General features: G+C 41.6%; 1 protein-coding gene across 4 annotated transcripts; it reads right to left on the reverse strand.

Moving 5' to 3' along the window:
- Positions 1 to 8,385: 8,385 nt before the first annotated feature.
- On the reverse strand, positions 8,386 to 106,005 carry ZNF827 (zinc finger protein 827). 4 transcript variants are annotated; one of them, XR_003987580.1, is made up of 15 exons: positions 105,740 to 106,005; positions 78,049 to 79,059; positions 74,014 to 74,186; positions 65,089 to 65,572; positions 54,229 to 54,462; positions 41,335 to 41,583; positions 40,523 to 40,580; positions 36,927 to 37,030; positions 19,570 to 19,707; positions 17,881 to 18,052; positions 16,258 to 16,424; positions 13,139 to 13,330; positions 12,869 to 13,046; positions 10,424 to 10,591; positions 10,078 to 10,159 (listed from the first exon to the last, which is right to left on the reverse strand). XR_003987580.1 is itself a non-coding variant. In XM_030450759.1 (14 exons), the coding sequence occupies exons 1-14, from the start codon at positions 105,780 to 105,782 to the stop codon at positions 9,352 to 9,354; spliced, it is 4,008 nt and encodes a 1,335-aa protein (XP_030306619.1). In that variant the 5' UTR covers positions 105,783 to 106,005; the 3' UTR covers positions 8,386 to 9,351. The 4 variants fall into 4 exon arrangements, 3 of the variants coding, with proteins under 3 accessions (XP_030306619.1, XP_030306618.1, XP_030306621.1); XM_030450759.1 differs by lacking the exon at positions 10,424 to 10,591 and having other exon boundaries at positions 8,386 to 10,159; positions 17,881 to 18,049; XM_030450758.1 differs by lacking the exon at positions 10,424 to 10,591 and having other exon boundaries at positions 8,386 to 10,159.
- Positions 106,006 to 144,179: the final 38,174 nt, after the last annotated feature.

The following is a 144,179-nucleotide window of genomic DNA, read 5'->3' on the forward strand; positions in this document are numbered from 1 at the left end:
GCTGGGTCAGGACACTGGGAATGCTGTGGTGGTGATGGTGTCTTCCCAGGTACACGTGCTGCCATGACTGCAACCTGCCCCAGAAGCAGGTGGAGCTCAGCACCAAGCCAGCTTTGGGCCTTCAGGTGGTGTCTGCTGAGGCCTTCCACATGGAGCAAGTACTGCCAGACCTGATGGATGCAGCTGGACAGCAAAGCTGCTGCAACCAAGTTAAAGAAAGTGCTTGTGAGAGCTTTAGGTGGTGGGTACACACTGGAGATGTGTATAACCTTTTGCACTGCATGTGGCATTGGTTTTCTGTTAAAATTGGGTGTGAATTAAATTTTCTTATGCAGTTATTAGGTTTAAAACAGGAAAGTAACAAAGTGTTTATTGCAGAATGCATTTATCCATAAAATGTGGTATCCAAATTTCAGGATGTTATTAAGTGCACCTTTACTTATATTTTCCTGGTTTGAGTGGCTGGAGGACTGTTCTTCCTGGCTGTGTTTAGCTTAGATAAATCTGTCATTTTGAATAAGAATGAAACTTGACAGGTAAAAACACAATCTTATTACAGTATTACCACATAACTGCATCTTCTTTATGTTTAATTGAAACATCAGCTTAAAAGATGTGGTGCAAATTTTTAAATCATGGTAGCATTATATTTAGATCTTTTCATTAAGTTTTAGGTATCCAGTCCCATTAAAAATAGGTAGCTAGATATAGAACCTTGAAGTCTTAATCCTTGCTTACTAAATATTCAGAGTGCAAATGGGCATAGCTCTGATAATACCTGCAAATAGAGCTATTCTGGTATGCCAGAACTGCCACTGGCATGAGGGACAGCTGCCAATGTATGCAGTGTATGGATTCCTGTTAAGTTTTCCAGTCTAATGTGTGAATGAACATTGAAGTCTTAAATAACACAGAAGGAATCAAGAAATATTTTATGGGTTTTTTTGACCAGCCAGAAAGTGAGGCCTATTTTTTGTTTTGGTTACATTGTGCTGCAACCATTGGCATGAAAGTCCAGGGGCTCAGTGGGAGAGAGCATTTTTCTATTCTTTATTTAAACAGGCACCTTCCCAGAAGAGTAACAACCCAAAACTTGCTGTTCCAGTGAAATGCTGTCTGAGAAGTGCTGTGATAGAAAGGTGTGTGATAGAAAGTTAAGGTTTGAAAAGGAAAGTAGAGCACAAGTACATGCCAGCAACAGTGATATTACAGGATCAGGAAGTCAAAAACCTTAATTGTAGCCTAAATTGGAAAACCTGTTGTTCCTGTGGGGCTTTTTCAGAGTTGTGCCACATGTTGTGTTTCAATCATGGCTGGGGGGAAGAAATGGAACAATTAAGGAACCCCAAATCAACATAAAACAAAACAAAGCAAAACTGCCTCCTCTCAGGGAATGTCCTCCCACACATCTTAAAGTAGAGAAATGGACAGGAGAGGCTTCACAAGAAGTGAAGTGTCAGAATATCACTTTGTGCACTTTCACTGTACAGATTTGGGGTATTTTGTTTGGTTGGTTTTTTGGTTGTTTGTTTTTTGTTGTTGTTTGGTAGGTTTTTTGCTGTTTGTTTATTTTTTGTGTGTCTGCGTGTGCTTTTTTATTATTATTTTTTTTTAAGTTAAACATTTTGGTTGGTGTATCCCTCTACCCCCACTGCTGCTCATCTCCAGCTCTAAATTATATTTTCTTTTTCTTTTCTTTTTTCAAAATGGTAGGTACTTAAGAGTCCTATCTGTAAATGCAGCTGGGCTGCTCACAGACCGACCAAGATGTTGTGCAGATGTGGAAGCACCACAGCTGCATTTCTGGTGTCTTGCCCTGGTATCCAGCAACTGGAGAGCTTCCTGGTACAGCATGATGTTCCCATGAGCTACACGAGGAGGACACAAGCCCAGTATAATCCTGGTGTTTGGTTCAGAGGTGACCTGGTAACTCAGCCCAGGTTTGCCAAGACACTCCTGGCTGGCTGGCTGCCAGCTGTACCCAACTCAACCCCTGCCTGCTCCTGGGGACAGAGGTTTAAAAAGAGGTTCTAGAAAGCAGCTAGGGGATTTGTTTGCTCAAGATGAAGTGCCCGGAAGACATTTGGCTTTCAGAGGGTGTCCAACTCAGGGCACTAAACCCACCTCCATCCCTTTTCCTGGGATGGGCACCCAGGCTGCTGGTTGGCTGTCACTGCAGGAATTTTTTAGGTGCTTCACTGGTAGCTTCCAAAACTTTGATGCAAAAGATGATGCCTCTTCCCTTGCAGACTATTTAAGAGCCTCTGTGATGAGAAGATGACACACCACTTACTGCCACTCTGCAGACACTGTAGTGGCTGGCAGACCTCCGAGCAGGAGTGATTGCACTCGTGTTTTATTATCTCTCAGAAAATATATAGCAGGCAAGAGGCTGTGCAGGCTCCTGCATGGTCTGCCTGAGCTCTGACCCCTCGGGCAAGAGGCTAGATTGCTTTTACAGCCAGTACTTAACCTTGCTGCTGAGACTTGTCAACAAGGAGGCCAATTAGCTGCAGATATGATGGTGGATGATAGAAGGCAGGAGCACAAGTGATACATTTTTAACACAACGTGCATTTTAAACCATGGCTCTGCATAAATGATACCATCCCTGGCAAAATAAGCCTTCTCCAACGTCAAGTGTTAAAGGAAATTGTAGGGTTTGGTTTTGGTTTTTTTATTATTCCAAAACGCCTCTTTCTTAAGTCTTGTTCTGCTGACAGTTCTGCTTGAAAAAGTGTCCACTTTAAGGTGATTGCAATTTTTTAACATATAAGGCATATTAAAACTGTACATAGAGGCACAATGAAATCAGGGCAGCTCTTGCTGTCCTGAGAGGGCGAATACACAAACAGATGTTTTCTGTCACCACACATATATCTGTGTGTGTATCAGAAAAGACAGAATAGGGAAAGTTGAGTTAATTGATTAAAACTGCAGGTCTACTAGGATATTATAGCCACCTTCTGCAAAGGACAGAGGCTCCTCGTCACATATCAGTATGTGACACAAATACCCTTATCTGGGTATACATAGGGTTCTTCTGTCAGATAAGTGGTTTTTTTGGCAAAGCTGGAGAAGCTGATTGCAAGAGCATGCTGTGGTGGGGATCAGGCCTGAGCTTTTAAACATTACAGCAGCACTCATGGGCTGCAGTTGCTGCAAGAGTTACTCTTACCTGCTGGATGACTGCTTGCACAGGCAGGGTAACTGAGTCCTCTGCTCAGCCCCCTCCCAGAGACAGTGAGACACTGCCGGTAGTGCAGGGTGACCACTCTCAGAGCAGCCCTGTCCCCTTTCCTCTGCCAGCCAAGCCACTCTCTGATTTACTTGCACCTTCTCTGCTTGCTTCAACTGAACATTTGAACCTACATCTTAAACCACTGTCTCAATTAAATGAGTGATTATAATAATTTACAACAGAACTGTAGCAATTTACACAATAGAGGTCTGTGTTAAAACCATCAAGATATAATCAGGGCTTAGCAGATCAAGCTCTGAAATACCTTATAAAATCATACCAGAGAATTTGCATTATTATCTTTTAATTGCTAGGTTAACTAGTTTTATTGCTAGTAAGGTTACACACAGTGTATCACCGTAAATCTTTTTATTACAGATGTAGTGGAAGAAGAGGAAAAGACCATCTCTTCTTGAACATGACCTGCTCTCCTAATGTCAAAACTATAGATGCTTTCCCTTCCCCTAACAAGTCACCAGCAAAAAGAGGAGCAGTGGCTTCAATGCACAGGCTGTTAACAGCACCATGGACACTGACACGGTACTGAGAGAGGCCATGAAAATTAGTAGCCACACCTCTGTAGAAATAACCATAGGAACTTTTCAGTTGATCAGACCTTAACACTAAGTGGCCTGAGGGCAAGAGGCAGGCTGTGTGTATTTAATGTTAACATGAATTTATCTGAGGATATTTTTTATCTAATGAATACCCAGATAATTTTTTCCCTTGGTCATTATTCCACAGAATCATAGAATCATCATGGTTGGAAAGAACCTGCAAGATCACACAGTCCAACCATCAGTCCTACACCACCTTAGCCACTAAATCAGCACCACACCCACCTGCTTTTGCAACACCCCCAGGGACTGTGACTCCACCACCTCCCTGGGCAGCCTGTTCCAATGCTTCACCACTCAGTGAAAATTTTTTTCCTAATATTTAATCTAGACCTGCCCTGGTGCAACTTGCACCCATTTCCTCTTGTCCCATCACTCATCAGCAGGAAGAAGAGGCCAATCCCCCCTGACTACAGCCTCCTTTTAGGGAGTTGCAGGGGGCAATGAGGTCTCCCCTCAACCTCCTCTTCTCTATGCTGCCCATCCCCAGCTCCTTCAGCCTGTCTTCCTAAGACCCCTTCTCCAGACCCCTAACCAGCCCAGCTGCCCTTCTCTGCACCCTCCCCAGCACCTCGATGTCCTTTGTGTTCTGTGGTGCCCCAAACTGCACACAGGACTCGAGGTGCAGTCTCACCAGGGCTGAGTACAAGGGTGAGATCACCTCCCTGCTCCTGCTGGCCACACTGTTCCTGATACAGGCCAGGATGATTTTTGCCCTCTTGGCTACCTGGGCACACTGCTGGCTCATGTTCAAGGGGCTGTCAGTCAGCACCCTCAGGTCTCTCTCTGCTGGGCAGCTCTCCAGCCACTCCTCCACTTGTTGAAACTCATGCAATTGGCCTTGACCCATCAATCGAGCCTGTCCAGATCCCTCTGCAGAGCCTCTCCACCCTCAGATCAACACTTCCACCCATTTTAGTGTTGTCTGCAAACTTCTTGAGGGTGCACTCGATCCCCTCATCCACATCACCAATAAAGATGTTAAAGAGGAGTAGCCCCACCCCTGAGCCCTGGGGACACCACTCATGAAAGGCCACCAGGGGGATGTGACTCCATTGACCACAACTCTCTGGACCTGGCCATCCAAACAGTTTTTTATCCATTGAACCAGGATCAGGCAGCTTCCCCAGGGGAATGTTGTGGGAAACTCTGTCAGAGGCCTTGCTGAAGTCAAGGTACACAACATCCACACTCACCCTGTCCCAGACAGTCAGGTTGGATGGGACCTGCCCATCATGAGCCTGTGCTGGCTGGGCATGGTCACCTGGTGCCTACACCCCATAATGGTATTTGTGGTGGATGAGCTGCTCCATCAGCTTCCCCAGTACCAAAGTCAAACTATCAGGCCTTCCCACATCATCCTTCTGTCCCTTCATATATAGAGAGGTTACATTGGCTGATTTCCAATCTGCCAGTTCCTCTTCAGTCAGCCACAACTCTTAACATTCTTTTAGGATGTTCAGTAACTTGCTCAGTCATTTTTCAGAGCCAGTAACATCTCTGTTTCTTGGAAATATGTCTGCTCTTACGGTTCCCTTTAGTCTCCTCTCTCCATTTTAATTAGTTCATAAATCTTTGGTGGCAAAAAAAAAAAAAACAAAAACCTTTTGTAAAATGCTGACAAAATGTGTTTATGGTGTTTTTTTACATAAAAAAAAACAAAAAAACAACAAACAACCCAAAACCCACAGCAGATTTCACTACAATCTTTTAATGCACAGTGTTTCCTCACTGTGTAGCTCCTCTTCAAGGAAAGAGTTCTGATTTCACTGAGCTGCTCCCAAGCAAGGCCAGGTTCACCACACTGCTGCTTCTGGATCTGAGCTGTGGGGCTGAGGAGGGCAGGGCCAGAGAACTTCATCATCCTCATGACTGAGCAGACTCCTCAGCAGAGGCAGTGTCCCCCTTGCAGAACTGATCTGGCAGCTTGTACAGGCACAGCTCTCTCAGAGAAGTCCTGTAGCCATCCTAGGAGCATTGTTTGCTGTGTTTCCTCATCAGTTGTAGTAACCAGATATTTCCTTTGAAATTTCAACCATTGATAACATCTTACCCTTTTGCCTCTGTATCTTCTGTCCTGTCGGAGAATCCTTTCCCTCTCCTGTCAAATGAAGCCTAAGTCTATGTAAGGTGATAAAAGAAAGGAAGGAAAAACCAAAAAGAAACAAGAATCTAGCCAACCTTTTTAATTAGAGTATATTGTACTTCCAAACTGGATACACTAGAAATTGGCAATGCAACATAAGATGCAAAGGAATATAACAGTTACTGTCAAAATGACCCTGTACAGCCTTATAATGCAAAAAGCTTTATACAATACAAATTTTTATTAATGTACACAAACCTTGACAGAATGATATTTGAACATAATACAACAAGTAAATAAAAAAAAGACAGAAGAAAGAAAAAAGTGCTGAGAACTTTAACTGAATTACCAAATGGAAAAAACATGCTAGATTTCCTTAAAGAATGCATAGTGAAAACCAGTATGAAATTACCTTTATGGTGGGGGGGGGAATTTATCAGAACTGTTGGTCGGTGGTTGGTAGGGGGAAACCTCTGGAGAACATTTCTTTCTTTAGCCTTGAACTGCTAACCAATTAGTTTAATATGCATGAGCTCTGATAAATACTGTATTTTTTTTTTTCCTTAAAAAAATAAAAACCTCCTAACACACTTTTCCCTACAGTGAAAACCTCTCGTACTTGCCAGAAGGAATTAATTAATCCTTTCCAAAGTGCTGACCAAATTTCCCAAGTACATGAAATGTTACTGTGTCAGATACTGGTACAGTGGAACATTGTTGAACACGGGGTGTTTGCATGCTGACAGCTCATTCTTGGAAATTCCAGCCCTGCTTAAACTGCTGTTCAGTTTACATGGTGTCCTACTTCTTCCTCCTAGACAGCTGTACTTTACCTGCCAGTCTGAAAAAAATAAGCTTTTTGATTTGGAAGTGTTTGCTCTTCTGTGGTGGGGTCAGAGATCTACACAATGAGTGTATTTTAAGGAACTGGTATAGTTTCTGGATGCAGATTGCATGTTTCCTGCTTTTGAGATACTAAATTTTTTATGCTTTGAGGATTTATTTACTAACACAGCATTTTCTATTTTGTCTGTACTCCAGGGCTGGGAGTGGAGTGGATGTACCAGGAGTTCTGATGGAGTAAAGCATGGCAAACAGGGCCCTGAGTTACAGAGGGTGTTTAAAAGAGTCAAACATCCTTTGGAACAGATGGCTTTTCTTTACTGTGCAGACAGACAGAACTGCCACGTGCTCATTAGAACCATAACCAGCTGCTGGAATGTAAACACAAAGGTGGGACTTCTTTGTCCTTTAATTAATATTTCCAAATGATAACCTGCTACTGTTTTGGGTATTTCCCCCTTGTAAATAGCTTCCAGTATGTTAATAGGAGTGCACAGATTAAGATGCCCTCCCCAAACAGGAGGGGTTTGGTCATGACAGTGGAGAATATTTGGCCATCTGAGTGCAAAACAAATCTAGGAATCTTGCAGATAGTTAAAATTATGTGAGTTTTGTATGAGAAAAGTATTTCTACACAAGCTTTGTTGAAGAACTAATGAAGATTGGGTTCTGCTTCTAGTTGTGCATATGGCTGTGAGCCCTTGTGGACCCAAATGCATTCCTGAACTGGGGCATTGCTTCATCGGTGACGGAAAAGAGGTTGGCTACAAGTGGCCTGTTGGATCCTCCCCATCCCACAACAACCCACACAGGTTCCTTCAGGACAGCACGAGGTGAGTGGATGGCACATTAAATGTGACTCAGGGCACCTCCTACAGTGGCTTGGCCAAGGGACAGAGAGGGGGCTCTGACAAAAGCTAAGTCAGACATTTCTAATGCCATTGTGAAAGACAATGAGATCTGAATCCAAGAGACACCATGGAAAACAACAGTCCAGTAAGAGAGCATTCCCATGAGTCACATGACAACTTTGAAATGTTTCATCTTTTACACTTCCGATCTTAATGCAGAGTATTTTTAATCCTGATCTTTCTTCCTGGATCTTTAGTTTTCGAAGACACAAAAATCAATTAACAGTCAGTGAGCTGGTCTTAAGATCACTCTTGGCATTTTGAGATTAGCAAAGGTCATACAACCAATCTGCATTTGCCTCTTCCTGCAATAAAGTGCTACATATAACATGTCATTTTAATGACCACAAGTAGGAGTGTTAAATAAGTATAAAGTTAGTGTCCTAGCAGTGTACACTTTATCTGCCATTAACATAAAAAAGAATGAAGTATCACTAATACCATGGAGGGTGTTGATTAGACTGTAGACTTTGCAAGTACAGAAATATTGAGGGTATAAAAGAGAACTGTATGGTTCAAACAGCATCTTTTTATAACTTTGCATTTCAAAGAAGTTATGGAACCTTTTCAAATAAACAGTCTTCTTACCTTCAGCCTACAGATTTATTTATATTTTTTTTGCAAGTGAGAAACAAACTAGTGCAAGACTAAAGCACTGTGCAAAACTGCCTTTTTTTTTTTAGTCTGAGTATTTATACCCAGAATTTATCCATACCCTTTTTTTTTAATCCCGTTGTTGGATTATTTTTTTCCCACCATAGAATTCTAGTTATACAAGTTGTTCCTGCAAACTAAAAGGTAACCACTGCATAATACAGTATATATATATATATATCTATATAGTATTTATATGCCCTTTTAAAAACAAAAGATGTATGCCAAGGTCCAGGTGTCTGCTACACTTGTGTAACAGTTAAGAATTGGGCCTGCTGTGGGGGGGGTGTAGACAGTACACTGTGGACATGTGTGTGTGTCCATACACATGCTTTTCATTGTCATACTCTCATCCTGCAGTGCTGAAAGCAACTTTTTCCTCCTAAGTTCTACCCCAAATCCTCAAACCTTGACAGCTGAGTACAAAGCATCAAACAACTAAAGGGAGCTGCAAACAACACTGAAATAATACACCAGGCCGCCCTGAACCAAGTGTTACTCCTTCCACAACTCTGCAGTTTAGGGTGAGATGGAGGGAAGGGAGGGAGCAAGCATGTGAAAAAGGGAAAAGAATAATATTTAAATAAGCCAATACAAGGGATGTGCAAAAGCAAAGTCGTGGCACGCCACAGGCAGACTGTCTGTCACACGCCCGCACGCACACAAAAGCCCCAAAATAAAATGCATCAGTTTGTAATCTTACAAGTGCTGATTGCCATTAAGGACACTCTTTTTTTTTTCAGCTTAACAAGACAAAATAGTTTCTTAGATAAGAGTATTGGGAACATGCCTCTGAAGGTAGAAGTATGCAGTAGGTCACCTCTTGAAGATGTAATAAAGCAGCTTTCATGTCAATGCAATAAGTATACACACAGAGCCATTTTCTAAACCTTACTAATGATATAGTACAAGTGTTCATCACCTCTTTGCTCTACATTTTGCAGCAATGTACACCTGCTGGGTTTGTTGGGGTATTTTTGGTACAGAATGTAACTGTCCTCAGACAGTTTCTGCCCTTTCTGTTAGTCCAAGGTAGGCAAGGAAGGAGTGTTTAGGTGAAGAGGCACCTCCTGGTGCAGTCTGAGGTCTGGGTGGATGGAATGTGAGACTGTAGTGGTTTTTGGGGAAGAACATTGTTAAAGGAATAAGGTGGGCAAACTCTGAGTTCCAGTATTTATCAAAGCACAGGGCGGTGCCATTGACGGCCAAGGCTTTCACCGCCAAGTTTGGCTCTGCCCCACTGCTGTGTGCAGCTGACAGAGCCACTGTTTGAAGAGCCTGGGAGGCAGACATAACTGAGAGGGGTGACAGGAGGTTTCTGGAGCTGTTCACTGGGAGGAGTGGACTGGCTTCCTTGGAGGTTGAATACTGGCCCTTCTTCTCCTCTTCAGAGCAGTCCCCGTTCTGGTGCTTCTTCACGTGGCGGCTGAAGACAAAAGGGTGGGTGGTCTTGAAGAGGCACTCATCACAGCTGAAAGTCTGGCGTGGAGCATGCTTCAGTTTCTTGTGCAAGTTGAGATTGTCTTTGCGTTTGCAGCTGTAGCTGCACTGGTCACAGTGAAAGGGGCGCTCACCGGTGTGGACACGCACGTGTTCGATCAGCTTGTTGGCGGTCTTGGACAGGTAGCCACACTGGTCACACTTGTAATGGTTTCCAAGGCGGTGTTCTCGGATGTGCATCTCCAGCTCCAGCTGGTTTGCTTTCACTGTCTGGCAGATCCGACACTTGTACTCCATCTTGTAGTGAGTCTTCAGGTGGCACTCCATGGCTGCGGGGCGGTTGGTGGAGTAGATACAGAAGGGGCACCTGGCAACACAGCAAGGAAAGGCAGGGACAGAGAAAAGAGATGTCACTTGGCTGGAAGACCCCCCTGTTCCTGCTTTAACACTGTCACTCAACCCCTCTCTGACCTACAAACCAGGAGAAAAAAAAGGCACTTGGTGCTCCCTGTAAAGCCTCTTTCAAATATTTGACACATCTCTACTTGGAGGAGGTTTGGCCATTTTATGGCAGTAGAGCTCACGCATTCCCAGGAAAATACTGGAGCATCCCTTTAATCTTCTGGCTTACCTTGATGGGGAAGATTCTGCAAAGCAGGCCGGGCAGTGCAGGGTGGGTGACTGATTCACAGGTACTTTGTGTAACGACATTCCTAGTGTTTGCACGAAGTCACTTTGGCCATTTTTTTCCATTAAGAAGTGGTTTAAAGTGAGTGTTTACAGATGAGTATGAAAGCAGCTGTTTAAGTAAAGATGGAATAAACTTGTAATACCACATGTACAGCAAAAAGCTTAGGAAATTCCTTTTATGTGACCTTGAACAATAAGCTTGCTGGGTGTCCTGCTAGGAGCAGCTGACAGCCACTCCCTTAGGATGATTTGTAGGGATTCCCGTGTCTGGGCGCTGAGCTGAGCCATGCCCAGAGGGGGCGTGTGTTTGGCCGTGCTTCCCTCCAGCCGGCTCTGCCAGGGCCGGAATTGTGCCGCTGTGGGAACAGGATGCGGGCTCTGCTTACTCACGGCAGCGAGCGTCCGGACCGGGGTGGACGTGGCAAAGGGCCTCTCACTCCTGGTTCCTGGACCAGGAAGGGCTGAGAAGGCTGGAGGAGGGAATCTTGAAAGCTTGGAAGGAAGCCTGAGCTGAACAAGCCTGGGGACCGACAAACCCAAAACACACCCAGCTGTACTTTCTGTAGCTGAGGGGAGGTGGGTGAGGGCAGCTACCTGCAGGGGAAGCTCTGCTGTGTTAAGGAGTACACTCCCTTCCAGCTCTCACCTGTGGTCATTTCTAAGCAGAGATCCTTTCTCTCCGTGTGTGTTTTCCATTGCTACAACCGGTTGTACAAACAGGTTTAATATCAATCTACATGCTAATTGAGAGGCTTGAGCACAAGGAGTAACAGAGGAGGACAAACAGATGCTAAACCATCCGGACGCTTTCCCTGGTGCACACCAAGTACTCTGATCCAGAGAGGGAGCCTGGCATCGAGGCTGCTAACGTGATCAGCTCTATTGCAATAGAGGACTCAGATGTTTATGCACACATACCTCTCCTGGGCTGGGTGCTCTCTGGATCAGAATCTCAGATTTTGACCTGGAGCTGGAGGAATCATGGTATTTTTTTTTTTCTCTTCCCCCACAGCAAGCAGGAGACAGAAAAAGACAATTTACTTAGATCTCTTCAGGCTCTTCTGGACGCCTTAAAAAAAAAAAAAAATCAGAGCTTTTTTTTTTAGGTGCAGCTTTCAAGGTACCCAATTATTACTTGAGCTGGGTAGGAATAACTTATGGAGACTGAGAAGCCCATTCTGTCAGGAAGGTCTGAGTCATAGGTCATGGTTTTTCCTTGGCAAATAGAACAGATTATGTGCAGCTTAAACACAAATTGCATTAGACAACTGGTCTGCACGTCCAAAACAGACATCCTGTCATTCTGGCACACTACTTGTTTCTCAGTTTGGTCGTCTTCCCAGATTCAGTCATCACATTTCAAGTGACCACCAATCCCAGTTCATGAAACTACTAAGCTGGAGACCAGACACTGCCTGGCAAACAGAACCAGTTTTCAAGAACTGCAGTGCAAGCTGATAACACCACTCATGGTAACTTTAAAGGCGACGTGTTTGTCACGTGCCGGTTACAGAGCAGCAAAAGCACTCCTGTGCTGAGCCATAGTTCAGCTCAAACTGGTTCCAGCTTCTTTTCCTGCAGCAGCTGGAACAAGCAAAGACCAGGGACATGAATCTTGTATAACATCACATTGCCTGCCCACAGAGAGCAAGCATATGGCCCCAGCAGCCAAGCCTTCCCTCAGGGGTCCAACTTTGACATAAGGGTATGCTCATTCTCTAGAAAAAGTGCTCTATGCCAGCAGACCTCACAGGACACCACCTTAGTCAAGAACAAAGGGCTTTTTTTTCTTGAAGGATTGCATTACTCATTAAACATTAATTTATACAATAGTGACCATTCTAAGGCATGCAACCCAAAGCAGAAAGCATCAAAGTTATAAATTCTTGGGGAGGACTGACTCTGCATTAAAGTCTACGAAGTTTATAACCTCTAAGGTTATAGCTTCATACCCAGTTGCAGAGACTGTACAGTATTTAGTTTCTTTGAGCCAGGTGCAGAACAGAGCCTGTGCTGTGTGCTTGCCTTCACTCTGATGCCTTGAAAAAAAAGTGTCTCTTGGTTTGCCAGCATCTCTGTGTAGTGCTGCCTCATTCCCTGCAGGACCCATCACATACTGACTCCTATTTGACACTTCAAAAGGGAAAGGACTGTAGTTTTTTTACAGCTCTAAGACCAGTGGATTCTACATCTGCTGCTAGGTTGCCAATCTGCTATAAAGATGCAAGCCTGCACTAAAGGGCTGAGGTCATCTAAACAAAAGGAGGCCCCAAATCTGTATTATCAGGCATTTAACTAACCCTTTCTAATTGACTTCCCTTTGTTCTATCCCCACAGTATTAGAGGTGCTTAACACAGGAAAAGTTTGTGTACTTGCTTTCCTTACTTGAGCCCACCGGTGGGGACAGTGTGGCATTTCTTGTGCTCCAGTAATTGCTCAGGTGTCTTCATGAACTTATGGCACACATCACACTCGAACATCCGTGTGATCAGATGGATTTGTAGATGGCGCTCAAACATATTTTTTGTTTTGCAGACAAAGTTACAGAAAACACATTCAAAGCCTGAAAAGTAAACCAGGAAAATTTATTCCTTATTTTGTGGCCAGATCAACTGCATAGAAGGTGACAGTTTGTAGTTGTTTAACACTGTTTACCTTTCTCTGACTTTTCTTCAGTGTTCACTGAGGTCTGACTACCAGGCACTACAGAAATTACGAGCAGGTTGTTTGAACTCTTGGTTTTGGGGGTTACATCTGCATCGTCCTTGCTGTTGGCAGAGTCACTCAGTGCTGACAGCGAAGATGAAGATGGACTGTTAGATTCACTGGGTGTCTTCCTCTCTTCAGCTGATAAACAGGAGTAAAGAGAAATAACTAGGACAACAGATTAGATGGAATCTCAATGTTTTCAATTTCAGGGAAAAAAAAAATCTCTGGAGTGGTTTCAAACATGCTTATAAACAAGTCGAATAATTAATTAATCTGTTAAGATGTTATAGTTGCAAGTCCTTCCTTTTTACCAGCATTTAGAACAGTGTATCTCTCAGTTTATTCTAGAATTCAGTCTCTCTGTAATGGTGGTGGGAAGCAATCACATAACTAACTAATTCACCACCAGGCTGAAGAAAATCCCAAGACAGCACTTTGATTAGCTCAGAAACAATGAAGAACTCATCTCTTAGCATGGAAACAGAGCTTCTGTAGGTTGGGGGTGCAGAAACCAAAAGAGGCTCCTGGTCCAAGCTAAGCCTCCCTCACCTTTCCATTTATCTGGGTCCAATGGGTAAATCTGCAAGGAGGGGCAAAGGAGAATAATCTTCCCTCATTGCACCGAGGAGCATTTTCAGTAATGATTTTAAGAGAGAACAGCATGGTCTCAAGATTCATCCATTTTTATTAGGACCTTTTAGTGAGCATAACTAATTTAAAAAAACCCCTGCCTTATTTAACCAGATTTAAAACTGAAGCTTCCCTATGTGTGTAAGAGATCTATGAAGTTCAAATCCCAAACCCCATCACACACTAGAAATGAAGAAGAGTGAGACTTCTCATATGAGAACTGTCGTGAGGCAAGGATGGGCAAATTATTACCTCCCTCCTACATCTTGGTTTAATGAGAACTGTGTTAAAAAGAATTTTTACTGGAACTTCATATTCTCTATGTGATAAAAACTTATCTGATCGAGGCCTCTGCAAACACCAGTACCTATGTGCCCAGCTTTAAAGGGATAAGCAGCACCTTTTAGTCTAAGATAAAAATGTAGGAATGCACTAATGAAATCTGATGACCCGAGCTGTCAATAGGGAGGATGACTGGGATCTCATACAGAAAGATTCACTGACCTTGGGGAGCAGAGTAATAGAAATGGAATGAAATTTAATAGTGCAGAGTACAAGGTTGTGACCTGCAGGGCCAGTAACAAGAATTTTTGCAACAAATGAGGAGTGCTTAAGTTGGAAACTGTCAAGGAAAACAAAAGAAGAATTTGAACAGAACAGGGGATGAATATGAGCAATCAGTGTGGGGGAGCCTTCGAGGAAGGTAAATATAACCATAGAATGTTAGTGTCTGAGCTATTCCCAGCAGCTGCTGCTGTTTTACACTACCACCACTACTTATTTAATTTTACCATGTACAGCTGTGATTGCGTATGTTGAGAGCAGGGGTTCTAACAAGAACATGTGCAGTGAGGGACTGATACAGTGAGAAAACTCTGTTTCAAATAAGAAAAGGCTCTGTACATTCAGAGGAGAGAGGGCTGTTCTCCATAGATATACTAAGGGAATAAATTCTGTGGAAGAAGGCAAGAAAGGTGGAAGGAGCAAGAGGGGGGCTGCTGTTTCAGGTAGAGGACATTTATGGCACAAGAACAGTGTATCTGTGTTCTGATTATCAGCAAGATGCTTGCTGGAAATTTTAAAAACCTCCTAATCTTTAATGCAGGAAAATCTGCAGTGGTCTGTCAGCTGGAGTAGTCCTGAAATAATTACACTTGTTTGAAGATACATGCCAGTATCCTGGCAAACAAGGCACTTGACTTGGTAGCATCACAGGAAAAGGGACTGGAGAAAAATCCCAGGAAATCCATTCCATATTTTTACCCTCTGTATGTGCCACATGTCCTAAATTGCCTGCTGGCTGGCTCAGTTTGGCATGGTGAAGGAAGAACAAAGGAGTTTTTTACTAAAAGACTGCAGCAGCAGCTCCAATGTTTTAGCCATGATAGTGAGATTCAGTAGAGCACAGCTCAGCATTGGGCTCCACTGCAAGCTTTTCATGTGGCTATGGGTGGTGGTTCTCATCTGCCTTGACTTCCTATATTTGAAGTAGAGTTAAATGCAAACATCTCAGACAGCAGGGAGTAGAGCTGAGAGCTGTGCTGGCATAAAAATCCCTTGAGAGCTCTCCAGTAGTTGATATTTCTGTGGTTACATTTATCTCATGTGTCTGTGAGTACAAACAAACTGCATTCTTCTCTCCTTCTTCATTTCTACCTGTTTTCCCAATTTTATTCCTGGTAGGACAATAAAAGTAACTTGGCTGAAAACTTGTGCCAGATGCAATTCAGGCTCAGTATTGTCAACACAAATGTTAGTTGTTTGTGGCAGCAAAAAGCTTCTGCCTGGTGTTGTAAGAGAAATTAATTAAAAGGGTTCTAATTTTCTTCTCCTTAAACTATGCCAGACTTCATTAGTTGCACTAAGCACATTGAGCTTGTTTGAAAACTGCTCTTGCTCTCATCTGTGGCTACTGAATGAACAGGGCCAGGGTGAGAAGGGGTGACTTGGGTTATTTGATACATAAAGTTACATTTATGGTATTGCTGAATCACAGAGTGAACTAAACATCAGTGTGAGATACCAAACTGATCAGAGTGTGGAGGGGAACATCCTGTGTATTTCAGACTTACAGCCAGGTACACACAATTAGGACTCAAAGCCACCTTATCATCACTGAAGTCAAACCAGGGTTCTGATGAAATAGTCAACCAGTCAGAAATACAAAGGAAATATGCTGAGGGAATCTGGGGGATAAGGGGAATAGGGAGAAAGAGGGCTAAGTAGTCCTTCATTTATTTCACTAAGCTTGAAAATTGATCTGCACTACCAGATTATTTGCCTGGCTGGAGTCCAATTCACTTCAGCTTGAAGAGATCAGGCCTTAATTAGCAAGTATTTCAGTGAAAGTGGAGTGCTAATGGGGAGTGTGAAGGTTGCAACTAAAAAGCAAAGGAAGAGGGAGATCACTGCAGCTGGGAGAGAGAGATCATCACCTGTGTGCTTGCTGTTGACATGAGCCTTCATATCTGCCTCTTCCATGGTGACAAAATCACACGCTGTGCAGCAAATGGAGAACATCCACTGCTCTTTATCCACATGGAGGGACATATGACTGACAAACTGGACATTCATCTCTGTCTCAAACCCACACACGTGACAGCTGCAGAGGGGAATTCAAGAGTAAATGTTAAAAACCAAACCATGAACACAAGTATAGTGCCTTGCCCTGGATTTGCAAGAAAAAACTCGCTGCACAGATCTCTTCCCTTCCTCGCTGTTGAATGTTCACTGCAAAATTCTTTTGTCTGCTGACCTGCCTTTGAACTGATGGCCGTGCCAATGTGATTACAGGGCAGGCACAAGGCAACAATCCTGTACATGCTATAATGATGCTAAATAATCATAAAGTTAATTAAAAACTACAGATTCCAGATGCTGCGCATCACCTAGCTGATTCCTTTGGGCAATAAGAGGCATTGCAGCTTTGCCAAGATGTTTAGCACGGCTGATACACTGACAAACAGAGAGCTTGCTGCACACTCCAGGAGTTATTTTCAAGCCCTGGAATGGTTCCCATGCCAAACTGGGATCCTGTGCAAAACTGCCTGGCAGTTTCAGTGTATGCAAGTAAAAATGGGTTCAAACATTTCTTATGCTTGACTGGAAAATAGCAGTCATCAGCTATGCAAATAATTACCAGGGATACAGATTTCATAGCCAGTGCATAAACTGAGTGATACTGAGAGGCAATGGAAAGGAGCCTTTAATTTAACTTTCTTCGCAGCCTCCTCTTGCTCTGATTAGACCATTAACATTTAAAACAAACCAAAAACATTTAAAAAGGCAAATGCTCAAGGGCACTATTTTGCTTTCCCAGGGGGATGGACTAGATAATCTAATCCAGCAGGTCTCATTTATTGCTTACTTCTATGATTTTGTAATTAAATCTGCTCTTGGCACTTTGACTTAAAGTAAGAGTGATGTGGTAATCTGCTTGGCCACTGGAGTCCGTATCACAGTTTGCAGAGAGCACAACAGTGCATGCAAGAAGGAGAATATCCAAATACCCATTTTCTCTGGGCAATTCCTTTTCATTTTTCAGGCAAACTCCCCTAAAGGCTTGCTTGCTTTCATCATGTTGGTCACTGAAGTTACATGTCTCTAGCACACAGAGGAAATGTGTATAGCAGTACAACAATTATTATTATGCTTTGCTGTGTGATTTCAGAGATTTGGCTGAAAACAACGGAGCTGTCAGAGGTGACTGGGAGACAGTGCTTTGGATGTGCTGTGGATCTGTGTACACAACATCTTTCCAAACACTAAACTTCAATGAACACTGCATAAAAAGTTAAAGAGGCTTCTAAGAGCCCATCTGCCTCACACGGCCATTTGAAAAACAACCCCACAGCAACCCCCAGAGTCTTTCCCAGGGGTGGCCAAGCCAAACAGCATCAGCCAGCCAGCTGCGTTTTGCTGCTTCGTCAGTCAGAAATGGGCAAGACAAACACTGTCACTGCAAATCCACCCTGCAACACCAGCAGGGTGACCCTGTAACGTGTCCTAAGTGGGCAGATAAGGTGTTCAGAGTGCACAGCCCTTCTCTGGGTCCTCACCTGTAGTAATAAGGGAGCTTCTTTCCATCGCTGCCTTCAGCAGTGACAGCACTGACAATGTCCTCAGTGTCTGTACTCACCAGCTTCACAGAATGGACAGTCAGGTGCTGGTTCAGATTAGCACGGCACTTAGCAGCATAGGGGCACAAGTGGCATTTGTATTTTCTCTCTTCTGAAAAAAAAGCAAGAGAAAACCTTAAATGTGTGCTTCGTTTTGAAGCGAGCTATTTTTAGAGCTGCCAATAACCAAGTCTGCATTCCTCTGGGTTTCTCCAAGCAGCTTTCAGAACAAGATACTTTGGAAACTTGACAGTTTGGAAACTTATGAGGTCACAGCAATTACTCAAAAAAACCAAAAAAAAAAAAAAACCCCAACCCTAATTTTGAAGTAGTTTAGGGCTAGGCTTTTTTAACTCACTCTACCATTTGCAGTCAGATAATATAAAACTTTATAAAGTGGAAAACTGGGCTAACTGCTGTTCTGAGAGCTGCAGCAGAACCAGTAGAGAAACAGGTTAATCATCTAAAACTTCTACTGCTTCCTTTTCCTATCATCTTTTATTTGATTTTTGTGTTCAGTTATTATTGAGGTTGCCCATGTGATCACTTGCAGAGAGCTGATGGTTGAGGACTTTGTATTAAAACTGAGGGCAGGGAGGAAAGGGAATGCTGCACAAACTAACAAAAAAACTCACTCAAAGAACAGCTGAAGAAATTAAACAAATTCTTCTATGATGCTTCACAACTTAAACAAATGAAAATAAAAATAATATTTCAAGTTAAACATTTCTAAATCCTGGCAGCCTGTTTCTTAATTTTTTTTTTTAATGTGCCAGGCTTTATCTTGAAAAGAGTTGATTGAAATAACCAAACATTACATCAGCTCTTACAACGTTTCCCTTTGAGGAGCTGCTGCTCTAAATTTGGAACAGAATGCTACAGGTGTTAGGGAAAAGGCATTCAACAGAGCATCTTAGGACTGCAAAACCCCATGATGCCACAGAACAGAGCATTTGAGTATTTTCAGCATGGCTCTACTGTACAGTACAACTTTCACTATAGCAATAGTATTTTTCAGCTTCTGGAAATTCTTCCTTTCAGGATCTATTTTGTGCAGTGTACCTGGGCAGGCTGAGAGGGTGCATCCTCCATATAAACACCCCATGAGTCTCAGTTGATTTGAAGCTGAAACACTTCAAGAAAGTTGGTGTGGGGTAGAACAGCCCCTGTTCCTCTCAGAGTGGGTGATGAAAGCAAAGATGAGTACAGATATTAAATCCTTTCAGTTTCAGCAGATCTGAAACACTAAGGCCAAATCTTTTGCTGTTCAGTGACATTTAAAAAGCTCATCAGGTGAACGTAAGAAAGGCCATGCCTTCTCTGCAGAACTCCATTAGCAGGCTTGGTTAACCAGCTGGTATCTACAGGCTGATCTTCGGGAACCTGGACAAACTTGGATTTACATGTTTTGTAAAGAGAAGTTACAAGTAGGCTGCAAAGAAATAAAATGTTATTTAACTCCCTGAACACCTCTCTGACAATCTCTCTTGTTTCTCTACTCTAATGCAAGGAGCTGAGAATGGCTGGTACACTCTGCTGCTTTCTTTTTTGCCTTCCACTTAAACAAACCATGACAAATCCACAGATTTCCTCAGGAATGTAACAACCAAGCAGGAAGCATCCTCTTACCTGTGTGCAGTGAGAGGTGTCGGGACAGAGTCTGCTGCCGACCAAACACTTTTCCGCACACGTCACATGGAAAGAGCTGGTCATTAAATTTCCAAGACTGCAATCCATTTCCCACCTCCAGCACCAGCTTTTCTGCTTCTGTGCCAAAAAACACATAAACAGAAAGCTGACTTTTAAGAACTTTAAGGCTTGGAGATTTCACTCAGTAGAGCCCTGTGGATGCCATATAAAATGCAACCCCTTGGCTGCATGCTGTAGGATCTGGCACAAGTTCATGTAAAAAAGGAAACTCCTAGTGATGGAAAGTAAATTAATCTTTCATACAGCATCTTTCATATGTACTTGAAAGCAGGACACTTTGACATAGAGTTAAAACAGATTATGTAAAGAAAGAAAGTCAAGAGTCAGAGGACAAAGCATGAACCTGTGATTCTGTTCTTGTGGAGAGATCACTCCTTTGGCTTTCTCAGTCACCCACCTTTGTTTGGTGCATGAAGAAGGCCTGGTCTGAGATGGTCATCTATTTTTACACTGGATTATTATTCATGGCTGAAGGAAATTTTCCAAATCTTTTCTCCTGATGCAGGAATTTTTGCTACATGACCAGTCTTACATAGAAGGAGAACAGAAGATTGCTCAGACAAATGTTAAACCAAGAGGATGCAGCATGCCAATGAGTGGGAGGCATCCAGGGTGAGCTCTGCTCAGCAGCTGCTGTCCTCAGGCATCAAAATCCCCAGCAGCTCACAGAGCCATCCATTGAAAAACAGAGACCCAGAGCAAGCCTTTATCATTAATGAAGTGGTTTTAATTGTTTCAGGAAAAGAGAAAGTCTGCCATACAAAAAATAAACACCACACAGCATAAAACACAGACATGAAGGCCCTCCATAAGGAAGGAGAGAGAAAACGACTGGGAATGAGGAAGAGAAAAATTGGTATGCAACATCCCAAGTAGTGAAAATATTGGCAGTCTGGATCTGGACAGAAGGGAGCAGAGAGCTGATGGAGACTGGGGGTAGCAGTGATACTGGGCTGAATAAGAGAATCAGTATCAGGGAGCCTTGTGTAAGGATACATTCCCTGCAAGGGTCCTGTTTCCTGAGGAGAAGGGACTGCTGGTGTTAGAGATCACAGAATCACAGAATCATTTGGGTTGAAAAGGAGCTCTGAGATCATCAAGTCCAATCCTTCATCCACTGCCACTGTGGTTCCCAGCCCATGGCACTGAGTGCCACATCCAGTCTCTTTTTAAATATCTCCAGGGACAGAGAATCCACCCGCTCCCTGGGCAGCCCATTCCAATGTCTGATCACCCTCTTGGTAAAGAATTTCTTCCTAATATCCAACCTAAACCTCCCCTGGCAGAGCTTAAGCCCATGCCCTCTTGTCTTACTGGGAGCTACTTGGGAGAAGAGCCCGACCACCCCCTGGCTCCAACCTCCTTTCAGGGAGTTGTAGAGAGTGATGAGGTCTCCCCTGAGCCTCCTCTTCTCCAGGCTGAACAGCCCCAGCTCCCTCAGCCCTTCCTCACAGGACTTGTGCTGGATCCCTTCACAGCCTCCTTGCTCTTCTCTGGACCTGCTCCAGCACCTCAATCTCCTTCCTGAACTGAGGGGCCCAGAACTGGACACAGAACTACAAGGATACTCAGAAGTTTTCCAAAAAGAACAGCCAGTGGTGAGGGGGCTTGGTTCAAGATTTACTGATGGTAAGACACCTTCTATTTCCTCTGGAATGAAAGATGCCACATGCAGAGAACCTTTCTCTAAGCCAGCACTGCCTGTGGGCTTGATACCCAGAGCTCTGCCAGTCTGTGCCACGATGGAGGAAAACCATTTGGCTGGGATTTTCAGGTAAATGGGAGAAGAGGTGTAGAAAACCATCTTATTGAGTGCAACACTCAATCTTATTGAGTATAAGTATCATGGAGGTTGGCACAAACCAGCAAAATCTTCATCTGATGAAGCACTGAAGAATAACCAAGCCTTGTAGAGGCAGCCTCCAGACTGCCTCTGGCAGTCAGCACTGTAGATCTGAATGCCAGGTCTGAGAGCCCCTCCTTCACAGGGAGGTGTCCCAACAACCACACTGGGGTTTATGTAAAGAGCTGTCAAATATTGTAGTTGATTTAAGCAGTAATAAAAACACTGTCTCATTTGGAACAGAGATTCCACACAGTAATCTCAGCAAGTTTAGGGATGGTCATGCTTGCCAGCCCCTTTTCAGCAGCTGTCACTTTCTCCTGTGACCCTGTAATATGCACAGAACTCAGCACACCAAAGGAATTCTGTGGCACCTCTAAGTGCTGCCACCCAACAACACATTTTTTCTTAAATGAATTTCTCGTTAGAGAACAAGTTCTGCCTATTCAAAACAGCCAGTGTGTGAAATGAAAAACAAGCCCCCCACCATTCCCAGGGGCTGTGACCTCCGTAACCTCTGAGAACTTCAATAAAGAATGATTCTTTTTGTTACTATCCTCGAGTTCAAAACAGTGACAAAAATCTGACTCCGTACTAATGCTACAGCTTTTTAACAGAGTTTTTTTGAGTACATAATCAAAACAGTGCTTCAAAAGAGGAATATAGTAATAATTACAAAAGAAGGCCGCAAGGGTGTAGGTTGCTTCAAAATGGTCGCAACAAAGATGAGTTAATTGGGACACATACCAAACAAGCAGGCTTAATTAAGTAAATAAGTCTTAACAATTCACTTTGGCATTGGTCATCAGCCCTCTTTCATCTCTTAAGAAGAAGAAATATAATAACCTCTTCCCTATGGTGGATTTATAGCTATCAGTTCCGGGAAGCTCATGGGAAGCCAGAAAAATACCAGCTTTGTGATCAGCTCAAGCTGGTGAAAACCACTCCCTGGCAAAGCAGCTGCATATTTTTCATTGATGCAAAAGAGAACACTGTAGGTGTTTTCAAAATGCTTCTATTTACTTTAAAGATTTATTCCCAGAGTCCTAACTACCCTGCTTCTTGCTTCTTTTTCATCTGAACCTTCTCTCTGTAGCAAAGTGCCTTTTCCATTCACCAAGCTTCTGGGCTTGCTCGTGGCTGACCAGACTTGCTCTGTGGTGCCACAGGAGCCTCAGCACTTTGTGGAAGATTTCTCAGCTCCAAGGGAAACCAGGTACTCCCACATTCCTTACTCTCTGAGCAGCTTTGCCTGTAGCCTGGAAACTGGAGCTCTGTGTCCATACAGGGATCCAGAAATCTGCCCAGAACATACCCAGCAACTGACCTCACCAGTGACCTGAAGAATCCAGTAAGTCAGCATCCACATTCAGTCCTTAAGCTCTGGCTCTGATTCTGAGGAATGATGCTTTCTGCACAGGGAATACAAGTCCAGTGACTCTGAGCCCAAAACACTGGTTTGTGCACAGTGTTCTGTGTGTACTCTGGAGAAGTCAGCAGCCTTATTCTTTATCAATACCTTACACAGTGGCCAGGAAGAAGATAGATGGACTGAGAACAACTAATGTTAAATAATGAACCACCACTGTGAGAGGTGTCCCACAGAAATCTACCTTTCACCATGACATGCCTATAGTATAATGAAGAGGAAAAAAAAGGAAAAGAAGGAAAAAGGAAAAAGAAAAAAAAAAGAAGAAAAAAGAAAAAGAAAAAAAGGAAAAAGAAAAAAGAAAAAAAAAAAAAAAAAAAAAAAAAAAAAGAAAAAAAAAAAAAAAGAAAAAAGAAAAAAGAGAAAAAAGGAGGAAAAAAAAAAAGACTTGATGTAACATTATTAGTACTTTAAAGGAATATTCCACAGAAAATCCCAAAATTTCTACATTAGAAAAGCACATAAGGCAAGTGAATTTTGATATAGGTTGCTTTTTTGTATGGCTTTTGGAGTTTAAACCAAAATATGCTTAATGAAACAGAAGGCCTCCAAGTTTTCCAGTACATCATTAAAAAGTATGAAAAAGATTAAGGCTCAGTATATTACAGAGTGGTGATAAAATTATTTTGAAATAATTTTGCATAGAAGTCCTAGAACTTCAGTATTTTCTGCAAAGGTAAAAATTCTCAATACCATCTGTATTTTCCCTGAAGTGAGGATAATGTGGACATCAATGCAGAAATACTGTTCTGTCCCTCAAAATAGATTAATTTCTGGCAAACAGAGCTTGAGAGAGTCATTATTTATCCCTTTCCTAAGCTGTTGGATGTAATTCTTAATATGTAAGTATATTTAGTTTCCACATTTAATCATTAATTTTTTCTCTTGTCCTCAGGTTGGTAATATCAGAGTGCATTAACCACCCCTTCTGAAAAGCCTTTAGCCTGACTTTTGTCAAAAACTGCTGAGAGAGGATACCATATCCTGATGAAGCTATAGCTGAGGAAGAGATCAAAGTGTGACCTGAATACATAAGGAGCTGTCTGGAGTCACCAAAGCAGCCTTGTGGCTGCTGGTAGCTGTCACACACAAAAAGTTCCCCAAGGACTGACTTTGGGCTCTGATCTGTGGTACTTTGATTACTTCTTTTCTTTTACTTGGCTTACATATTTTTCAATTACTGCTTCACAGTGTCTTATACTACATTATGTTTTAATCTGTTGCTCAGTGACATGCCTACCTTTATATCTTTATACCAATAATTGAAAGAATGAAACCACTATTTAACTGAAAAAGACAAAGCTAAGAAAACAAACAGCATGCTGAAGTGTCATTTAAATGAGATAAATTCATATTTATAACCTTTGCTGGTTTACTGTCTGCTCTCACATCCTATAATTCAAACAGCTCCTTCTCTGTTTCATCTTCACACCTCCATAGACCTCAGAAGCAACAAAATCTGTGAGGGCATATCCTTATGGTCATATAGAATCCTATAGATATAAATTAAATGGATCACCCTTTGCAATAAAGGCAGAGGTGTGATGAGTCTTAACAAAGAAGGTCAACGTTTTTTCTCTCCATTCTTCTGGTTTTGTGCCTTATTAATACTTGGGTTACTCAGTTTGACACTAAACAGATGGTAAAGAAGAAGCCAGGTAAGAAATTTTGAAAATTAAATGAACAGAAATCCTGTAAAGGGAGAAAACAGAGAGTGATGCTTGGGCTGTTAATCCTGCTTGCAAGCCAAGTGCAGTGAAAGAAACCAAGATAGATGCCTGGAGGATCTGGTGCCAGAACAGCCACCCAAAGTGAGGCTGGGAGCTCAGAGAAGAGCTGGGCAGGCTCAGAACAGGAGATGAACTGGGCAGAGGTAGATGATGGCTGATACAGAAGAAGAGGAAAGAAAGTGTGAAGTACCTCCCTGATCATACTGTAGGTGATAAAACTCGATATAATACAAGACACACAAGCTGCTCTTTCTAAAAACATAAGCCATAACAGTTCAAATATTTCATATGATATTATATGAATCATATTCCATATCAAATGATATTTCACATCATGTTTCAATAAAGAGCTTGTATGACCCAGAAAAAGAAATGTGCATATTCTGCATGAAGTATTCCAAATGTGTAATGATAGGCAACAACACTTGAAAAAGTCACTGAGAAGTGATAAAGATGTTTGGATTTGTGAATAAAAGATAAAACCAAATAAAACATAAATATTAATGATGCCTCCATAGAGGAACATGGGAAACCAGTGACGCTCATTCCCTCCTCTGGACCTGCTCTTGTTGAGCTCCTCATCAACCAACACCCCTGAGTCCTTCTCCTCAAGCTGTTCTCAATCCATTCTCTGCCCACCCTGTATTTGTGCCTGACATTGCCCTGACACAGACACAGGACCTTGCACTTGACCCTGAGGACCTTCCTGTGGTTTCTATGGGCCCACCCACCTCTCCAGCCTGTCAGGGTCTCTCTGGATGGCATTCCTTCCCTCCAGTGTGGTGACCACACCAGACAGTTTGGTGTCACCAGGACAGGACTTTGAGGATGCACTCAATGCCACTGTGTCACTGACCAAGATATTAAACAGCCCCTCTGAGGGATATCACTCATCACTCATCTCCTGTTGGACATTGAGCTGTTAGCTGCCACTCTTTGAGTGTGACCAGCCAGTTCCTACTGCTCCAATTTGCTCCTACTGTAATTTTTAAACCACAAGTAATTAATTTTCATAATGCAAATAGGTTTCTACCCTTTTGATTTCTTTCCTACAATTCTGCTTGACATGCTTCCTAAGAATCCCTTTAAAAATCACTCTGAGACATTTGTGCTCAGCTAGGTCTCTTATTGTGTATGTGCAAGTTTTCCTTTTTTTATTTTGTTTTTTGTCACTGTGCCAATTTCTGCTTGCAAGTTCACCTGAAACAGGGGCTTTTCTTTTATACAAAGGTAAGAACACATCTAGGGCACTTGGCAGAGGTTATCATTAGTGCTCTCTGTACAGAGTTCACATACAAATAAAGACAAATGAGCCTTTAAACTACAACTTTCTTTTCAGCTTCCTGCATCCTTTTTAGTGAAGCAAAAGCTGCTGTACTAGAGAAGCTGTAAGCTAGTGACCAGAAATCTCAGTGGGGGAATGTGAAATAAAAGCCAAAATGCAGACAGAGTCCCTCTTCCTGAGTCAAACCTGGATGAGAGTGAGTGCAAACCTTGGCCAGATCCATCTTCCCATGTGCCAGGGAAAGGCCCCACAGGATGTGGCTGCTGCTGTAAGAGAACTTGTTCTTACTACTTTTATTGAAGATTCCCCAAGTGATAAGCAGTGAATCTGCCATTTCCTTGAAGCCCTTAACTCACCCTTTTGACCTCTCTCCCTGCTCTCTTACCACAAGCACAGGTATCTGCTGTCCTCTCCTTCCTTCTCTGCTGCTTTCCCATCTGCCTTCTGCTCCAGGGCACTTGTCAGCCCCATGACCACCCCAAACTCAACTAAACCACCCAGCAAACAAAAGGGTAAATTTGCACCCTGAATGAAATCAATGCTGTAGAAAAAAAACCCCCCACAACTTCTCCTCAGCTTTGCTTAGATTATTTTTAAACAATGGTCTCTTATGTACATTTATATACATGATGTCTATATACATATGTATATATTTATATAGTCTGGTGAATTTTGCAGTTAATTTATTCCTAGGCAGACAAATACTAGATAAGAAAATTTTGTACAAAATAAGATAGGTGAGGACTTTAGAGTTCCAAGGCAACTAAAAAAAAATGCGTATCTTATTTAAAGAAACATTGTAAAATTATGTGTTTCAATTCCTTTTGCAGAGCAAGAAAAGTAATTTTAAAAACCTGTCTCTCTATTTCAAGTTGAGTTTCTATTCAGAAAAGTTTCATATTCAGGAAAGAGGCTGACTCAATGCTGATGTTCACTTTTACATAAGATTCTGATATTAAGAAAGACAAAAGAGAATCTGAAACTATAGATGGGTTTCCATAAGATGCAGAGTCCAAAACACAGCACACTGAGTATTTACAAGCCCAAAGCCTCATCTAACAAGTCTCTTTCAGGAGGTTATTTAATCACCATAATAGCTTTGAAACTGGATTTCTGTCACAGAATTAGGTCTGGAAGGGACCTCAGGAGGGCATCTTGTCTCTCTCATGCCTGGAGCTGCACCAACCACACACCAAACATCCCCATCATTCCAGACAGGTGCTGCTCTCACTTTCTAAAAACTCTCCTGGAATGGTTGTGCCTGTGTAAAATCACCCCACTGCTTGGAAGTTTTACTTGATGTTTACCTTAAATCTTCTCTGCTGTCATTTAAGTCTGTTACTCCTTATGGACACAGGCAAGGTTTATTCTTTTTCCCCCAAAGTTGTCATTTTACAATGTTCCTGTCCCCTGAACTGCTTATGGCACCTCCATGCATGGTTTCAACAAGACATCTAATGACAAGTTAACAATATTAATAATAATAATAATAATAATAATAATAATAATAATAATAATAATAGCTTTCTCTTCCATGATCCTCAGTGTGAAAAGGGCTGAATAACACTACAGCAAGCACAGACCATTGCAGAAGCTCACATGAGCTCTGGAGTTTGACAGCTACACAACTACTTAGTTCCAGCTGTGCCTACTCTCTGTTTGCCTGCTTTCTATGAGCACCTTGTGGGAGGCAACACAGTCTCACCCAAATCAAGAGGTGAAGTTTCTTTTAGGACCTGGCAAGAACTATAGTCAGGCTTCCTTCCATAAAAGTCTGCAAGATGGATCCAGTTGTCCTTCCTGAACCCATCTGCTGTTATGTTGCTGTTTTCCCTTCTTCCTTTCTCAAAACCACATTCTGTCACTTCATGGTCTCTCTTCACCAAGTTGCCTTCTGTCAGCTCCATCAAAACATAGGTCCCAAGAACTTGCCAGACAGCCTTGTCTTGTCCTGAATACATCCTGCCACTTCTGGGCACCTATTGTATCCAAAAGTGAAATAATTGAGCCAGGAAAAAAAAAAAAAAGGTAGGCAAACCCTCACATTTCTCATTCTGGACTTTGGATGAGTGTAGCTGCTCAGGAAGCCCTTCTCAAATGTGACCTCCATTGGGTGACATATTTATTTAAGAACATTGATAGTGACAATTGTTTTACCTTTAAAAAAATTGCTTGCAGTTGAGTAACTATTACAAATTCAGAAAATATATTAAAAATGGTAAGAGATGCCAAAACCTGCCCTGTTTGAAGAGTAAAAAAAAACAATTGCCAGGTTTTATTTTGTATGTGGGATGAAACAGTTACCTTTGGCCATTTTGCTTTGGATTCTGATGATTTGATGGCCTTTTTAAACAGCTTTTGGTTTGCTGGGTTTAATGAGTGGGTTTATTTTTTTTTTTTACTTTGGGTTTATTCTGAATGAAACCAGAAAGTATTTGTTCTCAGTGAACTTACTCTGTCCTTTACCATCAGGTTGATCTTGCTTTAGGAAGAAAAAACATAAAAGGCAAATCAAATAAACATAAATATTTTTGCCTGCAGGAGAAGAATGCACAGTGTTAAAAGGAAAAAAAGTTACTCTGTATAAAGGCAGCTCATAATAAAACAAGCATTACAAATTTTCAGGTAGATGTCAAGTGCCTTTCAAGAGAGACTTTACTCGTGGACCTGAATGTGTATCTTTCTGTTTGTCTGTTTTAATTAACACCTTTCATCTTGAGGATCCTGTAGATAATTGGCAAAATAATTAGTGCAGTGACTTCACAAGGAAAAGAAGTGAACTCTCCATGTCCAGAACAATTCATGCAAAGTTCTCCTATTTAGCATGTGTTGTATGGAGAGAAGGACTGACCAAGTCACCAGGAGTTCTATGTGTTCCTCAGAAGGGTCTGACCACACTCCCCTTATTTGCTGTGGGAATGGCAAATAAATACTGATCATTGAGAAAAACTACAACATCTACAACTACACACACACCACACGCTTTGCTTGTCCTATTTTAGCCAAGGAACACACTGTGCCTGTTTGAGCAAGAGGCAATTTGCTGACTTGAAATGGTCTGTTCTGCATAATAATATTTTCAGTTCTGAAGAGGACTTGCTAGTTAAGAAGACTACTCAAACCTAGTAATTATTACCCTCTTACAGACCTGCAGCACACGTCCACCAGATGCAAACCTGTTTGGGAACAGACCCAGAAAAAGCTTCAAGGGAAATGTGATGCTGTGATCAGTGGCAGCCACGTTGGTTATGATCCCATTAAATGAACCAGCAATTTGGAACCCTCTGCTCGATGACTGGAGTGCAAAGTGGTTGTCAAGGCATCTCAGTACACAGTGAAAGGAGGCTGCACCCAGGCATATGATAACAGGACTCTAAAGACAGGATGTGATAAATAAAAAACATGCCAGAGCCAGAACCACTGTCACACAGTTTAGCACTGAATTATGTTAACAAATTCTGCAAAATCTGTCTTGCTTTGGAGAACTATACCAAGCACAGCCCACTTCTATAGCAGTCCAAGTATCTCACCTTCCTCAAATCACTTTCCTCAACTCGCCAGCTTTCTGTCTCTTGAGATCAGACTTGAGAGAGCAGCCACAGTTCCTGACAGCCCCCAGCCTTCCAGGGAGTGCAAAGACAGAGAGTGTACACCAGGCAGTGTGCACCCAGAAGACATTCTTTCTGTGGCAGGAATGGAAGTACAATGCATGCTGCAAATAAAATCATCCACTCAAATCTGCCACTCTGTCACAACAGTTTTCCTGCCATCTATGAAGCTGGCACACCAGTTGGATTTGTCAGAGGTGTCTCACCAATATTCTTTTGTCCTGCACCTGCATGGAATTTTACACAAACACACATGCACACATGTACACAAAAAGAACAGTATCTGGTTGAGTCTTACTCCAGACAGGTATCAGAAGAGGAATGGATGCTTTTAAGGACCAAGAGAAGCAGACTTTAGAAGGCTTATGAGCACCTGCCATTGTGTTCCACAGGCAGCAAGGACAGCAGTGTGGCATCTACCTCCAGCACCACTTTCAAAAAGCCCATTTCACAGAAATAGTGAGACAGAAATGAAAATCAGGACCAAGTGCCTGATGGAGCATGCCTTGTGTAGTGCATTAAGTGCCACTCCACACTTCTCCAGCCTGCCAGGAAGTCAATAGGGGTCAGGCACTCTCATCATCAAGAAACTGAAGGGGTTATCTTGTGTCCAGGTTGGGAAGAGCTCATAATTCAGACAAAAAACTGAAAGCAAATAAAATGACCATAAGCACTAATAATGGGATAAGACAGAGGGAAAGAAGCACTACTTAAGTCAATTCACATGCACATGCATTCCCTTAGCAACTACATTGGCAATAAAAACCACTGTTCCATCACAGGACAAAAAACTGCTGCCAGGATCTTGAAATATTCTTTTAGACTTTCAAAGAAGTCTGAAGTCCTGCAAATATGATTAAGGGACTGGAGCATCTGTCATACAAGATCCTGAGAGAGCTAGGACTGTACAGCCTGGAGAAGAGAAGGCTTGATGAGATCTTCCCAATCTATATAAATACCTGATGGGGGGAAATAAATAAAATGATTAAGCCAGGCTCCTCTCAGTGATGCCCGGCAGAGAGGAAGCAAGGGCACAAATTAAAGCACAGGCAATTCCATTTAAACATAAAAGAACAATTTTTCTCCTCCCCTCCCCCCCTTCCATTTATTTATTTATTTTTTATTATTGTGAGTGAGGCCAAACACTGGCACAAGCTGCCCAGAAAGCCTCCATCCTTTAAAAACCTGACTGAACACAGCTTTGAGCAGCAAGCTGACCCTGCTCTAAGGACAGAGGTGGAACTGGACTTCCTACCTCAACAATTCTGTGATTCTCTTAAAAATTATAATCCACAGGTTCTGACGTCCTGAGTGAATTAGAAATCAATTGCTTGTAATTGTGCTCCTAACCCTGAACTCTCTTTTACAAATCCTTTCATTTAAGACTGTGAAGAAAGTCTTCCTAAAGTAAGCAGAGGATTACACACCATGTGAAGCTGGAGGCTTCTGGGCAGATGTAAGCAAACAACAACCCTAAAAAGGTGTGAACTGTGCTAATTAACTTCATGGGTACATAGCTGGGAAGCTATACCAGGGTGATTTAAATGCCAACATTTTATCACTAATCCCTTCAGCAGAAATCCTCAGGGTTTATGCAGTTTGCAGTCCCCTAAGGCCTAAGGACATTTTCCAGGGTGACAGAAGTGCCAACAGTCCCCAACACAGAAATCAAACCCTCAAGGTGTCCCTTCATTTCTGCAGTGCAGTTTCAGTGGTCTAAGGGACAATGTAAAGAGAAGTTAAAAGCAGGAAGTCCAGAAGCAGGAGACCAAGATGGAAAAAACATCACTGGAAATGTGTGAAGATATGGAAACTGTTTGCATTCACTCTTAGCTCATATTCAGTTTATTAAAGTCCTTACTCTCTTAAATAACCTTGAGAGGACACAAAATTCAGAGCTGGTTGCTATAGGTGGTTGCAGAAGTTTATTTTGCTGCAGAGCACAGAAGACCAGAATCAAGCATAAATACTGCCAGAAAAGAGTATATATGAATATCCATCTGCAGGCTGGGCCAAAAGAACCCTTGCTTTCTATTTTCTAAATGTTTTAAGCCACAAGTGTTACATTGACCTTCAAGGGACTTTAAAAAGGGATTAGGAGAGAAGACATGCAAAATACTTCATGCTAAAGAATCTGCTATCTGTGGAGCATGAACAGCTTGATTATTTATTATGTTCAAGTTAAAACTCTAAACCCTCAAGAGGTATTTTTCAACTACGGTCACAGAGGAAAGTAAACAAGATTAAGTGTGGTCACAGCCACGTCAATCTCACATAAATGCTGAAATGGATGAAAGATGCTGCCTTGCCTTCACCCTGCCCACATCCCAACATTCTCACAATTGAGTGGGAAAAACCCAAAGATTAATTCTCTTCTTCCCCTGAACTGGCTCACAGTGTGGCCACAAATGTTCATACTGCTGTGTTGGTGACACTTTGCAGAGGTGAGGCCCAGGAAGGAGGCAGATTTTCCCCTTTAAGTATTTCTAAGTTACAGTGCTACAGAAAATGTTAAAGAAGTAGAAAGGAGGTTTGAGTGTGGAGAGTAACAGGAGAAATGCTGTATCTTCTGACCAGTCCTATTGCTCAATAAACATGAGCATGGGATAGTGCCACTAATTACATCATAAATAAAAGTGCAACTGACAGCACCAATTTTTTTGCACTGTTTCCAGTTTTCCTCTGTACTAAGTATCATCCTGCTGACTGGATATTGGGTTCTGGGCATCTCTGAAGCAGCAGCATGGCCTGGCATCTGACAGGTCAATAAAGAGTGTGGAAACACAGTGACAGAAAGGGCTCTGGTGAGTTTTCAAAAGGTACTTGAGGACAGAAGCTTTATTTGTTTTATTTCACTGAAATAAACAACATTGATAAATTTAGCTCTTGCACCAATGGCCAAAATGAAAAAAAAACCAAAAAACCCACAAGGCTATTCATGGACTACAACTCCTCAATACCTACATCCAGTTCAAAAAGTCTATTTTAGTCACACAAAATTCATTAACCACAATCAAAATTACAATTTTGCAAGAAGTAGTAAGTTTTCAAAAAGATGGATTTTTACTTTTTTAATAAAATCTATTCCTCTACAAATGAGATTTTTTTCAATATTTGGCATTGTCAGTGCAAATGAAGGAGAATACCAGATCCTTGATGAATAGGGGAGAAAATAATGAGATATTATTATACTGCACACAGATATACATGGAGAAGAAAAATCCTCCTAAAAACTCATGGCTGGAGTCTGTCAATATTAATGTCACTACTAATGAAATCCAGATGAGTGACTGTCTCTATTCCTGATTTCACAAAGGCAGGTTTGATTTAGAGAATGAGTCAGTGAGATGGTGGAAAACTATTAACCACATTAAAGACTGGAGCACCAGGATAAGATCAAGCTTTTAATTTATCTAGTGATATGGACAGAACCATATAGTCCAACATAAAACTAAATCCTGTTCTGAAAGAAGAAAAATCTTATGAAACAGAAGATTAAAATTGCCTTCTAAAGCAACTGTTTGAAATTAAAATTAGCAAACAAAACACCTTCAAAGGGAAGTAGTTCCCCCCCAGATCTATCTGATACTTTTGATCTACATACTACAGGAAACTGCTTCCTTCCCTTCTGAGAATATGGAGGATTCACCACAGATTATCAGGGAGTTACTGTGACTTTTGCAGGGCTGTTGAGTTCTCTTCTGACAGCAGCTGATGATTTCACTGTTATTTCCTTGTGTACCAGATTTAAAAGTCACCGCATGAGAATGACTTCCGCCTGTGGCACTACTGCTGCTGGTCAGGATTCCTTCACCTTTATTTCAGGTCAAATCCATTGCTATACTGTTATTTATTTAGGCTGGTTTTGTTTTGTTGGTTTTGGTTTGCTTTGCTTTGGGGTTTTTTCCCCCTTTTCCTCAAGTAAATGCCCTGATCAGTGCAATCAGTGCATTGGTCTCATCTTTTATTATGTGTCTCCTAATTATTTCATACTCCTTAGGGATCTTATATACTCAATGTCCTACACAGAGTGCTCTTCTTAAATACATGATCTTGCAATTTTCCTATGAACTGCTACAAAGAGGAGTTGTTTGCTCAGAGGCCACTAAGCTGGAATCTCAAGGACAGAACTTCAGACCAACTGTACTTAAAAGTTACCTTTAAAACACACAAAAAACCCCAGCATTGCATCAATATAAGAATTATAATCAATATGCAGAAATTTCAGAGTATTAAAGAAATAAACTTGAGAGCTACAGTAACAAGTGAAACAAATCAAATTACAACGTCATGTGCCTAGAAAGTAGGAACAAGAATTTCTGTGGCATGGTGAAATTGTAAAGGAAAAGAAAAACATGTTACTATTTGATTAGCAAATGAACTGAGTCATCAGCATATCGTAGTTACAAAGACTGATTAATCAGGAGAGGCATTTCTAATATACATATAGAAGATTGCATGCCACTGGAAGTGCCATTGGTAAGACCTCCTGTAAAATAGCATTTATAGTTCTGACCACTCAGTTTTGCAGAAATTATCTTCCTTTCTGAAAGAACAGAAAAAGACTATTATGTCAGTCATGAAATGGAAGCCCTATCACACTATAAGAAACTAGAAGATGCTGGCTGGTTTACTTTTCCAAAATTAAGACAGGATTAGGGGGATGTAAGATGGCACATCAGATGATGAACGTCACAAGAGAAAAGAATTACTGAAGCTGAAGGACACTATTGGTGAAACAACAAAAGTAGAACTTGCTGTGAATATATTCAGGCTGAAAAGAGAGTGGCCCCAGCCCTTCAAAGGGTGAGCTTCTGAAACAGTGTCCTCATACAAATGGCATGGACAACAGATTTAAGATGGATCTTGACAATGAATGAAATTACATGTTGTCACCTATTATAGAAGAAGAATTGGCTTTGACACATGACGTATCTTACTGTCCTATGTTCCTGTCACTTTTCCCAGTTCCTCTGCAGCAAGGGTGCCAAGAAATCTGCAGACAGAAAGTTGGCAGGAGTCTGGGGACACAAGCACCCATATTGGAGCTTTTTTGGAAAGAAGCACCGTGTACATGGGGATCCACCAAGGCCACTCAGGCCACCTGCCAGTGAAGGTTTCCCCCATGCCACTCTGCCCGTGTCAGGCCTGGTTGCAGAGAGTCAGCACAGAGCATCAGCACAGAGCCCACACTGTCTCAGCTGTGTGTCTCTTAGCTGTGGCAGCTGAGCTCACAGTGACACTGAGTGACATTTTTTAATCTGGGCACTGCTTAATGAACACCCTTGGCCATGAGCAGATAATGTACTGGGATTTTAGTTGATGACTTGAAAATTACACTGGACTGGGAAATTCCTGTCATTTTCTTGTGCTGTTCTTTCCTGCTTCTTATTATCTTGTTTCAGGGATAAAAAAACCCAGAACAAATGTCAAGGGAAGGCATACGTACCATTTATCCATGGGACACCACACACATTCCAGAGCAATTTCTGTTACATCCTGTTGGCCTTTACCATGGGTTTGTTACTGTTCCTTTATGATACCCTCTGCAGAGATAAAGTTTCTTCTGAGCTATCCATAGCACTACATAGACTATTCTTGTGAGGCTGAAACTAGTAGGAAATCTACCTGTGGGCATTCTGCTCTCCTTGTATATGAATGTCACATTTGTAATTGATTAAAAATTTAAATCACATTCCTGGTACTAGTGTGAAGTTACACTTCAGGTCCAAGAATTTATTATGAAACTGAGAAAAATCAACACATTTGGAATGACAACGACATTCCAAAAATAAAAATGAAGCAGAAACTGGCATTTTTAATTTTCAGTAGAGATGCTGCTATTACAGAGCAGAGTCTTATAATCAAAGAGCAATATGTTATATAATACACAGACCTAGCAAGGTAATATTTCTACTCCGTGAGGCAGAATAAGGGGCAGCATAAACATACAGAACCCATTTCCTCAGAAGCCATTCTAACACTCAACATGTCAAGGATGTCCCAACAAAGTAGACACTTCACATCTTTTAAGCAGAAGATTAAACATGTCACTAAAACCCTTCCACAGATTTAGTGGCCTCACTTAAAATGAAGTCTTACAGAGAATTACAATTCTTCTTCATTTATGTGTGATGTAAGAGCATTGCTGCTAGAGGCCATGTCCTCTGAGGTACTGAGCACTGCCAGAGGAGTATGAGAATTCTCACCTTTCATCTGGATATATGAATATTCCATGTTATGCCAAGGTCAAAACCCAGGATTGAAGTGCTAACCTGGTTTACATTTTAATACTTAAAAGCACCACAACTGATCTGGTTCTTCTTGCCTCAAGTTAAAAAATCTCCACTGCTTCCTTGCAGAAGTGTGGCTGAGGATAAACTGAAGACCTTTGTCCTTACTCTACACATTTTTTTCTTCTTCCTGCTATGCATATTTACCCTTAGACAACATACAGCTCTTTTAACCTCATCTGCCACTTCAGAAGCTGTCAAATGGCTATACAAGCATTAAAAAAAAAATGAAGGGTCTGTTAGGTTGTAAATTAAATGACAGTCTATAGCTGAAAATTAGCAGTAACATGCCCAAAACTTTATTGATTGCTAAGAAAAGGTGAATAACCCCCCCCAATGCTGGCTGTGTAATTACTGACCTTTAGAACCCAAGAGCTATTAATTGAAGAACAGATAGCAGTGAACTAGCAAATGAGTTATTTTTCCAACATGACAGTAAAGGCAGATATCAAGTTTTTGGATGTGTTCAGTGCCACCCTGAAAGCACTGTTACATACCTATGTTTTCCACTTTAATGTAGATTACAACCCAAGCTCCATCGAGACATAAAATGCCTGTCAACTAGTTCAGAAGATTAGTGGGAATGTACCCACAGGTACCAAGGCCTTTCAGTACATTTTAAGAACACCACATTCTGCTGAAAAAAGGTTTCTAAATTACCATTAAAAGCATGAAAATTGTATTGCCAAGCTCAGCCACTCTGACACATGCACTGCAAACATTTCATCCAAGAGATGGCAATGGCCAGTAACAGAATAGCAGACAGTAATCTGACATTAGTAAAGTTCTGTGCAGATGGGAGACACAACCACAGCCCCCTCCCCTCGTTAATAATGCTCAGCTCTAGCTGTTACAGACTCCTGTACAATTCACAGAAATAGTAGTTTAAAGACTATTGATACAAATGCTTCAGCAATATTTAATGTCTTATTTTTTTCTTCTTAAAAATATCCACTTATTATGATGGTGAGATAGTTGCCTTTTGACAAAGCAAACTGCATTTTAAAGCACTGGTCAGATGGAAGAGTTCATATTAAGAAAATCTTGGATACATTATCTGGAAGTAATAAAAGAAAAAGTTATCTGACCTGGTGCTGATGTCCTTCCATGAAGAGGAGTTTCATTAGGCAGGAGATCTTTTGAGTTAGAAGTGAATGGTGATTGTCTAAATGTGTCTTCAGAAAAGAAGGGGCTACAGGAAAAAAATAAGATGCCTTTTCATAAACAAAATAGCAAATGAGGGAAGTAGTTATTATGATTTTTTGAGCCTAACATTTTAATATTATAACAAATACCATCTTGTTTCATCCTGTTTCATTTACTGAATTCATGCTGAAAAATGTGCAGGCTTCAAGGCAAGATGTGGAAAAGAAGCATGCTTTGGTTTTTACCTAAGCAATCCAATTGCATTTTAGAGTGAAATCTGAAGTCCTCCCAGAATGCTTTAATTGCATTACAGCATCTCAGATTTACTTTATCATAATACAATATGCATCCAGGAAATTAATGTTTAAAAAATGTGTTCTACTGTCCAAAACCTTGTATTTTACTGTCATATCTGGTGGAAAATATTATTATTTAATACTCTGAGTTATATAGTAATTATCTTAAAAGCAAAACTTTTCAAATTTTAGGTCAAGATGTTGATCTCTTGTGACATGGCATTCCATGAGTGAAATGAACTCCATGAATTTGATTTCTAAAGCAGGGAACAATTCATATAAGATAACTGAATGGTTACTTCTCAAAGTATATTAAGTGCAAAAATTATCTGCTACTTGACTCCAAAAGCAGAACATGCTTTGGTTTTATTTAACAAGCAGTAAAAAATAAAATTCAATAGTGAAGTGACATTTTTGTCAAAGCATTTTGGTTTTCGCTCAGTTAAAGATCCTAACAACAAAAAAACTCCTTGTCTGCAGTATAGAGGGACATTGCTAAGAGGTACACCAAAAAATTCAAAATGGAAAAGGGCAGTCTGGCTTGGAAAACTGCTTTCTAAGGCAGTGCATTCTGTCTGCATGCAAACTTTTAATTCCTTCCAAGCAAAATGAAAATTGCATTGACTTTGATCTCTCTCATATTGAGGTTCCTTAAGAGGCTGGTGTGTAGTAGGTGTTATAAAGGGGCAGGACAGGAGGCCAGGTCATTTCTTCAGCCTGTTTTTATTCAGTAAGAAAATACAAGAACCTTTTCAAGGTAAAGAATGTTCCATGGTGGCCTGCCTGCTTGTGCCTTAGATTCAGTCACTGGGATACTGCTGCTTGCTGGTTCAATGCAAAATGGATGCTGCAGAGCTTATCTGTTTCAGGCTTATCTGAGCAGGTTGCTGTTGAAGATTGCATTGTGCTGTGTCCCAAGAATTTCCCTCTCCACCATCAGCCTCTGATGAACTACAGAACAATCCTTGGATATCTCTCTTCTGCCTTTAGAATAGCAGCCGAGTCTCTTCAGTGGTGGCCCTATTATTATTTTTATTTCATATGTCTTCCAATTCCCACTGCAAAGTGTGGAGGGAGGAGCACTTGCTTCATAGTAAGAAACTACAAAAAATTTTCTCAATCACTGCACCAAGTTTCTTCTGATAAAGATTAAGCTTTAGGATTATTTTTTTCTGGCTGAATTTTTCCAGTTTTATGGCAACATAGTTCTCTGTGAAAGAAACTTATCTTGGCATCTTATACTGGTGTACTCATTTCCAGAACACTTCCTTCTCCACTTTCTGTCTTCATACCAGAGATGGCAGGCTCTACCATCTCAGTCATTGAGCTGTGAAGAATCCTTGCCAGTTTTGGCTGCTTAAGCAATGTCATATGGAAGTCTATGCTCACAAAGTCCAGGAATACTCACAGGATGAATAGATAGGTGACAGTTAGAAATGTTCATATGGAATAAGACAGCAAAAAGTGGTCCCATCTTGCTGGTTTTGCTGATTTAAGTTTCTCAATGACACAGCTTGATCTCCCTGCTCCCCAGCTACTCTTAGGTGGACAACACTGACCTCATTTTGGCTTTCAGCAGCTGTGAGCAAACTCCAGATAACAACTGTGTCTCAAATGGCTTTCTGCCATTACCCCAGATGTAGGGTGGTGAGCCAAACAGCAACACCACGTGTTTTCTGAATGCAGTCTGAGTGCCTCTGTCTTCTACTGGCTGCTCCATCACATTCTGCTTTTGAGAAGGCATCATACCCTTACCAGTAAACACTGGTAAAAGTGGTTTGGTTTGTTTTGGGTAGAGTTTCGGGTTTTTTTTTTTTTCTGCAACATCTTTCAAGACAATCTGTTTGAACTGACAGGATTTAGTCGGCTGACTCACTTCCCCTTAAGAAGCTCTTCTCATTCATGTCTTCTCCTGATGGACAGGTAAGATAAGAAAAGAATGTGGAAGACCTGAATGGGGCACTCAGCATTTCATGCCCTGCTGGGTATAGCCATTCTCAGGACTTCTCAGTAAAACTCAGTTTGACAACAGCCACCTGTGCTGCTCCCTTAAAAGTTGGCAGCCAGAGGAAGGGGTAGTTATCTTTGAACTGTCCTCAACCTTTCCAGTTTGAATTATCTTTGGTAGATCCAAAAGTAGCTCTGGATTCTCACACCAGGCTGGCTGGTAACATCGTAAGACATTAAAATCTATTTTCAACTGACTATTTGTCACCCTCACTCTGTGGTGACATCCTGGATGGATAATGAGTAGTTAACAATATGTGCATTTATCTCCATGTATATCTCTCAGGCTTATGCTTTTTAAAGTCCCAGGAAGACTATGCAGGCTGTATATCCCACAGATTCCCAACTAGCAAATATGGGAAGCATTCACACCAGTGAGAAGTTAAAAGCTCAAATTAATTAACTTTTATAACATCAGAAAGTTCCTAATGTCTATTTACTGGACTGGTCAGTTTGCAAAAAACAAACTATCTGTATATTACCCTTGCCAGTTCCTGTGTACTCCTCACCATGGGGTCCAAAGTTTTTACCAAGTCTACTAACCATTTATTGTATAAGAGTTTTGAATTTTCCCAGCAGTTTGCTGCTGTCATACATGTAAACAACTCGCAGGCTTGTTCCCAGCCACAATACTGTAAAGTGCATATTTCTTTAATAGCATGTGCTATAATAGGATCGTGGTTTAAAGTACTGGATAATTTAATTTATTGTATTAATGTGACTGTAGTCTTTAACAAATGTTTCATTAGCACTGTCTTACAGTCTGACCTTTCAAAAAATTAATCTCTAGAAGGCATTGAAATGATAGAAATACTATACTGAAATTTTATTAAAGAAATCCAAGTTTGGCAGAAGACTGAATCAAAATCACCCCTTCTTACACTGGTCCATATCTTAAAATCCAGTTGTCAACCTGCTATTTCTTCAAACCCCACATGCACTATGCATTTTCTTTTAAGCTTCAGGTTTTGTAGAAAAAATCCAGAAAAACAAAATTCTTAAAATGATGTTTGAATCCTTGCTCAGATAAGAAAAGCTATTTTGACCAGAAGGCCTTTTGTCTTATGAACTATAACAATCCAATCTATAGGTGTAATTTTTCAGATATAGGTTACATTACTCATGAAAGTATCTGATACTTGTAATATCAGGTCACATTTGGAGGAGACAGAGACATTTGAGTTCACCAGGCAAAATGATGCAATACTCTGCAGATAATAATGGACTGTACTTACCTGGCTGTAGTTCTGATGGCATTATCTTTATTGTGGTTGTGCTCTTTGCTCACCTTTTCTGCAGGGGAACATAGATGGGGTTTTTTTGTGTTAACATATATCATACTTTGCATATGAGGTTTTATTCAGCAGATCTTTTTTAATGCTTTCTGATAACAGTGTAATCCAGAGAAATTTAGGGCAAACGGTTATAGCATGATTAGAGAACAGGCATGACTTAAGTTAAACAAACACCCCAACACTTTTTCAGCTTCAGTGCAAAGCAGGCAATACAAACTTTCATTAAACCCAGTGCTGATACCACTGCCTTTATGTAATAGCTGAGGTTCACCTTCCTTGTCAAGGGAAATGGGCAGGGCAGCCCCGGGAGCACCGTGTGCCACAGCCACTGGGCACTGGTGCCAGCATCTGCCATCTATAGGTTGCCCTGTACTCTGAGGCCTGGATCAACCAGTTGTAACAAATTATTTAATTAGCTTTCAAAAACACAGGAGCTGAACTTTGGCTTTTCCAATTCAGTTCAAATATTGTGAACCTGACCTGACTGTCACATTTCCCTAAAGCATATGCTAACTATAGGCGCCATTTGGCAAGGCACTTGCATTCCAGACATGAGGGTAGAAGGGCTCTCACTCATTATTTTTCAGTTTCTCACAGTTTCACAGCACCTTCATCACAGAATCACAGTATGTCTTTGGTTGGAAGAGACCTTCAAGGTCATCCAGTCCAATCTTATCATATATATATAATGGTTATACACAATCTTTTTGTGTTCTTTAAATTCATCTGTCAAATATTCCCACTGCTTTTACCTGATAACTGGAAGAGCAGCTCGGATGCCATCTTCACTGATATGTCTTGGCTGAAGAGATTTCTTTCTGGGAGCACACGACCTTCTGGAGCCTTCTGTATGTGTTCATTAACATCTCGCCCTAATAAAGTGCTGTAGCCAACATTTTGGCTGGGTTGGCTGGGTGACACGGAAGCCTTCGAATCCTGAATGTCAACTTCCATGGGTTCTTCCTTTATCTGCACCATCTGGGTTTCCTTGTGACTCTCAGCTGCAAATTTGTATTTTAAAAAAAATAAAATAAAACCCCCATGATTATTTAATTAGTTTACATTTTTTCAAAGTACTCAAAGCAGGAATCACAATTACAAAGTTGTAATTTGTGTACTGTATCACTGTGAATGGTAAGGGAAGCAAGCAGCTGACTGCTACAGTATTCTTCTGAAGGTTATAAATAGAAGCAGTCTCTTGAAAATAATTCTTCAAACTAGAGAGTAGAACACAGTTGCATATTTGTAAATGTGAGCTATAACACTTTCCATGAATCATACCCCGGTTAGTGAAGCTTTGTTTTTATTTATTAAACAAAGTTGCCACTACACACCAGCTCTGCCAGGGTGGGCACTGACGACCTCTCACAAACTCTGAATTATTCTTTACCAGCAGAAGTACCAGCACAGTCAGGAGCATTGGTATGGAAATAGGGGTGGAGAAAGAAGCCTCATCTGCTCCTTTTCTGCTTTCTTCCACTTCTATGGAAAATTCCAAACAACTATGTGAAGAACCTGCTTGACTTATCTGTGTATGCTTTCAAGATGAGAGAAGCGTTCTAGGATCTATGCTTTTCTGAAGTCTGATTTTTGCTACAAGCACAGATATTCCATCACACATTCCCAATAACCTTAATGATCAGTTTCCTAAGCCCATATCCTTCCCTCTTTGCCATCCTCTCTGGTGCCCTAGGTCTAGCAAAAAACCCCAGTCTTCCAGAAGCCAACTGTAGTTCACTTTTCTAAACCTGAAATTCCCTGGGTGTTGTTTCCTTACATAAAAGTTTCCCTGTTGTCTGTCAAATTTTCAGGCTCTGATATTAAGATTAAATTAACGAATACCAGTCCCTAAGAAAAAGTCCAAGTGCAAACAGTATTTTCTATTAACTTAGGATCAGAGACAAGAAGGGAAGCAAAGGGAGAAGGTAATTGATCTGTTGCTGCTCCCTCTGTTCTTTCTCTCCCCTCTAACTCACATATCATTGTGTCAGATTTTATTCCAAGTGTGAAAGTTTTAAACACCACTAGGTTTTTTCTCTTCAGTTAATGTTACAATGAATCTCAGAGGCACCAAAACATGGTTTGATCACCCCTGATAGCAATCCTCAAGTTAGTCAACTGGTTGATGTCATCTTGTAGTCTCTAGCCAAAGATGAACAGAACCCCTTTAGCATGAAGACATATGCATTCCACATAAAATTAAACTGATGATGTCACCAGGTCCTTTTTCATTCCCCCCCGTTTCTTCCTCTCCCCACAGTCCTGTTACTGAGTGAAGAAAAGCTGGCTTTGCTGCCTATAGGTCTTTAAAAAAAAAAAAAAATAAAAAATCAAAGCTAAGAGATAAAAGCCACCTGATATGTTCCAGGAGTTATTTACATGAAGTGCTTTCATTCTTTTTCTTGTGACATTTCTTGACCTTTAAAAGAAATATATAAACATTGACAAAAATCTTTGCCATCTATAATCCATACAGATTCTTTCAACTGAAGTTAGAAATGTCATATAGTGTCTTTCTTCCTGCTAAGCAGATTTTTTATTTTTTAATTTAAAGTTTTCATTAGCCTTTTATTATAAAAGCACAGAACATTGTGTCTGTGTTGAAAAGTGTAAAAATAGCCATGCTGTGCCTTGAAAGTGAACACAGAACAGCAAAGGAACGCATCAGGTAACACTGTCAATCAAAAGCTCAGGTAACTCTGCAAACAAATGAGTTCTTAGATGTCTAACAGACCAAGCTCGCACCCAGCTGCCAAATTTAGGTGCAGACTCAAGCTGACCTTTGCTGCTCTCTCTGCCTTTAAAATATTCTTTCTATTTCTGTTCCTGCCCCATACTGTTTAATTCCCTGTCCTGCAAATGCTTTTGCATCACACAAACTGATATGACCCCAACTAAGGAAAGAGGCAAGCAATACTGATGACCTTCTCTCCCCCACACTCAGATAGCACCCAATGTGCCCTAAGTAAATTTTTACACATTTTATTATTTGCTTTGGCCTTATGTCCTGGGCCAGTGCAGTGGTGTTTGGGAAGCAGGGGGGTCACAGGGGTGGCTCCTGTGAGAAGCTGCTGAAGCTCCCCCGGTTCCAGTCCCTCAAGGCCGAGCAGATCTGGGAAGCTGGATGTGCCTCTGCCACTGACATGTTCAAGAAAGAGAAAACAAAATTGAAAAAACATAAGAAAAGGACCTGCAGAGCAGAGTAGAGGATGAAGTGAGAAAGAAATGCCAGAGAAAAGACACCAAGGGGGAAAGGTGCCCGAGCAGAGGTTTCCCCACAGCCCGTGGTGAGATGGCAGCTGTGTCCCTGCAGCCCACGGAGGAGAGCGGTGGGGCAGTCCCTGAAGGACCACGGTGGGGTAAATGTGGATTTGCAGCCCCTGAAGTGCCAGAGATGGGCAGAGGTGAAGCTGCAGCCTGTGCGGGATGACAGAGAGGGTCAGCTGTGGATCTGCAGCCCTGGAGGAGCCCGTGGCAGAGGAGGTGACTGTTCCCGCAGCAGCCGTGACTCTGTGGGCAGCCCGGGCTGGAGCAGTTCCTGAGGGAGTGCAGCCCATGGGAGGGACTCATGGCCGAGGGGTTCCTGAAGGACTCTCTGGCGTGAGAGGGAGCCCGCGCTGGAGCGGGGGCAGAATGTGAGGAGTCCTCCCCTGAGGAGGAAGGAGCGGCAGAAACCCCGTGTGGGAAACTGAGCCTGAACCCCCCCTGTGCCCTGAGGGGAGGCGGCAGTGAAGCGATCCGGGCCCGGGGAGAGGGGAGGGCTGGGGGGAAGGTGTTAAGCTCTGGCCCTGTTTTCTCTTTCTCCTTGTCCATGGAATGAGTTCTTTTCCTTCCCAAGCTGAACCTCTCAGGTTTGTGTAACAGGGGAATGCAAATCTCCCTGTCCTTGTCTCGATCAAGGAGCCTTTGGGTGGATTTTCTCCTTCCTGTCCCACAGTGGGGTGGGGGCTGAGGGAGCAGAGCCCTGGCTGGTACCAGCTGGGCCCAAACCCTGACACCTTAGTATCCTGCCAGCTGCACCCTTTTGATCTGACAGAATGTCCCTGCCATATGTGGATCCTGTCATAACCTGATTCTCAAAGGCAAACACACACAGAAGACTGAAGAAGGGTCTTTGTGGTAGAGCCAACGTAAGGAAAACACAGCAGCACCCACAGGCATACAACCCATCTGTGCCAGATCTGGTGCTAGTGAAAGGCTGTAATTAAGGTTGTGCCCATACCCATCTCACCACACAAGCAGGCAAATTAGCTTCTGGAAAATTATTTTCCCTTCTGTACTACAGACCTTTTGTGGAGTAAAGTGATACCCCCTGTTTCCTTACAGATGTATCTCACATGGTCATAGCACAGATAAAGTTTTTCAAATTCAAGTACATGAAAAGGTCTCCTAATTCAAATAATTAAAATCACTACAGCTTTGTCTTTTTTCCACTTTTGTGTTTCTCCTTAAGTATGTGGGCTAGGTTAGATAAAATGCAATGTTTCAAAAAAAAAAAAAAAAGTTAGTAGATGTGAGTAATTTGCTTCGTGCCAGATTTTTATAAAAGTACAGACATCTAATTCCTAGCAAAAATCAGCAGGGGACAAAAGCTCAGGCAGCTGTAAAGCATTCGGACTGCTTCTAAATATGGTTTGCTATTAATTCAAAACTAACCTGGATGAAGCTCAGAACAACACAGCAGTGAATGTTGCTTATCTGGCAGAAGATGAACTAAATCCCCTAATAAGTTTTTTTTCTGCTGTTAACTTTGAGATATGGAAACAGCTCAACAAAATAAGAGAAAGGTATTGCATACACCAATGTATTATCATCAAGCCACAGAGATACTGGTGCTTTACAGAGTAGTATTACATTTAACCAACTGATCCATAAAAGCCTCAATGAACTTCATACTATTCACTTGAAGTGAGACAATTTTTCACATCACACAGGAAAAATGTAGTACGGGACAGACTTGTTCCAGAAGGAAAAATCCAATCACAACAGAAACAGCATAATGCTTGCACTATCTAAGAGCTCAGGGTAAGCATCCATCCCTGAAGGCCTGACAGTGTCACCTTGAGAAGGTGTAGCAGTAGGAGTGCCTGTGAAATTTAGTCTTAGACAACACCTCTCTACAGCCTAGGGCAGGCTGCCAAATTTTAGGAAGAGCTTATTCAAGCTCTTTCTCTCAGAAAGCTCACAATCCAACATAGGTTGCCTACAAGTCAGCAATGTGAACAAACACACATTTTTGTTTGTTTGTTGCAAACAAGACTGACCATATTCTGGGCTATGTCATCAAAACCATAGCCAGTGGGTAGCAGGTTCTCTGTTCTACACTTAGGAGACCCCATTTGGGGCTCACCAGTACAGGATGGACACTGACATCCCAGAGAATGTTCAGTGGAAGGCTACCAAGACAAGTTGCTATCAAGACAAGTTAGGGCACTGCTGCAAGACATAAGAGGAGAACAGCTAAGAGATCTGTGTTTGTTCAGCCTTAGGAAAACAACACCAAAGGGACATTTTATTGTTGTCCACAAGTCTCTAAGGCATGAAGGGAAGCTACAGAGGAGCTAGACTCAAAATTGTCTCAGAAATGCACAGTGATAGTGTAAGACTTGACAGACAAGTTGGAACATAGGAAATTTTGTTTCTATATACAGAAGAAAAAAAAGTCCACTAAAAATCATTGTCAGGGTAGTGAAATACTGATACATATTGCTGAGAGAGGTTGAGTTCTCCATCCTTGGACACATTCAGAATCTAAGAAGACTCCCAGTGGCCTGGTCTTTTGGGACCTGCTTTGAGCAGGAGTTTGGATTAGATGAACCCCAGAGGTCCCCTTCCAATGAAATTACTCCATAAATCCTCAGCACTACATGAGATACAGGTTTATCTAGTAGAATTTGCAAAAACTTTGAGCAAGAGAAAGCTGCAGCAACCTTGGGTAACACTTGTTCTACTGCTGCACTGGAAATTTTTCTTAATGCCCATTCTGAGCCTTCCAAGCTGCAGCTGATAGCTGTTGCCCATTCTTTTACCATCTGCCACTACCCAAGAGAGTCAAAACTTCACTTCTCTTTTAAGTTTCCTTCAAGTATTTGCAGGTTGTGATTGAATCTGCATTTAGTCTCCCTTTACCCTTAACGGGCCCAGTTATCTCAGTGCCTCCTAGCAGGCCATAACTTCTAGACCCCAAATCAGTTCTGCTGCCTCCCTCTAGACTGTTTACCAATTCTCCAGACCTTTTGAACTGGGGAACCCAAAACTGTACAGTATTCCACATGCAGAAAGCAGAAAGGTTAAGAAGCATCAGAAAATATGAGAGAGAGATTGGTGGAACCAAGCTCTGTTGTTCCTGAGACAGAAACAGCCACCAGAAGTAATCTCTTCAAAATCAAGGGCATCCTGTATCCTCCCCACAGCAGGCAGTAGCTCAAAGGGAAGGAGTTAATCAAGACAAGGCTAGACTCAGGGGGGCAGGTGAACACCCTCCTTGCACACCTCAACTTCCCAAGTGCCTCTGTACAGCAGGCATGAGGCTCTGGATGTGGAAGGACAGTCTGTGTGTGATGGATAATGGTTCAACTACACCAGAGGTATTGCAAGGTCAGAAAGTCCTATGCTCCATATCACGACCATCTCCATGAGGAAGAAAAGACTATAACTAGTTGTAGGCCACTCCCTTCTGAGGGGAACACAGGGTCCAGTATGCTGGACAGATCCTCCTCTTGGAGAAGTCTGCTGTCTGTCTGGGACCCAGCTTAAGGACATCACTAGGAAACTCCCAGACCTGGTAGGACCCTTGGGTTATTGCCCATTACTGAACTTCCATGTGACTGGTGGTAAATGCTCCATCCCTGGGAACATTCAAGGTCAGGATGGAAGAGGCTCTGAGCAATCAGACTGAAGATGTCCCTGCTCATTGTGGGGGAGGTTGGAAGTAGTTGACTTTCAAGGTCCCTTCTAACCCAAACTATTCTATGATTCTGTGCAGCACTCACCTGCTTTAAAGGAGGCTCACTGAATGTACACCTCTAATGCAGCACAGTCTGCTTTTCACTTAGAGATGAAAGTCAAAATCAAGTGCACAAATTTAATAAAAAACAAATTATGTAGAAAATATTGCTTTTGCTAATACAATAGCTGTCCAATGACTTGCTAAAATCAAATGAATTCTTGTTAAATCATTCACACTTCTTCCCACCATTTTATTTAAAATTTCATCCTGCAACTAAAACTCCAAGCTGCTCACATTTGCTGAAATGAGCATCAGCTTCACAACTCAACTTTATGAATCAACTTAGAAAAGAAAGCCTTTCCCATATGTCTCATAAATTGGACTCATGTACTAGTTTTAACAATCAAGGCAGACAGGGGTAACTAGTGGGTCAACTTGGTCCAACTTCAAAAAGCCTGCAGTATGGAGAACCAGGCATTTTGTTATGCTAATTGTTCTGATTTGCCAGAAATAAACATGCTCTGAAACAGTTTAAATAAAACCTCAGAGGCAGAGAACAGTTGGCAAGCCCTGAAGGTTCTGCTGCAGAGACACAACAAGTAACATCTGATGTTCCCTAGGGCGCTGTGCTTGATGCTTCATTTTACTAGTATTTTTTTTTTTTCAATCTGCTGTTTTATATAAGACAATATCAATGGGGCTTGAATTAATGTAAAAGGATCCTGCATTTAGAAAAAATAATCATTAAATGGCTCATAATGTTTAAAGTGGAACCTTTGAACTCTCATGTGATAGAATTCTGCAGCTACAGGCTTAGTATCATGAAAATGCAAGCTAAAAACACACAAAATAAGAGTGAATTAAACAAATAGACTCAATAGAGTCATTTGAGTTGTGATAAGCATCTGCTGCACCTTCCTTTTAAGTGGTGGGATTGTGGTGCTTACCTCACAGACCCTCCTAGCAGAACACAATCAAACCCTCAAAACATTGATAAGGAAGAATTTGATAAAAAGCCCACATGTGCAGTGAACTACTATTTTACAACATATTCCTATCTATGCAAGTCTCCTAGTTCAAGAAAATTCTAGTCTAGCATCTCTGCTGTACATGTGCAGAGAGCCTGGCTCCAGTTCTCCTGGCTTTCTCCTGTCAGCTGCCTCTCCATGTGCACAGGTGACTGCAAGAGGCCCTTCTGCAAATTCTGTGCATTCACAGTCCCCTGACACTGAGAAAAAAATGGACATAACAGCTTTCCATAGCTCCCACCTGGCTGAACATCATTAAGAAACAGAAGCAAAGGATCGGGGGGTGTGTGTCTGTGTGTTTAAATTTTTAAGTCATAAATCCTAAAAGATAAAATATGAAAATATACCCAGAGCACTAAAAGACAGCACATTTGAACCACAGACATTAGAGTTTCTTACTATTCTACATTACCTAATTCTTTAAAGTAACACGGTTTTCATTAAATGACAAGAAGACCTTGACATGGGAAAAAAGAAGATTAATTCAAATAACTTAGGGGTATAGTATTGCATCAGCTGAACTACAAGCTAGGCTCTGTTTTAAGTTATTTGCTTTTCTGTGGTTTTTGTGTTTTAAGACCTACAGGGGAAAAAAACCTTAGATTTTGCAGACTTCCACACTTCCCACTTTTGCTTCTCCTGTGAACGGGCAGTATTTGTTCACATTTTTCCTGCTTTTGGGTTTAGACATGAATGTTGTCATGAAACATGGCAAGACCCATCGATAGGTAAGAATCCAGTTCCAGTTGAGTTCTTTTGTGATTATGTTATTATCCAGATGTCATGGGAAGCTGTATTAAACTGAATGAACATACCATGGCCTGATGCAAGCTTCGTGTAAGAAATATATAGGAAGTTTAGTTTCTCTGTCCCCACCATCACTCAAACAATGTAGTACTGTGCTTTTTCTTCACCATAATAACAATTAACCAAGGGACTGACAACACAATCCACTAAACCTGGAAAGATTTTGCAGCTGCTAAGAATAAAAGCTTACCAGCCATGGACTCTTTTTTATTGTTAATTCACATGACAGCCAAGCATCCAAGCCTTAAAATGAGGTAAATCTGATACCACACACATACATACAGCACTACAATTTAGCAAACTTTTAAAACTGATACTGTCATTTAAGCCCTCTGGAAGCCTGTGCTGTTGTGACTGGACTGGTTTTGGTATGAGGGTATTTCAAAAGCCTTCTCAGATAGTCCTTCACCTCACTACACCCTAATGCATGATATGTCAGGTTTTGAAAGGAAGCAGCATTGAAGTGTCCTGGTGTTCATCTTATGCTAGAATTGCACTATCCTTCTTTTTAATTTTTCTTTTTCTTCCTCTTTTAAAATAAAAGTTCTAATCCATGTGGTTCCAGTTAAATGTAAGATACAGCACCAAAAAACTAACTACAAGGCATGAAATAGGAAACCAGCACATTTTCAAGTGGATAAAGATTGAATAAAAAAAGGAAAAAAAAACCATCAAAACACCCCAATAACCAGTTTTGTTGAAAGAGCAGTTGTCATATAATTAGGTGATAATAAAGGGAGTTGATCAAGAATGCTTTTGCCATCAATTATATGCTACATTTTACTTTATGACCTTGGCACAAAAATTAGTATGCACTAATTCGCATTTGTTGACAACCCCAAATTATGACACATTGTTGGAATCTGTGTGTGACAAGAACTACTGCGTGACCTGAGGACTGAAGTACTAAAAATCCAAAGGAACTCAATAGTGCAAAGGTTCTGCATTTGCTAGTGATAACAAGGATATGTGCAATACATGAGGAATTGAGCCACTGAAAAAAAAAAAGAGGAAAGCAACCTGAGTTAGTAGTGAAGTGCAAAATGTTTCCACTTCACAAACAAGATATAGATGAAATAAAGGCAAATATAATTCAGAAAACATTTCTAGGAAAGATGGGGACATGGTTCAAGGCACGAGGGTGAAATATTACTTACAAAATGCTAGAACCCAGAATAGATTTTATACACCTCCAGCTATGCATTAATTTTTTTGACAAGAAGGCAAAACACTTTATGATTCTGAAAGATAATACACGTTCAAAACATATTAGCAGCATGATTACTTCAACAGAAAATGAGATTTTATACTCATACATTAGCATGTAAATGCAAACATTTATTTTAAATTTGAGTCTCCTCTGAAACCTACCTTTCAATTTACAAGACACTGACCAGGGACCACTTGGTGTGCCACTTAATTAAACATTTTGAGAAATATATTGGTTTTTCCATGAAAAAGAATTGATAAGAATGTAAAAACTATTTCAGGTGTACTTGAAATGCATTACTTCCATTTCTTAGGAGTGATTTTGTGCAACATTAATAGGAATTTAAAATCTTGCAGGGATGGCACCCTTCCAAACAGAGATGAGAGCAATTTGCCCCACTCCATTATCTCCTCAAATCTGCTTGCTTACCATTGGATGTAATTTCAGTCAGTCTTAGTTATGGGCAGAATTCACAGCTCACCTTTGTGCATTCATATAAATCAGGACAGTCATTTTATGTTCTTCTGTTAAATGCAGGTTCAAAGTCTGCATCAAACTTTGCCTGTTAACTCCCAAAGATCATTCCTTCCAAACGAATCACAGAATCATTAAGGCTGGAAATGACCTCTAGGTCCAACAGTCAACCCAACACCACCTTTACATCTATTTTTAGATAGGTTGTTAGGAAATTTTCTTTTGATTATCTGGATGGAAATGGGTTCTGCCAAGGTATGCCCAAGAAACTTTAGTCTTCTTAGCTTGAATAATTCTTTGGAAGAAGTGTGACTATCAAGTGACTGGGTATCAAGTTTGTGAACTGTGAGGTTGAAGATCTGAATTTAAGTGGAATACAGTGGGGGAAAAAGTTGTATGAAAGGGCACAGCATCTCCAGGTAAGGTCTAACTCTCCTAAAGTAATATGTAGGGTGAGAATCTCAACTTAAACACTGGTTGTGTGCTGCTAGAAGCATGCAAGTGTCCTGATAGCTTTTTAGTTTAATGAGAAAGCAGTGCCCTGTGTAGTAGAACTAGACAGCTGTGTGTGAGTTTCTCTTGGTTTTGTACGTCTGCCTCTGCAATGACAACTAGGAAAAGTTCTGCTAACATTCTACTAGAGTAAAATATGTTTACTCTTCTAACTTTTCCTAGTCTTAGGGAAGTTTCTGAGCAGCTGACAAGTCCCTCCACTACAGGGGCTGGTGATTTGCCCTAAGTCTCTCAGTATGCACCAGTCCAGACTGCTGGAAAGGCCTTCCACTAGACTGTGCAAGCTCAGCAAAGAACAGCAACACAGCATCCCTGCTTGGGAAGATAGGGCTCCCAGTGAAAACCCTGTATTCTTCAGATGAAAGGAGACAGCAAGGTCTACACCTAAGTCCCAAGTGGCTGCCCTGAGGCTGCAGCAAGCACCTATATTACTGCTCAGGGCATAACAGAGATGTGTATGTCAGAAATGCAGAAAGCAAAATCCTACTGTCAGAAATCCCTTGCTGAATTTGCATGCAGTGCAGGTTCTGGTAGTTAGCATTATAAGGAAGAAAAAACAACAAAGCAAGGATTTAATTAATTCAGTTTTTACCAAGAATATATAGAGCCAGGAAGGACCTGACTTAAGCCAAATTATATATCATCTAATAAGGGCACTTGACTGAAGATTTCCCACAAGCAGTAGAACATCCAGACATGCTCATTCCTTTTCTTTTTTCCTGCCATCCTTCCAGTACCACAAAATATAAGAAAATTTGTTCTTGTTTTCACTTTATTCTGAGAAAGGGGCTTAATTTTTAAGTTCTAAACCACCAAAACCAGAGTGCAGAATTGCTTAAGGTAAGCTGAGAAGTCAATGATGATCTCAGAGTATTCTATCAGATAAAGCAAACATTAAAAAACAAACAAACAAACAAAAACCCTCAAAATCAAACCAAACCAACTAAAAACACTGAAGAGGAGATTTATCTTAGATGTTCCTCTTATATTTGTCCTACATTGAACTGTAACTTCGTGTTTTCCTCCTTTACAGTTTCTGCCTTACATGGTAATTCAGAAAAGTGGCAACTCAAAGCAGTGTGTGAGATAAACTTGGTACAACCCCACCCACTGGCTGCTTCAGGAATACCAACTGCAGCAGTACCGAGTGAGTAAATCCTAGAGTAATTATTTATCTTCTCACCTATGGCTTAACCAAGAAGACCACGATAAGCAAAAACTGCTCAGTTACTAAGAGATCATAATGGAAATGATAAAACAGTAGATTTCTTACTACACCAATTAAAGACTGGGAGTTCCCTACACAATTGCCTGGGGACTTGATCAAGATGTTACACGTGCCAGATTTCACTCTTTTAAAACAGATGTTTAAGGCACAAAAATTCTAATACCATGTTCTGAAATAAAACTATTTAAATTATTTGAATTTAAACTTGAACCAGTTACCAGCAGCAACAGTGCACTATGTCAGTCACCAAATATTTACTATTTGGGAGACTGAAAAATTGGGGAACTCCTGTTCTGATCAACTTTTGTACCTGGGAAGCACTTTTTGCACCATTAACAAGAAAGGATTGCAGATCAGTGATTCAAATTCTTCAAATGAAAGACTGCAGGTACAAAAAGGAATGAAGTTATTGCATGTTAGAATTTATGGGGGAGATCCTGCTCAGTTGAAGTATTTCAGGTATAAATTTGAGTTCCAATGCAATGCTGACAGTACTCAATTGAGGCAAATAACTTCAGATAGGTTTGGCAGGGATGTCAGATGTTACTAAATCTGTGAGCATTTACACTGGTACCTCTTGTGTGACTTTGGCATACTTAATAAGATAAGTCTTACACAGTTTTGGAGAAGACTTAAAAACTAACTGACCCAATTTAGGTGCAGAAGTACAAAACCCAGCCTCCCAGACTAACTTTTGTGTCTTGGTCCTAAAAATTGAAGCCCAATAGAAGTTCAAAGCCTCTTCTCTTCATCATTAACATGTTCCCAACAGGGAGAATCCAACCCTTTTAATTTCCCCTAAAGTTAAACCTTGATTCTGACATAATTAGCACAACATACATTTTTTTTGACTCCCTCCAGCTGTAACAGTACATGTGTGTATACACACACATACTGTACTTGTCTGGCAGAAGGATGCATCACTAAGGCAATGTAGGCAAGTTCAAGTTGTCTCCCTAATAGCAGAAAGCTGGCTCAGATTACTTTGGTTTTTTAATGGTGTATCTTATAATGTTGAGTACAAGATATTGTCAGAAAAATAACAGGCTTTGAAAGTTGTAATTTATAAGCTCTATCAGGTATAGTTCAGTACAGACACACATTCTTATGATATTAATGAAGTGACATGTGAATAGATTGGTATTAACATGTTTTGGTACATTTTAAAAATGACAACATCTAGAAGCTTTAAGGCATCATTTCTGTTGACTTACCCCATAGCTGTCAGCTCGAAAACCAGAGCACAGATAATTAGATAGCATGGTGACAGACCAGGCTGAGATGTCTCATGTAAATGAACCTGTGCAGACAGACCTTTTCAATTGTTCCTTGTTCACTTGCTGCTAAGACAAAACATTCCTTCTACAAGACAACCCTGCTAGCATGCATAAAAAAAATATAAAATCTATGTTCAATATTATTAAATTAATTACCTACCTGAGAGCTTCATGAGGAGCTCAGATGCTGCCTTGACTGACATGTCCTGCCTCATCACATTTGTCTGTGCTTCCTGGGGGTTGAGTTTCTCCTCAGAGACATTGGGAGCTGTGGCTTCAGACTCCTGGCTGAACACGAAGCTGGGCTGAGGCACAGCCGAACTCGCAGCTTCCTCATCCTTAGGCTCCTCTTTCACTTTAAATTTAGGAGTCAAAGGTTCTTTTTGATTTGCAGCTGTCAAGAGAAGGAAAGTAGTGAGATTGTAGAGCAGTAATAGGAAGAAACCGTAAACTGAGAAATAGCAGAGCAGGTACTGGAAGTGAGGATGGCAAACAGTATTCAAAGATGCTTCAAGAAGTAAAACAAATTTCTGCATTTTCTGTACAAAGGGGCAGCTTTGCAACACAAAAACTTCATGTACTAGAAGTTCCATCCTTCTGCTCTTACTTTGTTGCCTCTACACCTTCTAAAAGCATTCCCCTTGTCACTGGTTTTTAGATCTTCTATAGGCTGGCTAGATGTTTAAAACATTTCACATAGGGACAAACTTGGCAACACCCATAGGCCCTACAGACTGAGTTCTTGGAGCATGGAAAAGAGGCAAGAGAGGAAGAGCAGAAAGATAGGAAGCCTAAAAGGGGGTAAAAGGGAAAAGAATTCTTAGGGCCTAAAAGTCGTTGTATGTTAAGAAAGAGAATAGAGGCATTTTCATCTCTGCACTTGAAGATTCTTTAGAGGACTGTCCTTGGTTCTACATTCATCATCATCATCATCATAAAAATAAAATAAAAATAATAATAAAAATAATTCCTTCAAATATTCCATGCAAGCAGCTGCACAGCCTCAGAAAGGGTACAGAGACCTTGGGACCGCTTAAAATCTACAAATCTGTTTTTCTTGAGTGGTTTTTCCAACACCCCATGAATGCTTCTTACACAATGCTTCCAAACCCAAGCAATGTATGGTGGGATTTCCCTACCACAAGAAGGAGGAGGAAGGGGAGTGCTTCTGGAAGAGGTCAGCATTTATTAAACCCTCTTATCACCAAGCCAAAACTTAGCAGCCAATCTGATTCAATCCAAGGGCAGTGGTACCTCTGTGGTCTTCATCCCAGGATATTCTCAAACCCTGCTGAGATTAAGCCAAGTTCTAATAGCTCAGAGAACCAAAAATCCAAGGTAGGCAACATCAGAGTTTAATTTAATGACAGTGACACATGCACATGGACGTGGACAGGGCATCTGTCAAGATTCCTTCCTTTCCTGTGTCTCACTTTTCTTTTCTCTCCCTACCCTACACATCAGCTCTCCTACTGTGAGAGCAAAGGCTGCTATGAGCCACTGCTCTCTCACACTTGAGTCAACACCCAGCATAACTACTAAAGCTATGCTAACAACAAATCTACCAATACAACATCTGTCATAATCTAAATGAGATCTTCATGAGATCCTCATCCTCAGTTTGTCCCTGTGTGGCTACAAGACATCACCCATGAGAAATGTAAGACATACTCAGGGCCCAAAAATCCAGAGGAAGTCCTGAATACGTGGATTTGGAGCAGTGTCACATGAAAGGGAAAAGAAACCTGGACTGTTGTTCTCACCTATGTTGCTGGCTGAGCCTACCCCAGCTGCTTTGCTTTGAGCAGCAAATACAATTACTAAATTGCAAAAGGAGCAGAGGTTTATTTCTTTAATTGACTGACAGCACATTCCTTCAACTGACCACACTTTCCAAAACTCAAATATTTTAATTGTAGACAAATCACAAAAATACAAAGGTTATTTACCTAATTTTTCTTCCTCCAGAAAACAAAACCAAATAAAATCAGACAACTACTGGGTCAGTTTCAACCCACTTGCTTCAAGTAAAAGGGCTTTTACTCTTCCTTGAAATCTACTAAATCACGATTCTGATGTAAATGAAGTCTAAAGAGAAGGACAAATAAAAGCAGAGGCTGTCCATTCTCCATAGCCATACATTAAAATCAGAGGGGAAAAAAAATCCATCCAAACCCAAAAAAGAACCAACCCAAACCCAACAAAAATCCACACCACTCCTGCCTCTATCCCTTCTTGAATCCACAGTCATGGGCAAAATTGTTAACACATGGGAAATCACAACTATGATGCATATACTAGTCATATTATGGAGAACAATAAACAGATGTAAGAAAAAAACATTACAAATAAGGGAAATGAAAGTCAACTGAGACCAGTTTTTAGAAAAACCTTATGACTGAGGAATCTCTTACAAATTAAAACTAGACAAGGATTAAAAAGATGATGCTGAAGTCTATTAAAGTGTATTTGAACTACATAGTTATTACTCTCCAGAAGGAATAACATCTTCTATCTGCATACAAAAATAGATACACATATATGTACTTAATTTATATTTCATTTACATTCATTCTGAACTGCAATGAGAGCTGACTGAAGGATGTGCTGCCTGCAGACTGAATAAAATAACCAAAACCAAAAAAACCTCCACAATTTAATTTCTAAACACAAAGCAAGGGGAAAAAAACCCAACAAACCACAACACCCAACCAATGCAGCCAACAAGCAGCAGTCTCTAAAGCAGAGCTGATAATTCTCCATTTGTTTCATTCCATATCCAGAAAAAAACCCAAGAGGTCAAAGCAGATTATAGACTGCAGGTTTTTACCATCCTGGTGACTGATATCATTTGATCCATTTGGCAAAAATAGATGATGAAAATTATAAGAGTTTCCTCAAATTGCCAAATGCCACAAGAAAAGCTTTGGGCATCTGCCACTAATGTGGAACACTCTGATAGGCACTGCTAACTGCATCAGTCCACTTATGAGGATTTCCAAATGCTAACAATGTTTGTAATTGAAAGAGGAAAAATGGTCTGAGCCAACTTGGAGTCAAGCTCAATGTTCCAAGTCACAATCAGCAAGGAGTTGGTCACTGCTCCATCTGCCTGAGCAAAGAACATGCAAAAGAAAGAACGAATCCACAACAAAAATGCCACCACAAAAGTGGCCATGAAAAAGGCATCTACAGAGTCTGGGTTGAAAGAAACAGTGAGAAAAAAAGCTACAGTACCCCACTGTACTAACATTATTTTACAAGCAATGCCCAACCACAACTACAAAGATGAGAAAAAGCAGTCCAGTCACTGCTGAGGAAAAAGGGCAAAGTGACCCCAAAAGGCACTGCAAATCAAACAGGGCACCTTGAGATCTTGCAGGAGAACCTCCCTTTGTGATTGTCCTCAGAGACACCATGGCAAGAGAACCATGACATGGCTTTCACCTCAGGAAGGAAGGACAGTGTTGTATCCAGGCCCTAGCACTCAGATGTGAGAGCATCTGTAGGGTAATGGGAGCCTTTCATTGGTGGTAAAGGGTGAGCTGTGGTGGTTAAAAGAATCCAAGGACCTTTGAGAGATCAGTTCAGCCGTATTTGGAAGACAAATCTCCTCCACACAGGACATCATCCTGCTGAAGGCAGCTGTGGTCAGTAAAGGGCACAACTTGATTCTTCCACTGCTTTTGCTCTAGTAATTGAAATGTAGGTGTTGGCATTCTACAGCTGTATTTGATGATATTAAAGAACTGAGTAAGGGGTATGAACACTGCAGAAGCTTCCAGAGAGCTGATGGCTTTGCTAGAAAAAAATCTATGCAACTGGAATCTGTTGGACAATCTCAGGAATAAACTCCAATTGGGTTGATAAATCATGTTCAATTTACTAAACACAGAGGCTGTCTACACTGTAAGTGGTCCAAAAGGAGAAATACTGATCTTCCAGCAGGACAGTCTAGCTGGTCTCGTTTCTTTTTAGTGCCTTTTGTCCAGGAGTATTAATCTGTCCCAGAGAACCTCCTGTTACCTAACCCACCTGGGAGTGCTAACTCAATCACATCTCATTTACTCTGCCCTCAGCCAAATAAAGTAACCTACAGGGCTCCAAGGAAGAGGATGGGAATGAAAAATGAAAAACACCTAATTACAACTCAGGCGTTCTCAGCATTAGAATATTTCTTTTTATCCAAGCAGTGGAATGGCAGAATAGACAATCAGAAGTGTGATGATGCCAAGACTGCCAGAGACCACGTAAAATATCAGGTCTTCCAAACCATCTTGCTTACGTGTGTTAACGGTGTGTGAGCAGAGGTTAAGGAAAGGGCAGCTGACTAAAGCTGCTTTGCACTTCAGGAGATGTAGTTGAGCAAAAGGAGACACAGAACTGGAGAATGACCAGTCCTGCAGCGGTCCCCTCAACATTTCACAGTGTTTTAGCCCAAGTGGAATGAAGGAATTAGACAAACTGCTCAGGCACCTGTAGGACTACACTTTTCCCCGCACCCTAAGATGTCTGTGATACAGCCAAAGTACCACCTGCTAAACAAGGCTATAATATCAGCCAAGATTCTCTCTCTCCTTTCCAGGTAAAAAGCAAAGTAACAGCACAATAGGCAAAATTCTGGGGAAGATGAAAAGGAGAAGAAGGAGAGTGAAGGAGCAAAGGGAAGTTTGTTGTTGATAGAATTGTTTGCAGCATGGAAACTTCTTCTCTCTACAAGGGAACAGAAAAAGCAGAGAGAAACACCATGAGGCTGACCTTCATATTTGTTTAAGAAAGCAAAAAAGAAAACAATCAGAGATGACTGCACTAACATTATCTTCAATTCCCATTTTTGATAGCTGTAGCAGAAATGTTCTCGAACCAGAGCTTCTGCCCAGAGTAACGGTGCAAGAGCCACCAGTCTAGTCTAGTCTTATACTCCAAGTATAAGAGTTTGACTAGAAAAAAAATCAGTTTCTTACCCTGCATTTTAAATGACCAAATTAGAGCAGACTCTGGCCTGCTTTACCTTGCCAAATTCTACATATTCCTTCAAGGCATAACACACAATGAGTGTGAAAATGTGGATGCAAGACCTCTGGTGAAAAGAGAGGTGGTGTTGTGTCAGTGGCAAAGGGTGGGGGTATATCACTGGCAGAGATTAGTACAGGCTTTTATTTGCTCAAGTTTTAATTAACCATGTTATTGCCCTTTTCCAATTTTAATTTAAATTAGAGGTCTATAAGGAAATTATGAAAATGTGAATCTGGAGAGACACATCAGAGAGATCATGATGGCATTGGGGTATTTACACTTACAGCAGCACTACAGAATTCACAGTATTTTAAAATTAAGGATATGGCTCAATAATTGCCAGTCCTCCTGTGTGCTTACATGGTCTGATTTTAATTTTACATTCTGGAATCAACTATGAATCCTAAATATAGGCAGCACAGCCTTGTCTTTGGAACTTGCTACACAAATACATCAATTATGACAATTCAGTTGGACATGCTTTTATTTTATTAAAAATAGCTGTTTGAGGAGTTCAAGCCAGTTAGTTCAAGACTGTCAATGGCAAATGCTAAAACACTGAAATCACTTGAGCTACCTTTAACGAATGCAAAGCCAAACACAACAAATAATCTAAGTGATTACTTAGCTTATCTACTAGTATTTTGTACATAGCTGTCTGATGATTTACTATTTTGTTATTCCATTAGTGGAATCAGCTAATAAAACACCAATGCAAAGCCCAAGAACTTTGGGCAGTCACCAAAATCCCATGGTGGCAATATTTTCCAAAATCAAAGTGTTAGTCCTCACACAAGAGTCACAGCAGATATGACAAAGTGGGAGAAAGCAGTTTCTCATTTAATGGCCACCCTCAACCCCTTATCCTGTTATCTCTCTTTCCTCCTCTCTATTTTAAAGTTTTTCTGTGCAACTTGGGGTACATAAAAAGAAATGCAGAAGTGGGGCCCACTTGATATATACCAGAAGATGAAGAGACACGCTTCTAGAGTAATGCACTTAATGAACACAGAGAGGTGAGAGGGGGAAGCCAGCAATGAAGAATGCTTTCCCAGTTCTGCTTCCACACGCAACTCCTCTGAGATCAATAGTGCAAGAATCCCATTCATTTTGATGAGATTCATTTATTTTTGAATGCTATGAAAAGTAACTGCAGAACATAACATAGGCACAGCAATAACCTCACTGGAGCACCCCAGCCATTCTAATTTGAATCACTGTGAAAGCTGGGTTTTATTACAAAAGAAAACAAGCCTTGGAGTGGGTGGAAGATCAGTGTTCAAGATCCGTATGTTGTATAACGTCTGTCACTAAAACCTTTGAAACAGGAAAAACAAATACTCTGAAAATTAATATCTGAATGGAGTTACAATGTTTCAGTGTGGAATTAATAGACTGGAGGAAGAAAATATTCTGGCAGAGCACTGATCCATCAAAGTACTTGGGCAACTTAAAGCATACAAGCAGTCCCACTGAAATAAAAGGGGGAAGATTTGAAGGTAAAAAATACGGCCATGCTTTAATATTCTTCTGTTTATATGTTAAGTCATCTGCTAATTATCTTTACAAACAACAAACCTTTTCAAATTTAAATGAGATTTCAAGGAATCCTTTTAAATATCTTGTAAATTAAAAGCATCTCCTACCTTAAACTAGGATCTAGAGAATGTAGCCTGGAAAATATTCAACATTTGTTCTTATTTTTAGAAACACATTGGTTTTTTTGTGTTACCTTAAAACATGTAAAAAAAGTATTTCTGGCAAGCAATGACACAGAATTAGGGCTGAAGAAATCTTAAAAGGTCACCCACACCAATACTCAACCTCTTAAAGCTAAAGCTCCCTTAAGCCTCATTGAAAAAAAAAAATTAATTGGAGGCCATTTTGAGCAGTGTCACCACAATTCGTTGCCATCCCCTCTGAAATCAGGTCTAACTTTGAACATCTTTAAATTTTTCCCCACATTGTTTCTTTACAGCTTGCTGCTTGTTTTTCAAAGAATCACTGAGTTACTGAGGCTGGAAAAGACCTCTGAGATCATCAGGTTCAGCTTGTGACCTAACCCCACCATACTGGCCAGAACATGGCACTGAGTGCCACATTCAGACACCTCCAGGGATGGTGACACCACCACTTCCCTGGGCAGTCCATCCCAATGTCTGATCATCCTTCCTGTGAGGAAATGCTTCCTGATGTCCAACCTAAACCTCCCCTGGCTCCAGGCCGTGCCCTCTCCTCCTGTCAGTCATTGCCCGGGAGAAGAGAAGATCACCCCCTGACTGCAATCTCCCTTCAGGCAGCTGTTGAGAGTGATAAGGCCCCTCCTGAACCTCCTCTTCCCTCAACCCCAGCTCCTCTGCCTCTCCTCATCCAACTTTTTCCCTCATTGCTCTCCCCTGGACCCACTCCAGCACCTCAATGTCCTCAGGAACTGAGGGGCCCAGAACTGGACACAGGACTCAAGCTGTGGCCTCACCAGTGCTGGGTACAGGGAGAGAAATCCTTCCCTGGACCTGCTGGCCACACTGTTCCTGATCCAGGCCAGGATGCCATTTGGCCTTCTTGGCCACCTGGGCACGCTGCTGGCTCATGTTCAAGTGGCTGTCAAGCAGAGGTCCCAGGCCTGTCTCCATCCCCTTCCCCAGTGGTTGTGCTGTGTGGGCTTATTGTGGTCAAATAATTTTATTCTGTTGAAATTTCTTACAATTGCTTCTGATGTTCTGTGGTTCACTGACACAGATCTAATCCATCCTACTGTGTAATGTGATCAACCAGGTAGTTATCTCACCTGTGTTTAAAATCCTCCAATGGCAGAGATGCCACAGTCTCTCCAGCCAAGCTACCATAGAGGTGTAACTACCTCAACTTCTGGGAAGATTTTCCTAATGCCAGATTAAACCCTACAGCATTATAAATCTGTTAATTTTTGTCCTAATTACAATGAATTGCCAAAAGATTATTTCCCTTTCCCCGTGACAAACTCCTTAATGCATTGAAGGCTTATTAATGTCTCTCCTCAGTCTTCTCTACAGGCTTTACAACTTCACTCCCTTACATTCATCTTCACTGGACATGTTTTCTAAATCTCCAGTAATTTCTGCTGCTCTCCTTTGCAGTCTTTACAACTGTCCACACTCTTCATAACCTATGGTGCCAAAACCTTGGACTTCAGCAGAGCTGAGCAGCACAGGACTGTTACCCTTTCTGTAAGGGAGAAGAGTTCCAGTACAATGACTGTCCTTTTACTGCCAGCATGAACAGTACTCCTGTTCCTTTCTCACAGAACTCTTACCTAGCCAGCTGTCTTTGGGTTTGCATTCTAGCAACTCTTTGTTGAACAGTTACATGGCTTTAGAGATCTCTTTTGAGTGGGACTCTTCTCTTTGGACTGTGAACTACTCTGCATGTGCTGTTTTCCACCCGTCTGGTACCCCCAATCAGCAGGAACACTGAGAGTCAAGATTTTATACATGCTTATTAGAGATTCAATTTAAACTTCCATAAAAGCTTAAAAACACCAATTCTATACCATCTTCAACCCCACATGTATGGGTTAAGCTTGTGCAAACTGTAGCACTTGGGTCTGAAGGGAGAGAAGCACTCCTGAGTCAGACACTTGGAAAAGGCAGAGCCTGAAACTGCACAGAAATGAAACCCAATAGACCCCGAGGTCTCACATGAAACTGCAGATATCTAAACCAACACCAACAAGGAAGAAAAGGAGCAGTAAACATTTGCAAGTAAAAATAAATGTTCACTTAAACTATCAATATTCAATAAGAACAAATGCCAAATGCTAAAAGCCTATATATCTATCTACTGCTTCTTTCTTAGCCACAAGGCCTGCCAGAGAAGAAAATTAGATTGCTTTGACATAATTTGGTCTCAACAAATCTGTGTTGGCTGTTACAACTGCCATATACAATTTGAGATGTCAAAAGATTTATATCATTTAAAAGGTAGGGCAAATAATTGAAGTTCTGATGGGCCTAGTATGAGAGTATCATAATAAAGAAATCACTCAAAGAAACTCGGTTCAGCACAACAAGGAGTAAAAAAAAAAATGCAGCTAATACTTAGCCAACTTGCTAAAAGAGAACTATTTCTGAATTTATGCACACTGTATGGAGGAAAGCATGAGCTAAATGTATATAACACAATATAAATCTCCTGAGAAAACAAATTCCTTTCCTTTTAACATTGCTCTTCTTGTGTAGTAAACTTGGTGACTGGCAGAACATTTTCATCCAAATATGCACACATACAAAATTACAGATACATCTCATTCCCCCAGTGACTTTATAACATGTTGCTAGGTAACAGTGCATACAAGTCAGGTTTCAAGACCTTTAGAGTAAGTCACCACCAAATAACTGCATAGGCCTTTTGTATGAATAATGTACATTTGTACCCTTTTTCTAATGCCAATAGATCAGGCACCAAAAATATGATTGTCTGCCAAACTGTAAACATCTCCCCATCAGCTGCTACATGAAAAACAACATATCAAAATGTTGTATGTTTTCTCAGATTTCAGGCTTTCTCCCCTGCTCCTCTTTTCTGCTCTCGTTCCTGCTCAATGCAGCCATCAGGAGCACTACCAGCACCAGGTCAGCTCATAGCTGATGTTTAGAGCCACTTAGTGCACAGGAACCCAAATTTAAGATAGACATTAGAAAAACAATGTATAGTGGACAGCTCTCAGACAACATAAAAATTGATTTCAAATAGAGTCCAATATTAAAAAGCAATTTAAAAAATGTACATGTAAAAATATTTACAAGCAAATGAAAACAGGCTTATCCTCATTCATTTTTTTGGTCATAATAATAAATCATATCAACAGATTTATTTTTTTTTTCTTTTTTTTTGAAGGGAGGTTTCTGTGGCTTCTTCCAGCCCTTACAGCAAACCATTTGTGCCAGCCTGTTTAAATGCTGCTTGTCCTCTGCTCCTTTCCTAGTTTGCTCCATGAAGCCTCAGGCTTGATTTCTTGTGTTTACCCATTAGACGTGATTCTCCACAGAACTGTGATCCCAGAGGTATGAAAGGTCTGGGCAGATGAAGACAGCAAACCTTTCCAAAATACCTGATGAAAAAATTTGCTAAAATGCAAAATGAAACTTACATTGCATTTAAAGGGAAAAAGGAGGCCAATTATTCTCTATGGAAAAGGATATTTTCCATTTCCAAAGTCTAAAACTTGACATAGGGACTGCAATCTCCTTGTAAAACAGAAGTTTCTTCCGTGACATTTTTCCTGACTTCTTTGTCTTTAAAAATTAAAGGCCAATTTTGAAAACATTTAGTATAGAACATCCCCCTGTTGTGTCCACAATTCTCAAGTGCTCAGTCAAATCAATAAAAGAGCACATAAAATATAACAGATTCACCCCAAACACATCCTCCACTTCAGAGCCTCACGTATCAATATCATTCATAGAGAAATAATCTGACAGTGGAAGAAAACACAATAACCACAGGCTTTGCATTAGATACAGATTTCAACTAAAATAGTAGAAAAATTAAAAGCTGTTCATGAATCTTGAGGATTACCTTTTAAAAAGTGTTAAAAATCAAGAAATGCAGTAACATGTATTTATTAGTCAGACCTCAAATACTCTTAAAAGAAAGTGACTGGGCAAAGGCAGAGAACTTAAGAGCTGAACTCTCTAACATGCTGGGTGCTTGTTCAAAACCAGAACTACAGGTATTCAGGATGCCTGAAAAACACACCAAATGAGATTTGCCAAGGTAACTGTCAATGAACATGAAAGCCTGGATGAAAAATTCTCACTCCCAATACCAGCAATTAAACAGCTGGTATAAAAGCTTTCTCTTCCCTCACCGTTGCCCCTCTTCCCTCCATCACACACCTCTTATCAAAAAAACCCAAGACATCTTAAGTTAAGAAGTTGCAATGTTTTCTCCTTGAAATTCTGGGAGACTGCAAACCCAAGGCCCATGCAGAAGCAGCTGATGCTGCCACTTGCTGTTCAATTACCTGACAGCTTCATAAGAAAATCTGATGCCATCTTGACAGAAATGTCTTGACTGAATAGTGCTGATGCTGTATTGGCCACAAAGTCAGAGGAGTCTTTCAGCTTTGTGTTGCTGGGGGCTCTGTTAACAGTGCTAAGAGCAAAAGGTGCAACTGCGATCCCACTGTCATCCTTGGGTTCTTCTTTCACTACTAAAGGTGGAATACCTCCACTAGGCTGCCCAGCCACGTCAGGTGTTTTAGACACAGATGCTGATCCTGTAAGGTCAGGTCCACTTCCTTCCCTCTGTGGTCCAGGACAGGAGTCACTATTTAGCTGTGGTGATCCCTTCACCTCAGTTTCTGGTATTTCCTCCTTCACTTTGGATTCTGTCCTAAGGAAATGCTGATGGCAACGCATGTGGAGTTTCAGGCTGAAGTGGCGGGAGGAGGTAAAAGGGCAGAGCTGGCACTGAAAGGTCTCACCCCTGTCTTGGTGCTGATGAACCTGGTTCAAGAGGTGAAAGATAAAAGCATGTATTAAGCAAACCAGCTTACTAGCTTACATAGCATTACAGAAATCTTATGCTACCCATTTCACAACATTTAAAAAAGAAAGAGAGAAAAGTTAACTAACGGGTGGACTCTTCACTCTGAGCACCAGGAAGGAGGTCAGGCACCAAGAACAGTAGGATTCTCTCACACACAAGTCAAAGAACATAAACATAGGACTCAAGTGAAAAAACCAAAAATAAGGAACATCTGTTTCTGCCACATGGAAATGATGAAGTCTGTTTTGGATCAAGCAGTCCTTACAACTGGATCCTGCTGACCTGTCAGTCCATAGAAAGACTTCCAAGGCATAACTAGTAGCTTTCTTAACACAAAAAAACCCACCCCAAAACCAAAAACAATCCCCATCTTATTGATTACATATTCTGCTAAGCATGATCATTCTGTGCAGCCTCATAAATAACAATGGTCCAGAGCAACCCAGCAAAAAACCAACATGCGTAGCAACCTCCATCATAAATTCACGTATCATTATAGCAAAAGCAAAGCACCTGGAAATACCAAGGCACTATGGAAAGTGTTGGTTGCAGATTAATTCTACCAGAAAATAAAGAGCTCTGTCATAATAAAATACAAATGTGAGATAGTGTTTGCCACTTATTCTATTTTATCAGTCAATTAATGATGACAGCTTATTTTACTATCCTCATACTTTGATTGAAGGCTTCTACTCACAGAGACTGTGTGTTGCAGTATGGCTACTATCCCTAGTATCCTACCCTGATCACCTTTGAAAGAGAACTCACTCACTCCTATCCATCTATCCATCATGGTTTACATATTATGTAAACCATTATGTATTTACTGAGTATGAGACATACTCAGTGGTATAACCTATATAAATAAAATTAGACACTTTCTTGTTTATCACAGTACTCATGAAAGGGAAGGAATAAATGAGTCCACTGTAATAGTGGCAGGTATATTGGAAAGCTTTTTCCCTATAGCTTCACAAATAAATTCTAAATCCTGACAGAGGCACTCTGGGCTACTCCCTCCAGAAAGACTGGCAAATACATACATCTTTCCTGACTAATTGATGAACATATGAGCAGGACAAACTGGCACCAGACTGAGCTCCACATATTCATTTTCACTTGTGACTCGAGTTGGCTGGAAACATTTCAGTGAGACAGATTTTTGTTGGAAAATGGCAATTTGGTGAACATAAAATATTTCTCCAGAAACACACGGAGGTTTGATGAACTCTTAGCAAGTGAGGTGTGATTCCTCCACCCTGCTGAGTACCACTCTACCCTTCACCCCCTGGCTCAGAAGCAGCCAGCTGTGTGATCCAAGGCTTGCTACTCTAGCTTCTAAATCTGAAAGCCCTGGGAGCTCAGGGTTCATCAAAGCTCAGCTCTACACCAGGGACCCTGGAAAACCTAGCTTTAGCTTAGGCTTTCACCATTTTCCAGTTTCCTGCTGAGATCTAGATCCTGAGAGTCCTGGTGCAGATGCTCCAGAGCTCTGGCTGGGGCAAGAGTAGCACTTCCCAAATACAGAAGAATAGCAGCACAACAACAGGTTTTAAAAGAAATGCCAACCAGGTTGCCTGTCTACACCACTGGAAAGAGCATGGTCTGTGAGCACAGCAGTGTGTAAACTCTCTTCTTCATGAAGAGCACCAACATGTGCAAATGGTAGCAAGAACTCTCACCATGGCAACTTTATCTCTTACACCCACTGAGATTTCAAACACACAGATTTTTTAAGAAGTTTTACAGCAGAAGAAAATGCATATCAAACATCAAGCCCAATACTTAGCACCCAGTGCCCTGCATCCAGTCCCACCAGACTTCACTTTTTAATTCTCAAAACCAAATTCTAATATGTATTTAAAATTCTGAACAATAATTTAAGAATTTTCAACAGAAATATACATGCCTTAAAAATTTTAGGCTAAGTTTGAGGACTTGGGTACAATTATCTATTGATCATTTTTTTTGTTTCAGTCTCTCTTTGTGCCTCTTCCTTCTCACAGGAAAAAAGGAAGCCATTCAATTTATCTTCTCTATCACACACATTATTATGATCACACCTCTTTCTACAGCTAGCAGCCCCATTCTTTTCAGCTTCTTTTTTCAAAGGGAGTTCTTGCCACCCCACTAATAATTTTCATTGCCAGCTTCTAAAATCCCTTCTATTTCTGATACATCTTTTTTTGTGTGCAGTGACCAGAAGTGAACATTTTAAGTGACAGAATACATTATGTTAATAACAGCATTGTAACATTTTGGGTGTTATTTCTGGTTTTTTTGGTTGGTCGGTTGGGTTGTTTTTTTTTTTGTTGTTGTTTTTTCTACAGACATTCAAATATCTAGTGTTCTTTTTAACATCTGTTGTACATGACAAGAAAAGGTTGTCATTGAACTGTCTACAATGATACTCAAATACTGTCCTCAAGTAGTTGGTGTTCATTGTATCAGACATCCAGGTGCACGATCAGACTCCTCTTTCCAAGGTGCAGTATCTCATATTTGTCAGGAAGAACTTTGTTTGCCCCCTTGTTTATGTGAGCCAGCCTCCTTTTATTCAGTTCCCAGCTTTACCTTTTCTAATCTTGATTCATGCACATGAAGTTGTAGAGTCTACAATTCTCTTATACTCACAGTCATCATTTTGTGCAGTTCACATTTGCTAAAATATGCACAGTTCTACTCTTAGAAACTAAACACTCCTCTTTTAGCCTTTTGTCATGCTTAAAATTGCTAATTCCTTCCTATCCTTTGTTTTATTGTCTCTTGGTGAATTTGTAATTTGTCTAGTACATCACATTGCTTAATTTATTTGGCAGCTTCTCAGTGAGCAGCTTTGCCAAAGGCTTTTTTAAAGACCAAATAAAATTCCACTGATTCTTAAGTTCATGATTTTCCTGACATGTTAAAAACATCTTAGTAGGAGAACACATGATTTTGTTTTACAGAAGCCACATGTTCCTATCATATTACATTATTCATATCATGATATATTTTTCTCTTACATTTTTTGTTGACATATTAACATTTCTGGTATCATCTTTTAATACTCAAAAGCAACATCCCTGCTGTTTTACCATCCACTTTAAGTCATGGGAAGTACAGACTGGCCCATACAGATGTCCCACAGTTAAATACATGTGATCATGCCAAACAACTACAATAGGAGTAGAGATGAGGGAAATGGTGACAGGCTTGTCCTGCAGTTTTGTAGTAATGGTGAGGCAGATATTTTCATTCCCCTTCCTTAAAATTGGGATAATGCTTTGTACAGACTCTCTCTTCAAATTATGAGGCCCAGGAAAAGAAGGATTAGCATTCACCTTTCTTTTGTGGGACTTAACAGGTATTTTTGGTTATTATTTTTTAAACATTTAGAATGAGAGGAAATGTTTTTTTCTGAGAAACTTTATCCCTAAGAAAAATCAGAGCCTATGAGGGTTGGGGTTCTGAATCCATTCATGGCTACTTTTATGGCTTCAGGCTACTCAGTCTCCACTTCCTTTCTATGACCTAGCTGTCACTTTTTTCTCTGCCTCCTACAGGTTTTATTTTTCTTAACTCTCAAGTGGATTAACATTTCCATGAGAGACATCTGTTTAAGCAACTACCATAATCAATAACTAGTATAGCCTGGCCATTTAGTTATACTTGCCTACCTACTGATTTTTTTCTGGTTTATTTAGTTTTGTTTTCGAGGTTTTGTGGGTTGTTTTTGGTTTTGTTTTTGTTTCTTTTTGTTTGGTTGGTTTTTTTTAATATCTTTTAGTAAAATGCCTTCTGCAGCTGCATTTGAGTGCACTTGAGAAGTCTCCATTTTTGCATCCATGATGTGCCCTCTGCCTTTTCATTTCATGCTCTTTTTCTGACAAGTTCCCTCATTTTTTAAATATTGCACTTTCAAAAGTTTAGTGCTATGGTGCTAGGCTTTGGTAAGATCCTTCCCCTTAGGACACGTGCATTATTTATAGAGTATTTTCTTTTTGAAACTATTTCTTTGCTTCACCTGAAAGCAAAGGGGAAAAACATCCTCTCTGCAGGGTTGGGACTGGACTGTGTTCCAAAATTTCTTTTTTTTCTTTAAGGTACCAATCTATTTTCTGTCTTATGCAAAAAAAGTGACAAGATTAAAAAGCAGATATTTGAAGCCACTTGTGGTACCCATGATCCAAGGCCCAGATGTCACTTGTTGAAAAGCTGCACAAGTCTGCATTGCTTCCCTGCAGCTGAAGGAATGTAATGGAATCACAGGCACACCACAGTGCTCTCCAAGGTTAATGTAAACCTAACCAAACAAAAAGCTCTCCCATGAAACACAGTCAAAATCCTCCTCCTAATTTGATCAAGATGTTTTAAAATAACCTATGCTGCTGTACTTTGACAAACTGGAAGCAAGCTCATTCAGTTGTCTGATTCTTGATGAGGAAGAAATAGGGAAAAGCAAATCACTAGGGCGTAGTGAGCACCCAGCTGCATTCTTTAGGGCCTTTCCTTATTCCCATTATCATGTAATTAATAGCTTCTCCCTACTCAGAAGGCTGATTACAACCCTCTTCATATTACACCAGAATATTAATCTGAGATCTCACTATCTGGTCCCTCTCCATGAGGAACAGCAGCAGGAAGGTCCCATGGCTGAGCATCACATGATTGCCTGCCACTGCATCTCACTTGTCTGGTAAGTTTTATCTTCCCTTTCCTCATATGTTGCCACACTGTCATGCTTCAGCATGTGTTCACCTTTTTTTTTTTTTTATAGCTAGAAGAGCTAGTTCACCCATTTCTGCCTTATGTCTATAGAACAGCACAAAAAAAATTCATAGATGCTATTTGTGGCCATATGCTCCTCTTCCTCATCCCCCTTTCCAAGTCCTCAGGCTCATATCCTATTGCTTTCTTGGAACATGCCTGTATGATCTCACAGGCTATCTGTCCACCAGTGGCTGAAGAAGATAAATACATGATCCAAAGACACCAATTGGACAGACAGAGTCTGCCTTATGCTTGTGGTATTGCTCTGAGGTAAATTTAATCCTTACTTCCCTACCAGGAAAAGCACAAAAACTGGAATACATCTTACTGTTTTACACCACACCTTTCTGTAGCTTTCTGCAGTAGTAACACATCCTATAATTCTTCAGAAGAAAACAATATTCCAACAGAATGTATATTTAGATAAACAGAGAGAAGGACTCAAGTACAATCCTTGCTGTCTTCTTGGACAAAACACCTCTCTCACACCCATTAATTTTGTCCAGCTTCATTTTTAGCATTCTCAGAAATCCTAGAAACCATGCTATGATACCAGAATCCAGTCCTGTGATGCTATCCTAATATTCCTGAGAAAAAGGGCCAAAATTTGTATTTATGCATGTACTAGAATTTGTCACCAAAACAGACTAATGTAATTCTGTACTATTTTAATTTTTTCTTAAGGTGCCTATTACTGTGGAACCTAAATGCCATATAATAATTACAGATAACACTGTGTGCCTTAAAAAGCAGTCTACTCAGCTTTGTTCATTGTGTGTCTGTGTGGAAACTTTCCTTCTGCTTCCCTTCTTGCCTCTCACTTCCTTGCCTGCAGTTGAGAGTTGGTCCTGGCAAAGTGCCCTTACTGGAAGAACATTCCCTCAGCATGGTTGGTAGCACATGTGGACCTGAACATGGTCAGGGCTTGAATCAATCCATCTCTCTGCTGAGATTTGCTCTAGCAGGTAACAAGACACCAAAAATGTTGTTGATGTATTCTGGGTTGATGCATTCCAGTTTGAAATGTTGTAATCACCAAAAAATTACACAGTATTTGTACCATGTAGTTATCATTCATTAACCTGAAGATACACTCAATAAGAAAGGGCTGTATGGAGACACACACACAAACGACTCTTGGAAACTGAATCTCTGCAGGACCAGCTTCAGTGGAAAAAGCCCACAGGAACCTAGAGAAAAGAGGAGGTGCTTTAGCTCAGGGCTACACTGCCTAGAAGGAAACCAAGACAACACGATTAGATTTTGAGGACTACAGCTGTACACAACACCTCAACAGGCTTTGTCTGCCATCCATATCAACAGAATACAAAACCTGAAAACCACAGAGCAGCATAAAGGAAAAAAAGTTTGGCTTGTGGTAGCTTCCTAGAATAAAACTTGGCTTATAATGACTGACAAGCACCAGCCCAGTACCCTGATTTTAAGTAACCCTTTTGGTTTTGAAAAATGTGCCTTCACCTGTAAAGAGAGTTGACTCATGGGGAAGTAGAGAGGGGTGGAGAGCTAAAGGCAGCTTCATGGGCTGCCTGCCAGGGAGGAGATAAGGCCGGGCAGCTCCCAAAGGATCCCAGGACAATGAAGAAAACTGAAACACCTGACTGGCACAACCAGAATGCTGCATCCTAAGTAGCTCCCAGCTGTACCATTTTTAATGCGTGTTGTTTTGAACACTCTTGGCTTATATGTGTGTCAATTATTCCAGTCTCATTGTTATTTACATATAGCTTTAAAAGCAGCACATTTTTACAATGAGAGAAGCAATCTTTTTAAGTTTTCAATCTTATCAATTTATACATTCAAAGCAAATTCCAATTATCTATGGCACTATTGGACACAACTGCCATGCCCTACCTCCTCATCCACCTGCTTAAATTTTGTTCTGATTACTTAGTAATGATTACTATACCACTAACCTGGCCCAAACCAAACTCTCTGTTCTGTGTTTGCACAAGTGGTCTGTGTTTTAAGATGAGAAGTTAATGAAGGAGTTCATGATAGATGGGGAGTAGAAAAGAGCACAAGGGCTTCAGATAGCCATCAATTTGATAGCACACAGAGACAGTGGAAAGGTCCCTAATTTTTCAAGCATCCTACCTGTGACCACCCATGGAAATCACCATGCCAAAAAGGGAGAAGTAGGCTCTCAACCTGCAAATAATAATTCTAAAAAAACAAAAAACACCCCCAAAAAACCCAACTAAACCAAGCAAGCAGAGAACATGAATTTCTGCAGGAAATAAAAGGGATGTCCTTTACAAAGCAGAAGACAGCAACAGTTTTTTTCCAGGGACTAGCAAGCTTTTAGGTGATGCATGCAGGCTGCCAACAACCAAAAACTAAAACCCTTTCTTATCATGCTGCCTTCCCAATTCCTTCTACTCATCTTTACCCCAGATGGCCATCTGTGCCCTCTAGTCAACATCGAACACTAAGTCCTAAAAGAGCCACAAACACCAAACTTACTTGTAACTGTAAAGGATTACCATGATACACCAAGGATGCCTGGGAACAGTGCACTCGTCCATAGTAGGGGCACTAAGGGATAAGCCTTCAGGACCTTAGGGGGATAATTTCAGACACAAGACCTAAAATACAGCAAGTTCTGAACAGTGGGATCATTTGAATCATTTACACTGAAGTGAACAGTCACTTGTGTGTGATCTAGTGACCTCAGACAGAAACAGAACCTGTAAAAGCTGAACTGTCCCACTCCACACCAGTCTACTTGTCTGCCACACACACTTGTCTAAAACAGAGGAAATAATAACTATAATAGGACATTTTACTGTTATAGAACTCAGCTGCCTTAAAAAGGGAAACAATTTGCACTTTGTCTTCTTTGTCCAGGGGCTAATGAGACAGGTACCATTTTTACTTCACTAAGCATGTTCTAGAGCTTTCAAGAACAGGCATTCTGTATGTTTCTCTAAGCAGAGTTTCTTTAAATTTTTATATTTTTCCACAATAACACAGACGTTGCTTGCTTCAAAAGGTCATGTTCAGTTTGAGCCAAAAAACCTAGGTTTAGCTAATAAACTTAGGTTGAACCAAGTCCATGCTTTCAACTTAACAGAAACACTTAAACAAAATACTACAGTGTAATCTGCCGTTCATTTTGGTTTGAATGTTTCACTGCTGAAGTGCCTGCAGTTAAAAACTACAGCAAGTAAAAAGTTAGAACTTCAGGCCTGTCTGTAGAAAGTAATGGAGAAATCCCTGGCTGGAGCTGGCCAAGTTGGTATGGGCACCTAGAGTGACACAATGATCTGTAGAGATCCCAGCTGGCATCCTGAGAAGCAGCACTGCTGGATTTGCATGGTGGCACATCCCAGCTACCATCCTTTCTTCTGCTGGTTCCAGGTCCAGAACTAAATCAGTCACAGCCAGCTTATGTTGCAGCAAGTTGACATAACCCAGGGCTGTTTCCACATTGTATAAAATGGAAATGAAAGGAAAAAAAAAGTTTTCTTTCTCTTCTTACAGTCACTTTACCTAAATAAAGGCATAATAAGTGGTACAACTAGGGAAATTTTGTTCTTACAAGTGTAAATGAAATAGGTTTGTTACACTGTGATTTTTTGATTAATGAATCAAATGTTTTGATGTCACCAAGCATTTCCCTTACCTTCATGTGTGATTTGAGATTGTCCTTGCGGGCACAGCGAAATGGGCAGAGAGGACACTGATGACTTTTCAAACCTGTGTGAATCACCATGTGCCGTTTCCAGTAACTTTTCCTCTTGATAACCAAGCCACAGATAGGACACTGGAAAGGTTTGCCTCCTTCTTCCTCTGAGGCTTAGCAGAAGGGGGAAGAAAGAGAGAGGATCCTTTACAGTCACTTGTTGAATACTTTCCCCTTGTAAACACACTCAAGATACCATTTTTCAGTACTAGAATTTCATCTGCAAAGAGACACATGAGTACATCACATGTACCATGAATTTCAGTTCCTCCTCCCTGCATACCCCTTTTCTCCTTAAATCAGTTATTCTCCTTCTACAAAAGGTCACCATACCTTATAAAGGTTAATGTCTCAAACATTCTTTGACTAATCAGTAGGGGATGCTACTCTATCTCATCTGGTCCTAATGCTCCTTAAAATGTAACTGAACTGAGGATGTCCCTCAAATCATCAATTTGCAGCTTCATTTCCTTTGAAAGAGTGATTGCAGCAGGATATGGAAAATATGGTTAACTGTTAAAAAAAAAAAAATCCATTTTCACATCTGATGGTAAGAGGGATCTAAAACATAGAACAATTCAAGTCTTAACCGAAAAGCATTCTGGTATTGCTTCCAGATATATTTAGTTGCAGAAGTGAATAACTTCAGAACCCCTGCTGTTGAATTTCTTTAATTATGTCCTGAGCAGATGCTGCTGCAACTTCAGCCATCAGGGGTCTTCAGGTCATGGATTCCCTTCTGCTCCTCTAGTTGTCAGGGCTTTCAAGCTACTGCCTTCCTAACTGTTTGCTCTCTGCTTTGCTGTCCAATTCACCTGGGATAAGAAAAGGACTTGGTGGCATTTATCAGTCAAGTATGGTTACCCTATTGAGAGTGGAACCATTGCAAGGTTAAAGGAAAGAAATTCCTTGCTGCTGACTTCACACAACTAACCATCCATTCATTCTCTCACAATTATTTGCTCTGCTTATTATAAAGCCAGGCCTTGTATTGCTGTGGAACTGGAAGCTTTTCTCCTCACTCTAAGACAGACTATTTTCAAATACCCAGAGCTCAGCAATGTGCATCTTGCTATTTGCAGCTCCTCTGAGAGTATTTAATCTCATTATTATCAATTATTTCCTACTGATGAGGGTATACCAAACATCAAATTCCCCTTGATGAAGAACTAAGTGATAAAAGCCTCCAGAAAGATTTGCCATACCTTAAATTATAAATATTGCTATTAGGTAAGAAACAAAACCACCGTGATTCAACTGATTAGGTAGTCATTAGCTAAGTATGAAAGAAGACACATTATGGAAGCACACACTGCTGCAGGTTCAGAAATTCTACTTCATGGCTCTGACAAGCCATGGGTCCAGCTTCTTGCCTGCAATAATCATGAGCAAATAGCTCAACGTGGTGGACAGAGGAGCAGCAGGCATACTCTTGTTATGAACTCACTCCTTCTTAAGTAGCCTCCATCTTTGCTACTCCTTACCTGTTGACATCTAATTAATCTCACTGAGTTTTGATCTCAAAGACTGCTAGATGTTGCTGGTAAGTGAATCAGATTCATAACAACCAAACTCACCATTACCTTAGAAGTTCAAAGTATGAGAGGGGAAAAAGACACCTCTCAAACTATGCTTACTGTGAAAAGATGTCTCTGGGAACAAGATAAAACCCCTCATGTCTCAAAGAGTAATCAGACTCAAAACCATAAAAAGTTATAGAATTAAATACTATTTTTTGCTTCTAGTGACATTAGGTCATAGGTGAAAAGGAATGAGGAATGTGTGACATTTATTTTCATGGCAAATATACACACTCAGCTGCCCTGTCCACCTTCTAGAAAGTGAAGTCTTCAATCAAAGGTCACCCAACAGTGCCCTCCTTTTTGCAGGCTGCATTTCCCCATGGATGAAGGAATCAAGGTGTCTGGCTTTCCATAATCAATATCTAGATATGCTAACCAACAGCTTGCTTTTTATTTGCAGTCAGTTAATTATTTGGAAAGGAAAAACTTTATAGCATATATGAAAATGGACTTTAAGAACTTTTGTTATGACCATTACACTATAAAGTTTGCTTGGATGCCAACTGGCACCAGCCCAGTGCATATGAACTGAAAGGAAACACCCTTTCTCTGGGGATATTATTCCAATGTATTATAAAAAAATTAATAGTTGTTCCTTGGTTACCAAGGACCTGAGGCAGTCAGTCCCCATTGTCATCTTTTAGTAACACAATGTGCTTGGGCCTTCAGCAAAAAGAATAGCTGCTAGGAATTTGCTGCACCAGAGCTACTTTATAGAGTGGCAATACTACCAGCACACTTGCACTCCCTTCCTAGAAACTGCACAAACAAGTCCCAGTTTGTTGGTCGAACAGCGAAGCTGGACTTTACCAAAACCATTTGCATTTCCCCAATAAAAACTTACAAGCTTTTTCTTCAGCGGGAAGCACATTAATAACTTCAAATAAACTTTAACCTTACTCCTTTTCTACAAATTTCTGCCTTTATGTTAAGTCCTGTCTTCATGGGGAAAGGTACATTAAATTAATGCCCACAGGCACACTGGTGTAGCCACTGTGGGTAATCCTATTCCCATATAAAAAGCCCTTTTCTTGGTTTAGCCTATGTTACTCCAAAAAGGACTTAATCTACACTAATTAAAACCTTATGCCAGACCCAGGAATAGTTTGCCACTTTAATTGCCTCAGCAAAACACACCAGGCACAGCATTTTTAGAACATGTAACACAAACCAAAAGACTGGTAGCAGATGCACCTCATCACATCCTTCCCCCTCCTCTTCCTCTGAGCTTTGCTGTCCATCCAGCAGCTTCTACTCTGTGAGTTTTTACCAAAAGTTGCATAGAGACAGACCAGACCTCATAGTACTCTTAAATGAAAAGAGTGTGTCAGAAATGTGGCAGTGCAAATGTACAACCCCCATGTCAGGCTTCATGTTTGCACAGTGGCTTGCTGCACCTCTAGAGTCAAGCTAGTATTCCCAATAAGCTTGAATAAATAATTGATATTGAATTAATAATTGAATTAATAAGCTTCAGCTGGAAGCTCTAATATACTGAACCACTCTGTGCATCTGTGAAGATACCTGAAATGCTTCCTTTGCCTCTGCACAGACCACCACTCCACACCAGGGAGAACACTGGTGCTCTGAAGCAATATGTTCTACCAGAAAAATGCATCCATGAGACCTTTTTATAGAAGGAGATGAAAGAAACCTTGTTTTTCTTATTTTGTAGATGGATCATTTAAATTTCCCTGCATGGCTTGCCATTTCTTGAAAGCTTTTGTTACCAAGACTGATTCTTCTTTTCCCCTATAAGCCTGATTCCTTGACTGCCAACAACTGGAAATGGTGGAGTCAGAAGTGTAAAATGGCTCTTGTTGAGCAAAAAATGCAGTTTGCTTTTATTTATTTTTTTTTAACCACAAAGCATTGTAAAATACCAAGCTGCTGCAAAATAAATTAATGAAAAGTGGCAACATAATAATGTACTCTGGTAAATTAGGACAGGGTAGTAAGCGACAATACAAAAGTCCATTTGTGACTGAGACAGCAGGAGGGAGAATTCTCCCTTGTCAAGTATTTCAAAAGCACTAGTATTGTACATGCTCAGTGATACTATGAGCTCCCTAACAGGGATTTTTTGATCTTCTCCATTAAATATTTTTTGTAGACATACTCTGAACTTGGTAGAGGGGGACATACTATTGTATGGGGGGAAAAAAAAAAAAGGGTACTAAGCTGTACACTCATCTTTCAAATATAGAAAGATTTGTGACAGTTTGGTCTTCATGTGGTATTTTAAAAAGCTTTTCTATTTGTTTACCTAAAGCACCTACTTCTTAATCTTAGTACATGGCACCAAGCCAGATCCAGACCCATTGAAGAGCTATTATATAAGCCTATTGCAAACCAAACACATCTTATTTAGTAGCTCAAAGTGTATCCATACCTGCACTAGTGGGCTTGGATGCTCTTCCTTTAGGGACTGGCAGTAGCAGTAATTCCAAAGACTGTGGTGGAGTGGCTTTCTCTTGCTTCATCTCAGAAAGCTGCAGGGGATCCTCAGCAATGAGTGATTTCTTCTTCTCAGCCAACAGGGTGCCTGCAGCCCTTGCAGCCACCTCCTTGAGAAGGGCAGCTGAAGAGGTCATGGAAGCCAGAGAAAGGAAAGAACTAGCTGGAGGTGGGTGCTCCTGCCCAGGAGTCATGCTTCTTTCACTCACTTTCTTAGATAAAGCTGCTAAAGTGGAGCTGGCTGACTGAGAACTAAAAGGTGAGGAAAAGGATTCGAATCTTATAGTCTCTTCAGTCCTTGATAGAGATTTGTCCTGCAGAACAGCATTGGCTGCAGCTTTAAGTTTCAGGATAGCTGAATCAGGGGACAAACCACAGGTGGTGGTTGAGTTTGGCAACCACTTACCTTGATTCCATATAAAGTGACTACTTGCGTTGTATTGGTCACTTTGTTCCTGTTTCTCAGCAAGCTTCCTGGCAAGAACACTTAGCTGCTGGGCATGATGAGCAGGTGGAGAGAAGGAGAGATTTGAGCCAAGATTTACAGGGGACTCGACTCTGCCATTGACTGTAACAGCACCATCCAGCTTGAGGGACCCAGCCTCCAGCAGCCTCCTCAGGTTACTGCTCAGAGGCTTATTGGGACCAGGAGGTTCTTCTTCACCCAGAGATGACACATCAGGAGAGAGGTGCTCTTTGCTCTGTAATGTGTCTCTTAGCACCTCATTTTCAACAGGTCCCAGCTCTGCTGTGTTGCTGCTAGGAGTTGCACTTCCCAAAGAAGTATCTGGGGAAGTGGACTGCTCTTGGATTCTGTCCTCAAGAGATAACTTAAAGTTCTCCTGGACTTCTCCATATGATGCTTCTGAAGGAGTTTCTGAAGAATTTCCAAACCAGCGTTCTTCCTCACTGAGTTCACCTTCCACTTCTTCCTGTCTGGTACCATCTGTGTGGAACCAAGAACAAAAGTGTTACACCAAATCTGTGTAAAAAAGATTCTTAGCATGAAGTATACCTGGCCTCTACATGAGCTTCCTGAACAGCCAGTTGACATCCCCCTAAAGTGCCTGGACTTGGCATCAGCTTGTATTGAGTGACCAGGAAAAAGTTTTTTGAAGATCAGTCTTCAAAGAAAGAAAAAAGAAAGACTCTGATCATGACAAGCCTGTCATCTTTCAGTCAAGATACCTAAACCAGCTGAAACTTCATACAAATGTACAGAATATACATTTAGTCATATATTGCAGATATTTCATTATCCTTATAGACTGTGCACCCTGCAAAATATCCCAAACTCTGTGGTATAAAACAGGGGTTTAACAGGCCCAGAAATCACTGGCTACTTGCAGCTTTGTGCAGCCAGCAGGTCAGGTGTGCAGCTGCTCAAAGCAGTTTCTTCAGTGATGTTAAATTTCAGCTCAGTCCTGCAGTGACCCCTATCTAAAATAAATTACAATTTGTACTGTTAATACACAATTTATTCCTGAATAGCTGATAGGTCAGATATATAAAGGCAGACTACAGCTCTCATCTGTCTAATTATTTGGGAAAGGAATAACATACAAACAAAACTAATTTGCAGGTGGGTTTTTTTGTTTGTTTTGTTTTTTTCCAGGTTTTTCTTTTTATATAGACACTACTTGCTTTTCATTTGCTTGTCACCCTTCATTTATGTTAAAGTTTAAAGACCATCCAAAACAGAACTTAGTTTAGCTGAAAAAGAACAAAACCAACCAAACAAACACAAGTTGGTTTCCATGCAGTGGTTACATCTCCTTTCCAGTAACTGCAACACACCCAGTCCCTCCTGAGAGCTAAATGACAGTGTTTAAAGCACTGTGACCTTGGACTGCTCTTCTTCCTGACAGGTATTCAAAGTCATGGAGACATGATCAAGGCTTTTTGCAGATCTTGCTGGCCGCTCAGAATGTGGTTAAGAACAGCAGAAATGCTAGGAATAAATTCATGTTATCTTCCCTTGCCAGATACCTCTCACATGTTTTGCTTTTAGACTCAATGTCCCAAGCTGCAAAAGCATCTTTGTAATTGTACTAAGCAAAACAAAAGGATTTAATATAACCCTCCACTGACATTCTTGAAATAAGTCTGTCCAGTATATACTGTACCTGTGGTCATACCTTATTCACAGATTCCCTATTTAATTCCAGCAAATTATAAAACTTGGAGAGAAGTAGATGAATAAAAACTTAAGATTTATAGTATTGCTTTGGTCCAATGAATGATATCTCTACATGACTGTAGAGTTATCAACATACACTCTGAAAGTAAAGACTTATCTTTTTTTACACATTATAGAGAATATGAAGAATAGTCTCTCAGATTAGTTGATTTTACTCAAGACTCTGGAAAAAAAAATCACCAATGACTTAAGAGCCCACAATTAAACGACTCAGTTACCTTAGATTAGTAACTCAAGCAGAAAAGGGCCAACATTTTTCCTATTAAAAAACCTAACCAACCAAACAAAAAACCCTAGCAAAATCCAAAGCACTTAACAAAATATTATTTTGATACTATCCAGTTAACATCACAAACACATGAAGATTAACACTAACATGTGCTAGAGGCCAATACCACACACATTCAAATAAAGAAGACAGATGCTAATCAGTTAAGGCAGCACTCATCCAGGTTAAGGGAGGACTGCATGCATTCCCTTTTCACCCTGGGAACATTAAAAAGTAACTTGAGGCACATCCATACAGTTGGGTGCACTCAGATGAGAGATCAGTCCACTCAGGCCAGTTTTGGATAGGAAGACAAAAGAGCATCTTACTGGCACTTTGCCTGAACTGACAGACCAGGAGCAGGGTGCATCCCCTGGGACACAGCCTAGACCTGACCCCACTACACAGTTTCTGAGCCAGAGCAGAGCCAGCCTGTGTCCTACCACTGCACCATCCATATGTCTGCTTACATCTGTCTGTGTTAAAACAGTCCCTCCTCCCCCCTGCAAACCCTGCTGTCCCTGTGACTCCGCTCCACATCCATAAGCAGGATTTTCCCTCATTCAGAAACTCATGCAAAAATTACAGAGAGATACTTAACTGTGAATGGTTACAAGAGGAAATGGGTTTCTGGTTTAGAAAAATGTCCAGCTTACTACATCTCCAGACTCAGTTCCTTGCCACATACTTCAAATTCTTAATTGATATTTTTCCCAATCACAACAAGCCTTTAAAATTTCAGTTAAATAACACCATTTTACAAATCTCTCAATCTTATTCATCCTCTATGCACTGGAAATAAATGATTCCTTTCCACTGCACCATTTTTTGCTCTGAACACAGAGGTAACATTCTACAAGCACTTGCACTACCTATCCCCCTCTCTAAAGTTGGTATCTCAGGGAACACTCAGAGTAGCTGAGGAACAGGACACTGATATCTGAAGTTGATGGTGAGGATGGAAGGAAAGGAACTATGCCTGCTATGGCATAGCCACAATACAGCTTTCTTCAACAGTAACTACACTCGATCCAAAAAAAGAAGGTACCAACAGCAGGAGAGAGAGAAACTTTTTCCAGACATGTACATTCTGCATTAGTCTTGCCTATATGAGAAGCAGCCAACAAACATTTTACTGACAGGGAGCAGCAGGAGTGCAGTACTCTTCATTTCATGGGGGATGATGTGACAGAGAGCAGCCCTGCAGGAAGGGACTTGGGAGGACTGGTGGAGGAAAAGCCAACAGTGTCTGCTCTTCCAGCCCAGAAAGCCAATCACATCCTGGGCTGCATCCCAAGCAGCATGGCCAGCAGATCCAGGGAGAGGATTCTCCCCCTCTACTCTGGTGGGTCCCCACCTGGAATACTGTGCCCAGTTCTGAGGCTGTCAGCATAAGAAGGACATGGAGCTGTTGGAGCAAGTCCAGAGAACGGACACAAAAATGATCAGAGGGCTGGAGCATCTTTCCTATGAAGCTGAGAGGCTGGAGTTGCTCAGCCTGGAGAGGGAGGAGGCTTTGGGGAGAACTTAAAGCAGCAACTTCCGGTACCTGAAGGGGCTACAGGAAAGCTGGGGAGGGATGGTTTACAAGAGTGTGTAGTGATAGGATGAGGAGTGAAGGTCTGAAACTAGAGCAGAGTAGATTTAGGTTAGTTTAGGTTAGATATTAGGAAGTTCTTCACTATGAAGTTGGTGAAACACTGGAAGAGGTGGCTTAGAGAGCTGGTGGAGACCCCACCCCTGGAAACATTCAAGGTCAGGCTTGACAGGGCTCTGATTAACCTGATCTGGTTGGAGAAGTCCCTGCTCATTGCAGGGCAGGTTGGACTAGATGACCTTTAAAGATCCCTTCCAACCCGACACATTCTATGACTCTGTTCTATGATTTGAAGGCTTGGTATCAAGCCAGCATTTCCCTCCTCTTTGGGTAGCGCAGGGAGAGCTCTGCCTCCTGTTGCTGATCTACCTGTAACCACTCAAGCACCCTCCAATCTCCAAGCAGTCTCTGTGACTAAGGGTGAACTCCCTTTGCAGGATATCTATCCCAGAAGCCAGCTGGTTTTGTTTGTTTGTCCCACCAACACAGTTTCTTTCTGTACCCAGAAACCAGACCTCTAACTGCTGACAGAGTTCCAATTTTCCTCTTCTCAGTAATTCCCTCAATACCCAGCCCACAGGATCTGAAGGCTGTGAAGTTAATGCTGACAAAGCCAGCACTGGTGTCTTACCACAAGCTGTGCCAAACCTCCTTTTAAACACTGGTGAATTGGTTTAGAAGCATAACAGTGAAGCCTGGTGATTTCATTTCTAAGCAGAGCAGCCATTCAAGGCCTTCAGGGAAGGATTTTGATTCACTTTGACTTGTGAACCTGTGAGTCTGAACAAGCTTGAGAACTCAAGGAAAAACCAACCCAATCCACCAACTTTCCTATTGCTTCAAGGTAAATAAAACTTTCCCTCAGAACTCAGAGGCTTCATGGGACACCAGACCAGGTTTGCCTGAAACAGAAGCCAAGCCCTATGAGTCAGCTCTCAAGAACCTTCAGCTGGTTTTCAGGTCTGTCACAGATCTGCATGACATGTTTTTCCCTTCTCTTGCAACATGGCTAAAGACCTCCAGTGAAAAGTCCTTGAAAGCTAGGAACAGAAATGTAATATCACATTAAAATTTCTTCTTTCCACCATAAACATGCCATAGTTTATTACTAGAGAGTTTCTTACAAACATTGAGCTATTTGCATTACATTTCTATTGCAGCCTGAAATGCTAAAGATGGGTAGGAAACCTTATGAAGTTGCAGAGCAGGAAAAGATAACTTCAGAGTTAAGGGTAAATTCTCACTGACTTAATTTGGAACAAGACCTGGCTGGGAATCTCTCCAACTTTTACAGAGTAATCACTCATTGGCTTGCCTTTTCTCACTATGATTCAAGAGCTGAGACTTCTCAATGCTTCTCTTTCCTGATTTTCATGGCAGTGTTGGATGGAGAACTGCTTCCCAAACCATTTGCAACTGCAAGAGGCCAGTGGAAGTTAGATACGTCCTGTGTGCTTTGGGACTGCCCCACCAGAGGAGCCTCACTCAAGGACTTCTCATGCCTCTCAGTGATAACAAAAGGCACCAAGGTGCCACTGTGCAGCTGCTGCCACTGCTGTAGCCCAATACCAAACGATTTCTGGCAAAGCCACAACTGTGTGCAGAAGCACTGTTGAAAGAAGTGTCAGGCTCCTCTGCTTGCCCACTCATCTGCTTCTTGTCAAATATGGAGAATCTGTTCCCTCTTCAAGAGATCAGTTTGACAGAAAAATCTTATTGATCCCAAAGTTTGTTATTTCACATGGTAAGCATCTGCCCTTTTACTCAGGGTGGTGATTAGAGTTTGACCCCGATATCAATAGAAACGTAAATATTAACTTACCCAAACTACTTGTACCTGAAAACTGGGAAAGACAAGCTTGTTTGTTGATTTATACACTGACCCAACAAATACAAATGCTGGAAAGCTTAATTGTTCCCATCATAATGTAAACATGCTATTCCTAAAAGTGGCAAGTGTGAGATGATCCACAGTTTCACTTTGTGGGACTTGGAGCAGAGAAATATGAAAGTAGCAGGCTAGAACAGAAGCACATGCATGTTCCCAGATCATGCACATTTCCACATGCAGCACATGGAAAAGGGAAGATTCTCCCAAGTTGTGGCACTGAGCAACAGACATGGGTAAGGACACCATTTGGACCAGAGATTCTCTAAGAAGAGGCTACAGCTAAGGAACTTACACCAAAGACACTGAATCTTCATGCTAAGTGGGGCAAAATTTCACTTTATTCATTCAGTGCAATGAATAAATTAAAGAACTTCAATACAGAATTAACGTTGTAAATTCATATGCTACAGTGCTATGAAACATATGGAAATTGTAATTATGGGATTGCAGGATGAAAATTAAAACAATTAAAAAAATAATTGCAAAGAAATGCACACAGGAAAATTGCTGATGAGATTAACAAGATAAATTGCCCTAAGTTCAGCACTTACATTTCAAGAAAAATCTGGGGAATCTACAGATCAGGATTTAAAAGAATAGAAGAGTCGGACCTCATTTCTATTACCTTGATATCAAATATCTTGATCTATATAAGAATTTCAGATATGATCATTCAAGTTTGTGTACATCTAAATAAAGTTACACTTGTGTTTGTTGGCTATTTGGCACACAGGTCATCTTCCTAAGTCCACCTCTAATGCCTGTCACAAAGAACTGTCTGTATTATACTAAACACTAGAACTATGTCTACTGAAAGAGCTAGCAGTGAGTAATAGATTTACACTAGGGAACTGAGGAGCTCTGCAAAGATAGCTAAAGAATTTAAGAGAATGCATTAAACTTAAATCAAGCAGAAAGCCATCCATAAGGAGTTCTGAGGAAACACAGCTTGACTCAGTTGAACAGTTTAAGACCAAGTAAATAGGCAGATGCATCAAAAATAAGGCAGAGACAATAGCTGAGCAACCTAGAGCCTAAACTTGTGTGACTTTTATCAAGAATAGAAAGAAAAGGGGAATAAATGGAGAGAAGCAGCAGATTAACAAGGAAAAGATCAAACAATCATTACAGTTGGAAAAGAACTCTCAGACCAGTGAGTCCAACTTTCAACCCAGAAAAAAACCCACCAAGCCCACTAGAGCACGTCCTCAAGTGCCTCATCTACATGTTTGGTTTTTTAATACCTCCAGGAATGGTGAATCCATCACCTCCCTGTGCCAGTGCCTGACTACCCTTCCACTAAAGAAATTCTTCCTACTACCTAGTATAAATGTCTCCTGGTGCAGCTTCAGGCTATTTCTTCTCATTCTTGTTATTTACTTGGGAGGAGAGGCCAACATCAACCTCACTACAACCTCCAGGTAGGGGAATGATAATGCCTCCCCTCAGGCTCCTCTTCTCCAAACTAAAACCATCCCAGTTCCCTCAGCCTCTCCTCACAGCACTTGTTCTCTGGACCTTTTGCCAGATTGATTGCTCTTCTCTGGACACTCTCCAGTACCTCCACATCCTTCTTGTAGTGAGAGGGACCCAGAACTGAACACAGGATTCAAGCTGTGGCCTCACCAGTGCCAAGTACATGGGGACAATCCCCTACTTGGTCCTGCTGGCCACACTGTTCCTGATCCAGGCCAGGATGCTGTTGGCTTTCTTGGCCACCTGGGCACACTGCTGGCTCATATTCTGCCAGCTGTTGACCAGCAACCCCCCGGTCCTTTTCTTCCAAGAAGCTTTCCAGCCATTCTTCCCCAAGCCTACAGCATTGCATGGGGTTCTTGTGACCCAAATGCAGATGATAGGGTATAAAAGGGTGTGCTTACCTTTGGCCTCCAGGATAGTTTCCCATGTCTGCCTTAGAACCCTCAACTGAGGGTTAGAGATCATGTCACAGGCCAAAATTTGCTTTTCTTGCAGTCCATTTCAGAACACCATAATTTTCTAGGTGCTGTGGCCTGGGTTCTATTGTGACTCCTACCATCAGCATCATATCCAAATAACAGGAGATTCCCATCACATGAGGGCTGCACATTCAAGAACAGAACACAGGCCCACAACGTCTCCATCTTTGCTCTGCAATAGTCCAGGAACTTCTGTCCCTTAGAACTGGAATACAGAAGGATGCTCACTTCCTTCAGCCAAGCCCCCTAAGTACTACTGGTGCAGAAGGAACTGAAATTTGTCAGAGACTGATTTCTAGCCTGGCAGAACCAAGTTCTAATGGAACAAGGAAAGCAGAAGCTATACTGAAGGAGTTCCAGGGTGACATTAGAGGAGAGGAACTTGAAGTCCAAACAGCAAATGGCAAATTCAGTGAGAACTATCAGCCACAAAAGTGTCACATCAGAATTCAGTGCGGTTCAGGTAATACAGAAAAGAATAAAGGAGCCAAGGACTGGATACTGTAGATATCTTTAGGTAAACTATGTACACTGTGTAAGTGCATCATTTTAGCCATGGTAAAAATTACAAGAGTTTACTTGCTAGTAGCACATCATTTTCTAATGCACATTGCCTCTGGGTGACAGCTTCACACAAACCCTTGCTGATTTCAGACAGGTACCACAGAAAGCAGCATGGACAGACCTCAAAATGGCACTGATATCTGACAAGTCTGTTCTGAAGTATCCTACATGGATTGCTGAGTTTAGCTGCTCACAGACTATTCTTGTTGTATTTAAGCTGGTTTTTAAGCATTTCAAGTAAGAGTGAATATCATTACTTTGTGCTGCACATCCTCTGTGGGTTACCACCCCCATCAGAAGATGGGGATGTGTGTGTTGTAGACTACCTCAGAGAAGCTGGCACACTGTGCACTGACACCCCACAGGCACCCCCTCTAAAAATCACTTATGGCCACATCTGATCAGACTATACATCCAGAGCAGCAGCCATGCTGACTTTCCCATAGGGATGCTTGCAAGAAAATCATGATTTTAATAAAGACACAGAAAGCCTGCCTTAACACCTCCTATGACATCAACAGCAGCAAATAAAACCTGAAAGTCACAGTTACATAAACAGTCATGTGCTACAGTGCCCTGGGTCCCTCATTTTCCCTTCATGATTTCTGTGACCTATAATAGGTAAGCAGCACAGGGAGTCACTGTCCTTTTTGAATGGAATTTCTGGCTCACTCACTTATCAACAGGATGATTATTCAACTCTTGACCTCATCACAAAGTGGTTTAGCAGTGTTGCTGGTGCTTGAACCAAAATTCTCTACTGCAAGCTGACCCAGAGAGAGCAGCACAGCTGCAAGAAGGAACTGCCAAAAAGCCATAGCTCTGCTGTCTGTCCTCCCCTGTGCTTAAGTTAGGTGGAAAGACTCATACAATTAGACAGGAAAAGAAGCCCTAGGTGGGACTCTGTATTTCAGCTTCTCATCTTCTAAAATAATGATTTTCCTAGCTGGAGGGAGGGGAAAGAAAGGTACAGCTTTTAAAGACAAGGCATATATCTCCTCTGCTTTTATCACTCACTTTGAAAAAACCCACTTTTAAGAAAACCTCAGAATATTCACCCAGCAGTTTCTCTAGTTCTGCTGTTTTAAAAAAGGTCTCCAAGATGAGCAAGATTAGAGAAAACTCATTACCTTGCAGTAACTGAAACCCTTCAAGATGCTTTGCCCATACACACAAACAACTGTGAAGGTACAGCAGTACCATGCCTTCAGGTTTGCCAACTGCTAAACAACCCCAAAAGGTCAAAATGCACAAACAGCACCTCAGTTTCCTCTCAAAGGCAGAATCCAGGTGTGATGGGCCCTTCTGAGGAAGGAGAGAAGCAGGATGGATTACTGAAAAAGCTTGTCACAAACAACATAAAATTGTCTTTATTTGCTTTCCCTCAAAGGAGAAAAACTGAGAACAATTTTGTTGTAGATGAGAAACAGTGATCTTTTACTTTCACAGCCACAAGCCCCAGAACGAATGTGTCAAGTGGGGTTTCATTACCTGCCAAAAGGTCCTTCTTTTACTAGCTGAGCATCCACAGAAGAGGACAGAAATACATGGTTGCTTTAGAGATGAGCAATCACTATTTGATGAAGTTCCTTGAGGCTGTTGACTGACGTTATAGTGAGGACCTTATAGTGACAACAAGCCTGATCTCCCCCCAAAAAGAAGTTCTTCAAAAGATAACTCCTATAACAGTGGATGTTCAACATCTTACCACCAAGAAAGATTGGCTATTTGGGTTCTAGGCATATGGTTAGTAGCTGTGGTATCAGTGTTTGAGGAGTGCTGCTTCCACTTGGACCCAAAGATATTAAGCACCAAATGAACAGATATTAGAGTTAAAAGACACTGTTAAGGTGACAAAAGCTCAAGACTGACATTAGTGGTGGTCCTGTGCCCTCCCTTACATTTGCTCTGTTTAACTGCTTGGCAAGCCAATTTCAACTCACCTGGCAGAAAAGCAGCTACTCTGTGAAGAAATCAGAACAAAACTCATGTGAAGGAGGCAAGTGTGAGGACGAGGGAAAAGGAGTCAACAATCTGAGCCACCTCATTCCTGAGGTCTTTTGGGGTGCAGAGCATATCGTATCTTGTCCATGGAAAACACCAGAGGATTCTCCCTCCCATCCCAAACCTCTCAGGAAAGAGCTGGCCCGTGCAGTCAGAACAGCTACAGCAGCCAACATCTTGCAGGCTGCTTTAGAAGCCTTATCTGGGACACCTGCAGATGGGTTGGCCACTGTAGACTCTTTTGATGCTAATTATAAATTTTTTCCCTAGAACCAATTGGCAGCATTTTTCTGGGAGAAGACCAGGAAATAGCATCTTAGCAGTGAGGCCCAGCAATCAGCAATCCTAAAAAGTAGGTGGAGAGAGCAGTATGTCTAACAATGTAGAAATGAAACTCCAAAAAACTCTAGTGAACAGTTTGGAAAATCCAGCTACAACGAGAAGATCTCTAAATGAGGAAAATGAGTTTCACCACTAGATCAGATTATCATGGAAGATAACCACATGAATGCTAAAAAGTCAATATAGGTATCCATAATATTTTAAAGTCATCTTTGAATGACAATTAAGTCAATGAATGAGATTTTACTCCTTTGGCAAGTCATTAATGAGATCTTTTTAAAGCTGCTACAGAACACAGAACTAGTATCTCCATTAGGAAATTCTAAGCAGAAACATAAAACTGCCTTATCTTAACCATAGTCTATCTGCAAACCAGAGGCTCAGTTACCCATTTCCAACTGGCTACTTGCTTTGTAGTAATGTGTTTCTAGGTCATGGTTTTCTATTTTATATTTGATGTAAAAGACATCAAAACACAGATTTATTTATTTTTTTCTGATGAGACCCCAGGCTGCATTTATCCCTGGCTTACAGAAGTAGAAAAGAGAGAGAAGGAAGGAAAACCATGGTCAGACAAAACAATCACTCTGAGCTCAAGCAGTGAATTAACACATTGCTCTGGATCTATCATCATACAGTTCTGTTTGGGTCTTATGGAATCAAAGATCCATTCACTTGGACAATTCTGATTGAGAAAATGGAAAGACCGTACTATGTTATTAAGATATCTAAAATTAAAAAAACATAATAACAACCTCGCTTCTTTATACATTTCACTCCTTGGAACAGAACGGACTTCAAGAATGGAGGTGGGCACATGGGAATAACTGTGAAACTGATAAAAACTTGACCTAAGACCTAGAATAAAATGCTCAGATGTAAAGGAAAAATATCAATTTTCAGAGAGAAAATGCTGCAAGACAAACCTCTCTTAGGGCACAGCACTCCAAGGTCCAAACAGGTGTTCCAGCAGAAACTCACCAGTAGTGCTCTGAGTCTGTTGCCCTCAGGACTGGTCAGCCTGGCTCGGTGCTACTGCTCCAGACTCGACTGACCTCTCTGCTGGCTTGCTCAGGACTGAGCTGAGCCTCTGCTTCAAGCCTCACCTTTTATTGGCCCCCTAATCCTGCTCATGCGCAGTGGGAGCCCGCCCTAATCAGGCACAGGTGGGCTTGACACAAGCTCATGCCCATTACCTGGTAATTAGTGGCACCTGGTTGCCTCATTTCACTACAAGAAAATTGAACAGCTCAGGTAGGACCAGTAGAACTCCTTTTTGCATTCCTTACAATGATTTTTGGTGCTGTGATGATCAGTCTCCAAGACAAAGACTTAGCATAAGACATGGTTTAGAGAATATATCTGTGACTGGATGGCTCAAGGTATTTTAAAGTGATTCTTTTTGGCTGTCAGTGGTTTTCACAAGGCTTTGGGAAACAGCAGAAGAAAACTGGAAGAAGCACTCTGAAAAGTGTCACATTTGTGCAGTGAGTACTTCCCAAGAAAAGAAGTATCTGTAGTAAAACTGAAGTAAGGCATTAGGCATAAGCAGTACACTTTCTCATATAACATTTTGTATGATTTAGGTGCCAAAAAAGGCAGGAAAGCTTTGCTTTCTAATCTTTGTTTAACTTGGTAACAAATAAAATTTTGGTGGTAAATTCTGTTTTGCATACCTGTGTTCTCTGGTTTTGAGCTGCATTTATAAACTCCTTACTCTTACCCAGGGCTTTCTATCAGTAACATTTCATCTTAATTAAGGCCTGCATCTGATCTGTCACCTCCCCAGAACTGGCTGCAGTGATAGAAGTCTCAACTCTGTACTGCGACAAAAAGCATCTTCATTGTCTGAAATGTGCTGCAAGCACAGCCACAACCCCAGCAGGAAAAAGTAGGCACAAGAACCCTCACGTGTTCCTCCCAATTTACAGCAGCCAACAATAATGTGATCTGTTTATGCTATAAAATGTTGTGATTTATCCTGATTTATCCTCAACAGAGTCATGTGCAACTCATTTGAGTCGGGCAAGTCATTTACAACTGACAGGGTTACCACAGCAACATGATTTTAGTCACCCTTACAGCTGGAAAGGAAGGAGATGAGAAGTTGCAAGTGTCAGTTCAGCCGGAGAAAGGGGCTGAGTGAAGTGAGGGAAGTGTTCAGACATGCCACTTGGTTGCATACAAACATTTGCAATGAAAATAAATAACTCCCTGATCACAACTGTGATAAGTGATAGCTATAAGTAGACAAAAAGTTCTGACGTTACCAGAAAGACTAAAAATTAACCTAAAAGCTCCAGGAAAAGGTCATAAAACACCTATGCTCTGAGCTGTGCTGTGGCAGGGCAATTCCAGACTTTCCTAGGGAACAAACCATTGGCCAAAAGGCTGATATCAAAGCACCAAAGCCACACTGGCTCCTTTAGGATCACCTGCTCCTTTACCCATTCATTTCAAGGAGCTGCCCTCGTGTTGTACACACTGTATAGGATCACACCCTTAAGCAATCCAGAGTAAATTTACCATAACTACCATGATGGCTTGGGAAAAAACTGCCTGCTAAGGTTGATAAACCGGTCAATCACCTGCTTCCTTGACTTTTATTCTTGTGTAAATGTTTTCATCCTCACATTACCAGTACCTATGAGAAGACAATATGTACGTTGCCAAAAACAACTATTTAAAATGAGAGCAAACCCTTAATTACTATAAACAAGACTACAACACTCTTATTCAAAGAGAAGTGTCTAAACACCAAAAGGATAGCTCCAGAAAATAAAGCTCCTGTGCTCTCATTATTTGAGGCTGCTGACTCCACATCCACTCCTGCTCTGTGCAGGACCCTCAGTGCCCCCTCAGCCCAACTGAGCACCACAGCAAGACCCCCTGATGTCCTTCTGTCCATGTCCTCTGCCTGGCTGAGCACATATGCAGGGCATGAAGCTTCCAATATCCCCTCAGCTCCTCCTATGAAATCTACACCACCTTCCTCCCCAAGCCACACCTCCCCCTGCCTCTGTAAAATAGGAAGAAATCATTAACACACAAAGGAAGGTAGAGACAAGCGAATACTTATGAAGCACTGCAGTTACTTACTTCATCTTCAAGAGAGAGATGCTTTAGCACCCCTGGTGGGAATCTAAAGAACAGTCCAACTCTCACAGGTTCCAGGCCAGGATGGGAAAGCCACATAAAGCAATCATCCTTGCCAGCAAGTTAGTTTGGGCTCGAAGCAGAGTACTAAATTTACAGCAGGGTAGATGTACATGATTGCAGGTAAAATTTCCCTTTCCACATTTCTTCCCTCACTGGTAATAGCCAGAGATTTCCAGGAAAGCAGAACAGAAAATACCTGACTAATGACACAGAAGCTGAATCTAAAAGGATGATGAATCACAGAATGTCTTTGGTTGGAAGACACCTTCAGGATCATTCAGTCCAACTTTGACCAACACTGTAAGTTCACCTCTGAGCCATGTCCCTAAGGACCAGGCCCACATGCTGTTTAAATACCTCCAGGGCTGGTGACTCCACCACTGCCCTGGGCAGACTATTCCAATGTCTGACAACCCTGTCAGAGAAAAAATATTTCTTAATATCCAACCTAAACCTCCCCTGCCATAGCTTGTATCCATTTCCTCTGGTCCTGTCACACACCACCAAGGAGAAGAGGCTGTTTCCCTCCTCACTCCAACCTCTTTGAGGTAGTTGAAGAGAGCATAGTGGTGATATAGCATCTTTTTAGCTCTACACACAGACATTATTAAATACAAAGGACTGTGCAACAGATCTGGTTTCCTTTATCCCTTCGAGAGTATAATCAAATTTTGGAATTGAGAAATGGAGAAGTCCCACTACAGTTTGTACAGGGACAGACTAGCTTGAGCCAGCATGGCTTCAGTACTTGAGGGAAGTTCTTTAGAAGGTTTCAGCAGCACTGTAAAAACATACAGCACCATCCAAAACATACTTAGTCATTTCAAGGAGCATATTTTCCATAATTTTCCCCACTTATATCTGTTCCTCTGGGGGCCAACCACTCTACCTCAAACATTGCTACCTTGGTTTCCCTGAGAAACTGCTGAGTGCATCTTTCCAACAGGACATATAATTAGGATTCAGGCTCCCCTCAGGATGAAAATATCTTTTTTGTTGGGTAACACACAGCCAGAACAGCAGGCTGACTCCCTGGCTTGTAGTCCTATGTTTTTGTATAGAAAAAAACAACAAAGGAAAAGAAAACAGTATTTCCTTGTCATGCACAAGGTAATCCTTGAGAGCACTTTCTGATATCTAACCACCACAGAAAATAGTCCAGAAGACACTTAGCTGAAAGAGTGATCAGAAGCCCTACAGAAGAACATGGTATTTCTGATCTGCTTTCTCCAGGACTACTGGCTCTAATTTCCCCAGTCAGGTCACCAACGTCAGGGATAATACAAATGGTAACCTTCACTTTTCCTCTTCTCTCCAATGGATTAAAGACATGCTGTGTCTTCTCTTGAACCAGTTCCAAATAACTTCTCATTTTATTAACTTCTGAAACTGCCAGTAGTCGTCAGGGAGTGACACTGATAAAGTAGTGTTATTACCAAAGTGAAAAATGGATACATCTCTACTTTCCTCCCTTTCCTGGCCAATCTTCTCCAGCTGGTCTAAAAATTACCATAAATATTGACTAGCAAAGGGTGAAAAAAGAAAAGAATTATCAATGATAAAAGCAGTGATTATATCACAAGACTTTTGGAGAATTAGTCCATGCCACTGTAGTCACACTACACATGGATTACAGATAAAACAAAACAAAAAACCAAAACCCAAACCAAACAAAACAACAACAGAAAACCCAAATAAAAAAGCTGTACATGAAGCTCTCGCAATAGGTATGAAGAATCTCTGAGGAGATTTTCCTGTTGAGTCACAAGAGAAAAGAAAAAACAACAAACAACAACTCAAAAATATGGAGATTCTGTGTCTTTAAACTCTCCTGCTGAGCCCTCTAACATTCCCCCAAAACCCAGAGAGCCCCAACAGTTTTGTCATTGTCGTCTGAACTCTTGGACCCAAAAACTCTTCCAAGGTACACAGTTATAACTTGCAGCACCAGTAAAACATCAGGAGAAAAATGTTGCCATGCCAAAGGGAGATTTTCACCTCCTGAGCACAGAGATAACCCAGCTAGCTTCTAAGGAAAGAAGGAAGAACTCAGCCTCTCTCTCCATCTCCCTGTCTCTTGCTGCAGGAGGCTGTCTTGCTGCTCTTCATATAAAGAACATATTGAAGTTTGAAAAACTGTCAAAGCCATGGTTGCATTTACCTGCCTTGCTGATGTGATGTATTGTTGTACATCCTGACCTATACTTACTTTGACTTTTTTGGTCGGCTCATTATTTCCTTTTCCAAGCATGAGTAAGACATCACCACTTCCCAACAGCTCCAGTGGCATTCTGGCAAAAACAATTAATTCCACTTGATTCAGGAGAATTGCTACTGCTACATATTCAATAATCCAGATGCTTCTGTTCAGTCTGTGCACAGGCCCAGGTTCTCTCCTGCAGGACACATATTTGGCAAAGCAAACACAGCATGGGCATTGCACATGCACCAATTTACCCTGGTGCCTTCCAGCCTAGGCTCAGCCTGGAGCCTGGCTTATCAACAGCAGATGGAAATGCTGGTACCTAGCAATAAGGAGACCCAAGTGTGTCCCAGCTGTGGCTTTTTTTCTGCCCCTTCCCATCTCTGATTCACGCTCTCTTCTAAGTTTCAGTGATATGAAAATGTATGAATCAACAGTACTGTTCCTCTCCTTGGAACATCCCCATGCAATGAGGATCCCCATCTGGGAAGGCCAAGGCAACTTCAGGACCTCACTGGCAGCACAAGGGAGATCAGAGAAGGACTGTGAAGCTGGCCCATTGCTGCTAATAAACACTAAGTCCTAGTTTATAAGTAATGTTAAGTGTGAAGTAATCGTAAATTATTCTAAATATTGAAGTCGAAAAGGTAACAGCAGCAAATACTGTGAGCTTTCTTTCCCTTTTCTCAAAACATGGAAAGAAAAAAACAAAAAAACCTCACATTGACCACTCAAAACACTGACTCTCAGAAGAAGACTTTTAAAATATATGGAGTGGTTGCTGTAGAACACATTTATGGTTCCAGTGATCAATAAAGTAAAAGAAACAACAAAACCAACTAGAAATCCCTATGCCACCTTAAAATGTGGACTGCAATAAACAGAACAGGGGGAGCCTCAGTCAAGCTGCTCCAGTGCCTTTAATTATCCCTGTTGTGTTTACAACCTCTATCAAGGGGTCACAAAGTGAAGGGAAGAGCTCACAAACCCTGTGTATGCCAATAGCACTGTATATAACAAACCACAGCAGGTGACATAGACCAGTGCACCTGCTTTAACAAATATCTCCATTGGTTTTCACTAGTTGCTGTTTAATTTTGCTAAATGCAGCTTCTCCTGCTTTATTTTTGGTAAATTTAGTTAACTGCTCACCTGAGGTGCTTTCTGCCCTTCAGCTTTCCAGATTGTTCAGAAACAGAAGATTAAAGTTTCAGATACTGAAATTATTTCTTTCTATAAGTGTCAAAGAACCTGGTTCCCCAGAATGTATTTTTTCCTCTCTCCCAAAGTCAGATTAAAACATAGCAAATTATATTCTCAGTGTTTCTAATTCCTCCCACAAGGATGATATTATGGTAACATATCTAAGGGAAGCTTCAAGAAGTGTTTGTTTTGTCCTGCTGTGTTTGCTACCAAAGACAGCTGCTTTCTCTGTCCCTGAGAGGATTGCTTGGGGTTAACAAGCAAAGCCAAATAAGAGAGGATTAGGAAGCTACTGGTAGTGGTAGGTGAACACACAGAGCAGCCCTTTCCATGCAGAACAGGCACTCCCCACTCAATTTAAGGCATTGCCTCAGTTTTCCACCTTAAGAAAAGTCAGAGATTGCATAAGTAATGTGCAAGCACTGAATAAAAAGTGAATATTCTTGAAACCTTAGCTTATTTTAAAGGAAAAAAAAAAAGATTTATTTTAAAGATTTTTTAAAGACAAAGATTCTGTGCCAGTCTTCTAGTAAAAGAAACTAATGCTATGGCTACTTAGGGCACAGATCCAACATAAATGGCAGCAACCTGTTTCAACCTTCTGCCCCCAAATCCACCTAAAACTCAGGCACAGAGCAATAGCTAGAAGTGAAGGGAGAGTTTTGTTTTCACATCCATTCCATTGCTAACATTTCTGCTGAGCAAGCAACCAGGTGTGCCCATGGCAATGGGACTTGACTTTATTTTTTCAAAGTGCATTTCTTGGCTGAAAAATCTGTGGGCTTTCCCAACACTTCTCATGCAGGTTAGCAAATGCCTTCCAAGACAACAACTCGGATTCTCATGAGACTATGTCTGTACTAAACAACACAGTGCTATGAAGTGATATCTGAGCCAGCCTGAGCATACCCACAAGTATTATAGCTGAATTAACCTGGGTAGACTGCTGTGATAACTGCCTCCCATACACAAGGTAGCTTATTTAGAGCTTGCTTTGTTATCTCAATGTGGCACAGCACTGTGCAGGAAGACAATATAAACAATTATGGTGAAGTCTATTTAGACCTTTTGGGCAATGTAAAAGTACCTCAAGGTGGGCAGAAGAGCCCTCTTCAGAGCTATTTGCTGTGCAAAGAACTCCCTTTGGCGAGGCAGAATTGACAAAAGGATTATGTCAGCCCTTCCTTTCCAGAACAAGGGGCAGGGTGAGAGCCTGGGGGGCAGCAGCAATTAGAGCAGCTCTAGGCTGTTATGCTTACACTGGTGCCTGAAAAGGGCTCTTCACGGGCTCAAAGTGCTAGAAATACAGAGGGAGATAAAGGGAATTCCTGCTCCAAACACAGATAAGGGCACGGGTCTCCTCAGTCACCAGTTGCCAGGTCTAGATTTGGCACCGTGGTCTATGAGGGGAGAGGCTCTGGCTGTGCTTCCACAAAGCAAACACAGTCACACCACCAGCTGCTATCGAAATCCATTTGCCTGCCACCCTCTCTGCTCCTCACCCACTTTTCACTGCATCTAGCTGTGGAAGATCTGTTCTTATTTTACTTTTTGAGAATATTTTTTTAGAAAGATTTGTACTAGACAGGTCAAAGTGAAGTCTACAAGTAGCTTGCAAAGAATTTGTGTTCATTAATGAAGTCACACACGGGGATCATTCATTAAGCTAAATACACTCTTGTTAAAGCCATCAATTCTTTTAATGCATTTTTCTAAAGGTACTTGAAATTTACTTTTTAAGAATTAACCAGAATTCTCTTTTTTGTCTGGATACAGCATCTTACAAATTCTAACTCACACCAAGACCCAGGGCATGTCCAAAACAGTCACTTAAAATAGGGAGTTGTAATTTTAAACTAAGCTTGTGCCAAATCTTCTCCCTTACAGAAGCTTTCAGATAAAACTTAAGACCATACAGAGAAGAATCCTTTGTACCTGCATAGTAAGCAGTGCAAGAAAGGAAAACTACATCCAAGCAGGAAACCCCAGATGAGGGCCAGCAGAGCTGTGAACTCTTCTTGAGGAAGGGAATCCCCCGAGACAGGACCATGCAGAATTCAAAGGGATGATAACAGCACCTTGCTTTGAGTTGCTTTAGAAACTCTGTTTCTACCCTTGTGCGAGAGCATCCCAAATAAAACAAGCAAAATAGTGCAGATCTCTGAAACCTAATTTTGCTTTCTGAAACTGCTGATTAAACCACTCATTACAAGATGTCTGTCACTTGGTAACCCTTTCATTTTTAATGCAATTTATTCTAAATGGCAACTAAATCATCAGTCTTGCATAAAACCCCTTCTCTTGGTCTTCAGTACCATCAGGACTAGCAATTCATTCTTCCCCAGCTCCCATTCCCACTGCCTAAGTACCAAAAAGGAAAGGACTGTTTATGCAGCCCAGTTTGTCTTCCTTACTGCATATTTCTCAAAAAAATTCCTAATAATTCCTTTGTGATTTCAAATGAATCAAACATGGACTGTGTGAATACTTAACAGGCAAAACATGCTTGTCTTAATGTTAGGCTTAACTTGGGATTCTACAACTCAGTGTAATTACACCACAAGCAGGAAATCCCTTAAAAGGCAGGAGAAACTTTAAGGAATAGAGCTAACCACTAAACTGACAGGTCCAGAATGAGCATTCAGTGTATTTGGAGTTTAGACCAAAAAGGATACCAGCCTGTAAATGCTACTGAAGGTAGAGGAGGAAAAGATAAATTATCTGTGGAAGCAGAACACTCCTGTAAGTGTGACACTAAGTTAGCCTGTAAAAAAGAAAATCTAAAAGACAAGTTGTGTTGGGAATTTATGGATACATGTTGCTAAATCCTTCACTGAAGTAGGGACAATGTGTATATATATATATATATGTGCAGAACCAATGCTGGCAACATGCATCCTTTTTACTAAAGTATAACTCAAGTCTGAGTTTCATTATTTAATTATATTTGAAACTACATATACTATATAAAAATACTTGGGAAAGGGAATATTAACCACCTTTTAAAGTTGTTTTTAGTCTTTATTTATTTATTTTCTCCTTCACCTCAATGCCATTTATGCTCCAATAAGCCCACATCATTTATCACACAGCATAGAATTTTTTTTGAAGTGGGATATGAAGTTTTATTTTGGGGCAGAAAGAGAAAGGAAGAAAACTCCCCCGACCTCCTTGAAAACTGGATTCTATTACATACTGCTGGCTACTTTATAGTCCAGATTTTTTGCATGTTTTTATTTTTGTACTTTACCCTCCATACATTCTGAACCCTTTGTATTACATAAACTTAAATGATACAAATCATATGCCATGAGTGGTAAATAAGGCCAAAAAACCCCAGTATACTACTATACAGGACAAAATATTATTTTAGAAGACACACTCTGCAAGCACGACTCTGGAGTAGTTTAACAGCTGTAAAAGTGAAAGGATTCCAGGCATAAGCCATACAGGTCCTCCCAAACCATCTGATATAATGTCTATATTGTGATTTCTTTGCTATGTGAAAGGAAAATAGTCCCCCATACAATGGTTCATGACAAATCACATGTCTTGTGAAGCTTCATGTTAGAAATTGTTTTAACTTCCAAAAAGGCCTCTTTTGTAGGTCATGCTCTCATTATCTTGCTCTGGGATCTGGTGTGATTAAATTATAGGAAATTGCTAATACTTCACTTTGAACAAGCAGCTCCTCCTGGTTCTGTTTTTTAATTTTTTCTAGACTTTATTCCTCCTACTCCTGCCTTCTCACATATGAAAATGACAACAACCACTCTTACAAAGATTAAGTCACTCTCTTTTTTGATGTTTCAAAACTCAGAAGTAAAACTCCATTCTGTCTGCATGCTTTTCTATTTCCCATTCCACTGCTCTACCTGCAGCTTTTTCTGTTTGGCCAGTTAAAAAGTCTGTGGTTTTGTTCTGTGAGCTTTTGCACCTCTAGCCCCTCTAAAATCTAATTTTTAAGTTCCTAAAAACTCAAATAACTTATTGAGCAAAATGCTGATTTTTTCATAGTCTGATTTATAGTCCAGTGAGATTTATTTACATTTTGTACTATCAGGAGACACTAAGACACAGTTCACCAGTGAAAGGCTTTAGACATTGATCATTGAATGACTTTACACAAGTGACTTAGTTTGTATAGTGGAAAAAACAACAAACAAAAAAACAACCAACCAAAAAAACCCCAAACAAGAAAAAAAACCCAAAAACCAAACAACATCCAAAAAACCCCCATACACATTTAAAGACACAGAAACCTTCCATATCAGAAGGAATCCCCATGAAGGGCAAAAGGTATTTCTGAAAAGTCTGTGGTAACTTCACTACCACAACAGGATGAAATGAGGACAGTGTTTTCAGGTGCAGTCATGCAAATGCTACTCCATCCCTGGGAAGGAGGTTGTACATTTGAGAGGTGCATGACAGTACCATCAGGACAACCAGGATGACAGTAATGAAATTAGTGACCTAATCATACTAAGAATAATAATTTTCCCTATGTGGATCCTCCTGTGGACAGTGAGGTATACCATGAGCCCTGCAGTGGAAAAAGGTTAAAAATAGGAAATAGAAAAGATGTTAAAAGCTTCCCCTTGAACATGCAATGTCTGCTAGCCTGGTAGTAAACTATTAAAGAGAAAGATTCCTGTTCTTTGCAAAAGTCATCTGTTGTGGAGGAAACTCTCAAATACTGAATGGTAGTACAGGCTTCACTGACATTGGGAAGTCTTTTGAAAAACCCATCCAACACATCCTCTCTTGTCATCAGAAAGTATCAAATGAAGCAAGATGCAGATGTAAAAGAGAAGGAAGCTCTAAATCACTGTTAATTTACTTGTTCGACAGTAAATTACATTCTGATGTAATTCAGAAATAAAAAAAAATTAATAAAAAGCTTCACAGACTTTAAGATGTTTGGGGTTTTTGTTTTACAATTAAACAGCTGAACATTTTACCACAATATCTTCAACATCTAACACCATACCTGATCATGAAAGCAAGGAGAGTTATGCCCCCTTATCATCATCTAGTTTTTTCATATTGAAACTAATATTGTCCCTGTTCTGCATCTTCTCCTTTAACAAAACAAAATTAACAGAAAATATCCTTGCAGTTTGTCCTACATTAAACACATTCTTCAAAAAAGTACAAGTAGTACTTCTCAGAACTTCTCAGAGCAGCATCTAATTCTGCCTGATAATCTGTATGATGCTCTGCAACAAACATAAGTATTGTACAAATGGTGCTGTGGCATTCATCACAAAGTGCATTGCTTACAAGCCCCTCAGACACAATCAAACCCGATTTTATTGATTGCTACACTTAAGGCAACATAGTGGTCTAGATCTTAAACATTTACTTGAATGCCTCAAACCTTCCCAAAACTTTTACTTTTCAGGATGAACTCCTTCAAGTCGCATTTGTGCAGTTTAGAGGAAAGAGACTTGCAGAAATTCCCTGGAAAGAAAATACTGATGATGTAGAATGGAAAGGCAACAAGGCAAAGAAAAACTGTCTTTATACATACATTTTTACAAGATTTTGATGCTAATTGAATAGCTGAAGAAAAATATCTAAACGTTGAAATAGTTTAAGGGGAAAAACCCCAAAACCCTAATACACACATACTAAGGAATGAGCAAAAGTCCTTTAAACATTCCAGTGAAAATGAGTTGACTTGTCTGAGGTAGTTGCATCCAAAAGTAATCATAAGAAATATACACTGGGAAAGTTCTTAATTTATGGACCTAACTTAGTCATTGTAAACGGAATCCATGCTGCTGTAGTTTGGGTATGAATGTGGCATTGTCTATCCAGGAACGCATCAAGTCCTTTCCTCATTCACTTGTATTTTAAATTAAAAAGGATGCACCTTTTCTGGTATTTCACACAGTGTGAGTGAAGCCATTCTGCTGGCATCTGTGACTAAACAGTTCCCAAAATCCAACTCCCTCACACACAGAAACTCTCCCTAAAATAGGTGTTAGTATCAGAGTCTCAAATCCGCCTGATTGAACCCTGAGGTTCATCCTGCTTTGAGCAGGGTGTTAAAACCAGATAACCTCCCAAGGACCCTTCCAAACTAAATTATGTTGAAAACAACTCCAAAGACTGGAAGCTCAACCTTTACTTTGCCCTTTTAAGCAGATACCAGCAAAACTCAGTATTACTGCATCTAATACCATCCCTTTTTTTCCTTTAACTGAAGTGTCCATATTTAGGATCTCCCTCTAAACAAAGTTAAATTGTTGCTACAGCCTGATACATCTCTAGCAGACCTCCTACAGGGAACTTCTGCACCACAGCTCCCCTGTGGGCAGTGCCCTCTTTGTGAAATTATCTCTACATTTACATGAGGGCTGTCCAGTGAAGTCAATGGACAGGAGTATGAAATCAGGGTCCTGGTCAGCAGCAGCTGGGTCCTGTCACTTCAGGCAGTGTGCCAGGGCTCTTCAGGTGCATTTCATGAGCCAGCAGTGTGCCCAGGTAGCCAAGAAGGCCAATGGCATCCTGGCCTCTATCAGGAACAGTGTGGCCAGCAGGTCCAGGGAAGGGATTCTGCCCCTGTGCTCAGCCCTGGTGAGGCCACACCTTGAGTCCTGTGTCCAGTTCTGGGCCCCTCAGTTTAGGAAGGAGATTGAGGTGCTGGAGCAGGTCCAAAGGAGGCAACTGGGCTGGTGAAGGGACTCAAGCACAGACCCTATGAGGAGAGGCTGAGGGAGCTGGGGGTGTTCAGCCTGGAGAAGAGGAGGCTCAGGGGAGACCTCATCACTCTCTACAACTCCCTGAAAGGAGGTTGGAGCCAGGGGGGGGTTGGGCTCTTTTCCCAGGCAACTCTCAGGAAGACAAGAGGGCAGGGTCTCAAGTTGTGCCAGGGGAGGTTTAGGTTGGACATTAGAAAGAATTTCTTTACGGAGAAGGTGATCAGACATTGGAATGGGCTGCCCAGGGAAGTAGTGGATTCTCCATCCCTGGAGATATTTCAAAAGAGACTGGATGTGGCACTCAGTGCCATGGGCTGGGAACTGCAGCAGTACTGGATCAAGGGTTGGACTTGATGATCTCTGAGGTCCCTTCCAACCCAGCCAATTCTATGATTTTATGATAACAATTTATAAAAAGTCATTTAAGGCCTAGCAAACCCTGAGGACAAGGCTTCCTGTCTAAGCTACACCGGAGTCCACAGGACTTGCCTGACCAAGTTACATTTGCTCAGTTACATTGTAACATTAGTAAATGATTCCCTCTATCAACATCTTACCATTCATTTCCCAAATAATTGCAACAGAATACAAAATATCACTGAGGTTCAGCAAGATGCTACACCACCGAGGTGCACTGGAGAGCATCCATGCACCAGTAACAACCTGTGGCATCACTTAGGAGAGAACTGGAGCATGATACCCACAGTGGGGCAGAAATAATATTAGCCATAAGCATTAGCCATCTTCTTCCTAGATTCACATGGTGCACTCTCCATCCTTCAGCCATCATTACCACTTCAAAATAAAATACACACACTGTTCCTCTAAGAAATGTATTGCTAAACCCAACTGAAACTGTAAAAATGAATTTTACACTGAGTACTCATTAAAACAACACGTTGCTAAAAAAAATAAATAAATGTCACTATTTATAGCATTTGCACATTTAATCCAATAGATCCCAAGGAATTTTCTTAATATGCAGGACTGTACGCTAGAATATTTCTGCAATTCTTCCTGCATTATCTACTATTATAACTACTAGTGTTATCAAATAATAGTTTTTAACCCAATGCAATCTAGTTGTAAAAGAAATGAAAATAAATAAATCCTGTTAAAAAGAAGCATTTGTGTGGGACACACAGCACGTGTGTGCATCACGCATCATGAAAAAAACTCCCATGGATCTAACTAAAAAAAAAAAAAATTAATCCCAAAGAACTGCAAATTAGGCCGTGCGTTTAAAACAAAACAAAAAACAAACCCCCAAAAGAAAACAAACAAACCAAAAAAACCACAACAACAAAAAAACCCACCACCCCCCACACGTAAAAAAAACCAAAAAACCCCACAAACAACAAACAAACAAAAAACCAGAAGCAACCAAAACAAATATCACGGGCACAACTCGGTTTGCACAAGGAAGGCAATTGTTCCCTGGCCCAGAAAAAGCCGTGACTTCCCCCGGCGCGGGCGGTCAGGAGGTCGGGGCCGAGGGGAGGCTGAGGCGCAGGCAGGGGCAGGGCCGAGCCCCCGCCGCCGCGCAGGGGAGCGGCACGGCTGAGCGAGCCAAAATGGAGCCCAGGTTTGATGTCAGCCCGAGAGGCAGGCGGAGGGCAGCCCGCACCGGGGCGGGGGCGAGGGCAAGGTCAGCCGCCGGGCCGCCCGCCCCGCCAGCCCCCTTTGCGCCTCCCCGTTCCCGCAGGGATTCTCCCGAACCGGGGAGGGACGGGGTGAGGGGGAAGGGGAAGGCTGCGCTCGCCCGGCGCCCCCCGCCCCGCCCCTCTCCAGGGCCACGCAAGGCCCTGCGCGCCCGGGCTTGGCCCCTGCCCCCGCCCGCTGCAGAGGCGGGCGCCGCGCTCCTGCCGCCTCCCCGGTGCCAGCCGCCCCGGCCGGCCTCTGCTGCGAGAGGAACCGGCGCCGGGGCTGCCGGCCCGGCTGCCTAGAGCAGACGGACCGCAAAAGGGCTGTGGGGAGGCAAGCGGCGAGAGGAAGGGGGGGAAAAAAAGAAATCACCACCAACATCCCCTCCCCAGCGAGCCCCACCATAACTCAAGCCCTTGACTGGAATCCAGCGGAAAAGGAGAACGAAATATTTGCGGGGCTGCAAGTGCTGCCCGCTTGCCCCCATCTTGGTCACCCCCCTCCCTGCGCCGACACCTCCGGCCCGCCTGCCAGTGCTGGAAGGGTGGGGGGCAGCGCTGCCCCAACCCCTTCGCCCGCATAGCGCAGGGGAGGACGGGCCACGCTCCGCCCGCAGCGGCCCCCCCCCTTCCCGGGTAGGGACAGGGACTGGGGGCCGAGGCCGCCCCGGTGAACTCCCGGTGACCGAGCCCGGCTTCGGCACTTCAGCTCTCGCCCTGCCCCGAGCCCGGCGCAAAGGGGTTGGAGGCACGCTCTGATCAGATGAGCCGGAGACAGTCAAATGACCCCTCCATCCACCCCCAGCTCTCCTTAAACCAACCCTGGGGCCAAACAGGGGCAGGGTATTTTTAGGTTCCTTCCCCTCCGCCTCCCTCTCGATAGCTGCCGAGCGCTTAATACAAGAAGGGGGGAGAGCGAACGGGAGAAAAGTTAACTGTTTTGCAAAGAGGGGAGAAATAGGCAGGGAGGGGGGAGGGAGAGAGAAGGAGTAGGGCAGGGTGAGCAGTGTCAGGGGATGTGTGTGTCTGTGTGTGTGTGTGCGTGCGCAGGGGGTGCCCGCAGGCGGAGGATTAGGATGCACTTTAGCCCTGTGCTCTGCTGCTCTCGTCTGGGGCAGCGCCGCCGGAGCCCAAGTCTCGCCTGACCCTTCATTTCACTGCGGCCAGGAGGAGCCCCGAGCCCGCCGCCGCCTCTCCCTGCTCTGCAGGGACCTCGCCTGCCACGGTCTGCCTCCCCGCCGCCCCCTCCCCCGCTGCTGCCGCCGCCGCCGCCGGCGGCCCGGGCCCCCTACGGGATGGCCGTGGGGTCGGTATGGGGGTGCCCCCGCCGCTGCCTCTGGCCCCCTCCGCGGCCGCTGCCAGCCTCCCCCCGCTCCCGGGCCGCCCAGCCCCGCCGCAACCTTTAGCCGGGGACGGACCTCTCGGCTGGTTCCGCACAAGACGACAGCAGCCGCTTCCCCTCTCGCCGCTCTCCCCTCCGGTGCTAGACCCCCTCCCCACCCCAATAAAACAGACACCCCCCCACCCCCCTCCCTCCGGCCCCAAAGAGAAACCCACACCGCCGCCCCCCCCCCCTCAACGCCCCCCCTCCCAGCACAAATGCACAATCACGGGCGAGGGGAGGGAGAGGGAGGAAAGGGCGAGAGACGCGAAGAAAGAAGGGGGGAAAGGAGAGAGAGAGGAAAAATTAAAAGGGCACAAGGCTGTTCATCACCAACATGGCTGCCTTAGCTCAGACCTAAAAGAGGAATAACCCAGGCTGTGTCTTTGTCAGTTTCACCTCTGTAACCCTAAACTAAAGCTCGAAACGACGGAGGCGGCTGCAGAGGGGAAGGAGACGGGGAGAAGAGGAGGGAGAAAATGGCAAAAAGAGGGGGCACTTACGTGAAGAGAGGCGCTTGGGCTGCTCCTGCTTCCTCCTGGGCATTTTCCCCCTCTTTTTTCACATTCTCCTCCTTGGTTTAACGGGAGATCAAATAAGACCGGGAGGGGGGTGTGCGTGTGGGGGGGCACAGACAGGCACAAAGCCGAGCCCCCCGGGGGAGCTGCTAACCGGGGTGGATTTTCCCTCTTCGCCGGGGGAAAGGGGGCTGAAGCCGATTTTCCCGGAGCCACCGCGAAGGGCTTCCTCTCCCCCTCTCTCTTTTCTTTTTCCTCTTCCCCCCCACCCCCCACCCCCAACCCGGTCGTGCACCTGGCTTGTCCCCGGTCGCAGTATATCCCTCAGCGGCCGGGGATGCGTTCCCGGCGGGCGAGCGGTGGCCGGTCGCCGTGCCGGGGCGAGGGCTGGCGCGGCGGTGCCGAGGGCTGCGCCCCGCGCTCCTCCCGGCCCCTAACTAACACTAACGCCGGGATCAAAGGGCAGCGGCGGCGCTCACGGCTCGCCCGCGGGCGGCAGGCAGCGAGAGGCAGGCAGGGACACACACACACGGGCACACACACACGGGCACACGGACACACACGCACTCACACACACACACGCTCGGGGCCGGTGCCCCCCATCCCCACCGGGCGCGGCGCTGGGTTCAGGAAGAGGATGCGCTGACCCAGTGCTGCACCCACTCCCAAACCGCTCTTAACAATTAAATGTTAAAATAATTAAAAAAAAAAAAAAAAGGAAAAAAAGGAAAAAAAAAAGACTGGGGGTGTGTAGGGGGGGGGATTTGTGGGGCTCGACCATTCCCTCGTTACCGGTGGGAAACGAAATAATAACGACAAGGCTTTTTAAAAAAATTAAGACGTTTTGCCTTCCTATACTAGAAAAGACAAATTGGACTGGTACAAAGCTGACCCCATAGAATGTCCTGGATGCGTTCATCTTTTCCTCCAAAAAGCACAGGGGACAGAGGGGATGATTGGAACTGAACTTAGGGGTGAGGTGGGGTGAGGTGTGTGTGATTACACACAGCTCCCTCCCTGCCAAACTAAGTTAACAAAATAAGCAAGGAAGAAAGTGGGCAAGTTGGGATGTGGATGTGCTGCTCCAGTATCAGGTTCTGACAGTTTCTAGTGCAGGTTTTCAGAAGTGGAAAGAATGCAAGCAACATGAAAATCACAACTCCTTGAGAAGTGAGTGTGGGGAGGGGGAGAGGAAATCAAGATTAGGTCACCCCTAATGGTTGGCTTCACTGCCACATGATACTCCTACAGTGCACACAGCACTCTGGACTTCTGAAATTTACTTTTTTTTCTTGCTGTAATGCAGGTAGATGAAGCTTTATCCTAAAGCAATCCCAGTGTGCATTATGAAGCCAGGACAGCAGTTTTCATTAACTGATCCATACTTTCATTACTTTACAAATCACACATCTTCCTTCAAAGACAGACATGAAGGTGGGGGGGAAAAAATAGAAAAAGGATCGGGTCTCACTAAAGCATAAAAGGTACTTCGTGAAAGAGAAGTGTTCTCTCTGTGACTTGTGGTCATTTGGATAAAAGTTCACACAGAGGTTGTTAATGATTTAAACTCTAAAACCTGTTACTACAATTGAAATAAAACGGTTTGAAGCATGGTTGTTTCATACAGCTCTCTCTTTGTGTAAGAAAACTTTGAACTTGGCAGAATACATAATCAAAATCATGAGTCAGATATTGCAAGAATAAAACAAGGTATTATTCTAGCATGTATACCTGTTAGGATTTTTTTTACTTTTGACAACCTGACTCATCATTTTATCACACCATTTTAAATCCTAACTTCAAAATATTTTTTTTTAAATAAAGAACTCCGTAGAAAAATACAAAACAGTAGATTTGCAAACTAAATCTTATAAAGAGTCAACTTATACTCCTAATCACCTCAAGTTAGAATGGTTTCCAAATAATATGCAGCCATGATTATCTTTTCTAAAGGATTAAAACCCCAAGCCTAAATAAGATTTAGATTATATGTATGACAGTCTCAGGTTCACTACCATGTGAGTGCAATCCTGAGTTTTAAAATCACATATCCAGAGTACACTTCTACAAAACAGACTCCTGACATCAGCGTGTGTATCTTCTCACAATACAGGTACAATACTTCATTTTCATTGAGAGATTTACTTATTTTTTTAATCCAGAAGTAAAAGCCAAAGTGTATAACTGACAGAAACAGGGCTGGAGATTTCTGGGGGCTGAGATGAATCCGAATGTCTACCTTAAAAAAGTATCAAGAGTACCAGAGTCAGAACTCCCTCAGAATATTTGTGTCCTGTCTTTCACTTCAGTTCTCCAGATTATGATGGTTTTGAAGATTTGTACAGTTTTAGTAATGGTAAGTAAAAATTTCAGAGGCATTCTTTATTATTGCTCACAAACTTCAAGTTTGACATGTCTGGGACAAGCAACAGAACTGTTTGCTAATAAGAGCTGCAGTGCTAAACACTTCTAATTATTTTTTGAATACACTCTGGTGGCAATTGTTTTGAACTAAGTGACCTTTGTGAGCAGTGGCTTTCTGTCTGTCCAAGTGATCCTGCCTGGGCAGGAGGCCTCAAAGTAGCCATTTCAAAAAAGGGAAAGGGTACAGGCTCTGTGCTATGATCCATCACTGCTGTGCCAGCCCTGCTTCAGGTACTTCAGGAGAATGGGATGTTGGAAAGAGTGTGTTCTGCATCATCTCTCTTTCCACCCTCTATTCCTCATGCATTTCTGTCATAAATTAACATTGACATTGTCAGCATTAATTTACAATATGCTGTGTGGGTTTTTTCCCCCTCCATCATTTGCAACCCCCTTTAGGGGAGTTGAGGTGGTTGCAGCAAAGACACTACGGGAACACAGCTCTTTGAAAGGGCCATGGGGACTGGCAAGCAACAGAGCAGCACTAAATCTCTCTGAGGGTGACCTTGGCTTCCATAGACATCCCATCAGTTTGCCTAAGAGTTTAGTGGGCCAAGCCTTAAGCCTGCTCTGCAGTGAAAGAAATCCCAAAGGTTGAATGAATTATCAGGGAGAAACTTTCTATACTGTAGCTCAGAAGAGTTTTTAATCCCATGCCTGGAAATACACTATATGGGAACAACTCAGTTCTTTGCATCTACCCTGCCTGCCTGTGTTACTCCATACATTGCCCTACTCAATAAATTGTAACCAGCCACCACGTGGAAATTGAAGACACACCAGTCCTAACTTTACATTCTTTTACGTGCTGGCTTAAGGAGGATGACTAAGGGCATAATGCCACTTGAAAAATAATCTTCCACTGTATGTCTGGTGGCATAGTAGGAAAAAAAAAATGAAGTCAGCTGACCATACTTTTGAACATTTCTAATCCAAACACAAGAAAATAGTTGCAAGTCTTCCACAGATAACATAATATAAATAATGCATTGCTTCTGCAGGTCCTGCTATTAATAAGTAATGACTGTACAGCACCTTCCAAACACCAAACCTAGTTACACATATGAATTAAGTTCAGCCTCAGAAACCGCTGTTGAACAAAGTAAATATTTTCTTCACTTGCACATGAGAAAAATGAAACAAATTGAGTAAACAAGATTTTACACAGTAATAAATGATGGAACATTCTTAAAACCTTTGCAGGATGTCCAGCATCCAAACTATCTCTGTATAACATAGCAAATACTTGAAAAGGTTGCTAAATAAACTTGAAAATTAGATGACATCCTTGCTTTAGTCTTTGCAACTTTAAGTAGTTTTGTTCCTAAGCTCAGATTTTACAAAGGGTAATTAGTGCAAAAATGCCACCATTTTAAACAGTTCTTGGGCCCCAGACAAAACTACAGTCACCTCTGCTTGAAGTACACCCTACCAAAAGCATGGTCAGGTCAGCATTTTGTCCCTGAGCACGTAGAGGAGACCTATTCAGACCCCATGGTCTCTCTTCAGTGGCAGTCCTATCTTCAGATTAATTTCCTGTTGAAAACAGAAGATATTTGCCTATAGCCTCTGTATCTTCAATATCTAGTATGAGACACAGTGTTTTCCATTGCAGCTCAGAAAGCCAACCATATCCTGGGCTGAATCAAAAGCAGCATGGACAGAAGGTTACAGGAGGTGATTCTGCTCCTCTGTTCTGCTCTGGTGAGACCCCACCTGGAATAGTGTGTCCAGCTCTGGAGTTCTCAGCACAGGAAAGACATGGATCTGTTGGAGGTTTCCAAAGGAGGACCACAACAATGGTGAGGGGGATGGAGCATTTTTCCTATGGATATGGGCTGAGTTGGGGTTGTTCAGCCTGGAGACCAGGAGGCTCCAGTGAGACCTTATAGGAGCCCTCCAGTACTTAAAGCTATAAGAACAGTGGGGTGGTTTTGTTTTTTTGTTTGTTTTGGGGTTTTTTGTTGTTCTTGTTTTGTTTTTTGGTTTTTTTGGTTTTTTTTCCCAGAGGGAGCCTGTAGTGACAGGATGAAGAGTAATGGCTTTAGATTTTTTAAAAGTAAGAGAGTAGATTCAGACTAGATATAAGGAAGACATTGTTTACAATGAAGGTGGTAAAATGCCAGAACAGTTGGCCCAGGTTGGAGGTAGGCAATTCCCCATCCCTGGAAATATTCAAGTTCAGGTTGGACAGGGCTCTGAGAAACCTGGTCTGGTTGAAGATGTCCCCACTCACTGCAGGTTGGTTGAATCTACGTGACCTTGAAAGGCCCATTCCAACCAGAACCATCTTATGATTCTATGAAATTACTCTCTCTCTCCCATACTTCTTGAAGGAACCCCCCAATCGTCTGAATTCCTCTTTTCTATTTCAATTTATTTCAGTATTTCTATGCTCAGCAGTAACTAAGAATCAATCCTGCAAAAAAGATTTTATTACAGACTTCTCTTTGCTCTAAAGTATTTAAGTGGCAAGCACAAGGGAATGAACTAATCTATAGGATGTATCTGCTCAGGGATAGCATCTTCCATGTTTGCAAATGCTCTGTAAACAAATAACATTAAGTAATATTTGTAATAATAATAATGCCAATAATGACTAGTTACAAATACTGACAAGTCAACGACTGGTGAGACAAACCAATGAGTTTCACAAAGACCCAAAAACCATGATCAGAAGTCATTAGTATCTTATGATATTACCTTGGGACAGATAAGAAAACACAAACTGGGAGGTGGAGTTGCATGAACAGTGGCTCCTCAGCAACAGACAGACTTTAGCTGCTCTAAAAGTCAACCAAGTTCTCCTTCTCCAAAGATTTTGGTCTATTCCTTCTTAAGAGGAAAGGGCCACAGTCAGTGAACTATCACAGCAACCTAGACAAGAGCTCTTTTTGCAACCCTTGAAATCATTGGCAGTGCTTTATCAACTCTTTAGCTGCCTTTACCATACTTGTGAACAGACAGCATAAGGAACTGAGAATGTTCTTCAAGATTCTCGTGAATTCCACTACAATCTTGGAGCCTCAGGATGGAGAGGCATCAAGAAGGAGGAGTGCAATATATGCTGCATCTCTTAGCAAAACCACAACTGGTTTTCTCAGAATCTTGTCTAAATCCTGGCAAACAAACCAGCCACAAAGATTTTATAAAAATTTCAATGCAAGATGCTTCTAGTTGAAATGGAAATTAAAAGTGTTGGTACTTCAGGAGAGCCATGGTAATTACATTGTTCTGCAGTTAGGACAGCACACTACATAGGAGAAGTGATACAGCTCCTAATTTGAATAAAAAAACCCCCTCCAAACAATACTTAAAGCTGCTAGCCTTAAACCCATGCTGATACATAATCCTGTAGGTCCGGAGAAGGACTACATGAATGTCCATAGCTTTTTGATGCTACTCAAAATACTATGGGATGTTTCTTCAGACTTACCACAGCCACAGCTGGCTTTTTAGTTCCAGAGTTCACTTTACCACCTCTTCACACCCCTTTTCTGTAAGGACATTTGGCAAAAAAACCCCACCCTCACTTGAGCCTCTGACTATTAGACTTAAGTCCACACATCCCTGAAACACAGAATTTCTCTCCTAAATCTGAGCTAGCAATGTCTTACTCTGCACAGATTTACTAAAGAAAAAATAATATTTTACAACATGAAATACTAAGGAACCTATGAAATGATGAGAAGAATTTGTTTAGTCATCTGGGGACTGGAACACTTAGCTCAGGGCTATTACATTGACTAATGTGGAAATAAAAAAAGGGTAAAGGTCTGCTTCAGTACTGATCTTTTTGCACCATTTTCCATTGCATTTTCAAATGCATTGAAATCAATAACTTTACTCCATCTTAAGAATGGTTTAAGTTAAATCAGAGTGAGACCCAGAGCACTCTCTCTGTCATTTTGCTTCCACATAACATTTTGTTAGTCACTGGCTCATTGAAGATCTAAGCACATGCTGATTAGCAAAAACCCACCAAGGCTTAAGACATGGAGACTATCATCTTGGAGAGGCTAACTGCTTCCACCCCCAAGCTGGAAAAACAGAATGCATTTTGCCTCCTCACCCATCTCGGTGTGAAGTCTTGCAGCTTAGTTAAGTAGCAAGGCAATAGCATTTAAAGCCCCAGCTGCTTGCTAAATGGAAGTGTGTCTGAGTTCTTAAACATCTTGTTACATGTACCTCGAGAGGCAGAGTCTCTGCTGCACTAGCAAGGTGGCAAATTCCTCAGGGAAATCAATGTTGGTTTCTCAATTCACTCGCTAGTTTTCTGTAAGAACTCTCCAGTAACACTGCTTTGGACCCTGAGAACTGGCAAGATCCCATGGAGCTCATCTACCATTTAGGATAGTGGATTAACAAAACTCATTTCTCTCTGCCATAGCACCTTACAAGAAACACAGCAGGAGGAAGGCAGGCATGGAAGTGGGTGTTAGGAGTACTGATGTCAACTGTGCTCTCTTTGCCATACCATAACAGCCTAAAGAAAGGTGAGAGAAAGGCAACTGAGAGACCAAAACCCAGGGTGGTGATGAGTGCTTACATTCCCAGGGAAAAGAATCACATTAAGGCAAGGGAGAGGAGGAATATGTGGAGATGAAACTTCTAGCAGACTTCACCTCCTGGAGTGATGAATTTCACATGGTATTCAGCTACCCTTCACCATGATGCATCTCCTCAGTCAGCCCTCAACTACTGGCAGGCAGGAGGGTTTGGGTTGCTGTCACCACTGCCTGCCCAGCACAGAGTCATGGGGACAGTCCTCTCCTGTGGGGAGGATCTTTCTGCACTGGCACCTCCCCATCATACCACACAGCACAGAGGAAAAGCTTGGCTGTCTTGTGAGATACTAGGAATAAAGCCCCGTCTCCTCAGGTGCTGACATGGTTTGACAAAAACTCTGTTTCCAGTCCCTACTTTTCAACAACATTAAGGCCATCCAGCATTTTCAAGTTCCTAGTTTCTCATAGGATGCAAACTATTTGTACATAAGAAACAGAGTAGCAGTGAAAAAAAAATTAAATCACAGACTAGGCCAAAATTTCCTGAGTGGGAGGAAAGGAGAAGAGGAAATACCTGAAGGGAAGCAGCTTACATTTCCACACAAAAAAGCTGAGGAATGCATCCTCAACAAGTTTGCAGATGATATAAAATCCGAAGGAGTGGCTGATACATCAGGTGGTTGTGCCACCATTAGAAGTACTACCTTGTCAGGCTGGAGAAGTGGGCAGAGAGGAATGTCAAGAAGTTCAAAAGGGGAAATGCAAAGTCCTGCACCTAGGGAGGAGTAGCCTCAGGCTCTAGCCCATCCTGGGGAAAGCAGCTTTGCCAAGAAGGACCTTGGGATCCTAATAGACAGCAAGCTGACCACAAGCCAGCAATGCACAGACTAAGCATCCAGCTTTAGGAAGATTGTGGCCAGCAGATCCAGGCAGGTGATCCTGCACCTCTTCTCAGCACTGGTGAGGCTGCATCTGGAATGCTGTATCTCTTTCAGGGCTCCTTGGTACAAGAAAGATCTCAACTTACCTGAGTAAGTAAGACAAGACCACAAAGATGATTAAGGGACTGAAGCATTTGACCTACGAGGAGAGGTTGAAAGAGCCAGGACTGTCTATGCAGGATAAGAGAAGGTTTGTGAGGATCTTACCCATTGGTACAAATGTCTGATGGATGAGAATGAAGTTGAAGGAGCCAGATTCTTCTCAGCAATGCCCACTGACAGGATATGAGGCAAAAGGCACAATAAACAAAAAACAACCAACCAAAAAGCCCCAACCAAAACGAAAACAGAAAATTCAGTCTTAACACAAGAATTATTTTTTTTTTTTATTGTTAGGACGCTCAAACACCAGCCCAGGTTACCTGAACCTGCTCTAGCTGAGCCTGTTTGAGCAGTGAGGTTGGACTAGATGATCTCAAGAGGACCCTCCCAGCATAAATGGTCCTGTGAACACATTGTACCAGGAGCATTTACTTTGTCATAAACATGGCATTCATGTCTGGTTTAATGGAAGTAGTTTACAGAATACATATATTCCACTCTGGTTTTTTTAGCTACTTGGATTCTTTGCTGAAAACAGCCTTATGATATCCAGAATTATTAAATGTCCAAATACTTTTTAAAATTCCTATCTAGTTTATGAGCTTCTTCCTTGTACAAAACATCTATTAATCATTCTAAAACTATGGCTCGTGTTTTACTCCTTCAATCTTCTTCTCTCTATACGGTTACTATCCTGAAGATTTTACAAACTAAATGAAGCTGTGAGACAACTGCAGAGCAGGTAGAAGAGTATTTTTAACCCCTCCACAATACATGCACTGGAAGCTTGTGGCCTTTTTTCTTAGGCCTAGACTTTTCTTATCCATTACACCATTACTGCTGCCTTTCAGCTGGGGCCAGGCACTCTGCCTTCAACAGCCAGCACATGGGAATTCACAAACAAAGGCAGATGGAGACTTTTGAGGCTGCTCTTCCCAGAAAACCATTATCACCAAAACATACCTGTCTTGGCCACAAGATTTCATTGTGTTTCTTGCTCACCTGCATGCATGTCCTTGTGCAAGTCCCTTCTTTTACCAGTAAGCACCCAGCTTACTTGCCTATCCCCTCATACAGGGGATGCTTGCACTAAGGGTTCCTACTTCATGGAAGTCAAATTCATAAGGTACCCATGACCTCTCATCACTTTTATTCTCGTTTAGATTTCGGTACAGATACTGCTAATTAACTAATTAACACCCGCTGATACCAGCCGGGCTGTTTCAGACCTAAGGTGGCCAAAATTGCCCAGGGTCCATGGTGGCTCCCGGCAGAGCCTGGCGAGCTCTCTCTTGCCTGCAGAGGGAGTAGCGGTGCCACGCAACCCCTTCCCGCACACCTCTTGCCCCCCAACAGGAGAAACAAAGAAGATGCAGTAGTTGTGGGCCAGCGGTTGTGCCCCTCTGTATGCTCCCCTCCTCGGAAAGCAAGTGTGGAATTGAAGAACTGAGGATCTGAAAATGGAAGAATACACAAGGAAGCATCTGAGTCTGTTTATCCTGTCGTGGCCCACAAAACCCAGGACATTTTGGTACTGAAGGAGAAAGTGGGGAAGAAAGAAGTCCAAGTGTTATTGAAGGGAAGAGTACTTTTTCCATAGCTCCTCAATGGGAAGGATTTTGCTCAAGGCAAATCGATGGAAGCCAGCAGGAGCCTGAGCTGTAAGTGTTCCCTGCCTGGCCTGAGATGCTGTGGGTCTCTCACTTAAGTCTTGTGAAGGTCATCAAGCAAAGGGTAAAAGGGAAAAATCAGTGAAGCACTGCCAGAGAAGAGTAAAGCAGTTGGCTTGTGCAAAGACAGTCATATTTAAGATGTTTTCGTTGGGTTTTCTTGGAAATCTGTTTTATTTGGGAGGTTTCATTCATTAAAATGTATTGAATAGCAAGTAATGAGAAAACAAGTAAGCCTTCTTGATCCCAGTAACCATTAGATTAGGTGGCCTCTACCTCAAAGTGCCATCAGAAACAAAACATTTTGGCCACCTCATGAACCCTACAGGAGCTGTATCAGCTCAGGAAGGAGTAACTGCGATGCTTTCATTTACATGGTCAAAAAAAGCAAAACCATTGGCTTTTAAATTATCAGCTGAGTAGCAAAACAATTGGGAAGAGTGCAAGAGGGTACAAAAGTGCAGCTTTCCAAGGGGAAAACAGCACTGGAGGAAGTAGCACAGTGGAGCTGAGATTAGTAAGAAACTGTGGAACATCTTTCTGATCTTCTAGTGTAAAAGAAGGTCTTCTCAGTGGAAAAGAGTAACATAGAAAACATGACAGGAATTTCCCTGTTCAGGGCTCACCAGGTTTGTATGATTCACACAACTCTCCAGTCCACAGCGCTGTGGTACCTACCATGTCAGACATTACTACTTCTCCTGCCCAGCTGGGTATGCTCATCAAGGAAGTTAGGTCAAGTCTGACCCCCACCTACCTCCTTCCCTTCCATAGCTTTTAATCAACTTATTTAAAATATTGAGAGCTGGAGAATATAAAAAGGAGAATACTGTCATCATCCATTGCTGTAGTGTAACAAGGCAACCAGGTGCCCCTAATTGCCAGGGAGTGGACATGAGCTTGTGTTAAGCCCACCTGTGCCTAATTAGGGGTACCTGGTTGCCTTGTTACACTACACATTGCTGATGTTCTTTTGAGGTCTCCACCTTTTACCAAAGGTCCTGATTTGTGCTCTCAATGCCTATAGATTATTAAAAAAAATGAAGTCCAACAAGTTACCAGGGGCAAGGTACTCCAGATTCCAAAACAAAATCAAAACTGAAACATTGTACACAAACCACCCAAAATCTCCCAGAAGAGACCAAAAAGATGAAGACATTTTAGGTTGCAAGCAAAGCCCTAACACTTTCTGGTTTGATAGCTCAAACATTTCAGCTGACTAGAATTGTCATCATGTAATAGCAAAGAGTGTCTAACTTACAAACCTTTTAAACTCAGGGGCTCTCTGTCATTCCCAAGCTTCTCTGAACTGTTGCCTTATCCTGTTCTTTACTCCTCCCTGCATTTTATCTTCATGACCAAGACCCATCCTTCTCCTTCCTGCTGCCTCAGAACATACTTTTAAGCTACACAAACACCTAAACTATCTAATTCAAAGCTTCTAGCTTAATTTGTTGCTAAAAATCAACCACCCTTATCAAACTCTTTCCCATCTCCAAATTGCTGTGCCTTCAACAGCTTCCTGTAGTATGAAGACAGCTGTATCCTGGGCTGCATCAAAAGCAGCCAGCAGGTTTGGGGAGGTGATTGTTCCCCTCTCATGAGAACCAGCCTGGAGTACTGCATCCAGTTCTGGTGCTCTGAACACAAGAAGGACATGGAACTGTTGGAGAAAGTCCAGACGAGGGCCACAAAGGTGATGAGAGGGCTGGAGCACCTCTCCTATGAAGACAGGCTTAGAGAGTTGGTTGTTCAACCTAAAGAAGAGAAGGGGAGAACTTAAAAGTGCCTTCCAGGACCTGGAGGGGCCTACAGGAAAGCTGGGGAGAGACTTTTTACAAGGGTGTGTAGTGGCAGGACAAGGGGGTTTGGAATGAAAGAGGGTAGATTTAGATTTAGATATATCGAAGAAATTCTTCACTATGGGGGTGGTGAGATACTGAAACAAGTTGCCCAGGGAAGTTCCAGATGCCCCATCCCTGGAAGTGTTCCAGGTTAGGTTGGTCAGGGTTTTGAGAAACCTGGTCTAGTGGGAGGAGTCCCTGCCCATGCACAGGGTGTTGGGACTAGATGATTGTTCAGGTCCCTTCCAACCCAAACCATTCTACGATTCTATGGCTTTTCTGTCCACTGTCTTTCAAAATGGGCTGACTACACTTTTCAAACTGACCTTGACAAATTGCTCACCTCTAGGCTGTGTTAAATTCTTCCATTATCACGCTGTCACTGTGTCCAGTGAGGCTTCCCATAGTACTGAGTGCTTTATTATTTTTATATTCTCCTTGAATAACCAAACATTGGGTTTTTAGCCACCTTATATACAAAGTGGTAATGTGATTTTGCCACATAGCTAGAGGAGAAAAAATATTAAAGGAACCCTAAAGGCCTTTAGAGCCTCTGTCCCAAGGGACTGTACCTCCTCAGACCTCAGACTAAGTCAGCTATGAAAGCAGACACTTGGAGTGAAGGTGCTTCTTTCTTGACCCACATTCAAGAGCCAGGGCAATTATTCAGGCCCTGCTCACCTGTCCTTTAAGAAAGGCAACATCCTAACTCCTGTATTCCAAATCCTTGTCACAAAAGGGAGAAAGTCTGCCAAGGGAAAAGGCTGCAGCAATATGCAGAGGATGCTAAAATCCCAAATGCAGAAAGGTTAAAGGTCAATACTTTTTTTCTAGTGATAAGGTTAAGAACACTGAAGATAAAACAGGCTTTTTATGGGTGCAGGAATAACAATCCTGCACAGTTTGAAGTCATCCTCACACCTGACTATGCCAGGACAAATTCCTCATTCCCTCATCCCCAGACACAGCTCCTTTTGGAAGCCCCACCACACCTTTTCGATGCATTTGAGCAGGAGGCATCAGGTGAGCAGAGGCAGCGAACCTACAGCGGTACCGGCTCTCCCGGCACGCTGTTTGGGCTCTGCGGGTCTCTCTCCCGAGGTTCGGGGCCAGCCCCGCCTGCAGATCCTCCCGCTCCCCTCGGCCTCCCCCAGCTCTGGGCATGCTCGGCGGGGCCGCTCCGGCCGCCGGTCCGCGGCGTGGCGCTGGCGGCAGCCGCTGCCCTGGCCTGGCCCCGGGGCCTGCGGGGCGGGGAGCGGGCGGTACCGGTGGAGCCGCCGGCATCGCCCCGGGGATCCCTCGGGTGCGGTCCGGCGGTGGGAGCCGCCTGGAAGGGGCGGGTGCGGGGCTTCCCGGGTCGGCACGGCCGAACCACCGCATCCGCCCTCACGGGCAGGGCACAGGGGAGCATCTCGTCCGCAGGCACATTCGGAATTTTCAGGAAGGAGTTGGGGATGTGACCCCTTGTGTTGAGGTGTTGGAGGTTGAGAGGGGCGGTGCCGGCCCTAACTTTGGCTTTCCCTGCTCCTGGTTTATCGGTGATTCTTGCAGAACGATTCTTGGTGTGGTTTTGATGGAAACACGCTCCAGTCAAAGGTGATGTTTGACATCCTTTGTGTTCAAAAAATGCCATTAAAGAAAAAAAAAAGTCCCCTGGAAACACACGCAACAGTACATTACCTTACTGGTTTTGTTCCTTAAAGTTAAATATGCCTGACTATTCGAAATTAGATAACTAAAGCACAGTTTTGGGCAGGCTGTTAGTATACCATGTTGTGAAAACTACAGTAATGTCAGCTTTTGAGTAAGGTAACACGAGCACTGGGGGGGGGGAAAGCAGCTCAGAAGAAGTCACCAATGTCACCTTAAAAATAACTCAACCTGAGGGGTAGTTTATTTGTGTGGCTCAATTTATGCCTCACCATGTGCTCAAAGATGCTCTGGTGTGCAGCCAGATTTTCCCTTTTGCTTAATTAAAACTACAACACGTGTAGCAATGTTTTAAAGAAAGTAACATCGTAGGACAGCATGTCCCCCTGCACTCCCCTGGTACTCTACTGTATTTTCAGTGGACCAGAGCTCTTGACTATCCCTTAGCACCTCCCCACCTCACCAGCTTGCCCAGTCTGATATCACACAAAATCCCCTGCTGCACTTGAGCAGAAGCTTTCACTTGGGGCATTTTCGTGAGGATTTAGCTGTGGAACTGCTCGTTATTAACACAGAAGATGTGAGTTAACACAGAAGACACGAATGAGACACTAGAGGGGTTATGAATTTCATGCATTGACCTCAAATTAGTCAGATGAATAAATGCTAATTCTGTTAACCACTGAACCTTTTTTTTTCCCCCCTAGTACTGCAATTTATACCCCAGACATTGCTTTACAAGGTATTAATGCCAGTTACTGCCCACCAGGAATGCACAGAAAGCAACTGCTGCTGAAATGTACACACTCCATAGCATCATAAGAGGAAGAATTAGACACAAAAATTAGGATATAGATAATCCCACGTGGTAAGTTACTGTGGTTTAATAAGTTGCTGCCCATCAGCTGAACTTCCCTAAATGCTCCTGCTCACCCTCTTAGACTGTTATGATGGCAAATGAAATACCTTTGTTTCACTTCAAAAGCCTGCAGTCAGCTACCTCATTATAACATTGGAACTCAGGAGCCTGCAGTAGTCAGTACAATACTAAACCAATTTTTTTTTTTTAAATTCTGAAATAGAGGACACATCTGGAAATAAAGGAGCCACTTGGTATGTGCTAGCCCACCCTAGATTCAAGAACCAAGCTTTCAGTTGTCACTACTAAACTTTTTTAGTTCTACTATTTATTTTACCTTTTTGATGACCATTGTTACTGAGCATCTAAGAAGTTATTACTTTTACCACTGAAAACAGGGAGTGATTTCCTCAGGTCTGCACCTTCTGCTGGTTCATTTGATTTTATTCAACTGCAATAGCACTGCTGATGCAGTCACATTTGAATGTGAGAAAAAGCATCATACAATGCACAAATGTAGAAAATATAGTTTTTAAAAACTGGGTCTTTTTGTAGTCTCACCTCTAAGGTAGAATTCAGAATTGTGTTAGGCTACTGAGGTCTTGACATAGCTCATGGCTGTAGGTGCTGCAGAACCAGATCTGTGACCCACCCACACACTGAGAAGCTGCCTAAGGCTACTAGAAAACAGATTTTAGTCTTACTTGTTGTTTATGCATTTTCCTCAACAAGTTTCCCCATACTACACAGTAAAACATGAAGCAGTACAGGCACACTTTAAAAACTGTAAGCTATGGGTTGAAAACAGTTCCTGTATGAAAGAAATTGAATTTAGTTTACCTGTGTGTATCCTGGCAGTCACTAACAAGTGCTCTGCAGTATGAAAGGCTGTGTCATCAATTCTCCTTTTAGCTTCTTCCCTCCTCTTCTGCTACTTTCATCTGGAAGAAAAGAGTAGAAACCAATGCCCAATTGTTTACCTCTGCCTCCATCCACAGAGGCTGGTAGAGGTGTTCTTGATTCAGATCAGGATAAGCTACAGTCACTGGTCCAACTGTGCACTATGGTTCAGTCTCAGTTTGAGTCTGGAAAATGTTTAACAAGAAAAGCTAAGGTTAAGTACTTCCAGAGACAAATAGCAGCTGAGGCTTTTTTCCTCTAATTACAAGTCTTAGAGGCAAGTCAGGTTTAGGTTGGGGAGGGGGAATGAGCCTAGGTAGGTTTGGTTTTGGGTTTGTGTTTTTTGTTTGCTTGTTTTTTTAAACAAACAAACAACTACAACCAGTAGTCCCTGAACACTGTCTGGACAGACAGAAATGTGGGGAACCTCAGTGTATCTTCCCCACCACCACTTTCAGTCATTCAGTTCATTTCTGTAGAAGAGGAATTGTAAAAGCCATTCCTCGGTGTTCAATAGACACATCCTGTAAAGACGTAGAACAAATACTAAGAAGCTAAAATAATAGGATTGTGCTGTTAGTCTTCAGCTACCTTCCTGTCAGTCTGTCTCTGAAGACTACATCTTCACTGCAGGGATGTTTTCCTGGTCCCCAGTCTCTCTGCCTCTCCATGCATGGGAATTTCCGTCTGAAGGAAATCAGGCAGGCCAGAAGGCAACACACACCAGCAGTCACTCCAACACAGGCTCAGGCAGCAGTCAGGCTGATTGTCCAGTTACCAAGACCTACAGGTGCAGCTGATCAAAGTATTATTTTTCCTCAGCTTTTTTTGCTTTTTTATTTTCTTTTTTCTTTTTCTTTTTTTTTTTCTTTTTCTTCTTTTTTCCCTTTTTTTTCCTTTTTTTTCTTTTTTTTTTTTTTTTTTTTTTAAGAAGTGGATGTTAGAATCTGCTGTTGAAATACTACAAAGTATATTCCTGTTCTGCTTTAGAGGATGGGCCCAGTAGCTAGCACATGTATAACTTGGCTTAGGGTATCCAGCTGGTCAGCTAAGTCAGCACTACTAGGTGAAACTAACTCCTGATTGATCAGTGATCCTCTGCACACTTTTTCCAAAAAATATTTTTTTTCAGACAAAACCCAGCTTTTTCTCAGTCTTCTTAATATGCGTGACCTTGAATTTTAATAGTTGCTTTTCAAATGTCCTGATGAAGACACCAGTTCTATGAACAGTTTCTAGGCTCATGACCCTTTTACTGACTATTGCTGCTTTTTGAGGACCAGCTAGACTAGAAATATAAGAGAAATATTCTGGAAAAAAAAAAAAAATCCCCCCAAAACTATCCATAAGTAGAAACAGCTATCATTTCAACATGAGATGAGAAAGCCTGTATTACCAATGTCAATACATTTACAGAATGTCTCTTTTCAGCAACAAGTTAATTTTTTTTAATAGATTTTTTTACTGTACCTGAGCACATATCCACAAGATATTTTATGCAGCTATTTAATGCACTTAGGCCAGTGAGCAGTGCCTTAGAGCCTGAAGATGGAAGAACTCACCATTCATTTGCTTGAATGGTCCTTCCATGTATCCATACTCAGACAAATCCTACTTCTGAAGTCACACATTTTAAAAGAAAGTAGCACAGAGATCTACGAGTCCTGCTTCCCAGGATGAAAATATGAGAGGATAACCAATTTCTCTAGTTGACATAAAAAAAACCCCAAACAAACAACAAGACAAAACAAGCAAACAAAAAAACCCAAAACCCAACTAAACCCCAAAGCAAACCAGCAACACAACTATTGTGCACTTGCCATAATTAGTAATTGCAGTGAAATCCTGGTCCCAATTCAATGACAAAACCCTCACTGATCTGCTCATAGCTGAGTAGAGGCTGAGGATTCTGGTTTTCCTGTCCCAAAGCAAACTGTTCCAAGGCTTGAGCCACTTTACTGCCCCAGCTACTTTGTCGATCCCTCTGCCAGAATTCAATTTTCCAATAAAATATTCAGTAGAAATAATCATTAACCTACACTTCAGCCACTGCATTTTGCAATCCAGGTGTTAAGACACAATCAGGCAAACTCAGCTAGCTGCTTCTGATCCAGATTAAGTGGTTGCTGACCCACTTCTGATGCCCTGGCACCCCCTCCTCCTGCTTCTGCTCTGTTGATTTCACTTTGTGCTAAGTTCAGATTTGTCATCTTATTGTTTTAGGAGCATTATTTTTCATTTTAAGAAACAGAAAACACAGGGTGACATACCAAGATTTTGTTAGGGACTGTGTAGACATACCAGAGGAACACAGATAATCTGTCAGGGGTTGTGTGTCACCTCCCAGTTCTCCCTTTTCAAACCTGTTCCAGCTAATCTATCCACTTTGCTGTTGACAGAGCTTCAGACATGCAGTAACATCAGCTTTTTTTCCAAAGATTTTTGAAATTAATGAAAGATAGCAGCCTTGGAGAGATTTAGGCAGTAGACAGCAAAGGCAAATTCTGCTAGTCTTCATTATGATAGAGAGAGTCATTTAACACAACCTAGATTTCTAGGTTACCTGTTGTCAAAAGAGAGATATAAAGAGTACCAGCTGGCAATTGTTCCCCATCCTGTGGAAGGCAGATAGATTTCTTTGGATAAGCCTCACCCTCTCCATGGACTACAGAGGGAACTGAAAGATTAGTTCAGCCCGAAATGTCAAATGTACAGGTACCCAAACCTGGCTTAAAAGCAAACTCCAACTCTTAAAAATCAACTGTCATTCCATCATCATTCATTTAACTAAAAGGAATGCCATTTAATTAACAGGAGTGCTGTTATCAAGACATTCAAAACCCTCCTGGACGCGTTCCTGTGTGCCCTACTTGAGGTGATCTTGCTCTGGCAGAGGTTTGGACTTGATAAACTCGTGAGGTCCCTTCCAATCCCTGAATTTCTGTGATTCTGGAACACTGCCTGGTAACTCGGGATGCTTTGACATCCAGTGGCAGCACAGTTTGAGCAAATGTAAGCAGTTGCCACCCACCTTGCTTATCATTCCTCCTCGCGTTTGTGTTGCACGCAGTGAACAAGGCTGGACAACAGATGTTGCTAAAATTAACTGGGAAAAACAAAAACCTGAATTCACTCATCATTCAGATGAGTTCCCAGAGACCTCACCAACTGCACCTCTAAAGCAGAAAGCAAAGGCTGCCTATGACTGAATGGCCATTAAAGCCATGCTTGGCAAGACCACACACTTTGCCTGCAGGCCCCTAGGCTGCTGTACACTGTGAAGCGTTTGACTCTCTTCTCTTTTTTCCATGCACATCCTGACCTCACAAGGATAGATGAACACCCCAAACTCTTCAACCCACCCTGCTACATTACTAGGCTGTTGTGATCCTAAACATGTCACATATGGTGAGGTATTAATGTGTATGTTATTGCATAAACTCTAAGTTTGTACACAAGAGCAACAGTATCAGACACTTGCTGGCCTCTTCTCCTGTACCTGTACCAAATCTGCCCCTTCCTATTGCTCAGCACACAACTCAAATTGCACAAAAGCCACTTTTGCTCACCTGCAGTTTGTCAGGACTAAAAGTTACCTTGTTTGCTAATAATGCTTTGGAAGGTTTCTGTCATAGATCAGACTTCTACAAGGAACATACTAGACCTACCACAACTAGGTGGCAGACACCACAGAAACTTCAGCTGCCAGATCCAGTAAATTTTCAGGACTAATGAATCCTAGTAAATACTCAGTAAAACAATCAGTTTCCTTAGATAAGAGCAGGAAAGGTTACATTTATATATATATATATGCAGATTATAAATACAGTGATTTGAGCAATTCTATTTTCCAGTAAAATACTAATTTCCTGCCTGGCCCTGGAGGCCAGTCCCACTGGGGGGTTTGTTTTTCTCAGGCTGGATAAGGAGAATGCCCTTCCCCTTCCATCTCCCTAAGATGCAGCTAGGTAACTTGCAGGTTTCTTGATCAGAATAAATCTGTCACAGTTTCTTGCTGAAGCACCCTATTAGTGCTGCCATCTTCCTGTATTGCTCTTCTAGTAGGCTGCTTCCACCTCTGACAGAGGTCAGACATCATAGCCTCACCCATCAGTTTGCAGACTGTGAGACTATAGTATAAAAAGAAAAAATACCAACCCAAAAGCCAAAGTTTTTCACAAGGTGATGACTGGGGTATTCAGCAAGAGCAACCTCCCCTCAGCCCCTGATGCTTTAGGAGCCAGGGCTTGGTTTGGCTGTGATAAAAGCTTCTGACCACACCAGTGCTACAGCAACTTGCTGTCTTTGCTGGGCTGTCCCTTGCTGCTCACCCTCTGCTGCAACCTCTTACACCACCTTCTGCTTCAGCCTCCTCAGAGCACACAAGCTATTCTCCATTTTGCTCTGCAGATGAGAGCAGTTCACTTCTTGCATCAGACTGTTACAAAGACAGCCTCTGCTCCTTCATACCCCTGAGAGGCAGGAGGAAGCTCTGGGCCAGCAAGTTCCAAACTGGAAGTCACAGGTCAGCTGAATGACCCTGAAGGAGCAGGAATGTAAAGAGTAGGATGTTCAGCATCCCTCACCCTGTATCTTCCCTCACAGCTTCTGTGAATTCAGTTTGCCTCCTGACTAAATACAATGCTGAAAGTTCCTTTAGAAGCCCTCACTGCAAATTCAGATGTTACCTGTCACTAGCAATGAGGCTGAATATGACAGAAGAGAAAGTAAGGAGGAATAAATCCGATTATTTACATATTATAAATCTTTTGTCTATCCTTTCCTCCCTCATTTGTGTTACTAATTATTCAGTGTTGCATTATTTGGCAAAAGTTCTAGAGGTATCTACACATTTTTCCCCATTCTGATGAACTGATAAAAGTTGAAGGCCTTGGTGTTTTACTAAGCAATGTTCTTCACACCTTGGTGTAAAGGATATTTAGAAGAAACTTAAATAAGCTAATCATACTTTATACCTGAGTTAAATTACTACAAGCAAAAATGTGGTTCTGATTCTCTTTAGCTTCAACCAAACTAGGGGGAAAGTTAAGGCTTAGAGGAAATATCTTTGAGTTTTGAGGTTTTAAAACTATTCTATCACATTTTTTACCCTTTACCGTAAAAGTTTAAAAACTGGAAAGTAGGATTTGTTCTTTGCCACAGTCTCTGCATGGTGTTTTGAAATGCTTGATTAACATACTACACAAAACAATGTAAATCAGACTGGCTCAATCTGTTTTTCAGTGGCTAAAATAATGAAAAAAAAATGTAATGGTGAAGAAAATGAAGGTTGAGATTAAAAAGGTTTACAGTTAATGACAGGCTGAAGGTTCAACTGTCATGTAATTGAAAATGTTTGAGAATGGACAATAATTAAAGTCAGGCAAAGGATGAAGCCCAGATTATTATAATGAGATAGGATATGTTCTTCAGACTATTTGGAGGTTAATGTTACTTGGTTTCATATGGTTACGGGTAAGTAAGTACTGTACTACTATATAGTAAAAATAATGTAACTGGATACAGTCTGCTTCACAGTGACCCAAGGTTAATGGTAGTTGCTCTTAGTAAATTTAAAAGGTTTAAAAGAGATGTAACAACCTCAGCATTACAAATCTAGTGCAATAGCACTATAAAATGGCACTGAGAAGGCTAACATAATACTAGCCTGACTCTTGGTTCCACGAAAGCAGCTTCCAGTGTAATGTATGTTGGCTTTTATCTGTATAATTATACTGAATATGTCCATGAATTCTTCCATTCCTGAATGGCACCACCTTTTGAGTAATAGATCATTGGTATGCATCACTCTGATAAGGTATTACACTAATATATCATTAAGGCAACAGATGTATTAGTGTAATATATCACTGGGACAAAGCACTCTGATGATGATGTATTCCTGAGAAGATGGCACCTTACAAAGAAGACGAGGCCCAGGAGGAGACTTTTGCTCAGTTTAATAGAATAAAAGGCATGCTTTCCTGGCACAAAAATGTGGTGCTCCCTATGAAGTTGTGGCATCACTATTAATTGTATTCCCATTTGTACTGGTAATTTAAAGCTCATATGGCTTGGAAAAAATTTACTGTGGATCAGGAAAAGATAAAATTTAAACCCATAACCCAGACTATTTCACAGTCTTTCCCCATAATGTCTTGTCTCTTCAGCCCCCCAAAACACCTTATCAAACACCTCACTGTGCTGCAAGCCCCAAGATGCCTCTCCTCCTCTGGAGCACTGAGGCTGTAGGAAGAGTTCAGAGCCTGCTGATGCTACAGCCTTGCAGAGTCATCCTGAGGAATGGGGCTCAGCCAGACAAGTAGGCAGAGGCCAAGGAAATCCACTCATAGTGGCCTGGGACAATCTTGCTTCTGCACTATACAATTACTCAGCACTACAAAAGAAAACTCACTACAGTCTAATCACTGATATTATATTCTGCTCGATCATCATGCAGGTTTGCTTTTACTTTTCAGACAGAATCTAGAGGCAGAGAACTACAAGATGGTAACTTTTCCATGGTGATTCTCAGCCTGTGGTCTGCAGAACTGGAGAGCTGAGAGAGCTGCAAAAGGAAATCCAAAGCAGCAAACTTACTCTAAATGGATTTAATTTGCCATATATCTACACTGGAAATAAAAAAAGATTAAAAAGCAATTTTTTAATGAGATACAGCTTTACATTCTCATATCTTTCCTTAACATTTTCCTTAGCAGTTTCTTCCAGGTATTACTTATCCTCTATCCAGTGCCCTACATGTTTCTTTCAGTTGGAAACTGAGACTGTGCTTTAAATTTTTTGGAACACAGAAACAAATTATGCAGAAAGTCTCTATAGAACCTGTCACAACTCTTTCCTTGAATTCCAGCGTGGCCAAGAATGCCTCTAATAATAAAAAAACCCCATTCAAACATAAGAAACACCCTCTGGTGGAAGACAAATGATCCATCCAGCCTGTGTCTCTGACAGCAGGAAAATGAGTGGGGAGGAGGGAATGTTCTGGAAGCTCTTTCCATTTTTTCATCTGGCAGCTCGACAGGGAGTAGTAGGCACACCAAGTGCTTTCCCCTGTGTTTTTCTCCTCTTCCCTATCTATATGTTACTGATACTCTGACATTCATACCCCTTCCCTTTTTAAAGCTGTTTTACCACGAGTTGGGTTTGTATCCTCACAGTTTTGGGTGTTTCTTTCTCCTTTTCTACTTCTTCCTAAAATCTGTCCTCAGGAACTTTTGTGGGGGTTTGGCTAATGCCTGATCCACAATGGGGACACAGAATCCCATGGTGATTCTATGATAACATCAAATGGAAAAGCTGTTCAGGGAGAGAATGTGAATCTGGCAATGCATCCCCCTTGTACTGCTCCAGCATCCACTGCAGAAGAGATTTTAGGGGTTGCTTTCCTATGCAGCCATTCTGATATTCTGTGACTCCAGATCTCTTTCCTAAATTCAGGAATACTACACTTCAGTTCTGATTTCAACATCAAGTAGGTAGGGATCAGATTATTTTTCATTAGATTACATTTAGCTACACTAAAACCTGTAACACAAAGTAAGATAGTGAAGAAGACACTGAATGCAATTGTTACCAGAACCAACTCCTGGGGGACTTCATTGCTGACTCTTCCCTGTCTTGAGAAAGGCCCATTAATCCTTGGGATCTCTTCCCCAAGTAGCTGCCCAGTTTTCAGGCTGTACAAGGCCTTTTCCTCTAGTTTTACTGCAACTTACTTTTTTTTAAAATAACATTATGAAGCTGGACTAGATGGTGCAGCTACCTTTCCAGCTGTAACTGTTCTATTCTATTCTCTGGAACCTTGGCAAAGGCATTTGAAAAATCCAAATACATTATGTCCAATGTCCCATTTATCCATATTCTTATTCTCACATTCAAAGAACTTCAGCTTAGTAAGACAGGATTTCCCATCAGAGAAACCAAACTGCTTCTCAACAAGACAACTTGATTTACTTGCTCACTGAACTTCCTCGTGTTATTATTTATTATTATTATTACTATATGGTACTCTACCATTAAGCTAGGAATGACAGTAAGGCTCACAGGTCTGTAGTTCTCAAGGTCTCATCCAGAGCCCTTTTGGTAGGTGGAAGCTGGCAATTTTCTGGGTGTGCATACAAACCCCCTCCAGACACAGTGGCTCTTTGTTATTACATCATGGCCAGTAGTTCTGCAACTTCATATTTGAGTTCCTTCAGGACTCTTGGGTGGATGTTACCCAGTCCCAGTGACTTACTGCCACGTGGCTTGTCTATTTGGACCAATATATCCTTTGGTTTTGCTTCAAATTGATCTATTTTTTATGACTTATTTGCTACAAAGAATTCATCAGAATTGGAAATCTGACAGCTTCTGCTGTAAAAATAAAACAAAAACAAAAAACAACACAGAGTTCACTGAGCTTCATTCATCTGCTGCAGCCCTTTCTACACCTTGGCCAGTCTGTGGTTCCCCTAATGCTCAGCTGCCTTCCTGCTTTTGGTGTATTTAGAGCTCTCTACTATCAGCTTCAGCATTCTTGGCAAGGCTCTCTTCAAGTTCTTTTAAGCTTTCTTAATATCTTATTTGAAATTGAACTGCCATTTTTACTATTCTCATCTGAGCAAGAGTTCCCCTTCTTAAAAGCCTTCCTCTTTCTTTTGATGGACTGCATCGTTTTCACATTGAGCCATGAAGGGAATTTCTGGGCTACTTTGTCTTTTTGAATTGTGGAACAATATTTACCTAGGCTTCTAACCCAGTAAGTTTTAACAGCCTTTAGAGTACTTTGAGGTTTCAGGCTTTTTAAACTGTGCTCTTATAAAGTTTTGGTATTTTGAGAACGTGCCTCATTTTTATGTAGCTCCCTGTCCTTAAACTGAAAATCTGTGTACTGAATTTATTTAGCTTGCCCTCTCCCACTACAATTTCTATTATATTGTGTCTGCAGCTATCCTTTTATTATTTCTTGGATGAATTACTGTGTATATTCAAGACCAAATCTGGAATTGCATCTTTTCATTGCTTTCTGCTCTATTATTTTATATTCAGCTTTTTATTACTTGACCAAATGTTAAGTGAGCTGAAATTTTCTGTGCCAGATGACTACCTCACTCTGATCTTTCTGTGAATGAGATTTGCAAAAAGCATATTACAAAATGGTTCTGAGATTTTTGTTTTGAAATATTCTGTATCCCCAGGCTCTGGAACAAAAAACCATTACAGAGGGAGAGCTATTAGAACTGAAACACCTAAAAGCTCAGAAAATTCCAATCTCATTGCATACTTGAACTTAGAGGGCTGATGAGACAACTGTTCCCATGGAGTATACAGTCACAGTGCAGCCCCAAGACCTATGGCAGCTCAAAAGGACATTTTCTGAGTGGACACCAGGAGTATCCACTGTGCAAACAGGGTTCAGGTCACCTCAGTGACTTGTAGGAATCCATGCAGTAAAGAAATCTGTCTAAGTAAAACACAGGAAAAAAACGTATCCAAAGAAAGATGGGCAATGGACTGGGAGAAACATGCCTGAGTGTGAAAAGGAAGCAAGTGAATGTCAGGGGTAAACTCTGATGCAAGAACCAGAAGACAAATTAAGTCTGACTTGATAAAGAAACTGCAATCAGATGAGAAGCCTCAGGAGCTAAGGTTAAGCAAGACAAACATTAAAGGGGGCAATGAATGGAACAGTGACAATATTAGGACAGGAAAAACTCACATAGGGTGAGACATACAGGGGTGTAGATTGTTAAAGACAGGCAAGAGAACCAGGGTACACTTTGGCAGGATGCTGCCAGAGCCCAGCTTGAGATCCCACTGAGATACTTGTGTTTCCTTGCTGCATCCCACTACAACAAATAACACTCATGTAACTGGAGTTCAACAACAAATAACACTCATCTAACTGGAGGTCATCACAAGACAGACATGGTCAAAGTACTGAGAGAAGGGCTACTCCCAGTTTGGAATGGAAGTAAATTTTTAAAGAATATTTAGGCTTCTTGTTGCAGCAAAACTAGGGGACTTGAAGGAAGAGAGAAGAAAACCCTGTAACTACACCAGTGTTTGCAATCTTGTTAAATTGTGGTTTGGGTTTTTTTTTTCCTATCTGTCTTTAGCCAACTGTTTTCTGTGTGCTCACCTTCCTCTACTTATCCTCAATTGTTAATTTAACTTTAAAATAAAACTGCAATACAAATTGCCACTTTATTTTTTTTCTTCAGCATGCTAAGTAAGTATCTGCATGGATATGACATCTTTACAGAGATCTGAAGTAGTCTGTTGGAGGCTCTTCTTTTCTTTTTTTATTTTTGTATCAGAAATCAAATGAATTAAAGTAGAAACCTCCAGAGGTTAGTTACATAACTTTCAGGACTCATACATGTGCACATACCACACTTTGTAAGTGCAAATGCAGTGCAAAACTTATTCCAAAGTATGGAATACTTCTGTAATTCATATTTTAACAATATGTATAAATTTCAGGCAATGGAGATTGAAGTGGGGTGTCTCCTTGGTAAAGACTTGAGAGAAATAAAATAGTAGCAGTGTTTATATGACCTTTTCCTATTTAATGATTAAGTAGGGACTGTATTGCTCTTTTGGAAGGCTCTCTGCATCTTTCCCAGTGTCACAAGAGTTCAGTGCAACCCCCAGGATGCTGACATCCTTTAGTCTCTAATGAAAAATCCTTAATAATATGTATAGTTAATAAAGTCTAATTGCATAATTCAAATGTAATTTCAGTCATGGTACTCATCAGTGTGTCAAACATATCTTTCATAATATGTGCTTCTGTGGCACAAAACCCCCCAACCCTATTCAGCTTCCTCATGAATAAGAGTCTACACTTTTAAATATTCAGTAATTGTAGGTTCTTCTCTAAATCCAGCCAAATCTAGCACACTGTAATAAAGTGAAAGGTCATTTTTCAGTTGCTGCTTCTCTGAAGGTGACATTTCTTTGGTTGAGCTTCCTGACACTGTTTAATTCCTTCTTCTGTTTATTTTACCACTCTGGTGCCTCATTAGCCACTGCAGAAATGGGATTTCTTTGACTGTGGTTTGCATAGAAGACAGAACATATCAATATGCACTTAAAGAGAGTTAAAATGCAGACTAGGTAAAAGCCAGTGTTTAGAGACAACCTGTAAATGTAAGTTAATGAACCAGCAGACCATAGCAGCTTCAAACCACTGAAAATGTAAGAACAGAATCAACAGCATGACACAGGAATGTTAGTAGGCTACTTTCATATTCATTCAGGAACACAGTTGATTTCACTACTCCTAAACTCTTCTTAGTAGAGAGATACCAGATCTCACCTGAACTATACCTGAGACAGCCATTTCCACACTCCCTTGACAACCCATTCTGGTTCTACAAAAATAAAGTGGGGTCAGAGTCCAACTGTACCTGCCAGCCCAGGTGAAAACTGCCCCAGACTCCTGTGGATTCAGAGGAGGGAAAAGCAGGCAATTAGATTTTGCTGATTAGGAGCAACTCTGGGGTACCACCCCAAAAACCTTAGGATGTAAGTGGTTTTCTCCTCCTACCCTCCAAGCTGAACTCATGGCTCCTTCCTTTCAACCCAGGCTGAAAGACAGAAGGTGATAAAGTCCTCACCCCAAGAGCCAACCCTACACCTGCTTTTCTTTGGCACAGCTTTCAGACTGATCTAGCCTTAACATACCAGCCTCATTTCTCCCAAATCAACAATTTAGACTGGACTTGTCCTGTTCTTCACTGGTAAGATGGATCCCTGTTTTCTTTATAACATCCCTTTATAGCTATTTTAAAAATTATTATGTCTCCCCCCAGCTTTGTTTTTTCCAGCTAGACCATGCCAAAGTTTCTTCACCTCTCTTCTTAGGCCTCATTTTTCAACTTTCTGGTATTTTTGTTGCTGTGAACTGAACTCTTTCCAGCATACTGAGGTAGCTTAGAAACCTGGTGCCCACAAATGAGCTAAACCTTGCAAATGAGGCTTGAACAGGACTGTCAAGTAGAATAATTACCTTGCTTTTCTCTGTATATAATTCATTATTAAAACTTGCACAATGGTAGGGTTTTAATGCCAATGTCTTGGTTTTAATTCATGGTTAGACTGTGATGTGTGCAGCACACAAGACCTATGGTTTGCCTTTGGTAAAGTAAAATTTTAAGAGCTGAAGAGGTAGCAGTAATATTTACCTGTTAAAAGGAATGAGTTGCAAGGTGTTGGAAATGAGAGGACAGTTTACAGAATTGCTGTATAAACAGCCACGAAGCAAATTAATTCAGAAATTGGGCTCCCCAGTTTGACATAGTCTGATGTTTGGCTTCCATTGGATGCCAGGGAAAAAGGGTGCCCCCAGCACAGGGCTGGCCAGTGCCCAGTGGCCATCTCAGAGCCTCCTGCAGGAAAAGGCACAGGTTTTACACTGGGGGGTGCCCATTTTTTTTTTTTTTTTTTTTTTTTGGGTTAGCATAACTTTCAACTTAATTCTGTCCTATACTTTTTTGTCTCCTTCTTCCCAAGATATATCAAACAGTTAAAAAAAGAAAAAAAAATTTAAAACTACCTCCTCAGCTCTTTTCCTCAATGATTTTCTTTTCTTCTTTCTCTACCATCATCTGTTGCACCCTGTTAAGCCTCCCACATACTTAACACTGCATCTTTACAGTAATTTCACCTCCTAACAATGTTGCATACAGAGTCTTTAGTGAAAACATTGAAAAGAGAAGGAAAGCACAGTGAATAGAGTAGAAGAAAATAATAACTGTAATTTCCTGTAACTTTCTGTAAAACGAAAACTCTTACATTTCAAAGTTAGGCAGGAGGGATAATTGAAGAGAAAAGTGATACTTTTTTTTACTTGTGGATGGTTTTATTCAAGAAAGCAGCCTTTTCATACTTCTCCAGTAGGGGGAAAAACTAAAAATAAACAAGCAAACAAAAAAACCACAGAGCAAAGAAATGAAAAAAAAACATATCATGCTTCCATGAGAGGGAAACTCAAAACACAAATTTTAAAACTAGGAACTAATAACCTGTTTTTTTTTTCAAAGTTTAAATCATATTGAAAAAAAAAAAAAAGTTTTCAGCATGCACAGCTTTTCCCTTCCAAATAGGGCAAGGCAAAAAAGCCCAAAGAAACAAAAAAACAGCCTATGGGTCTGTTTAATTTGCAGCTGGGAAGTTTAAAAGAAGTTACAAAACTTTGGTATTTCTTAAAATAGATTAATTTAGATTTTCTGGGAGGTATGGAAACAGAAAAAGAAGAAACAAAAGTAACATTCTGGTCAGAAAGGAGAACAACCACCTGCAGTCTTTTGTTATTTCACAGAATCATGGAATGGTTTGGGTTGGAAGGGATCTTAAAGATCATTGAGTTCCAGTTCCTCTGCATGGGCAGGGACACCTCCTAGTTGTTCAGGTTGCTCACAGACCCATCCAGCCTGGCCTGGAACACTTCCAGGGAGGTGGAACAGCTTTTAGTGAAATGGAACTATTGAAGAATGACTGGAGCTTTATTTCCTAGCAGTGTGAACATTGCAGGTCCTACACTGCAGGTCAGAGCTGAAGACCACTGTGTATCATTGCCTCTAAGAGCAAAACAAGGACTATGAAAATGCACTGTAATTAGCAGGCTCAGCTCTGCCTATCTTGACTTCCAGGACATGTCCATCACAGCAGACACCAGTGGAAGGCTCAGGTGAGGTGTGCCACCTTGGAGACTCTCCTATTCCTCTGTGTGGGGAGTGATAACCAAAGGTTAATTGTTATTCTTTGTATTTCCCAAGACAAACCAAAGAAAAGTAGAGAAGTTCAGGTGTCTGTAAACACAGAAGTGTTTGGAAACCTGTGCCAAAGGTTGTTATTTTGCTAGCCTTGCCCTTTGTATCCTCAGTTCTCAGCACTATCCTTCTGGCAACATCCCCTGAAGTATTAAAAAAATTATTTCACAGGATGAGGGAGTGTCACAGAGGCTAATTGTCTTGTGCTGCTGGACCCATCCCTGCCTGCATGCATACAGGCAGCACTGCTTCCAGACAAAACGCATACAGGCACCTGCGAGTGGAAACTGGGATTTGAATTCATAGCCTTTAGCTCCCAAAATTCAGGGCTTTATCCAGAAAGTTAAAAGATCAGCTGTAGTCACACAAAACCACTCCTATTCATGAGCATGCTTACCCTCTTGAGTAAAACAGTAGCACAGTAGCAGTGCATTTTCAGTTTGGTAAAAGTGACATTGCTCCCAGGGAAATCTATTTCTGGAAAATGCTCAGTATGTTTTTTTGGAATCTGTGCCTGGCTACCACTGAACAGCAGATACTGGAGTCAGAACTGTCCCAGTATTTGTGGTCTCAGTGCCTCAGTTCCTGTTCTTATTCTTGTACACAGTACTCTCTTTCCCCTGTGTGTTTTTCCTGCCTTGTCTGATAGCCAGAAATACAGTTTACAAGTACATAAGAACTGTTTAAATTTAAGTATGAGGTGCACTACTCACAGGACCATTGCTGACATTCAGCTAACAAAGAGAACAGGTTCATCATTCTTGTAATGCACACAGGCTGCAGTAATAACTTGTTTCTAAGCTTTCTATCTAGTGCAATACTACAGTATAAAGAGATACTTCAGGACCTAAATATGTATTTAGGATTATTTCATTTTTTATTTTTTAATTATTTATTTTTATTTTATTCTTTAATATTTATTTTATTTTATTATTTTTTAATATTATTTAATTTTAATTATTTATTTTTTTTAATTCATGGTCTCAAGTTGTGCCAGGGGAAGTTTAGGTTGGATATTAGAAAGAATTTCTTTACGGAGAGGGTGATCAGCCATTGGAATGGGCTGCCCAGGGAAGTAGTGGATTCTCCGTGTCTGGAGATATTTCAAAAGAGACTGGATGTGGCACTCAGTGCCATGGGCTGGGAACTGCAGCAGGAGTGGATCAAGGGTTGGACTTGATGATCTCTGAGGTCCCTTCCAACCCAGCCAATTCTATGATTCTATGAATAGCATAATTAGGGACATGGATATTGTATTTGCAAAAAATTTCTGGAGGATTATATTAACATCCTTCCTGTTGAGGCAATACCACACCCCCTGAAGTCACAGAAGCAATGCCGATTACTTTTGGTAACTATTTCAGAAACCAGGCAAGCTATTTATACTGGACAAAAAAATATGTAAGATTTTCAATTGTCCTTTAAAGAACTATTGAAAGCATTAACCCTGTATCATTTTGGGGAAAACAAAAATACCTTACAGGAGTTAATGTTGATGTCCAAGGATCAGAAGCAAACAAGACACACCCTGCTTACCCATTCATTCATTTCAATCCATTTTCACCTCTGTGCACTGCCCAAGACTGAAGAAGTGAGAGGATGGAGCTACCCCTTTCAAATAATGGAGGGAAAAAAAAAATAGAACTGGAAAACCATCTGCCCACCTTTGTCTGCATGGAGGCACAGACATCCCTGCTTTTAGTGGCCTGAGTGACACCAGTAATGGTGACATCCACAGGGTAAAACAAAACCCTACAGCCAGTGCAAGAGAAGTGGTGCCATTTCTGTCATGCTTTCCTTGATAGGCAGGGACTTAGTGGGAAAGAAAATGATTGACTGTGTCCTTCTGACGTGGAATGCCACCCAGCCCAACCAGAACACAGGTTATGACACTGTAACATGACACAGAGATGTCAAAAAATGAAACAGGAGTCCACATCTTACTGACTCTGCTGACACAGTTACACTTGTGCAGGACTAGTGCTGACCAAAAGAAAGATGGGAGAAAATGAGAAAGGTAAAAATCAGCATAAATACAGACCCATTCACGACCAGTCAAGCACCTTCAGCCTAAAAAATTGATTGCATACAGGTTTTTATATTTTGCAAATATAGCAATAGCTACATTTCTTTTAAAATCACTCAAGGCAGATTCCTTCAGTGCTGCTATACCTACTTTTAATAAAAATGCCACAGTGTGAACTGCAGACATCTTAGTTTTGCTTTTTCATAGTACAAGTGCAGAATAACAACAATGAAATTAAATTGTACTAACTTAGCTTTTATTGCTAGTAAGTACATTTCATTGTTTCATTTCTAAATAACCCAAACCATTTTATACATCAGAAGGGTCACCAAGACCAGGAACTCAGCAGCTGTCTGTGTGAAGCTGCTTGTAGTGACACTGAGCTGCTCAGGACAGGGAGTAAGAGTGCCATAGCCAATTAATCCTGAAATTAATGAAGACAGAATTTAATTACCTGAAAAGGCTTGAGAAGGGGTAGAACTGCTACTCTTACAGAGAACCTTATCTGCCCCAAATGACACCTCTAACAGCACAGCCTATCTCACAGCTAAGACTGCCAGATATTCATTAGCTCCTTTCATTTCCTCCTGCACATGTTGGGGTGATTTAACATTCAAATACAGCCCCTTGCCAGCTTAATCAGATCCAGGCTGGCCTCAGCACCAAGATGTTACCAGCTCATAAAATATAACTTTAGTTCTTTTTTTCCTCAAATAAAAGGCTCTGTTTGTACCTAACACCAGTATTCCATACCAGATCAATTATTTCAGTGAGGTATTTTCTGGATGCAGTGCCTGTTCCCACTGTGCTGTTGTTTCAGTCCTTGACTGTCTGTTGCTCACAAGTCATGGTACTAAAGTGTTGTGTGGCTCTTCTGTACACAGTAGGAAGTATAACTAAATATCAGCACAAAGGATGTGACAAAGTTAGAAATGGGGAGGAGTAGGGGGAAGAAACTGCAGAAAGAAAAAGAAGAAAAAAAAATCAATTTTAGTAATAGCTTGACAATTACAATTAAATAATCCAAAGCTCAAGCTTAGCATTTTTGGTACCTACTGCATGAATGATGTTTGTACTTTGGAACCCTTGAAATATTTAAGCAGAGAAGAAATGAAATGAACTGCAACCAGTTAAGGTCATCCATTTAGGACAAAATTGATAAAATATTAAAATGAAAGAAATAAATTTTCAAACAGAGATACTGAGGCTTCATAGAGATGTATTATTCAAAGCAGAGGAACATGTGTGACCTCTAGGCTATTACATAATGGAGAAAGGATAGACAGTTCAAATGAGCAGGAAATACAGGCAGCAGAGACAGAGAGGCAAGATGGATTAACCATTCTGTGAGACAGTGCTTTGGTTCCAGGGTACTGAGACTGAACCTGTGTATTAAAGCATTGTTTTTGCAGAGCCAGCTCTTGGACTCCACTGTTGTAGTGAGCTGAAAAAATCTGGAAAGATCGTGGATTTTAACTGCAGATTGATTTTGTGTCTAGCCGAGTTTGGTTTTTTCTCAGGGGCTGGCATATAAAAGCAGAGGTGGTCCCAGACTGCTGAGTTTCAGTGCCTCAGCCCCTTCCAAATCCTGACTTTGTCCTCATGAGGTTTTTGTGGACTGGACTGCAGTCAGGACAGCATGGGCTGGCCAAGGTACAGTGGGTCATACTTTTCTTTCTGTGGTCAGCTTTGCTGGCTGACAGACAGCCTTCTCCTCCCTTATCTCTGCTCTATCACAGCTTGAAGATGCCTGGTTTACACTTCAGATATCTTCAAGGGAAGCAGTCTTAGACTCTAGCAACAATTTTTCCTTTTTTAATTTCAAGCCAGAGACAGTGTTTTAACTCACCTCTCTTGTACCTGGGGTACTTGGGATAAGTCTCCCCAAAAATCAAAAAGAAGCTCCCTGAAACAAGAAGTATCTTTGAATCCCAGAGAAATCTGTGTAAGAGTAGAGACTTTCCTCCTTTGAAAAATTAATTTCCACCTAGCAAAGGGCCCTTGCCTCCAATCTCAGTGTTCTGATGCAGCTCCATTGCTCTGCTGTTGGCAAAATGTATTCAGTATTCATACAGCCAGCAATGCTGTGCCTGATGCACACCCTGAACCACACAGAAGGGGCCAGGCCTCAAAAAATTAGGTAACATAATGCCAAAGCTTTTTCCTGGATGTAGCCTCTCTAGAAGAAACACAAAAATATTTAAAAATACTAGGAAAACAAGCATCACTAATGGTTGTCCCTGGTTTTAAGTCCTCTAAATGTTTTTGATCATCTTCCCATTTTCACTCACTTGTAATTACTTCATGTGAAAAATAAATCTTCGCATTTGCACAGCAAGCATTTCCAGCTCCCAAAGCTCTTTCCAAAACTAAGTATAAACATGATTAGCTTGATTTTATAGATGTCCTAAGTGGAGACACAGGGGCCGTTTACAAATGAGGTTCTATCAAGGATGCAGGCGTAAGCTATGATCCTGGGTTTCTGTTCCTGGCACTGCAGCAGGTTTTTCTAGTGACCCTTGGCAAGATGTTCACTTACCTCAGGGGATAATGGAATGGGTCTGACCTGTTGGAAATGGTGTGAACAGGGTGCTCATAAGGCCTTAGGAGGATGGAGAATTTCAGTGGAGGAACCAAGGCATGAGGCCTGGGCCTGGCTCTGTACCTCAGAACATTTTTGCAAGAGATTGGCCATTGATGACATCCTGGAGGTCTCTTCCAATTTTCAAAGCTGTTTTTAGAACAGGTTGTTTTTTTGTTTAAAAGGCATCTCTTTTTTTTGAGCATGAGCTCAAAACTCAATAACAAAACCTACCTTTTTTCACCAGTTCCACACAAATGAAGAGACACCTACTTATAAAAGCAATCACAGTCTCTGAAAGAAATCTCTACCTCTCCCCTTTATGGTTATCTTACATTTCAATCTGTAGTAATATAATTTTCAGGAATTAAATAAAAAGACATAGGAAGTGCTTAGGGAAAAAAGTAAAGCAGAAATGTTCGAGGTCTTAATCTGACAAAACATTCCCTCAAATAAAGCAAGTTTCAGATTACATTTTAGTTGTGAATATATTTTACCCCAGATGCTGAAAATATGACCGTATTCATTTTCCTTATAATTGCCAAAAGGGATCATAGAATACAAAATACATAATGGAACTGGGTTTTGAATCAAACTAAAACGAAGGACTGAATTTCTAGTGTTATTGGTTAAAAAGCTGTTGGTACAGTACTGAGAGAATGTTTCTCTCCTTTGAGATAAAGGGAACTTTTGTTGACATAGCCAGGACTGGCCACACTGATCAAATCAAAGGTAACTGCAACCAGGTATCTTTCCTGCAGCAGAAACCAATAGCAAATGCCCAAGGAAGTGAATAAGAAGGGACACAGAGGACACATCCTCAGGGTATTTTTTGTTTAAGTCTCTTATAGGGTTTCCTCTCAGGAAGTTGTCCAATTACATTTTCAGTACACATAAAGCAAGGTTCAGAAAATCCTGTAGCAATGAGTACCACAGTTTAATTACAATTTTTGTGAAAGGAAACCCAAACCTGTCACGTTCTTTCTAGATTTCAGCTAAACAATATGTTGGTATCACTTCTGCTGCTATATCCAGCAGGAAAAAAAAAAAAGCATTTATATTGGTGTGCGGGTGATTGTTCTCACAACCACCTAGAATAAAAACAATAAATACATTTTAAATGAAGTCAATCTATCTTCTGCAAAAATCTGGTAAAAGGGATCTATATCTGAAGAAGTGAGAGGATGAGCTACCCCTTTCAAATAGTGGAGGAAAAAAAAATAGAAGTAGATAACTTGAAAAAGTCACACTAACTTTATCAAACATTTGCAGAAACAACCTGCCATGCCCTCACTGCAGACAGATTTTTCACAGCCAACAAAACTCTGATAAATAGGTGTTGGGGAGGGGTTAATAGAGCTTTCTATTAATGGAAAGCAGCCTGGCTTCAGCCTGAACTGCGGTGTCTTCCCTCCCCATAATCATGGCATTAATTACTTCATAGGTCAAATTATGTTTCTGTTTGAAAGAGTTTGGCCACCTACATGAATCAGGGCATTCATATTTAGATCAGCTGTATCCCCTAGCATGGGCTTTATTCTTCAATGCACATAGCACACTACTTTAGTTTTTCATTGAAGATGGCTCTTTTTTTCCCTTCCTGCACAAGGGCAGTATGATTCCAAAATATATAGAACAAGCACACATTAATTGAATCTGAGAGCAAGTATACTTCCTCCTTTAACCATATGGACAGGATTATTCTTTAAACTAAAAAGGGCAAAAAGTGACTGGAACAATGCCCAAAGGGGAGAATAGAGACAGACATCTAAAGGTGAGCTCACTAGATTTATAATAGCAGGGGACACCATCATCCTTTCCAGCCAGCTACACAGTTAGCAGTAATGCTTGTATCACAAAGAAGGCCCAGGAGATTCTTCTTTAGAAAATAATGGAAACAGCTAATAATATAGTGGGGAAGCTGCACCAATCCACTTCAGATATGGATAATAAATTATATTATGCAGATATGAGATTACGTAATCCAAGCAGCTAATCAGAAAAACTTTTTTTTTTTGTGTGTCTATCACTGTTATATAGAAGAACTGCTTGAAAAAGTTTAGAAATTAAGAGTGCATCTGTCCAAAAAAGAGTAGCCAAGAGCTTTGAACAAAAATACTGCTAATCATTTAAGTATGTGAAGAGCTGGGATGAGATAGTAGCTCAAGGCTCACAATGAAGGTAGTGTTGCTTATGTTAAACCTGATCCCCCTCTTTGTGGAAACAATTGATGAAACTCTGATTTAGAGTGTATCAGAACAGTTAGAAACACCAAGCAGTGCTCACTCAGCCCATGAACACCCTTTCACAGTGGGCATTACTGTCACCTCCAACTAGGGCCAGTAGTGACCCAGCTAGAAACTCAGAATTTTTTAGAGGATTAGCTTACTCCCATGTGCAAACAGATGGAGGAATTTTGTTGTCCAGAACTTAAAATAAGGAGCACAATGGGGGAAGAGGAAATAAGCCTGAAAATCCCAAGACTGTTAACCTTAAACACATTAAAAATACCATGAGCTTGTTTTAAGAATTACAGTATTTTAGAGCCCTGTGATATTTCCGTCATCTGGCTTGTCTGCTGGTGGTGAGATAAACAAATTCAGTATTTTTACATTTTTCTCAGCCAGAAAGATTAGACCTTAGTTTGTTTGCATAACGATAGCAAATATGTTGCTATTACCACAGCTATGGGAGCTGAGAATTGTAGAAGCCTTTAAAAATCATGACCTTGTGACGAGTTTGTTTTGCCATGAGTGAACTCTCAAGACATTTCTGAACCCTGTGCAGGATCCCTCTCTTCTGATTTCTTTCTGAGCATATGGTACAAGGATTCCCACTGAAGCCAGCAGAAGTTAAAATATTTTTTACTTGAGATGCTGAGTGCATTGTAGAATCAAAGCATAAACAAGGCTTATGAATTAATATAATCAGAGAGGGGTTTTCTTTGTGGTGTTTTTCTTACTTTATAGGAATCTTTAATACCATCTTTTAAAAAATAGTCTGACTCTAAGAGGATAAACATAATACTACAAGTCTGAAAAATTCCCTGACTCCCTGGCACCACAGACTCAAGTCTCAGGGTCACTGAACCCTTCACTCCTCTCAGATAGATAAAATGACTACTGCAATATTTAATACAAGATAAGCCACACCAGCATTTGACTGGATTTGACCTCTCAGACAGCTTACAAACCCAAGAGTGTAACCTGAGTTGTGTAACCTGAACCTCTGCAAGGAAATGGATATTTCTGTATTCTCCTGCAACTCTAAGAACTAGGGACTCTGGAAACAAATACTACCAAACGTGCTAAAGTTGTTAGGCAGCAATACCACTACTGAAGGCATTTCTTTAGCTGTATCCTCTAGTGTCAGTGACAATATCTTCCTTTCACTCAGGTACAAACACCAGGCTGAGCTTTGCAAATATCTGCAAAGCTCCGTTCCAGAGGTGGCCAGACCTGAGGTAAATGGTGGGTGTCTGCGCACCAGACATCTCTTGTGTCAAAGGGTCACCTCACATGGCTTCTGGGCCCTGAGAGTGGCCAAAGGCAGATCTCTAGAAAGCAGAGAGATAACAGAGAGCTCTCTGGTCCTTATCAAAGCACTTGTGCTCCCAGGGACTGCTCTGCCCTCTGACAGGTTAGGATGAGCTTTCATCACCTGACACACCGCTCCCACACAGCACCACAAAGCTCACCTGGCTGTTACATGGAAAACTGCCACTACTTCTTTTCCTTGACCTGACACCTTCTCCTCCGTTGTAGAGGAAGAGGCGTGCTGCTGGCTGAGGAGGCACTGTCTGGCATTGTCCCCAGATACATGCTGGTGGTGGCACTGGGGGCTGAAGGCCTGCAGGGACCTTCACGTGGCCATGAGCAGAGGCTGCAGGTGGCTGGAGCCATGAGGAACTCACCTCAGCTGCCCAGGGTGGGCTTCCTCCCTCTCTCTCTCCCTTCCTCCCTGGCAGCTGTGCTGGAGACAGGGGTTGATTCTGCTGCAGATGGCAGCTGCTCCCCACAGTGGGAAGGGGCAGAGGCTGTGCCATGGCAAGGAGGTGGCTGCCCTGCAGCTGGGTGCTGGGGGGAAGCCAAGGGAAGAGCCCAGCCATGACACGCGAGGCCTGTCAGGTGCTGGTAAGGGCAGCAAGGACTGCAGTGTGGTATCCAGCTTGCACTCAGCAAGTACTTTGCATTCCCCACTTGCATTACATCAGCTTCACCCATGACACTTCCTTTTCTGACAATCTTTCATGTGTAATTTGCCTTTTTTTTTTTTTTTTTTTACCCATTTGCTACTCAGCACTGAGCTGATATTTTCATTAACACTGCACTATAACCCAAAGATCTTGCTCCTAAGTGACAATAGGCAGTTCAGAAACAATTATTTCACACGAGAGGTCTAGACAGGTTCTCTGTTGTCTGAGGTGCATCACTCTACTCGTATGTAGCTCAGTGGTGTGGCAAACACCCTTCCTGTCTGATCAGATAGATATACAAACATAAAGTTATTTTCTTCATTAAAAGACACAGCCATAAAGGAAACCCAGCCAGTGAAGAACATCCATCTTGCATGACTTTGTTGTCTGATCATTGTCCCAGTAGTATTTTGGGTAAACACAAGCTCTGACCCATCAAAGAAGTAGGGCAGGAGAAGACAGAAACCTACAGGTGGCCACCATGGGCCAGGCCCATTCCCCCTTAACTGGCTGGCCAGAAGTCCTTAGATTTTCATACTTCTAATGTACAAGAGCTTCTCTTTACATGAAAGACATATAGTTTCAGAGTACATTAACCCTGTTTTCCCATCTGCCATAGTGGCTACTGTCACAAAAGAAAGCAAGAAATATCTGAGGAGAGGTACTCGTGACTTGCCTGACAGCATAGCTCAGCCTGTGGTACTTCTGATGTACCAACAGCTGCTGTCATTAATATTACTGTGTCACAGTTTTAGACAGTAACGGGACAGTGACAGATGCTCTCTGTTAATCCCCACGACCCTCCCAGGGACAGATGAAGAAGGGAATAAAGGAGAGAGACTTCAACATTGGAAGAAAAAACTTGGGCAGATTTAACAGCAAATCATATAAGACAAATGTATAGACAAATATGTAAATGTGGAGCTTGCCCTCCTCAGGTGTCA

Source organism: Calypte anna, chromosome 4B (genome assembly GCF_003957555.1).
Source record: "Calypte anna isolate BGI_N300 chromosome 4B, bCalAnn1_v1.p, whole genome shotgun sequence".
NCBI lineage: Eukaryota > Metazoa > Chordata > Aves > Apodiformes > Trochilidae > Calypte > Calypte anna.

Coding starts and splice junctions, on each gene's coding strand:
- ZNF827 (XM_030450758.1), bottom strand. CDS start 105,782: ATGCCCAGGAGGAAGCAGGAGCAGCCCAAGCGCCTCTCTTCAC. Junction 18,053..19,569: donor ACACCTCTCACTGCACACAG/GTAAGAGGATGC, acceptor CTTTTTTTTCAG/AAGAGAGAAAATACAAATGC. Junction 16,425..17,880: donor AAGCTCCCTTATTACTACAG/GTGAGGACCCAG, acceptor TCCCCTCTGCAG/CTGTCACGTGTGTGGGTTTG.